This window comes from Ornithorhynchus anatinus, chromosome 10, assembly GCF_004115215.2.
Source record: "Ornithorhynchus anatinus isolate Pmale09 chromosome 10, mOrnAna1.pri.v4, whole genome shotgun sequence".
NCBI lineage: Eukaryota > Metazoa > Chordata > Mammalia > Monotremata > Ornithorhynchidae > Ornithorhynchus > Ornithorhynchus anatinus.
In genome coordinates this window covers 6,839,179-6,963,625 of record NC_041737.1, presented here as the reverse complement: position 1 = coordinate 6,963,625, position 124,447 = coordinate 6,839,179, and the positions used below count along the sequence as shown (strand labels likewise).

The 124,447-nt window shown below is 53.3% G+C and overlaps 4 protein-coding genes across 10 annotated transcripts in view; 1 reads left to right on the top strand and 3 right to left on the bottom strand.

The window, feature by feature from the left end:
• Positions 1-3,434: 3,434 nt before the first annotated feature.
• RUFY3 (RUN and FYVE domain containing 3) lies at positions 3,435-53,418 on the bottom strand. 7 transcript variants are annotated; one of them, XM_029073010.2, is made up of 20 exons: positions 53,260-53,418; positions 52,647-52,834; positions 38,291-38,338; positions 27,896-28,069; positions 27,252-27,369; positions 25,978-26,079; positions 23,965-24,088; positions 22,126-22,187; positions 21,702-21,767; positions 20,615-20,684; positions 17,937-18,029; positions 17,332-17,415; positions 15,524-15,691; positions 13,475-13,572; positions 9,890-10,009; positions 7,629-7,728; positions 6,887-6,969; positions 5,821-5,848; positions 4,856-4,942; positions 3,435-3,658 (listed from the first exon to the last, which is right to left on the bottom strand). In XM_029073010.2, exons 2-20 carry the CDS (start codon positions 52,822-52,824, stop codon positions 3,515-3,517), a joined length of 1,947 nt encoding a protein of 648 aa, XP_028928843.1. In that variant the 5' UTR covers positions 52,825-52,834; positions 53,260-53,418; the 3' UTR covers positions 3,435-3,514. The 7 variants fall into 7 exon arrangements, with proteins under 7 accessions (XP_028928843.1, XP_028928844.1, XP_028928845.1 ...); XM_029073011.2 differs by having other exon boundaries at positions 4,868-4,942; positions 52,647-53,417; XM_029073012.2 differs by lacking the exon at positions 38,291-38,338 and having other exon boundaries at positions 52,647-53,415.
• Positions 53,419-84,148: 30,730 nt separating this feature from the next.
• Positions 84,149-86,252, bottom strand: UTP3 (UTP3 small subunit processome component). Its single transcript, XM_029072683.1, has one exon. The coding sequence runs from the start codon at positions 86,241-86,243 to the stop codon at positions 84,219-84,221; it is 2,025 nt and encodes a 674-aa protein (XP_028928516.1). The 5' UTR covers positions 86,244-86,252; the 3' UTR covers positions 84,149-84,218.
• Positions 86,253-104,223: 17,971 nt separating this feature from the next.
• On the top strand, positions 104,224-115,797 carry JCHAIN (joining chain of multimeric IgA and IgM). The gene is made up of 4 exons (XM_003430906.5): positions 104,224-104,367; positions 110,507-110,639; positions 112,085-112,165; positions 114,554-115,797. Exons 1-4 carry the CDS (start codon positions 104,304-104,306, stop codon positions 114,756-114,758), a joined length of 483 nt encoding a protein of 160 aa, XP_003430954.1. The 5' UTR covers positions 104,224-104,303; the 3' UTR covers positions 114,759-115,797.
• Positions 115,798-121,508: 5,711 nt separating this feature from the next.
• The window catches only part of ENAM (enamelin), a 19,604-nt gene continuing 16,665 nt past the window's right edge, over positions 121,509-124,447 (bottom strand). Inside the window, exon 13 of the mRNA XM_007669232.2 lies at positions 121,509-124,447. This exon is cut by the window's right edge and continues 88 nt beyond it. Within this exon, the coding sequence (XP_007667422.2) occupies positions 121,509-124,447 (2,939 nt within the window).

Here is a 124,447-nt window from a genome sequence, read left to right as displayed (position 1 = left end):
GGACTCCCCCAGAATTAAGTTGGGGTGGATCTAAAATGGCAGGTGCAGGGGATCCTGTGGTGAATAGGGGCGGGACCCTATGTTGAGGGGATTCCGTATCTCTCTTTTCAATCTTGTGAGGAATTTTTCCGTATTCTCAAGACCCAGAGTCACGTGATGTCAGAGCGGGCCACCGTTCAGCCGGCTGGGGGTGGAGGCCTCGTGGAGAGAAAAGCAGCTAGCCGCGGCGAGGAAAGAAAGCCCGAGTGTCTCGGTCATCTTCTGTGGGGGGGGTAGGGGAGGCCAGACTCCACAGACCACCACCTCTGGGGCCGGTCGGGGCACCCGCTCGCCGAAATCAGTCGGGCGCCTGGATTTTTTTTCAAGGCGGGTGGTTTAGGCTTCCCTGCCACCCCGTGGCAGCCCCTTCGGCTTTACCGTTGAGCGGCGTCCGACCGGAAGGTGGGAACGGTCACGGCTGATCTCCGGACCCTAGTCTGGAAGGCGGCACGGTCGAGCGGCTTGCGGGACGAGACGAGTAGGCGCAGTTGGACGTGCGCCCGTCTGAAAGATTGGGACTCGGCCCGTCCCTCTCCTCGGCCGCTGCGGTTGTCCGAAAAATCCCAGGGCAGAGGCGGCCGTTGCGACGGTTCCGATTTGGAGAACGAATCCTCCCCCGGCCCCCACCACGAGACGGCTGAGGAAATCTTCCTTCTCCCACTATACTTTCTTCCCTCCTTCACCTCCAGCACCACATTGGAAACCGTAGCTCAAAAAGTAAATTCTCCCACCTAAACGGGGAGCGTGGAGGTTTAAGTGCATGAGTTTGTGGGGGTGACTACTCCGGAAGAGAAAAGGTGGCTTCTACCTTGTACGTTTCAGGACCCCGGTCCGTGTGCTTCCCCTTCCCTCTCCCCCTTGGGGAGCCAGAAGGACCTGGGTTCTGATCCTGACTCCTCCACTTGTCTGCTGGGTGACCTTGGGTAAGTCAGTTAACTTCTGTGCTGCTGTTGCTTCATCTGTAAAATGGGGATAAAAACTGTGAGCCCCCTGCGGGACTGGGTCCGACCTGATTTGCTCGTATCCTCCCAGTGCTACCTGGCACACAAGTACTTAACAAATACCCCATTATTATTATCACTAATATTAAAGCTGCCGGAGAGCAGCCTTCCCGGCCGTTTACGCGGCGCTTTGCGTTCGGTGGGCTCTCGGAAATCACCGCTGCCCGCCCGCTAAGGGCTAGCTGGATTAGCGATGACTCCCACCTGTCACTCAAGCCCATGGCAGACGTGAGTGACCGGAGGACCCTCTCCCCCTTCTCCCTCTCTGTCCTTAGGCCCAAGGGAGAGAAATGGGGGGCGCGGGGAAGGGGAAGGGGAAGGGACGGTGTCTCCACCAGCCCACTTCTAACACGGGTCACGTTCCCCGTGACACCAGATCCCTAAGTTTGTCCTAAACGTGTGCCAGAGGGGGCTCCTAGAACTCCCCGGGGCAACACTTGACCCGCAGTGCCCCTGTCGCTCGGCTCCCGTTGGCTCCTCCCCCCTGCCCGCCACCGCGGTGCGCTTTCCCCAACGCAGGCTAAACACGGTGGAGGTCGGTTTAGTTTCGGGGAGGCGGGGAGGGGGAGTGAGGGTTGACGTGCACTTCCTGGGGCCCGAAAGAGCGACGGTGGAAAAGGAGCCCGGCGAGGGAGTGTTTCTGCCATCTTTGCCGGGAGTGTGAAAGCAGATATGACACAAAACGGCGGACCCCCGTGCTCAACGTCAGAGTTCCCGTTTATTCGAAGGTCAAGCTAGGACCGAGAAAAGCGGCCTTCGCTCCAGCGAGCCCTTACGGACAGCCGAGGGGCCCGGAGAGTCCCGCGCAAGACGGGAAGAGAGCCGTTGCCCTCTCCGCTACTGCAGACTCCAAGACACGACAGCCAACCCCGTTCGCCTTCGATCCTCCCCGGTACTGACGGCTGTAACCGTTGGTCGCCGGTGCACCGGTCCTCCTTTTGAGGACTGCTCCGCCAAGTACCCGTCCGTGGGCAGACACGGAGCCGGAGCGGCCGCCTTCCGGAAATTTCTTAATCCGGGCTCCCGGGCCCCCCCCATTTTATTTGGGTCCTAGCGCTGACCGCGGGAAGGGCCCGAGAGACGCGGGTTGGATGAGTCACGGCAGTCCTCACCCCGTCACCTGACCCGCCGAGCCCCGAGGCCCAAGTGCTGGCTCCCTCCCTGCCATTTCTAGCTCAGGGGCCCCGGGACAACGCAGAAAGCTCACGGTTCTTGTAAATCCAGTTTTTTTTAGACAGTGCTGGTGACTTGGGGGTTGGGGGACGTAGAGTGGCTTTCTTTGCGACGGGCTCTGCCTTCCCACGGGTCTGGCGCGGACCGAGGACCCGGTGGCTCTCACCAACCCCGTGGCTCCTAGGGAGCTGGGACGAGAGGAATCCGGGGAATCCGCAGGGGGAACGGGCCAAAAGGCCACCGGCCTCCTCCCCGCCTTCTCCCAGCCCCGCCGCGTCCGCCGCCGCCCGGGGGAGCCGAGCGGTCGGCCCCACGACGGGCCGTTCCGGCCGCCGGTCGTCTTGCCCGGCGGGGAGTGAGGGCCGGGGCTGCTTCCCTCAGACCCCATTCGGGGAAAGAGTCTAACGCCTACTACGGTAGAGGACAGAGAAAAATGCATCTTTTCTAACGCTTCTATACATTCCAAGGTCTTCCCCCTCCCCTGCCTCTAGAACGGGGAGGGGATTTCATTTCTATCACCATAAGTAGAGTACGAGCGAGACCCCCAAACCCAAGGCAGGATCCCTCCAGTTTCTCCCTCGGTTAAACCCCCCCCCCCCCCGCCCAAGCCGGGAACTGCCCTTTGGGTGGAACCTCCTGGCTCAGGTTAGCAACGACCGTCCCCCCCCCCCGCCCCCCGCCCCGGAAATGGGGCACCGATTCAAAGCACCGTGAATTTCACCGGCTGGGAGTTGGGGGTCAGCTCGGGTGCACGGACACCAGGATCCCCCCTTTCCGCTAAAGGCCACACACGTGTCCGTGGAGGGGGATCCCGGCCTCCGCCTTGGCCCGGAACCGGGAACGGGGGTCCGCCGCCGAACCTCGACGCGCCGGTCACCGCTGGGCTGGGGGCGGGGAGGCGGGGGGCGGGGGGCGGGGGGCGGGGCGAGCCGAGGTCCACCGTGGGGGAAGGGGAGCCGCCCGCCCTCCGGCGTCTCTCCCGCTCCGTCGGCTCTCGTCTCCCACAGCCGATCCTCGTGTGCCGCCCAGGAAAAGACCCAGCCCAGGCAGGGAGGGTGGGGGGCTGCATCCCATCTCTCATCTCCCCCACTGCCCACTCCAGGACGTCACGTCCCCGGAGTTGAGCCCGGAGGCCCCGGCTTGCAGAGGAGAGGGCGAGAGGATCCGACAGAGGCCCGCCCGATGGGTCCGGGTCGTCTTGAGGCTCGAGCGCCCGGGCGGACTCCGTCCCTCAGCGTGGCGCCGGACCCCCCTCCGGACCCCCGGCCGGGAGTCCCGGCCCCGGCGGCCCGCCCCCGGCCCTAGGAGGGGCTGGCCGAGTACTGCTTCATCAGCTGGCCGTGACACGCGTCGCAGACCCGCTCCGGCCCGATGCCGGAGGGGAGCGGCAGTTTGTGCGACGAGCACGTCTCGCAGAAGGTCCCTCCGCAGTTCTTGCACACGACCTGCCGGGGGGAAGAGAGAACGGAATGGGGAGGGAAGGGACACGTACACCGTAAGCTCAAGGGCTGGGCTACTATCTAGACCCCCACTCTCGGGCCCGCGGGTCTATCAGTCAATCGACCGTATTTACTGGGAGCTTACTGTGCGCAGAGCACCGTACTAAAGGCTTTGGACGGCACCACAGACACGTGCCCCGCCCACGGCGAGCTCACCGTCCACAGGATCCATAACTTATTTTAACGCCTGCCTTCCCGTCTAGACCGTGAGCTCCTTGTGGGCAGGAAACGAGTCGACCGATTCTGTTGTTCTCTCCCAAGCATTTAGTGCGGTCTGTGCCCAGTAATAAGAACGGTAATAATAATAATGAATTGCGGTATCCGTTAAACATCGCTTATCTGCCCCGCTCTTCGTATGTGCCAAGCACAACACTAAGCGCTGGGGTCGCTACGAGATAATCGGGACCCACACTGAGCTTAGAGGCTGAGTAGGAGGGAGAAGAGGATCATCGGCATCCCCATTCTGCAGATGAGCCAACCGACCCCCTCCCTCTGCTCATTCCCCGGGCCCGGAAGCGGCACTTGTGTACTCATCTATAATTTATTTACATTCGTGTCTGCCTCCCCACCTCTAGACCGTAAGCTCGCGGGCAGGGAATGTGTCTGTTTATTGCTGCATTGTATTCTCCCAAACGCTTAGTACCGTGCTCTGCACACGGTAAGCGCTCAATAAATACAAGACTGTAAGCTCATTCATTCAAGTGTGTTTACTGAGTGCTTATAGTATGCACAGCACTGTATTAAGCGCTTGGGAGAGTACAATCTAACAACAGACAAGTTCCCTGCCCACAGTGAACTCACAGTCTAGAGGGGGAGACAGACACCAATGTGAATAAACAGTTAAATCAATTACAGATATATACAGATATATACGGGGTTAGGAGAGGATGAATTACGGAGCAAGTGAAAACGGTGCAAAAGGGAGTGGGGAAAGAGGAGATTTCTCGCTCTTTGTGAGCTGGGCCGAGGCCCGGGAAAAGGTCAGTCATTTATTCAATCCATCGTATTTAATGAGCGCTTAGGGTGTGCAGAGCACTGTACTGAGCGCTTAGAATGTACAATTCGGGCAGCAGCAGCAGCCTCCGCAGAATAGTGGCGGCTGGCGGTCAGGTTGGTGAGAGGGTGGGGCGGAGATCTTCCTACCAGAGCAGTTACCTCTGTCCTTCTCACACTGCTCTCCTCCTGGCACAGCTGGCACGGCGGCGACCTCCCGGGGCGCGCGGGCTGATCCTGCGGCACCGACGGGGACGGACGGTCGGGCTCCCTCCCCTGCCCCCCGGACACCCTCCCCTCAGCGGGCTCCCATCTGGGGGCGGCACAGACTCCCCCGGGGGCGTTGCTCCTCTCCCCATCCTTTCGCTCGGCTCTGTTCCCCGGCCCCGGCCACCAGCCCGGAGCCAAGGGGGCATCGGGGCGCTCGGCCCTAGTCCTGGGTCAGTGAGAGCCTAGGGGTTACCGTCTGGGCACGTGGCGCTGGCCCTGATTCCGATCAAGCCCGACAGGGAGGGAGCGCCCAATTCTGGGGGCCGGGCCAGGCCGGGCCCAGCCAGTTAATAATAATAATAATGATGATGATAATAATGTTGGTATTTGTTAAGCGCTTACTATGTGCACAGCACTGTTCTAAGCGCTGGGGGAGAGACAGGGTCATCACGTCGTCCCACGTGAGGCTCACAGGCTTCATCCCCATTTTACAGATGAGGTCACGGAGGCCCAGAGAAGTGAAGCGACTTGCCCAGAATCACACAGCTGACCAGTGGCGGAGCTGCGATTGGAACCCATGACCTCTGACTCCCAAGCCCGGGCTCTTTCCCCTGAGCCACGCTGCTTCTCTGTGGATTTCTCTCCGCAGAGGGCCTCTGTATCGTGAGCGGGCTCTCGTCCCTCCCACCCAGAGAGAGGGAGCGGAATGGGCAGTGGGCGGGCCTGGACTCGGGGTCTCGGCCTCGCCACCCGTCTCTCCCCCAGGCGCCGGCCTCGGGGCTAGGAAACCAACGAGTCCGATCTCCGGGTCGGTCCCGGTCTCGGCCCCCGGGGCCCCACACGCGGGACCGTCGACGGACGGCTGCCCAACCCGGCCCCGTCCCGTCCCCCGCGGGCCGAGTTACCTGCTCGTCCTCCGGGGGCGGCTGCGGCCTGAGGAGGAAACAGAGAGCGGCGGGTCGGCGCGGCACCCCCGGCCCCACCGCCCGGAGGAGTCCGGGGGGCGGACCCCGAGGGGCCAGGCCCGCTCGCCGACGGAAGGCGACAAGTCTGGAGCCCCGGGGGACCCAAGGTTTGACTGGGGCGATCCATCAGACCCTCCGCGCCCTCCGGGACAGCCGCCGTGGGAACCAGCGTTCCGGGGGGCGCTTTGGGCCGAGGCAAAGAATCTCAGGAAGCGGCGGTCCGGGGCGGGGCTGGACTCTGAACACTCCACCACGGGGGCCTTCTCCCCGAGACGTCGGCTTTAAACCGGCGGCCAGGACCATCCCCGCCCGCCTACCCGGTTCTCTTTTGGCTTTTCTCGATGGTATCTGTTGGGCGCTCACTACGTGGCAGGCGCTATATAAGGCGCTGGGGTACGTACTAGATGATCGGCTCGGCCACGGTCCCCGTCCTACCTTACTGCCCAGGTCTCGGTAAGCGAGAGAACGAAGGCGGGAGAAGGCTACGAGACGGAGGAGAGAGGGTTGCCCGTGACGGGCCGCCAGCAATGCCAGGTTGGGTTCAGCGCGGCAGGGGAAGCGGTGAGGGGACGGATGTAATCCCACCGCACAGAATAACCCTTCCCCATGGGACCGGGAGCTCCCCGAGGGCAGGGAGCCCGCGTTTTGCTCCCACTGGACTTTTCCAAGCGCACGGCCCGGCGGCAAGTCCTCGGTGACGTCAGCGAGGCTGGACGAGGGAAACCACGGGCACCGGAAGGCGAGGGCAGGTCCGTGTCGGGAACGGGAGGGGAGCCTGGAATGGCGGCCCCTGGATCTCGGACCTCCCTCGTCTCTGAGCCAGCTCAGGACGGTGCCCCGCACGCAGTAAGCGCTCGATAAATACGATCGACCGACTGACCCGCCCCGGCTGCCAAACCCGCCCCCGACTGGCCCCGTTCCCCGGTCGATGCCCTCGGGCCTCTCCGTGACCTCGCCCGCGCCTCTCCCCGGTCCTCCCGGCCCCCTTCGTCACTTCGGTCAATACTTGGCGGGCCGGGTCGGGGAGTCGTCCTCCGAGGGCTTCCCGAGTGCAGCATTTTCCTCCTGGGGTCCGAGCCTCCTTCCAACCTGAAGAGAGAAATCAGCCGGATGGCAAGTGAAACCGGGCAGGTACTGGGCCGATGTCCCCACAGCGGCTGCGTCCGGCCCCTCGCTGGGACGGGACGGACGCCCCGGGCTCACCGGGAAGGGCCTCTGGGAGACCACCGGGTGGGCCACCGCAAGCCCCCCTTCACCTGCCCTCCCCCTCCAACGGGGTCAAGGCTCAGTGCCAGGATCCTTGAGAATCCAGTTGTTTTGGGCCCGTCTCATTCCGTCTCATTTTTTTTTTTTTATTAAGTATTTGTCAGGCACTTACTGAGCGCCAGGCACCGTTCGCTTGTATCTACCCCAGCGCTTAGTACAGTGCCCGGCTCATAGAAAGCATCCAACGAATACCACAAGTATTAAGTGCTGGGGTACATACAAGGTGAACGGGTTGGACACGCTCCATGTCCCACAGGGGGCTCGTACGCTGATCCCCATTTTACAGATGAGGTAACCGAGGCACAGAGAAATGAAGTGACCTGCCCAAGGTCACACAGCAGACGAGGGGCAGAGCAGGACCAGAACCCAGGTCCCTCTGACTCCCAGGCCCGGGCTCTACTAGGCCAAGCCGCTCCCGACGGTGCGACAGGCGGGAGGAGGCCGAGTGGCTAATGGGTCAGGGTGGGAATAATCGACCTTACCGTCTTGGGGTCTGGTTTCTGGGCGCCCTTCGCGGGAAGGAGCCGGCTGTCCTGCCCCCGCCGGCTTCTCTCCCGCTTCAGCTCCAGCTCAAGATGGCTCCTGCGGCAGGGGGTGGGGGAGACCGACCGAAGGCCGGCGTCAATCCGTCAGCGGGATATATCGAGCGCTTACCGTGCGCCGAGCTCCCGACTAAAGGTCAACGGTCTCGATTCGTTCTCTTCGCCGGGCCGGGTGAGGAGTACCAATCAGTCAGCGGAATTTACGGAGCGCTCTCTGTAGACAGAGCACTGTGCTAAGGGCTTGGGCAAGTCACCAATCAGACAGCGGTATCTGCTGAACGCTGACTGTGTGCGGACCACGGTACTAAGCGCCTGGGAGACTACGAGTCGGTAGATCCGTCCACTGCCCACAAGGAGCTTACGGTCTAAAGAGCACGATACCGGAGAGCCTGGCGAGCTGGTAGACGGGATCCCCGCCCCCTAGGACCCTACAACCAGTGATTGACAGACCGATACTAACGCAACCCCAACGATCTCCTCCTTCCCCCTCGCCCCCGTCATTCCGAGGGTTTTCGCCACCGCTCCCGACGACAAAGGGATTTTCCCGCAAGGAAAAGCGGCACATCTGAGGCGGGCGGGAGAGCTGAAGTCGCCCAGAACCCCGCACGCTGTGCTCTCCGAGCAGACCCCGTCGGCATCGTCTCTCGCGGGAGCGCGGAAGGACCGTCACACGCGACCGCCCTTCCTCACACTCTTCACTCCCTCTAGACCGTAAGCTCGTTGTGAGCAGGGAATGCGTCCGTCGTGCCCCTTGTCAGCTGTGTGACTGTGGGCAAGTCACTCTTCTTCTCTGTGCCTCAGTTACCTCATCTGGAAAATGGGGATTAACTGGGAGCCTCACGTGGGACGACCTGATTACCCCGTATCTACCCCCGCGCTTAGAGCAGTGCTTGGCACATAGTAAGCGCTTAGCAAATACCAACATTATTACCCTTCCAAGCGCTTAGTACGGTGCTCTGCGCACAGTAAGCGCTCAATAGATTCGACGGACTGACTGAGACGCTAAACGGATATTCTTCCTCTTCCTCACGAGGGGGCTCGGAGAGCGTCCGGCCCCGGCGACCATCAGCGGGGAAGTCCGGGTGGGTAGCTCTCGCGCCCCGGGGCAAGGCCGCTCTCTCTGGGGAGTGTGGGCCAGCACCGCCTCACTGTTATCTAACCTCCCCGGTCCCGTCCCTTTCTCTGCCCGCCGTCCTCGGAGACGACACTCTCCCCTCCTCACAAAGGACGCTTCCGCCTCGGTCCATCCTTGGCGGCCTCCGCGCCGGCCCCCCTCACGGCGGCCGCGCCGGCCCATCTCCTCCACGAGGCCTTCCCTGCCTAAGCCCTCTTTTCCTTTTCTTCGATTCCCATCTGTGTCCCCCTGACTGGCTCCCTCAGTCATCCACGGTCCCAGCCCCACAGCGCTTATGTCCATAGCCATAATTTATCTATATTAATGTCTAGCTCCGCCTCTAGACTGTAAGCTCGTTGCGGGCAGGAAACGTGTCTGTTACCAAGCGCTTAGTACGGTGCTCCGCACCCCATAAATGCTCAATAAATACAATTGAGAGACTAAGAGCTGCCCTCTGGCCCTAGTCTCCCCTTCTCCCCCCGATCTAATCTAATCCCCCGATTCGACCGTGAGCCCGTCAAAGGGCGGGGACCGTCTCTATCTGTTACCCGTTTGTACATTCCAAGCGCTTAGTACGGTGCTCTGCACATAGTAAGCGCTCAATAAATACTACTGAATGAATACTCCCACACCCCCACACCCAGCTGGACCCCAGGGATTCCATCTCTCGGTGCCCCAAAGTCTGTAAAGCGGGGGCTGACCGGAGGGGGACCCCATGAATGATGATGATGATGGCAGTGGTATTTGTTAGGCACTTACTACGTGTCAAGCACTGTTCTAAGCGCCACCCCGGGGTAGATGCACGCTGATCAGGTTGGGCACCCTCCCTGTCCCACATGGGGCTCACAGTCTTGATCCCCATTTTACGGATGAGGTAACCGAGGCCCAGAGAAATCAGGTGACTTGCCCAAGGTCACAAAAGGCAGAGCCAGGATTAGAACCCAGGTCTCTCCCACTCCCAGGCCCGTGCTCCATCCGCTAGGCCACGCGGCTTCTCCAGTAAAGGCACCGGGAGGTCCGGCGAGGCGGGGGGCCCTCCCCCGCCTACCCCCCGCCTCCCTCCCGGCTCCAGCTGCCCCCTCTTCACCGCTGCCTGGCGAGCCTGTCCACCTCCCGCTGTAGGCTGTCCATCTTGTCGCCAAAGTCCCGCTTGAAGAGCCGGTTGTCCTCCTCGGCCGACTGGCGGTCCCGCTCCGCCTGGCGCAATCTGGGTGCGAGCCACATGAACTTGTGATAAAAAACAAAAGCCGTGGTGGGGGGCGGAGACCCAGCTCGCGAGCCGCAAAATAAAAAGCGACCCAACGGTGGAAGGGCGGGGCGGGGGGGGGGGGGGGAGCGGAGAGAAGGGACGAGGAGAAACGGGGGACGGGTCAGTCGAGAGGCGGAAAGATGAGGGAGGGGAAGAAGGGGCGGGTCTGGACAGAAGCGAGATGAAGGTGAGCCAGGCGGGAGCAGCTTGTTTTCCAGGTTTTTTTATTCTAGTACTACAGTTTACAGCCATTAGATGATAAACAATAAAACGTCACTTCTTCGTTGTGGTCGCTGTTAATTCCTTACCACGCGCACGGAATTTAAAGTCGGATCTGTCTGGCTTCTGTTTTCTGATCTGTTGGTTACATTTCAGCTTTAACGTGTCGCCGGGGCTTGTGTAGGGGCGGGGTTGCCCTTCACTGTCAGGTCCGGGGGCGGGGGCCGGCGCTAGCATTCCGCCGCTTCCGCCCGTCGCCCCCCTCAGGGACTGGCCTCTCGGGCCGGGGGGGGGGCTGCCCACCTCCCCCAGAAGGACCCTGCCAGGCAACTGAGCCTCCTCCTCCACCTCCTCCTCCTCCTCTTCCTTCAGCCTTCCAGTGGAAGTGCTGGAGCCTCGGCCCTCTCCGAGGCCCCGGAGAATACGGGAGCCACGCCTCAACTCCGGGACTTGTCTGAGGTCCGGGGGAACCCGAGAGTCACGTCCCGACTCCTGGGCCTCCCGCTCGACGCCTCCTCTCTCCGTGAGGCCAGACGTCACGGGGTCCGGGAAGGCACCCATCGGGGCCCCCGGGTTTGCGGTCTGGGGAGGGGTGGCGAGGGCAGGGCGTGAGATCGTCACTGGGTAATTCGGACTTCTTTAAAGCGCCGGTCAAGAGAAATTCAAAGCCAAGCGAAAGGGCCCTGAGGCCATTTCGGGAGATGGCGACCCCTACGATGGTCTCGGCTCCTCTCTGAACGCTGGATCAGAGCAAGCGACTTATCCTTTGCCCGCTTAGGTCCACTTGTGGGCTCATCAGGGCGGGACGGGACCACGGCGGCCGGGGCCTCGTCAACAGGCCCCGGCCACCAGCCTCTCCGGATGCGGAAAGGGCTACGTGGACCCCCTGCTGGAGCCCTCCCAGTCTTTCTCTCCGCCTTCCGGCTGCGGAAGAGCCTCATCCCGAACCCAGCTGGGAGAGGAAGAGTGAGACGAGACCCCTGCCGATGCCCCCCACACAGAGCGGAAGGCCTAAACCCAGCTCACCTCCGAAATCCATCACTCGGTATTTACTGAGGGCTCGCTTTGGGCAGAGCACCGAAGTGCTGGATTTCTCTCAGATGAAGTCTCACCTCTCTTAGGGCCGTCTACCCCCCGAAGCCCGGGAAGGACGGCCACTCCAGCCACTCATCCCCGGCGGGAAGAGGACGCCCTCTCCCATTTCGGCTGGAAACCCCCTCTCCTTACGTCTCAAAACCTCGTGCGGATCGGGAGATAGACGCTCGCCCTCTCTCTACCCCCGCTGAAAACGCTTTCCTCAGACTGAGTCGGTCTCTCGCCCGTTTGCCAGGTTTGCGAAGCGCCCGGTCTCTAGAGCGACAGAAACCCAGAAGCCAACGGAACCGGCGTCGGGCCGCCGGCCGGTCTCCGGCCCGCCGTTCGCTAGCTACGCTGAGGCAAGGACGGGCCCGTCCCCCAGGCCGCGGTGGAAGGGAGAGCGGGCCGGTCCGGAAAGGGGTCGAGCCGCCTCCTTTCCCAGAGGAGCCCAGGAGGGCCGGACGGTCGCCGTACGAGGCAGAGGCGGGACGTTGGCAGAGGTAGAAGGCGGCATAAGAGGAGGAGGAAGAGGAGGAGGAGGAAGAGGAGGAGGAGGAGGAGGTTTCACTGTGGTAACCATGCTACCGGGTTATTCTAAGACACCTACTCGCTTACTTGGTCTCTATGGGTCGGAGAGGAATGCAAAGGGCCGTTTCGCCTTACTCCAGTCACTAAGGCAAAGGAGCTGCAAGCGGTCTTAGTCAGTGACGACCGAGTTGGGGGCAGAGATTTCCGTGGGGCTTGGGTTCGGGGGCTGAACCGGGCGGAGGCCCGGGCGGGGGAACGTTCCGGGACACAAAGACCACTACTCTTGGGGACACCGGGGCTGGATTTTCTTCATCGCTACTTCACGGGGGGAGAAGGGGGTGAGGACACGGGACAGAAAAGGGAGCGGGGCGCCCCCGGAGCCGGCCCTGACTTCGCAGGGGGGCCTCGTGATTTTTCTGCTGGGATGATTTGGTGGCCAATTCGATCGTGGCTTGACGGAGTGTATTTGGCAAAACGATGGGGGAGTTCACACCCAATTCTCTAGCTCTGGAAAAAACAAGGGAAAGAAAACCCACCCCGCCTACCCCAATGATTTGAAAAACCCTCCAATTCCAGGCCAATTTTAGATGACTCGGGACCGTGGGGGGGGACGATATTTGAACAATTCTCAGGATCCCCCCCCTTATAGTTATAATTGTGGTTTCAGAGTTGGGAGTGACCGCGGGGCAAAATGCCTAGTGGTGTTTGGGGACCAGTTTATTTGCTGCACTGTTTAAGGTCTTTGCCTGCTTCACCAAATCCTTTTCGCTGAATACCAGAGGGGTTGGAGGCAGGGGGGTGAGGGAGGAGGGGGAAAAAAAATGGTGAAAATGGACGAGAGAGAGAAAAAACAAAACGAAAAGAACAGCGAGACAAAAGATCCAGTCAGATTATGGATGGCACAGACGCCGCTCGCATCATTCACCTCCGGGGTTCCTCGGTCCGGGTGGGCCCCGCTGTCGGGACGGGGCCGGGCCAAGGCGGACAGACTCTCTGCCCCCGACACGTTCCCCCCGCCGAGGCCTCCCTCTTTCCCCGGGGAAGCCCCCGCGCCCTAACTCTTGTGAGGACGAGTCCTTTCCCGGCGGATCCGATCTCGGGGGCTGCGGACAACCCCCCCAGCCAGGGCCCTAAGGCCACCCGGAGGCTCATCCCCCGAAGCCCCGAGGTCCCACAGCTCAGCAGGGCCGGGGTATCGATCCAAGGACGCCTCCCTACACCCTGAGGAGGGGCCGGCGCGGCGCGAAAAGGCAAATTCTGTCAAGGCCCCTCAAACACTCCAGTCCGTGCGTCCTCATCGAACCCCTTGCCCCCTGGTGACCGGCCCTGGCCGAGACGAGACCCACTCACGGGTCGGGGCGGTGGCGGGACGGGTCCTGTTGGGTGGACTGGCCGTCTAACATCCCTGCCTCAAAATCTCCACCTCTACGACGTTTTGCAGAAAGCACAGCCCGGTTTGGGACTCCTTTACCTCCGCCCAGCTTCATCCACCGCCTTCCCGCCTGCACAGCCCCGATCCCCGTGCCTCTCCTCTCCTCGGTCCCCCACTATCCAAAGCCTCAGGTCCTTCTTCCCCTCGTTAGACACGTGGTGCTTTACCTCTGTTCCAGTTGTTTAATGGTTGCAGCCATCTGATTGGTCTTCTCCTCCAAGCGGCTGTTTAGTTCGCTCTTCTGTTTTACTCCCAGGTCTGAACTCTGGAGGGGTGAGGGTTACATGAGCTCGGGGGACGGCGAAACCTGGCCCGGGGGGGGGCGGGGGCGGGAATCGGCCCCGCGACAGGAAGGGCTACAGATCTACAGGAGTAGCGCGGCTCAGTGGATAGAGCGCGGGCCTGGGAATCAGAAGGACCTGGGTTCTAATCCTGGCTCCCCAAACATCTGCTGGGGGACCCTGGGCAAGCCATTTCACCTCTCTAGGCCTCAGTTCCCTCATCTGTAAAATGGGGATCACGAGCGGGAGCCCCATATGGGATCGGGACTGTGACCGATCTGATTAACTAGGCTGTGAGCTCGTCGTGGGCAGGGATTGTCTCTCTCTATTGCTATATTGCGCTTTGCCAAGTGCTTAGTACAGTGCTCTGCACACAGTAAGCGCTCAGTAAATACAATTGAATGAATCTACCTCAGTCTTAGAACAGTGCTTGGCACATGACACCTAACAAGTACCGTAATTATTATTATCCCCCCTTCAGGTCCTTTGCGGGTGCCTCTCGTAGGTGCCCGGTACAGCGTGCGACGCTCCGCGTACGCTCAAGGAATCCGGGGGCCTCCCGGAGGGAAGCTGAGAGATCAGTCGCCTCTTACGGCTGCGCAGCAGCACCGTACTCAGAGGTTGAGAAGTAGAGAACAGAGAAGGGACATGTTCCCTGCCCACAGGGAGCTTAGACGCAAACCAGGGGGAGAGAGACACAGAAACGTTTACCGCTAGCGAGGTCAAAATATATAAACCGAGTGGATGTATCTACGTGAACGCCGAAGGTGCTGTGAGTGAGTTCTTAAGTGCTAGAGTTGGCCGAAGGGATGATATGGCTGGACTGTATCGTAAAGTTCTGCACAGTATTGTACTTTCCCAAGCGCTCGGTACAGTGCCCTGCAATCAATCGATGGTATTCATTCATTCGATAGTATTTACTGAGCGCTTACTGCGTGCAGAGCACCGTGCTACGTAAGCACTCCATAAATTCCACTGGTCGATCGACACGGCTCAGGGTGTCGGGAAATCAGTCGGAGAGAGTCTGGGGGAGGTGGGGTTTCGGGAGCTTCGAATGTCGGACGGACCGGGGTCTGCCGGATGTGGAAGGAGGCGGAGACCCCGCTCTCGGACACCCCGGCCTCCAGACCTGAGTCCTGCAGGGCTGGACCGGCCGGGCGGGGGGAGGGGGCGGGGGCGGGGTGCCCTCCTGTTAAGGGGGGTAAGAGCCTGGCTTTCCTCCTGCCCGGCTCGGGGGCTGTTCCTCGGAGTGGCCTAGGCGCCCACTCCCCCCTGCAGCTTGAAGGCCAGCTAGTGCTTCGGGGCGGGGGGGGGGTCATCTCTTACTGCAGGTTTTTTCTTTTTAATGGTATTCGTTAAGCTCTTACTAGGCGCCGGGCACTGTTCTAAGCGCTGGGGTAGATGCAAGCTAATCGGGTTGGACACAGTGTCCCGCGTGGGGCTCACAACTTAATCCCCATTTTACGGACGAGGTAACTACGGCCCAGAGAAGTTAAGTGACTCACCCAAGGTCACACAGCAGATAAGTGGTGGAGCCGGCACCGGAACCCAGATCCTTCTGACTCTCAGGCCCCCGCTCTATCCACTCTGCCATTCTGCTCCCTTCCTAAGCTTGACGGCCGACTTCTGCTTCATAGTAACCGTAACGATAACTGTGGTATCTGTTAAGCGCCTTACTAGGTGCCAGGCACCGTACTGAGCGCTGGGTTGGATTCAAGCAAACGGGGTTGGACGCGGTCCCCGTCCCACCCGTGGCTCGCGTTCTCAATCCCCATTTTACGGAGGAGGTAACTGAGGCCCGGAGAAGCGAAATGACTTGCCCAAGGTCACACGGCGGACAAGCGGCAGAGCGGGGATTAGAACCCGTGACCTTCTGACTCCCAGGCCTACTAGGCCCTGCTGCGTCAGGGCGGGGGGCGGTGGGTCATCCCTTACCTGCAGCTTGAAGGCCAGCTCGTGCTTCAGGGCCCGGAGGTCGTCCAGCTGCTGGCGGAGGGCCACCAGGGCGTCCTGTTTGTCGTTCACGTCTTTCTCGAGCATCTTCATGGCCAGTTCCATCTCTTGCCTCATACCGATCTGGGCCTCCAGCTCCTTCTCCACATCCTGCCCCGCAACGAGCAGACAAACCACGGCTACCGACTCCACCGCTCGTTCCCTCCTGAGCGCTTCACAGAGCACCCGGCCCACGGTGGGCGCTCGACGAGTCCCCCCGACCCATCCGTCGGCCACGGTCGCTACTCTACGGGAAATGGAGACGGGACCGAGCGTGGGGGGTGAGGGAAGACCCTGAGAAGCCTTCGGGTTTTAGAAAGAGAAAGAGAGAGTGCACATCTCATTTTATCTTACAACCAGCCCTGCTGTGCGGAAATCACCCCGCCCCTCAACGAGAAGCGGTGTGGTCTAGAGAAAAGAGCATGGGCCTGGAAGTCGGGCCCTGAGTTCTAATCCCAGTTCTGCCATTTGTCCGCCGTGTGACCTTGACAAGTCACCTAACTTCTCTGTGTCTCCGTTACCTCACCTGGAAAAAGGGGTATAAGACCGTGAGCTCCATGTGCCCAACCTGATTATCTTGTATCTACCCCAGCGCCGAGTACAGTTTCCGGCACATGGTCAGTGCTTAAATACCATTCAGATAACAACAATGTGGATGCTACTCACTGAGCGCTATGTGCCTAGCACTGCACTCAACCCTGGGGCAGTCACAGGCTAATCAGATCAGAAGCAGTCCCTGTCCATATGGGGATCGCAGACTAGGAGGAATGGAGAACAGGCCTTATCTCCATTTTACAGATAGGGAAACTGAGGTACAGAAGACTTAAGGGACCCCCACCCAAGTCACACAGCAGACAAGTGGTGGAGCTGGGATTAGAACCCAGGTCTCCCGACTCCCAGGCCCGTGCTCTATCCATTGGGCCGTGCTGCTTCCCTGGTTCTATCCTTCCACCAACACCCACCCACCCTCCCTCTCCTGTAGCCTCACCAGGCTAGAAGGGCAGGGAAGGGGTAAGCAAGCCCCCGGTGCCTGACCCTCTATGGAATTCATTAATCTCAGTCCCTCCCTGGTGGAACTGACGTGTTAAAGAGAGAAAAGCCGCTTCCCTGAGGGGGCCTGTCACTGTCTGGGACAGTCGTCTGAACATTTTCACCTGTGATCAAAGTCTTAAAGATAAATGAAGAGCTTTCCTTAGGAAACGGACATCACCTACGGTCTCCCACGTCTGCCCCCAAAGCCACAGCACCTTCCCCTTCAGTAGAAATTAACCGTGCCCAATACAAGCTTGGGCCGATTTGTTCGCGGGGGGCGGCGGGGTCCGGATCGGTGATCAAAATGGGGGTCGGCTTGCAATTTTATTTGGCTGAGGTGGTTTTACTTTGGTTTTTGGTTTTATTTCTAATTCTTTGGACAATCAATTTGTCCCTCTTCAGCTAAGGGCTTCTTTTAGGGTCCACTGCCTGAAACTTAATCGGTGTGCAGGTGCGTCTCCTGCTGCAAATTCCAGGATACGAATTATTTTAATTTTTATGATCTCCTCAGGCAGAGGGTCATTTTTCTGCCCCGCCAGACTTCCGGAAGGTGAAACTCACTGAAAAAGTAACCATCAATGGCTAAGGCACGAGCTCAGGATTCCAGAAGCCTGACAAGAGTCCATCTCCCCCGGGCCTGGCCGTTGAGGGAGGTGATTTTTGTTGCTCAACCATTAAAACCGAGATCCCTGAACTCTTGGATCTCGGCGCGAGCTTACCAGCCGTAACTGGGTCTCTTCCTTCAAGTGCTTTCTCGCTTCAATCAGCGCGTGTCCGTCGGCAGTTCTCTCTTGCTTAGTGACCTGGAATGAACCAACGGGAAAAACCCGTCAAAACCGGTCCTTCTCCTCCTCCTCCTGCAACCCAGCAGGCAGTAAAGTGGCCCAGCCTTGCAGACGGTATGCGGCCTTCCTTGGTCTCCCGGGATCTGGACCCCAGACGATGGGACAGACAAAATGAAAATGACGTCCTTCCCAGGTGCCGTCAAAATGAACGCCATCTCCACACCGGTCGCCGGCGCTCTGCGGGTGAAAACACCCGGAAACTCGTCCACGACCCGAGGACTCTGAAATCGCCCTCTTCCTTCAAAGATGAGGGTCGAGCGCTTTGAAACACAGGGCACCAAGAACCGGGACCGAAATGTATTATATGGGAAAATGTTATATGGGAAATGTTAACGGGAAATATTATATGGGAAAATATTATAGGGTTTTCAGGTGCAGAAGATTTTCACCTGTGACCACCCTCCGTCCCCCCCCTCCCCCCGAAAGAGTCCCCCAGCCCTCGATCTCCACGCTGCTGCCTCCAAACATCCTGAACTGACCTTGCGGCTGGACTCCAATATGTAGGAACTTTCCTCTTTGACGCGCTCCATTTCTTCCTGCAGAGTTATGATCCGGTTGTTGGCCACGGCGAGCTGCAACCAAACCGGACAAGTCCTTGGGTACTTCTCCCGGGGCCGTTCCCCTCAGCCCCGAGGGAAGACTAGCAGGGCACTGACAGACTCTGTTCAGTGACGTTTGGTTTGGGGAATTTATAATAATGACTGGAGAATTGGTTAAGCTTTTACTATGTGCCAAGCGCTGTACTGAGCAGTGGGGTAGAATTTTCAAAAGTTCACAGCCTACCTGTCAAGGCTGATGTTCTCCTTGCAAGGATTGATAAAGTGTTAGCAGGAGAGAAGCCGCGTGGCCTAGTGGATAGATCATGGGCCGGGGAGCCAGAGGACCTGGGTTCTAATCCCAGCTCTGCCACTTGTCAGCAGGGTGACCTTGGACAGGTCACTTCATTTCTCTGGGCCTCAGTTACCTCAACTGTACAATGGTGATGAAGACTGTGAGTCCCATGAGGGACGGCGACTGTGTCCAACCTGATTATTTTGCATTTACCCAAGTGCTGAGTGTGGTGCCTGGCACATAGTAAGTGCTTAACAAAAACCATTTAGAAAAACCAAACGCAACCAACAGCTCTAGATTAGACTGCAAAGGTCCCTAAGGGTGGAAGCAGGAGTTTCTCCCAGCAGCCGCAGGCTCCCAAGCCCTAGGACAGGGCTCGTTTGGTGCCCAGTGAGACCTTGCTACATGATGATGATGATGATGATGATATGCTTGTGGTATCTGTTAAGCACTTACTCTGTACCAGGCCCTGTACTAAGCCTGGGGTAGAAACAATCGGATTGGACATAGTCTCTGTCTCACATGGGGCTCACAGTCTTAATCCCCATTTTCCAGATGAGGTAACTGAGGCCCAGAGAAGTGAAACAACTTGCCCAAGGTCACACAGCAGACAAGTGGCAGAGTCGGGATTCTGACTCCCAGACCCGGGCTCTATCCACTAGGTTACGCTGCTTCCCGTAGAGGGACGATGGTGCTCTCCAGGGTGATGCCCAACCAACGTGTCCAGCGCGGGTGACCCGACGGACCCCCGGCTGACAGTGCCCCTCGCGGCACCCCCTCATTCGCCACTAGCTCCTGCCTTTTCCCTCCGGACCCTGATCTTCTCAGAGGCTGCACGGGGGCAGCCGCGGCCCGCCCTCCGCCCGGGGCCGGCAGGGAGCCCCGTCCTCTGCCGGTAGCTCCTCCTGGCCCCCAAGCCGGGGCGGCGAGTGACAGGGTGGGCTGAGGGGAGCCGAGACCCCCGGCCGCGGCAAAACTCAGTAATCACCACCCTCGGCCTCTGACTCCCTCTGAGAACGGGGCTCTTAAAACCAAGTTCGAAACAACGCTCGGATGGGACTCGGCTTTTCCTGCCTTGACCAACGGGTGGGCCGGATATGGCCTTTTAGGCGATCCCAGTAGCTACTCTGGGCAGCTGTTTCGAGTTAAAACTTCAGGTTAAAGAACCTCATTTCACTCTCCCAGGGCTGCGTGGGAAAGAGTAAGGTTGAGATCAAAACCCCAAAAGGAAAGGAGAAGGAGTTAACCCAACGGCGCAACCCAGAAGGAAACCAGTTCACCGTTTTCTCCTCACCCAAACCCTGAGGGTCAATCACTAGTGTTGGATGAGCACCTACTATGGGCAGAGCACTGTACTAAACGTTTGGATGAGTACCATCCAACAGAGGGAATAGACACAACGCCTGCCCCCAAGGGGCTTACAGTTTCCTGCGTGCAGAGCACCGTACCAAGCGTCTGGGAGAGTACAATCCAGTGGAGTTTAGCAGACTTGACAGCTGCCTTTAAGGAGCTTACAGTCTGGTGTCTTCCCTGGGGTTGGCTGCCTCACCCGTGCCCAGCCCTCCTTCCAGCTGAAAATTGTCCAACAACCTAAGGGGTCCCACCAAGTCCGATGGGAGAAAAACCTGGCCCGCCCACGGTGGCCCTTGGGGTCCATCCCTCCCTGTCCGCCAGACCCGCTTGTCCCCCCCCGAATCCCCTTGAAGGAGGACCCCGAGGCTGGATGACTGAGCCGGCTCCGCCGGTGACATCCTCCTCCATCCCACACTGCTGAGAGGAATGTTAATGTTAAGCACTCGTTATGTGCCAGGCACTGTACTAAGCGCTGGGGTAGATAAAAGATAATCAGGTTGGACATAGTTCCTGTCCCACATAGCGTTCACAGTATTAATCCCCATTTTACAGTTGAGGGAAATGAGGCACAGAGATGTGAGGTGACTTGCCCGAAGTTACACGGTGGACAAGTGGAGGAGCCGGGATCAGAACCCAGGTCCTTCTGACTCCCAGGCTCGATGCCACACTGCTTCACTGTGGGCAGGGAACGTGTCCACCAGATCTGCCGTATCGTATTCTCCCAAGAGCTCGGTACAGTGCTCTGCACGCGGTAAGCGCTCGGTAAACACCATCGACTGACTGATTTACGACGGGGGCCGGCACTAGCCGGGGGCACCCGAGGCAGCCGCTCCCGGACACCAGCTGAGTTGGCAAAATCTCCTTCCCGATCCCCACCCGCCGGCAGCCTCCTCTCTGAACGAGGAGGGCAGCTGGATGCCCGCCGGTCACCAGCCACGTGACCCGAGGCGGCCGCCCCCTTGGCCCCACCTACCTCTTCTGTCAGCTTCGTGTTGGACTTCTCCAGGGCGTCCACTTTGGCCTGCAGGTTGTTCACCGTGGCGCTGCCCGTGGAAAGCAAAGCAGGGTGTGAGGGGCCTCCTCCAGGACAGACCGGTGGGCCCGGAGCCGATCGGATCCCCCGTTTCTCCAAGTTTCCCCCGGCTGGCGTGGGGCCCAGGACCCCATCCTGCTAGCAAGCGGCATCAACGGGGGAGCCAGGGGCAGTAGCCAGAGCCAGGGGAAGTAGCCACCACGGGCCTGGCTGGAAAACCCGAGGCGTGGGGAGACGGGCACTCGGCCTGGGCTGTCTTTGCCTCAGCCGGTTCTATTACCCCGGAGTCCAGCTCTGCGGTGGACCTCGGCTCTGCCGGCTCCACTTCCTCCCTCAGGCCATTTCTGCCAGCTGCTGGGCAACCCTGAGGCAAGGGGTGGATGCCCAGAGGAAGGCGAGGCGGTGCCCTCCTTGACGCCCTCCATCCTCTGCCGAGATAACTAGGGAGGCGGGCCGGAAGGACGGAGAGGCGCATCCACCCTTCTAAATAAGATGCCCCCTTCCATCTGGGATAATGACTAGAGTAGGAGTAGTAATAATGACGATAATAAAGGCCAGGGTATTTGTTAAGCGCTGATTACGTGCCAGACACTAAGCGCCGGAGTAGATACGAGCTAATCGGATTGCACACAGTCCCTGTCCCACATGGGGCTCGCAGTCTCCATCCCCATTTTCCAGATGAGGGAACTGAGGCCCAGAGGAAGTGAAGTGACTTGCCCAAGGTCACACAGCAGAGACGTGGCGGAGCTGGGATTAAGAACCCGGATTCTTCTGACTCCCAGGCCTGTGCTCTATCCACTAGGCCGTGCTGCTAGGATAGAAGTTAAAAGCCAAGAGGCTGAGGATAGTAGGGCCACCTCAACTGCCAGCCGCTTATGCTTGGGTACTTAGCGTCGCCTCTAAGTACAAGTGGATTCTTACTGGGGGTGGTGAGCGACCGCGATATCCGCCATCATTACCCGGCGACACCGACACAGACCCCCTCCCCTCCAACCCCTACAGATAATCAAGTGTCTAAATTCTTTACTTCAAGTGTCTGTTGAGTTCTTCCACATAATTCTTCTGGTCCAAGATGGCGGTAATTTGACCATCTCTAGAGAGAGAGAAAAAGAAAACGCAGAACACTTAGACGATCTCTACTGCTTGAAACTTATGATGATTTCTTCTCCCTTTCCAGATCGATACCCTGGAGAATCCCACCCCCCCCCCAACCCTGCTTTTCTTTGCAGTGTAAAACAATGTCTTGATTCCCATGTCTTAATTCCAACGCTTCTCACCTACCATCATGAGAGTGAGAATTGACGTGTGCGCTTAGTACAGTGCTCAAGCACCTAGTAAAGTGCTCTTCACACAGTGAGCACTCAGTAAATACCACCGACGACGAGGATTCCAGGCTTCGACCACAGATTCCGGCAATAAGGAAGCAAAACCTGGCTTCGTCTTGAACTTACCCTTCGCTGCCTTTACTGCTGTTTCCATCCTTGAGATACATAGAGAAATCTATCACTCCGACCTAGAGAGAGATGGAAATTCCTCCATTAAATATAAAACCAGATGACATTTAGTCCTGGCAGAGAGAAAAATCTCTCAAATCCCACACCTCTCAACTTCAATCGCTCGAGCCAATACCAGAGCTAGACCGAATCCTGGTGATTACAAATAATTTATTTATTGATATTAATATCTGTCCCTCCCTACAGACTGTAAGCTCACTGCGGGCAGGGAACACGTCTACCAACCCTGTAGTACTGGACTGTCCCAAGAGCTTAGACAGTATTCTGCACCCACTAAGTGCTCAATAAATACCACTGAGGATGTTTATGGTGAAAATGATACAAGGCAGCGTGGGCTAGTGGAAGGAGCAGAGAACAGGGAGTCCCAGCTCCTACCGGGCCTGCTCTGTGACCCAGGGCAAATCACTTAACCTCTCTGGGCCTCAGTTCTCTCATCGGTAAAATGGGGAGAAGATCCCTGCTCTATCTTTCTCTTAGACTGTGAGTCCCGGGTGAGACAGGGATCGTGTCCCACTGCATGAGTTAAAGCCACTGCAATCCAAAGGACCTGAGATACCCTTCAATTTGCAGAGCTGAAAGGGTTTTAGCTACAGCTTGGCCACCAGACTGTAAGCTCGTTGTGGGCAGGGAGTGTGTCTGTTAACTTTGTACAGTGCTCTGCACACAGTAAGCACTCGATAAATACGATTGACAGACAGTGGCACATGGGGGAAACGACGATATCTTTTCCTCTTCCTTAGTTCCTAAAGGTTTTTGATAATCCTCTCTTCTTCAAACGTCTCCTTTGGCCATTTTGAAAAGCCACGGATCTGCCTGGTCCTTGGAAAACGTAGGCCAGAACACCGTTCTTCCTTAAACCTCTGGCCTTTCCCTCGCTCCCCCTTCCTGATCTTTCTCTCTGGAGCTTTGCTCTTCTTTCCTGTGTCCTTCGCTAGCTAGGGAGCAGAGACGGATGAGTCAGAAGGTCATGGGTTCTAATCCCAGCTCCGCCACTTGTCTGTCTTATGACCCCGGGCAAGTCTATTCACTTCTCTGTGCCTCACTTGCCTCGATCTTAAAATGGGCTAACCCGCTTTACTTGTATCCCACCCCAGGGCTGAGAACAGTGCCTGGCACATAGTAAGCGCTTAACAGATCCCACAGTCATTACTCTTCAGAGCACTGTGGAAACACCCTGCTAGTAGCCTACTTTGCTGCCACTCAAAAGACCCTCAGACAAGGATGGGCTGGTGGGGAGTCGGGGTGGCCTGGGGGGTTCTAATTGCCCAGAGGTTTTGGACAGGACAGTCAAGCCAACCCAGGAGGACAGCGCTCCTCTACCTAGCTTGAGCTACCCACGGTCTTTCTCTCTCCCCAAACCCGCCAGAGGAATCAACTCGGTGACTGACCGGCAGGGCTTTCACTTCACTAATCAACCGCTGCTCTCCCCACCTTCAAAGTCCTAATGAAATCACATCTCCGCCAAAAAGCTTTCCCTGACGAGCCCCTCATTTCCCCACCCTTTTCTCCCTCCCCTCTGGGTCACCTAAGCTGTCGGATACTCACCCCAGCCCCCACCCCATATCCCTCTACTTTCCCATTTCCTCTCTCTGGAATTTATTTTACTCTTCGCCTCCCCTTCTAGACTGTAAGCTTCCTGTGGGGAGGGGGAAGATCTACCAGCTCTACTGTATCGGACTCTCCCAAGCGCTTAGTTCGGCGCTCAATAAATACCATTGATTGATTGACTGATTGGAGATCACAAATGGTGTGCGTGGCAAAGTCACTGTTCTGTACCTGGGAATCCAAGTCTTCCCCTTTCATGCAGAAATTAGCATCGATGACATTCAACCCTACTAACAGACCGGCAATGATGGCTCCTTCCTCCTCCATCATCAGCGCATTGGGTTCATAGAATTCACTGTGGGAACAAACAGGAGAGTCACATGACCAGGATGCCTCGTCTAGGCTCCTGCATCTGTGACCACTGGGCATCTGATATTCGCCCCCCCCTCAGCCCCAAAGCACTTAAGTACACATCTACACTGTGAGCTCATTGTAGGCAGGGAATGTGTCTGTTTATTGTCACACTGTACTCTCCCAAGCGCTCGGCACACGGTGAGCGCTCGATAAATACGATCGAAAAAAATATCCGTAACATTTATTTATATTGTCCGCCTCCCCGTCCAGGCTTGTAGTCTCGCTGTGGGTAGGGTACGTGTCTACCAGCTCTGTTGTATGCTCCCAAATGCTTAGTCCAGTTCTCTGTGCACCATAAGCACTCAATAAATACCACTGATGATCATTCATTCATTTATTCAACAGTATTTATTGAGCGCTTACTATGTGCAGAGCACTGTATTAACCGCTTAGAATGTACAAGGTGATGATGATAACCTCTCCAAGGCAGAGCTGGAAAGGCAGGTTGGAGGCCCATCTCTCCCCTGGAAGGGGAGGTAGCATGATCTAATGAAAAGAGCTCCAGCTGGCTCTGTCATCTTAGACAAGCCACTTTATCTTTCTGGGCCTCAGTTTCCTCACCTGGAAAATGAGGGAAGTGCTATCTCTCTCTTTCTCTCTCTCTCGGGTGTTTGTAAGGACAAACTGAGATATCTACCAGATAAGATACACAACAAATCTGAGGAACTTAAGGCGGGGAAAATTCCACGCCCATTATCCATCGGAACGGAGGAAAGAGCAACAGGGAAGAGGAGAGTTTCAACATGCCCTTCCTCTGGTTAAATCTTTCGCCAGAGCTGCTAGCCACCCCCACTGATTCAATATTCACCTAACCTAAGCCGGCCAGCCACGGGAATGGAGAGGGAGAAGGGGCAAGATTGAGGAAAACGAGACCCTGAGGAAAGGAGAGGATCCAGGCTCCACCCTGGATCCCGACCTCCAGAGGAGGAGGAGGAGGAGGAGAAGAAAGAGAAGGGGCTCCCACGGTGAATCCCCTTTCTGTTCTTCCAAGGACCTCACAGGGAAGAATGAGTGCTCAAGTCAGGTGCCCTGGGCTGTGTATGAGGTGAGCATTTCTACAAACCCAGGCTCCCTCAGAGCTCTCCATCTGGGCTCGACGGCAAGGCCGACATTCTTCTCCTCCTCCTCCTCGAGGCTCTGGTTGCCAAAAACAGGCAGCGTGGTTTGGTGGAAAGACACGGGCCCATGGACGGCGGGGTGGTCAGGACACCTGAGCTCTAATCCCAGATCTGACACGATGTCAGGCTGGTCACAACCTCTTTGGGTCTCATTTCCTCACGTGTAAAATGGGGGTGAGAGTCTTGATCTCCCCATCGCCTTAGATTGTGAGCCCTGTATGGGACGGGGACTATGTCTGATAGGAGCACTTTGTACCTATCCTAGCGTTTAGAAAATATCATTGCAAGAAAAAAAAAGAGAGAAGAGAGGAAAAGGGAAGGGGGGGGGGGGAAGAAAGAGAGCGAGAGAGAGAGGGGAGGATGGGCAGGGGATGGCTTATATAGCTTCCCGGGATCAGACCGTCTGCTTTCTCTGTGTTCTGGATGTGCTGAGAGTAACTAGCTCAGACTCAGACCCCTCACCCTTACCTCAGGGCATGTTCGGTGAGATTAGCGGGCTTCTGTGACTTTGGAGAACCACTTTCCCGCTTGTTGACTGAGCCTTGCCCTTCGCTAAACCAAGAGATTACACAGCTGAAGCAGAGATGGGGCAGGTTGGCCAGGGGGACGGGGACCGGGGCAAGGAGCTGGGAGGCGGGTGGGGCCGAGGCCCACGGGTTCAGGGACAGTGGTGCCAAGCACGGAACGAACGTCCATGGCGGCGCCGCCTCACCTGAGAAGTTCCTTTTTGTTGATCAGGGCTTTCATGTATTCAGAGAGCTTCTTCTGCATCAGGGCCAGGCGAAGCCACGCTCTTCCTCTGCCCACCGGCGTCCTGCCAACAGAAAGAAATCAGACCGACCCAAACGTCGCGGGTCACCTGGACACCCCTTCCTCCTACCAGGGGGGGTTTGCTGGCCTCGTCGTTTAGAGCCTGCCCTCAGAGGTGCTCGTTCCCCTCTCTGGTTTTCCTGTCCGCTGAGATAAGGGTCTTTCCATTCATGGTGGGACTTTAAGACCCTCTAGACTTTAAGCTCTCTGTGGGCAAGGTAAACGTCTATCGACTCTGTTGTACTGTACTCTCTCAAGCGCTTAGTATGGTGTTCTGCACTTAGTACGCACTCAGTAAATACCACTGAATGACTGACTGTGGCGGGGGGAGGGTCTTCACACACTAAACCTCCATCCTGACATTGTCTACCCCCACTTTGCTCACAATACCTCCAAACGAGGAGTGTGGCCTAGTGGAAAGAGCACGGGCCCAGGAGTCAGAAGGACCTGGGTTCTAATCCTAGCACCGCCACTTGTCTGCTGTGTGACCTTGGGGCAAGTCACTTCACTTCCCTGTGCCTCAGTTCCCTCATCTGTAAAACGGGGATCAAGACTGTGAGCTCCATGTGGGACGTGGACTACGTCCAACCCAAGTGGCTTGTATCTACCCCAGCACTTAGTACAGTGCTGGGCACATAAGTGCTTAAACACCACCCCCGCCAAAAAACAAATATATAATGGAAAGAGCAAAGACGTGGATTCTAACCCTGATTTTGCCCCTTGTTTGCTGGGTGACTTTGGGCAACTTTTCTGTGCCACAGATTCCTCACTTGTACAACAGGGATTCAGTACCCGCCTTCCCTCCCCTTGGAATGCAAGTCTAAGACTCTCCCACAAGTGGCTGGCCCACCCGGACCCGACTGGCCTCCCCTCTATTCTCCGGTGTAAAACCCCCCTGGACGTAGTGTCCGCCGCCCACTCGACAGCCCGGCTCCCGAGGCCTGGGGTTGGGAACCGATGATGATCACACGGTGATGCTCTAGCTAAGACTCTCAAGTCCCCAAGTGGAGGCCCTGTCTTCCCGGCGGACAATGTGACCAGCCCCGCCAGAGGCCAGCTGGGGTCTTGCCCGCTGCAGGACCTCTGACTTTGTCGGTGACGACGACTCCGCTTCCTGTTCCCACTCGGCTACCCCGGCTTCCTAGGTGGGAAGAGGGGGTGCAGGTTTTCACTTACTTAAGCCCCGGGAGGTCTTTGACACTGGCTGTTATCTCCCCCGCTTCGGGCACGAGCTTCTCCACCAGTTCCAGCGGCCCCCAGAAGGACTTATTTTGTCCCAGAAAAGTCTTCTTGGCTAGAGCAGGAGGAGGATAAGATATGTATTTTTAACTGGAACCACCGGGACCTTCCCAGGGACCACCTCAGGGAATCAGCTTATGCCCCAAGAGTCAGTCTCGCCTTCCCCTCTCTCTTTCTCTTTCTACCCTCAACCCCATCTCACCCACCCCCTCTCTGTCCTTCTTTCCCCCTCTTCCCCCCTTCCCTCTCCCTCTTCCCCCACTTCGTTCTTCCTCTTCCAAGTCATTTGCTGGCCCCGGCCTCTCTGTTGAGCTGGGGAAAAACATCAACTTGGAATTCCTGCATTCCAGCAAGACCCAAAGCAGGCCCCGAATCTCCCCCCTAAGGGAAAAGAGGGAGAGAGGAGACAATGAGATGGGTTGGGGGATGGAGAGTGAAAGAAATAGGGGGAGAGAGATGGGGAGAAAGGGAGAAGGACAGAAGGAGACAGGGAGAGAGCAAGAGAGAGAGAGGGAGAGACAGAGGATGAAAGAGAGAGACAGAGAGAGGCTTCCTTATGTCACTCCTAAGGAGCGCGGTACCTTTCAAGCCATGTTTCAGGCAGTGCTCCATCACCACGAAGAACTGCTGGAGAGGTGCATAGTCGGAATCCAGTGTTCGACCCAGGTTCAGGGCTGACTCGATCAGCCCCTTGATGCTCAGCTTGGCCATGTTCATCAAGTTCATGCGCTCATTGGCCATGAGATAATTAGGATCTGCAGCCAGAAGAGAGAGGAGAAGAACCCGGTTACCCAAGGGGACGTTTTATTTAAGACTGAGCATGATCATCGCTTCACTGTTTTCGAGCGGGGGAACGGGAGGTTGATAACGGGCAGCAAGGGCAATTTATCGAGGAACGCTGAAGGGCCGGGGGCGGGTGGGGACTCTCAGGGAGAGGACGAGATCGCGGCCCGGGTTGCGGGAGTAATGTGGTAGAGATGGAAAATTGGGTCTGTGACCGGGGTCACATCGACGGTATGAACGCAAGAAGAAGCCTGACGGACTGAGCTTTGGATCTTCCCTTATGCTCACGGATGTGGCCGACTCTTGGTGTTCTGGCTTGCTGAGAGTCAGTCACACGCATAACTGATATGCTAAGTCCCCAGCTGAAAATACTCAATTCCGAACCTCTTCGGCTTAGAGGACTCCCCTCTTCCTCATCCAACCTGATTCTACCCCGGCGCTTATTCCATCAGTCAATTGTATTTATTGAACGCTCACTGTGTGCAGACCACCCTACTAGGCACTCGGGAGAGTAGAATATAACAACGGACACATTCCCTGCCCATAACAAGCTTACAGTCTAGGGGGGAGACAGATATTAATATAAATAAATTACGGATATGGACATAAGTGCTGTGGGGCTGCAGGGGCCGGTGAAAAGAGGGAGCAAGTCAGGGTGAAGCAGAAGGGAGTTGAAGATAAGGAAAAGAGGGCTTAGGGTCTGCCACATAGTAAGCACTTAAATACCATAACAAAAGAGCAAGATTGAGTGATTTGCTTTCCCTCTCCTGTCCCTCCCCCTCTATTGGTGGGGTAAGACAGGGAAAGGGGGAAGAAGAGGAGGAGGAAGAGGAGGAAGAGGGGTAAGGGAGTTAGGATAATGCATAAAGCAGAGCAAAACGCTGCGATTTGTCTGTAGCACAAGCCCAGTCTCTCTGCCTTGGGGGCGGCTGTGGCAGCTGCTGGGGGCGGGCTCTGCTCGGCAGGGGCGGTGGGAGAACGCTTTTCTTTCATTTCCCCATCAACTCGGGAGAAATCCAAACTGTCTGGATTTCAGGGGTCTCTGGTTTGCTTCATCGCTTAGGGCCTGGTCCAATAACTGGTTTCTCTTCTCCACATCTTAGTCCGGCTACTAGCCGTGAAGAGCAGCGGCAAGCGATCCACGTCGCTTTGGTTTGCCCGGCTCGTTTTCCGGAGGGCATCTGGGTGGAGAAGCCTCCTCCAGAGGTCACACGCCGCATTTACCCGAGAAACCGACGCTGAAAAGTGAAAATGGGAATCGCAACGTGCCTCGGCTCTGCGAATGGAATCCCACGTTTCCTCCATCCCCCTGCCTCCTGGGGACACGGTGTGTGTTTTTTCCTGAAAGCTTTCCGGGGTTGGGGCTTCCCCCACCCTCCCCTGGCAACTGAGACCATTAGGAAGTTCTCCTTTTCACCTGAAGTTCACAAGTGTTTGTACACGTCCACACACACACACACTCTAAACACCCAGTTCTTCAAGGGCGGTGCTCTTGGAAACCTTATGTTAAGAACAACCAGTCTATCAGTGGTATTTACTGAGCACCGTTCTAAACACTCGGGGGAATCCGACACGACAGAGTTGGCAGACACGGTCCCTGCCCACAAGGAATCAACTCCCCGTTGCGATGCCGAGCACCTCGGCACGAGTGGTTTCCCTGATCGTGTTGTCAGAAGACCGGTCATTTCCCTAATCGTGCTCTAGCCGACACACGTTTTGGAAGCACGGGCGAAGGCAGAAGTCAGGGCAAACTTCTGACCTTCAGTTCAAAGTCTGTGCCGTGTTTTAATGCTTTATCACTCTAGATGTGACAGTCTCCAATTTCTTCTCCCCACTTAGACGGGGAGCCCCCTGAGGGATGGGACCATGCCTAATTCAGTCAGTCAATCACATTTTCTGAGCACTTGACTGTGTGCCCAACACTGGACTAACTGCTTGGGAGAGCACAATATAATAATAACAATAATCATAATAATTATGGTATTTGTTAAGCACTGGGGTGGATACAGGCAAATCGGGTTGGACACAGTCCCTGTCCCACGTGGGGCTCACAGTCACAATTCCCATTTTCCAGATGAGGGAACTGAGGCCCAGAGAAGTGAAGTGACTTGCTCAAAGTCACACAGCAGACAAGTGGCAGAGCCAGGATCGGAACCCAGGTCCTTCCGACTCCGAGGCTCCATCCACTAGGCGCGCTGCTTCCCTCTGGTCCATTACACTAATATGGGTGAGGGGATGGGCCATCTGGTTCTTCTGCACATGGTATAAAAATGTCTTTAATCCCCTTTCCCCTGTCAATAAAAATATATTTTTTATGGTATTTGTTAAACGCTTACTCTGTGTCAAACACTGTTCTAAACGCTGGGGTAGGTACCAGTTAAAGTGGTCAAACACAGTCCCTGTCCCACATGGGGCTTACAGTTGAAGTAATAGGGAGAACAGGTTTTGAATCCCCATTTTACAGTTGATGAAATAGAGGCACAAAAGTGACTTGCCCAAGGTACATGGAGGGCAAGAGGTGGAGCTGGGATTAGAACCCAGATCCTCTGACTCCCAGCCCTGTGCTCTATCCACTAGCCTTGCTGTTTCTCTAGAACCAGCCCCAGGACCTTAAATCAGAAACTCCACTTGGGAATGTCCCTCCCTAGGGGCTGATAATAATAATAATATGATGGTATTCGTTAAGCGCTTACTATGTGCCAAGCACTGTTCTAAGTGCTGGGGGAAATACAAGGTTATCCCAGGTGGGGCTCACAATCTTAATCCCCATTTTACAGATGAGGTAACTGAGGCACAGAGAAGTGAAGTGACTTGCCCAAGGTCACACAGCAGACAAGTGGCGGAGCCGGGATTAGAACCCCCGACCTCTGACTCCCAAGCCTGGGCTCTTCCCACTAGGCCACGCTGCTTCTCTGATGTCATCAGCCTAGTGGAAAGACAGCAGGCAACTGGGGTCATTTGTTCCACTGCATTTACTGAGCGCTTCCTGTGTGCACGGCACTGTACTAAGCGCTTGAGAGAGTACAATGCCACAATAAAACATTCCCCGCTCACAACGAGCTTCAGAAGATCTGGGTTCTAGCCTCGGTTCTGCCGCTGCCCAGCTGTGTGACCTTGGGGGGGGGCACTTAAACTTTGTGCCTCTGTTTCCCCATCTGTAAAATGGGGACGACCTCATTTTAGCTTTTGTGAGCCCCACGTGGGACAGGGGCTGGATTGGACAGGCCCGTCTTGTGCCGAGCATTTAGTAGAGGCTCACTAGACCCCATCATTATTATGCTGAAGATTCATAACCAACCCAGAAGCCCTAATATAATTAACCACAACCTACAGCCTACTACATATTGCAGCCAGCCACCTGGACAGAAGTCCCTGAATTGCCCTGTCTGGTATTCCCGTGAAAAGAGAGTATTCCCTCACACCAGCTGGAAAAAATGGCCAGCTGTCCCCACCAGAGAAGGAGCCCCGGGGATACTGAAGGGTTTTTGTCCGATTAGTATTATTGAGACTAACATTTGTGTGCAATTTTCAAAGCCGGGCACTAAGCTCTGAGGTGATTACTCAATTAAGGTGCGGCTCCTTAGCCCCTGAAGGATTCAAGCCAGCGGAAAGAGTCCGCGCTTGGGAGTCAGAGGTCACGGGTTCAGATCCCAGCTCCGCCACTTGTCGGCTGTGTGACTGTGGGCCAGTCACTTCACTTCTCTGTGCCTCAGTTCCCTCATCTGGAAAATGGGGATGAAAACTGTGAGCCCCACGTGGGACAACCTGATGACCCTGTATCTACCCCAGCGCTTAGGACAGTGCTCTGCACATAGTAAGCGCTTAACAAATACCAACATTAATGAGGTAAAGGGTGAGGGCAGACAATAGAACAATGAGAATGGAATCAGAGCCCACTCCTCTCTAAGGTCAAGGGGTGACCTTCCTCCTGGCAGCCCGGTCCAATGGCCTCTACTCTGCCCTAGCGCACTCTGACCTCCCAGCTGCTGCTTCCGACCCCGTGCCCCCCTCTCCCCTCCTTAAAAACCTCTCGGGGCTCAGTTACCATTATCGTTGCCTGACTGGGGCCTCCACCTCCGTTGTCCGCGCGTCCTAGGTCGAGTTATTAAAAGTTATAATCGCCCCCTCCCCACAAGTCTCACATGAACAGTAATGCTACTTACAGCCAAGGATATCCCCACCAAGGTGAGATGACTTCAGCACCACTCGGAAGTCACTGTTCTGTGCATAATAATAACTGTGGTATTTGCCAAGTGTCAAACACTAATAATAATAATGTTGGTATTTGTTAAGCGCTTACTATGTGCAGAGCACTGTTCTAAGCGCTGGAGTAGATACAGGGTCATCAGGTTGTCTCACGTGAGGCTCACAATCTCAATCCCCATTTTACAGATGAGGTAAGTGAGGCACAGAGAAGTGAAGTGACTCGCCCACAGTCACACAGCTGCCAAGGGGCGGAGCCGGGATTCGAACCCACGACCTCTGACTCCCAAGCCCTTGCTCTTTCCACTGAGCTACACTGCTTCTCTACACTGCTTCTACACTGTACTAAGCGCTGGGATAGATATGAAGTGATCGGGTCCCACGTGGGGCTCGCTAAGTAGAAGGAAGAACAGGTATTGGAACCCCATTTTGCAGATGAGGGAACTGAGGCACAGAGAAGTTAGGCGACTCGCCCAAGGTCACTCTGCAGGTCAGGGGCAGAGCCAGAATTAGAACCCAGGTCCTCTGACTCCCAAGTCCAAGCTCCTTCCACTGGGCCACGCTGCTTCTACACATGTATGTTTGGCAAGCCTCTTAACTTCTCTGTGCCTCAGTGGCCTCATCTGCAAAATGGGGATGAAGACTGTGAGCCCCACATGGGACAACCTGATTCCCCTGTGTCTACCCCAGCGCTTAGAACAGTGCTCCGCACATAGTAAGCGCTTAACAAATACCAACATTATTATTATAAGTCCAACCATTTTCCCCTCATCTAATACTTCACCCCAGGGGAAAAGCCTTCTCTCCAGACCTTAGTAACTGTAATAACGATAGTAATAATGAAAATAATTATAGTATTAACTAAGCATTTACTACGTACCAAGGACTGGGCTAAACGCCAAGGTAGATACAAGATTAAGCAGTCCTTGCCCCCTGCCCTCCATGGGGTTCACATTCAAAGGTAGAGGGAGAATGGGTGACTCCCCATTTTGTGCCAAAGAAAATGAGGCACAGAGAAGTAAAGAGACTTGCCCAGGGTCACACAGCAGGCGAGGCCATGCTGCTTCTTTAAGAAACAAAGGAATGAAGGGAGAAACAAGACGGAATCCAAAAGATAAGAACAATCGACCGGGCCAGGACATCAGATCGAAGCAAGTTGGATCGACCCAACGTTTCGCCGGCATTTTCCCTTTTGCCCCGATCCTGTACGTCAGCGGACACAGCACATTTGAGTTGCCCCCTCCGGCCCCATTCCCTTTACTTCTGCCCAGACCCCAGGGTGAATCAATGGCGGGTACAACATGGGTTTGGGAGACAGAAGGACCTGGGTCCTCATCCCATCGCCGTCACTGGTGGGCTCTGTGACCTTGGGCAAGTCATTTCACTACTCTGGGCCTCGGTTTCCTCACCTACAAAATGGAGAATTAAGACTGTGAGCCTCATGTGGGAAGTGTACTGTGTCCAACCTGATTAGCTTGTGTACAATGCCTGGCACACAGTAAGCGCTGAACAAAAATAAACAAACAAAAGGGAGTGAGCAGGCACACGGGAGTGATAAATGCCTGGTGTCAACTACTCAGGGGCTCTCTCAGGGTAGCCAAGATGAGGTAGGGGGTGAGAAAGTAGCAGAAAGGGCACAGACCTGGGAGTCAGGGCACCCGGGTTCTAATCCCACCTCTGCAGTGTGACCTTGGAAAACTCAATAGATTCACTGTGGGCAGAGAATGTGTCTGTTATATTGTTCTCTCCCATCTGCTTAGTACAGTGTTCTGCAAACACTAAGCACTCAATAAATGATTGACTGACTGAATGTGCTTCAGTTTCCTCATCTGTCCTCTCCCTGCCCTATCCCCCACTTTAGACTGTGAGTTCCAAGTGGGACAAGCACTGTGTCTCATCTGATTATCTTCCATATACCCCAGTGTTTAGAACAGTGCTGGGCACTTACCCCACTTACCCTTATTATTATTTCCCACCTCTGGTGGCAGCTGGAGCCCTCTAAAAGTCTAGAGATCTGTTGTAAAACCAAATCAAGTCTTATAACGGAATCATATCCCTTTGCACAGATTCCTTACCATTCCTTACCATCAGTTTTAAAGCATTCGATCAGCGTGCCCCTACTTTACCTCAGAGATCTCCTTCCACAACCCAGCCCCAAATCAACCTATTCACTGAACCTTAATCCCATCTGTCTCCTCCCTCTGGGCTGGGCCTCCCTCCCTCCTCCTTATCTACCCGACCACCACTCACCCCACCTTCAAAGCATTAATAGAATCACATCTCCTCTAAAAGGTCACCCCCAATTAAGCCCTCACTTCTCCTACTCCCTCTCCCTTCCGCCTGGGCTAGGCACCCGGATCTGTACCCTTTCAGCAGCTGATATTCACCCTACTCTCAGCACCTATAAATAAAGTGTGGTATTTGTTAAGCGCTTACTATGTGCAAAGCACTGTTCTAAGCAATGGGTGATACAAGGTGATCAGGTTGTCCCACGTGGGGCTCACGGTTTTGATCCCCATTTGACAGATGAGGCAGCTGAGGCACAGAGAAGTTAAGTGACTCACCCAAGGTCACACAGCTGACTAGTGGTGGAGCCGGGATTAGAACCCGTGACCTCTGACTCCCAGGCCCACGCTCTTTCCACTGAGCCACGCTGCTTCTCTATAAACCTATCCGTAATTAATTTTAATGTCCCTCTCATCCTCCAGGCTGAAAGCCCCTCGAGAGCAGGGAACTTGTCTACCGACTCGGCCGAATCACGCTCTCCCAAGCATTTGGTACAGTCCTCTCCGTCCACAGTATGTGCTGAATAAATGCCACTGATTGATCGATTGGTTTACTGAGTTCTCGAGTGCAAAGCATTGTCCTGAGGGCTTGGGAGAACTGGACCAAATCAAGACCCACATCCTCTAGACCGTAAGCTCGGTGCGGACACGGAATGTGTGTTTCGTATGATATTGTTCTCTCCCAAGCGCTCTGCACACAGTAAGCACCAATAAATACGATTGATCGAGTGATGGAATGATGCTGTGAATCTTAGGCCTGGACTTCAGCCTGGCTTTTCCTCAGGTGAGGTGGCTGAAAGGCTGGTTCTGGCTTCGCTCACAGTTTCTACTGCCCCTGGGGGTGGTCTCAGGGGCCTCTTGGACAACCGGCCCGTCGCCCCGTCCTTTACCACCCGGCGGGAAGCCAGGATGCAAGCCCGGGCTTCACACTTTCGGGGTCCATTTGAGTTGGACCCCAGGATCCCCACCTGGACAGGTCGCTCACTGTTAGCGCTCGACTGACGGAGCAGAACAAGAAGGCCGGGGAGCCCGTGGGTGAGATCGGGGCTAGCCAGCCCCCCTCCGGACGCTCGGCTAGCCCCAACCTGTCCTTTGGGGGTTCGTGCGTCTCCGGCCCTATCACCTCCACACCCATCTCTGTTCTCCACCGACAGGGCCTTGCTCGGAAGGCTGCCCCGGAGGCGGATCAAAGGCCGGAGATGAGGAAGGGAAAAAGGATATGATAGTTGGGACTGGCCCCCTCTCTGGCTTGTCTCTTCGCCTCAAACCTCCCGGCCGACGTCGGCACCGAAAGGACCGTGTGGGCCGGTGCCGACGGCAGTGGTAGTCAGCTGGGAGGGGCGCCGGCCGGGCACCGTTCTGGCTTCCTCCGGCGCAGACGCTGACCGCCGTGCCGGCCAAAATGGGGGCCTCAGAGAACGGGTCCCGGGTCCACCGGGGGTGTCGCCTCCTCCCCCCCCATGGAGAGCCCACCTGACCAGCGTACTCCATTCTGGGTCCCTCAATTCTGCGGAAGGCGAGGGAGGGGAGAGAGATGCATCAGGAAGCGAAGATCTCTTTCAGAGAACTCGAGCAGCGTGTCCTAGTGGAAAGAGCACGGGGCTGGGAGTCAGAGGACCTGGGTTCTAATCCCAGCTCTGCCTCTTGTAAACTGTGTGACTTTGGGCAGGATACTTCCCTTCTCCATATCTCAGTTACCTCAGTGTAAAATGGGGATTAAGACTGTGAGTCCTACGTGGGACAGAGACATTCCTACCATATGAGAATCCTACCGTATGAGAAGAGCACGGGCTCGGGAGTCAGGGGTTGTGGGTTCTAAACCCGGATCTGCCACTTGTCGGCTGTGTGACCTTGGGGGAGACACTTCTCTGTGCCTCAGTTACCTCATCTGTTAAATGGAGATGAAGGCTGTGAGTCCCACGTGGGAGAACCTGATTACCTTGTATCTACCTCAGTGCTTACAACGGTGCTTGGCACATAGTAAGCACTTAACAAACAACAACATTATCGTTATTATTATTATAATACCTATTAGCTTGTATCTACCCAGGCCTTTAGTACAGAGCCAGACACCTAGTAAGCGCTTCACGAATGCTATTAAAAAACAAAACACTCTTCCTCGAAGGAATGGCAGTGTCCCCTAAAAGAATAATTTTAAGAAGGAGAAAGAAAAGGAAATGTGCTGAAAGGCGGCTAGGCCGAGAAGGATGAACAGAGGGAGTGTTGGCCGCATTTAGGTTTCGGGCTGGCGGAAAGCTGGACTGTCATACCAAGTCCTGGGCTCTTTCACAAGGTCTTGTAGCGGTTTTCTACCGAAGGAGATGCTGGAAAGGGATTCAATTTTCCACTCCTGGCTTTCCCACTGACTCCCCACTGGCCTTTAGACAAAGGACAGGTTCCTCAGCTCTCACTCAGGGAAGACCTTGTTATTTTTTGAAAGCTTTAATCTCCTGGATGAGAGGTGCCCCATGTGGGACAGGGACTGTGTCCATCCTGATTAGCCTATATCTACCCCAGTGCTTAGCACAGAGTAAGCACTTAAAAATACCCCAATTACTACTATTATCATTATTACTAGCCTAACTGGGGATTCATCGCTGTTAGGAGATTCTCTTCTGCGTCATCATGACTCGCTCCCTTTGATCTTCGTCCTTCTCCCTGCCCCACAGCACTTAAGTATATATGTATATATAATTCTATTTTATTTTTATTGATGTCTGTTTATTTGTATTGCTGTCTTTCTCCCCCTTCTAGGCCGTGAACCCCTTGTAGGCAGGGATTGTCTCTCTTTATTGTCGAATTGTACTTTCCAAGCGCTTAGTACAGTGCTCTGCACCTAGTTAAGTGTTCAGAAAATACGACCGAACAGGCCGTCCGTTTCAAATTGTTACACTTCTCAGATGATACTCAGAATAATAATAATAACTAATAACAATAATGATAATTGTGGCATTGGTTCTGCACTTTCTGTGTGTCAAGGAGCATTTGTTTCGCACTTTCTGTGCGTCAAGGACCGTACTAAGCTCTGGGACAGATACAAGAGAATCAAGTTGGATACAGTCCATGTCTCAAAATGGGTTCATAGTCTTCATCCCCATTTTACAGATGAGGTACCTGAGGCACACAAAAGTTCAGTGACTTGCCCAAGGTCACAGGGCAGACACGTGGGCGGAACCGGGATGAGAACCCAGGTCCTTCTGACTCCCAGGCCCGTGTTCTATCCACTAGGTCATGCTGCTTCTGCCGGGGAATTGGATCCTAATCATTACCAAATAAAATTTTTAAAAATCCACAAAACATCTGACAGATTTTAGTATCAGAGGAACCGCAGGCAACAAGGGAGATTTCCGATCGAAACAAACTGATGCTTGACCGACCGCTTCATGCGTGTTTTCTGGGAAACCCTGGAGAATCATCTTGATCATTTTTAACGTAGGCAGTGATTGACTTGGGAAATCCATGGGACCCAGAAGGGAGAGATGGCTCTTCTAGTGACTTCATTTCTAACCAGAGCCTTGACGGCAGTAGATATGAAACTCTAGAGAGGCGGGTACTGCGTAAAGACAGACATACGTGCTTACTGCTCCAGTTACAGACCTCCTTTGGAAGGGAGCTTAAAAAAGTGGAACTTCCTCTTAGAGAGACAGTCAAAACGCCAATTAGAAAAGGAAAGTACCAGCTGAAATAGGTCGGGGTGGCACGCACCTTCATCACGCATTTGCTCCACCAAATCTGTCAAATCCTCCCAAGAGTCTTTGCCAACAGCAAAAAGAAAGGAAAAGAAAGATAAAATGTCATGCAAGCCGTGATCCAAAGAAAAGAGGTTTTTTTTTTTGTTTTTAAAAGAAATCAAGATCGCAAAAGGGGATAACCGAAAGGGAGATTTCTGCAACTCAAACTCGTCTGCCAGCGGAGGAGTTGCTTGCACAGGGATTGACTCGTACGTTTATTTCGCGAACATTTATTAGAGAACAGGGAAGCGGCATGGTCTAGTGGATAGAGAACAGGCCTGGGCATTAGACGGACCTGGGTTCTAGTCCCGGACCCGCCACTTGTCTGCTGCCTTGGGCAAGTCACTTCACTTCTCTGGGCCTCAGTTACCTCACCTGTAAAATAAGGATTAAAATTGTGAGCCCCAAGTTGGACATGGATTGGGTCCGACTGATTAACTTCTCTCTAGCCCAGTGCTCCCCATCTCTCAGGAGAGTTTCCAGTCCTCTACCAGTCTCGGCTAAGGGAGGGAGACTCGAGCAGAGGCCTGTCCGTTCCATTCCTAGCTTGGCCAGTGGCTAGCGAGTGGAAGGCCATCTGCTACAAGACAAAACTCCCCCGTGCTGGGCAGCAGCGACACTGGGGAGAGTCGAGGGTGGAGATTTGAGTTTATGGCGCGGACGGAGGCGGCGGTAAACCGTTTCTGGATTTTTACCAAGAAAACTCTACGGATCCACTACCGGAATGACTACAGATGGAGAGCGGGGCGTTCCGGGACAGGTGTCTGTGGTGTCGCTATGGGTCGGAAATGACTCGACGGCTTAAGACACGACAAGCCTAGTGCTTAATACAGTGCCTGGCATATGTTAACCGCTTAACAAATACCATAAAAAAAAAGAGAGAGAGAAAAGTTCCTTGGAGCTAAGCATATCTGTGGCCGAGAAGAGCAAGTACCAGACTGGAAACCAGGAGAATGGGGTTTTAGTCCTGGTTCTGCCACTGACCTACAGTGTCCCCTTGGGCAAGTCCCTTAACTTCTCTTTGCTCTGTACTCTTCCAAGCGCTTAATGCAGTGCTCTGCCCACAGTAAGTGCTCAATAAATATGATTGATTTTTTGGTCTCGGCTTCCTCATCTGTAAAATGTTCGGCGCATAATACGCTCTGAATAAATACTATCATCATTACTATTATTATTATTACAGGTAGTCGTGCTGTTTTACCTAAGATCAATACAGCAGAAAGATGATTGTCCAAATTAATTGGCCCCCAAACCACTTCAGGTAATTATGAGTCTATCCAAGCTTTCCGTTAGTTTTGTTCTGAGTTTCAGAAAAAAAAAAAAAGACAAAAAAAAAAAAGCATCAAAAGATTTCCCCTAGCTTCAGTTCTGAGATGGATTGCTCGGACAATCAGTTTTTTATTATTTTTTCACAAAGTTTCAACTACAAGGAAAAACTGTACTTATCTTTACAGTAAAATCAAAGCAGATACAATAGGGATTTGGAGTGAAATAATAGCAGATGAAGTTGTGAACTCTAGACAACTTTAGCCTCATAAAACTGCAGCTTTTGTCTTTGTCTTCACTGGGCTGAAAATTGAGCTGCCTTTTATGCATAAACCAAATACTCTGACCCACCCTACTAAATAATTGTGGTATTTGTTACTCGTTCACTTTGTGCCAAGCACCGTACCAAGCTGTGGTGTAAAGATGAGATAATCAGATCAGACACGGTCCCTGTCCGACATGGGGTTCACAGTCTAAGTAGGAGGGAGACCAGATATTGAATCTCCATTTTACAGAGGAGGGAACTGAGGCCCAGAGAGGTGAGATTAGCCCAAGATGATCACACAGCAGGCAACTGGCAAAGCTGGGATTAGAACCCAGGTCCTCTGACTCCGAGGCTTGGGCACCTTCCTGTTTCCTTAAAGACCTCTTTGCTGGAAAAAAAAAAATGAGACAGAGAAAGACATCTTGCTGATGATGGAGAGAGACTCAGTGACCACAGTGATCTAACGATGTCAGGTTCCGTTGGCCCGACCCAAACGGGGTTGGATTATGACACGGCTGAAAAGAAGGAAACCCTGATCGTCTCCCCTATTTCTCGATTTGGTGCTTTCCGTCCTGCAGTATTTCTCCAAAAGCAGCGCGCAAGAAACAGAGGGGGAATGAAAAGACAGAAAACGTGACAGTTATGTGCACGCCTCAAGGAGTCGTCGGTCCAGCACGTTGACCCCTAAGAACACTTTTAGGCCGTCAGCATCATAAAACATGAGACCTTCCAAATGTAGCATTGTTCAGAAGTGGCCAGTTGGGTTTCCTTGTACCCCGCTAGAGTTCTGGGTACCAAAGAGAGAGCACATGACCCTAGACCGGAGAGGACCAAGGGCTCCCCTCTGGCCCCGCTAACTGGTCACTGGTCTGAAATAACCCTGCCCTCGCTGACCCAAGAAGAGTCGCAACTACAGAACCTCAACCCTGAGTTTGCTGGGGAGTCTCTTGGCTTCCGTTGTCTCGTTTGCCATTGGCCGACTTTGTTTTGTACAATTATTTTCACCGGAAAATAGCACGTTATCTTGAACGTAGCGATGTTAGATTGTGAGCCTCCCGAGGGACGGGGACAATGTCTAATTCCCCACCTGTGTGTTGTCTCCCATTGCTCAATACAGTGCTCTGCACGGGATCGGCGCTTAATGAATGCTATCGCTACTGCCTGCGTTCAAGGGGACGCCACAGTTGTCTGCTGTGGTTGACTGAGCTGTCACTGGCTTGCCCCTGGAGAGGCTATAAGCTCATCCTCTAGACTGTAAGCTCGATGTGGGCAGGTAATGTGTCTGCTGTCTCTCCTAAGTGCTTAATAGAGTGCTCTTCCCTCAGTAAGTGCTCAAAAAATACGACTTAATGACTGCCTGACTATAAGTTCCTTGAAGACAGGGCTCGTGTCGACCGACTCGATTGGATTCTCCCAAGCGCTTAGTACAGTGCCCACCCCCCGACAGTAGATTGTGATCGATCAGTCAATGGCATTTATTGAGCGCTCACCGTGTGCAACGCACCGTACCGAGCGCGTGAGAATGCAATACGACGGAGTTGGTAGACCCACTCCCTGCCCACAAGGACTTCACAGAGTAGAGGGGGAGACAGGCATTGATAGAAAAGCGACTGACTGAAGTCATTCAGCAGAAAATACGACATTTCAACAGCTGTTTTTAAAAACGTTGAAGAATATAGTAGCTTTAATTGGCGGTTTAAGGAAGAAAGAATAAAAACCCGTTAAATGAGGTTTGATGGTTCTATCCAAGGAAACATAAGAGGAGTGGGAGGGAATCATCTCTAGCCGCACGCTGTTGCTCCTTTCCACCCCCTCCCCGGTCCCCACATTGAGAACGGGCTTTTGTAGGAAAGGACAATCCACCGATCAATGGTATTTTCAGAGCGCTGTACTAAGCACTTGGGAAAGTACAATACAACGGAGTTGCTAGGCACCTCCCCTGCCCACGGCGAGCTTACAGTCTAGCGGTAAGCTTGCAGTCGTGAGACAATGTACAGTGCCGCGAGGCTGGAAATTGGACACTACATCCTGACCCCTGGCGAGCCACTTCCGTTTGCCGGGCTTTGGTTTCACCACTTGCAAAAGGGGCAATGGCAAAAATTCCAGGCCACTCAGTAAGAACTTTTGCTTCGGAGGGTTGCCAAAACGTGCGCTTTATTCATTCATTCACTCAATCGTATTTATTGAGCGCTTCCTGTGTGCAGAGCACCGTACTAAGCGCTTGGAATGTACAATTCGGCAACAGATAGAGACAATTCCCTGCCCAACGACCGGCTCACAGTCTAAAAGGGAGGGGGAACAGGTCATGAGTTCCCATTCTGAAGATGAGGAAACCGAGGCCTGAAGAAGTTAAGTGACTTGTCCGAGGTCACACAGCAGACAAGGGGCGGAACCGGGATTGGAAGCTACGTCCTCTGATTCTCAGGCCCGGGCTCCTTCCGCTAGATCATGCTGCTTCCCTAGTCCGGCCCTGCACTCTGATGAGCGGCTTTGAGGGAAGAGGGTGAGCTGGAGATAAGGAAGCAGAAGGACCGTCGATCGGTTAATTCATCGAGTGCTTTCTGCGCACCCTGTTTTAACTGGGCCCCTGGGGAGAACACAACATAAGGAAGTGCATTCTCCAATGCCTTCTTTCCACTCTTCTCCTCCTCTCCATCTTCCTTATCCCTCTCTTGTTCCCTGATTTGGATTTTTTTTTTTTTTTTAGTGTATTTGTCTATTGTCTTTTATGTGGCCTTAGGGTTGTGTTTCATTGCTCCTAATAATAGAGAAACAGTATGGACTAGTGGAAAGAGCCCGGGCTTGGGAATCAGAGGACCTGGGTTCTAATCCCGGCTCCACCGCTTGTCTGCTGCGTGACCTGGGGCAAGCCACTTCACCTCTCCGTGTCTGTTTCCTCAACTGTAAAATGGGGATTCCATACCTGTTCCTCCTTCTATTTAATGGTGGTACTTGTTAAGCACTTACTGTGTGCAAAGCACTGTTCTAAGCCCTAGGGGGATACGAGGTGATCAGGTTGTCCCATGTGGGGCTCACAGGTTTAATCCCCATTTTCCAGATGAGGTAACTGAGGCACAGAGAAGTTAAGTGACTTGCCCAAAGTCACTGTGAGCCCCATATGGGACAGGGAGCATGTCCAACCTAATTAACTTGTATTACCACAGGGCTTCAAACAGTGCTTGACACATAGTAAACGCTTAACATATAACAATAATAATAAAATTGATAATGTTTACTGCCAGTTTCCTCCCCCCCTCCCCCATTTATTATTACTCCTAGACTGGGAAGCTCCCCAAGGGACAGGGACCATGTCTGATTCCCACTTGTACATTCTTTCCCAGGGCTTAGGACAGTGCTCTGCACACAGTAAGCGCTTAATAATTGCTATTATTACTACTACTTTTGCCGCCCCACACCCCCTTTTCTTTCCTTCATCTCCTCAATGCTTCAACGTCTCAGTGCTCCACGCTAAGTTTACCCCAAAGACTAAACAGTAACTTGACCGCGCCGGTGCCGGTCTCCTGGGCCTCCATTTTGTTTTGGGCATTAAACCCGGCACAAAATGGTTGTTCCGTTCGACGGAGAGAATTTTCGTTCATTCAACTTGAAAAATCTTTGCCCTTAAGCTCCTGCTCGCAAGAAACTCGGACCGGACCCAGCCACGGACCCATTTCCCGTCTACTGCAATATAAAGATCGCAAAATGGTGAGAGGGAGAAGAAAAAAAATGCTGTAAAAAGTGGGCAAATGAATGCCCGGGTAAAATACAGAACCCAAATTACCTACTCAGGACATTAACAACTAAAACACGGTAAATGCTAATGGGAAATGGAGAGCCGCAATTGTTAGGTTTGGTGGCATCTCAAAGTTGCCACGCTTTGAAACACTCTTTAAAAATCTGGGAAAATTTCAATCATGAAACCGCCCGTATCCTTGCTTCTTTCTGGAGGGACCGGATGTCGTTCGAGGCTCGCTCAAGAGCATCTGCGGAGTGTGATACACACTGGCAAGGCAGTCAATCCTCTGGGGCTGGGCAAGGAGGCCGGGTCAATCGATCAATGGTATTTACTGAGTGCTTACTTTGTGTGGAGCAATGTACTAAGCGTTCGGGAGAGTACAAGACAACAATAAACACATTCCTTGCCCACAGTGAGCTTACAGTCCAGAGGCGGGGACTGACTAATAGAAATAAATTACAGATACGTACATAAGTGCTGTGGGGCTGAGAGGGAGGACGAATAAAGGGAGCAGGTCAGAGTGATGCAGAAGGGAGTGGGAGAAGAGGAAAGGAGGACTTAGTCAGGGAAGGCCTCTTGGAGGAGATGGGCCTTCAATAAGGCTTTGAAGGGAGGGAGGGTAATTGTCTGTCGGATAATAATAATGTTGGTATCTGTTAAGTGTTTACTATGTGCAGAGCACTGTTCTAAGCGCCGGGGTAGACACAGGGTCATCAGGTTGTCCCACCTGAGCCTCACAGTTAATTCCCGTTTTCCAGATGAGGTAACTGAGGCACAGAGAAGTGGAGTGACTAGCCCACAGTCACCCAGCTGACAAGTGGCCGAGCCGGGATTCGAACCCATGACCCCTGACTCCCAAGCCCGGGCTCTTTCCACTGAGCCACGCTGGGATGTGAGGAGGGAGGGCGTTTCAGGCCAGAGGCAGGACGTGGGCGAGGGGTCAGCAGCAAGACAGAGGAGACCGAGGTACAATCGGAGGGTCGGCATTGGTGGAGCGGACTGTGCGGGCTGGGTGGTATTAGAAGAGTGTGAGGTAAGAGGGGGCAAGATGATAGGGAAGCTAGCATGAGTTCAAGGGCCATAAATGGCCGATGACCCGATTTTGCCACTGGGTGCCTTGACACAAAAACCCCTTCCCAGTACGGCTAAGGGTGAAACCATCACACACCACGAAACCCGAGCAAAGGGGAAGCATAGAGCGGGGCCTGCATCACTTCTCCAAACGGAAGCCCTGCCCCAGCCCTGCAGCTGACAGAAGTAATCTAGAAAAGAGGACGGTCCTAAGAGCATCTACCCCAGGGCTTAGTACGGTGCTCGGCACACGGTGCGTGCTTAAAACACTCCATATCATTATGAGTAGGAATATTAATAATAGTCATGGGGTAGTAAAGGTATTTTCCTCCTAGTCCGTTTCTCCCCCCTCCTTGAACATAATCCCACTGCCTTAACAACAGTCCTCTGTCTAGGAGCTATCACCACCCTATTTACAGCCGCCTGTGCGCTTACACAAAACGATATTAAAAAAATTATTGCTTTCTCCACCTCGAGCCAACTAGGTTTAATGAAAGTCACAACTGGCCTAAACCGACCGTTCCTATACTTACTGAGCACCCACTGAATAAATGAGGTATTTGTTTTTGTTTTGTTTTTTAAATGATAATAATGACGGCATTTGTTAAGCGCTTACTATGTGCCAAACACTGTTCTCAGCACTGGGGTAGATACAAGGTGATTAGATTGTCCCACGGTGGGGCTCCCGGTCTTAATCCCCATTTTGCAGATGAGGTGACTGAGGCACAGAGAAGTGAAGTGGCTTGCCCAAGATCACACAGCAGACAAGTGGCAGATCAGGGATTAGAACCCAGGTCTTTGCGAATCTCAACCCCGGGCTCTATCCACTAGACCATAAACACTTCGGGATTAGCGCCGGGCCGGATATCAAATCATCAGGTTGGACACGGTCCTGGTCCCACATGGGGATCCGGTCTAAACTCCGAATTACCCAGGAGAGCCGGGATTAGATCCCAGATACCCAGATCCCAGCTAGTCCCACGCTTTTTCCACTAAGCCTCATAAATCGAAAGATCCGCAGTATTTGTTTCTGTGAAAACCTCTCTCTATATAACAAAGGCTCCGGACTGAAGCTGGGAGGCTAAGGAGGGGCTAGCAAACAAAGGGAAAGGATTTTGCGGAAGGCAAAGTAGACGAAAATGACGACGACCCTGCCTCTTCAGGGACTGTCTCTATCTGTCACCGATCTGTCCATTCCAAGCGCTTAGTACAGTGCTCTGCACGTAGTAAGCGCTCAATAAATACTATTGAATGAATGAATGAAGCCAAAAAGGGGAATTGGGTCGGGGAGCGGGAAGAGAGGAAGAGCAAGTTCTCCAAAACACAAACACATGACAAGTCAGGGGTGTAATGTGGGGTCCTCGGGCATTTCCCTGGTCAGGGCAGAAAGTCAGTCAGTCCGTCAGTCAATCGTATTTATCGAGCGCTTACTGTGTGCAGAGCACTGTGTTAATTGTTTGGGACGGTACAGTACGATAATACAACAGACATATTCACTGACCACAGCGAGCTTAATATAGAGGGGGAGACGGACAATAATATAAATAAATAGATAACACATGTACATAAGTGTCCCGCAGCACTTTGTTTCATTCAATAAATACGACCGAATGAATGAAAGCGCTGTGGGGCCGGGAGGGGCGAATGAATAAAGGGAGCAAGTCAGGGTGACGCAGAAGGGAGTTGAAGAAAAGGAAAAGGGGGCCTAAGCCTTCAGGGAAGGCTTCTTAGAAGAGACGTGCCTTCAAAAAGGCTTTGAACTTCCTATTATTATCATTAATATACATTAATACATATGTATTATTAAAAATAATGTTAAGGGCTTACTATGTGTCAAGCACTGTACTGAGTGCTGGGGCAGACACAACTTAATCTGTGCAGTTTTGCTTACATGGGGCTCAGAGTCTAGAATAGAGGGAGAAACAGGAATTGAATCCCCACTTTCCTGATGGGGAAACTAAGGCCCAGAGAAGTGAAGTGACTTCCCCATGGTCACACAGCAAGCGCGTGGCCAAGGTGGAATTAAAACCAGGTCCTTAGGCCTCATTCATTCATTCAGTAGTATTTATTGAGCACTTACTATGTGCAGAGCACTGTACTAAGCGCTTGGAATGTACAATTCGGCAACAGATAGAGACAATCCCTGCCCAGTGACGGACTCCCAGCCCAAGTCCGGGCTCTCGATAATAATAATAACGATGGCATTTGTTAAGCACTTAGTAAGTGCCAAGCACTGTTCTGAGCACTAGTGTAAATACAAGGTAATCAGGTCGCCCCACGTGGGGCTCACAGTTTTAATCCCCAATTTACAAATGAGGTCACTGAGGCCCAGAGAAGTGAAGTGACTTGGCCAAAGTCACACAGCTGACAAGTGGCAGAGCTGGGATTAGAATGTTAAGCAGCGTGGCTCGGTGGAAAGAGCCCGGGCTTGGGAGTCAGGGGTCATGGGTTCGAATCCCTGCTCTGCCGCTTGTCAGCTGTGTGACTGTGGGCGAGTCACTTCACTTCTCTGGGCCTCAGTTACCTCATCTGTCAAATGGGGATTAACTGTGAGCCTCACGTGGGACGACCTGATGACCCTGTATCTACTCCAGCGCTTAGAACAGTGCTCTGCACATAGTAAGCGCTTAACAAATACCAACATTGTCTTAGAACCCAGGTCCTCTGACTCCCAAGCCCGGGCTCTTTCCACTAAGCCGGGGTCAGTCAGTCAGTCGCATCTGTTGAGTGTTTTACTGTGCGCAGAGCACTGTACTAAGCGCTCGGCAGATTAGGATCTAACAATGTAGCAGACACATTCCCTCTCCAAGACCAAAGCGGAGGCTGGAGGGAGTTCAGAGAGGGTCCAGGCTGCAGCAGGTCCCACTGTGGTCAGATCAGGTCGGGGAGGGGTGAGTTGAAAAGCAGTCCGCTGGCCCTAGGGAAAGCTTGGCCTCCCAGGACGTGGAGCGAACGGCTCGACGATCAAAGGACACAATGCCCGCTTTATGGACTTTGGCCGGAACGCATGCTCAGAGAGACTTTGCAGCTCAGTCTCTGAGCTCTGCCAGCCAAAATGCCCTGGCAAACTCACCGTAGCAATAAGAGGGGCGGTGACGGTCACCGATGCAGAAAGCACGGAGGCTCGCCTGACAAAATTCCCGGGGGACCCCCTCCGAGGGTTCCAAATGAACTTACGGAGCCCCTTTCTGCAAGAATTCTTTGGAGAACACCTGGTTCAGCTTAGAGTCCCTGGGAATAGAGAAGCAGTGTGGTCTAGTGGACAGGGCAGGGGCCTGCAAGTCAGAAGGACCTGGGTTCTAATTCCGGCTCCGCCGCTTGGCTGCCGTGTGACCTTGGGCAAGTCACTTCACTTCTCTGGACCTCAGTTACCTCGTCTGTAAAATGGGGATTAAGACTGTGAGCCCTATGTGGGACAAGGACTTCTCTGTGCCTCAGTTACCTCATCAGTAAAATGGGGATTACAACTGTGAGCCGTACGTGGGACGGGGATAATCCAATCCGATTACCTTGTATCTACCCCAGTGCTTAATACAGTGCCTGGCACAGAGTAAACGCTTAACGAGTGCCACAATTATTATCATTATTTTTACCGTCTTCCCCGGCCCGGATACCACCAACCGGAGCCCTCCCGGGCCGGCGGCTCGGGTCTGGGCAGAATCAAGAGAGCGAGGGGCTGGGCCGGCCTCGCCGTCTCAGGTTTCCCGCCGACCCGAGGCGTGTTCCGCGTCTGCATTGGAAACGAAGGGCCCTGGATGGGTGGATTCCCTTTGGGGTTGACCTCAGAACCCCAAAGCGCTTAGGCGCTTAAGAAACAAAACGTCCCCTGCTACTGAGACACGCTTAGGGCATCATTTTCAAAGGAACAGCGCACACGCACAATTACCAGTCCACCCTTTCGACTCGACAGCAGATCACATGGCTGGGAGGCCAATCCTCAGGCTTTTGATTAGGCCCCGATCCCAAGGGAAATACAATTTTCATCAGCCTCACGTTGTCGGGGGGAACCAAGGAGAAACCGGTTTTGCTCGATACCCGTCTCCACCACTACCGAAATTACTATCACTACTACCGCCACTTAACCCAATTACAGATGGATTCTCGCTTCTCCCCGCAGCGCTCGGTGATGACTTAGACCCTATTAGAAAGCCGATCCTGACCCCACTCGAAATAGACGCCCAAGCCAATGGAAACTGTGAAGCTTTAAATAACAACCGGGCTGATTTCTGTTAAGCTCCTGCCCGGCACAGCTTGCAACTCGGTTTTCAGAAGAAAAAGGGAGAAAATAGCCAACCCGGAGGTGTCAGAACTATCGCTTCCTTTTTTTAGATCAAACGCGGCATTTGCCTCGGAACAAAAACCACGTCCCTATCTTTGATTCTGCCTAGACGGACCCCAATTTCTCCAATGGGATGTAACTGCCTCTGCCTTCGATCAGTCAATCGATATTTACTGAGCTCTTTTTTTTAATGGTATTTGTTAAGCGCTTACCATGGGCCAGGCAAAGTGCTAAGTGCCGGGGTAGACAGAAGATAATTAGGTCGGACACAGTCCCTTTCCCATATGGGACTCACGGTCTTAATCCCCATTTTACGATGAGGTAACTGAGACACAGAGAGGTGACGGCGTGACTTGCCCAAGGTCACATGGCAGACAAGTGTTGGAGGTGGAATTAGAACTCGGATCCTCTGACTCCCAGGCCCGTGCTTTTTCCACTAGTCCGCACCGCTTACTGTGTGCACAGCAATGGAAGGAGCACTTGGGAAAGAACAATAGCACAGAGCCTTGATAGAATACCTGCTTACAAGGAATTTACGGTCTACGGGGGAGAGACACATTAAAATAGATAGGGAAATATTAGAGGATTACAATAATTTCACAAGTACGGTGGGGCTGGAGTATCAAAGTGCATGAAAGAGTGTGTCACCCACATCCCCGCCCCCAGATTCCCAACCCTTTTCGGCAGTTCACCCCAAATCCCTGATACTGTACGCTTATTATGCCCCCGTGGGACCCTAATTAGCGAAGGAACCCTCCCCCTCCCCCTGCCAATTCGGATTGGAATTCTTCCCAGGAATCGGACTGGACGCCCGCACATGGCTGGTATTTTTTGAGCGCTTACTATGTGCAGAGCACCGACCTAAGAGCTTAAAAACAGGGTTGGCAGACACAGTCCCCGCCCAGAAGGAGCTGACAGTCTAGTTGATATCTACACTGATATCAATTACGGATAGGGAGAGCAACAGAGTCTCAAGATACACTAAATCATCACGTTGACAAATCCAATATGGCAGGCAAGCACAGAAGTGAAAAATGAAGTGAGTTCTTTGGCCCTTGCTTTCCAATCAATGGCATTTACTGAGCGCTCACTGAGTGCGCAGCACTGTACTAAGCGCTTGGGAGAGAGATCAACACAACCGAGTTGGAAGATACAATCCCTTCCCACAAGGAGCTCACAATCTAGAGGGGGAGACAGATATTAATATAAACAAATTAAGGATAGGCATGGAAGTGCTGTGGGGGCTGAGGGTGAAGTGAAGATCAAGTGCCTAAAGAGAAAGGATAATTCTCCCTCAGAGCGGGGAGGAGGGGAGAGGAGGAAGGAGGGGCAGGTGCCTTTTCCCCATGTGATAGACGGGGAACTGGGAAGTGTTCACAGATTTACCCTGAATCACCCAGTGCGTCTGAGGAGAAAGGTAATATCCTCTCACACCCCTGAGCTGTGAGCTCTGGGACACCTGATTCTTTCCCTCCTTTCTGTTCTCCTCCCTCTACACTGTAAACTCCGTGTGGGCAGGGAATGAATCTGTTATCTTGTTTTGTTGTACTCTCCCAAGCGCTTAGTACAGTGCTCTGCACACAGTTAGTGCTCAATAAATACGACTGATTGACTGGCCTTGCTTCTGGGCCTCTCCCAGCACATCCTGGAAGACCCCTCCCCACCCCACATTCTTGGTTCTTAGAGGAGGGTGTCTGCGACTCCTTATGAGCTTACAAACCCAAAGTGAAGTCAACAGTTCCCCTCCTTCGCTTTATCCCAAAACAAATAACTTTTCCTATTGGATATAATTTAGGGCAAAAGGGGAATACCCACCTCCAACCACTGATCAGGTTAGTGATCATGAAATGAGAACTGAATGATTAGTAACAGACCTAATCCTTAGAGGATGAGCCGCCCAAAGACCACGTCTAATTTTCTCCCAGGGCTTAGTAAAGTGTTCTGCATACAGTAAGCGCTTAATAAATACTATTACTTGTTACTCAAACTACATCTTGGAGGTCCCAAACAAAAATTGGCCAATTCTGACACCCTGGGTAACCTCGGTTACTTTCCAACGTGGCTGAATTTTTCTCTTTTTGGCTGAATTTTTCTCTTTTCTTCAAACCCACTCGCCCCTTTTGGATAAAATCTTGAATGGGACTGCAGATGCTACCAATAAATCGAGGAATGTTGCCTATATTATAAAAACCTAGAGTGGGATGTCAATCCCCCTGACACGCTATCTGAAATGTTCAACGGTCCTAGGACTGTAGTTTTGGCTCTATGAACCATCTCAAATTTTTATTTCATAAAAAGCTTTTGTTTTACTATAAAAACTAAGGGTTCCGAATAGACGGCCACAAAAGACGGAGTTTAAGTCCTGTGAGGAGTGTGTCCCAGAGTCATTAAAAAAAAAACGCCCAAAAACCAAATTCCCTCTTACTAACCATAATACACAGCTACCCCGTGTATGCTCCCTGAGGGCAGGAATCTTATCTACTTACTCTACCGTACCCTCCCAAGGGGTAAGTACAGTGCTTTGGCACAGAGCAGATGCTTAAATTCCACGGATCAGTTCCACTGATCAATTCAATAAGTTTTTGGGAGGGTATGACAGGTATTGTTTTTCTCCTTTATAACTGTGAATCTCTTGTTGTTGTGGTTTGGGTGTCTGACATTAAATGTGTAGATACTATACATGTAAAATGTGTTAAAATGACCTGTTTATGTGAGGAAGGTCTCTGTCCTTAGAGAAGCTTTAGAAAAGATTACATCCCTCCCAACCCCCGAATAAATAGAACAAAACCAATACAATAGGAAGAGGGTCTTTTCCTACAACTTGGCACATTTACCAGAGGTTCCTCAGGCTGCAGAATAAATGAGCGCCTGAGTCAAGAAAACAGGCTTTAGGCACCCCCGGGTTTACCCTTAATTACAGTGCTGATCGTCTTCAACACTTTCAGAGTTTTGCATTTATCTTGACTCCATCTTCACTAGACTGGTTCTAGACCTAAAAATTGACTTTGACTACAAAAGAGAGGATGGGGCTACCTCACGATTGCAAGGAATCTGAGATGGAAGAATGAATCGACCTATGCAGATTCTACAGTAGAGGTCGGCGATCCTGGCAATGGTGATAGGGGTGACCCCTGACCGTTGACCAACCCCTCACCCATCACCCCCCCCAAATAAGGTTTCTCTCTTCAAGCTGGTCTGCTAGCAAAACTGGGTTTCACCCCTTGAACGCTGCCCTCTTTCCAAAACCTCTAGGCTTTCCAATAACCCGACGGGGAAGGGAGTTATCGATTCTGATCCGAAAATAGATGAAAGCTGAAGATGAGTTAGCTCCACAAACCGATAGGTTGGTCACCTCAGCTCTGTTCGGTCTCGAATCTCAAAGGTAGATTCCAAGGAGGCACCAGGACAGAGACAACACTCTACTCAGGAAAACAAAAAATGAGGAAGGAGGGGGAGAGCCCGGGGAGAGAGGAGAGGGTGGGAGACAGAAGAAAGAAAGAAACGGGAGGGATGAAAGGAATGGAGATTGGAAGGTTTTTTATGGAGACAAATACTTGGGAAGGTTCCTCTGCCTCTTCTCTCTCTTCTCCCCCGTCAGCCCGTGGTCCTACCCCCCCCCCCCCCCGCCCCACCCCGCCATCCAGCCTCTGGCCAATTCTTGTTCTAACAGTGGGGATGCGGGAGGACGCCCGGGGGCCTAGATGTGACCATACCTTCGTGGGTCGGTTCCGGGTCGGGTGTCAGGGAGATGTCGTCTAGCTCACGCAGGCAAAGCCACTCTCCGTCCATGGACACTCGGAACTTGCAAAGGTAGATGGTCTCCATGGCCGCCTGGGTGATTTTGTCTGTGGTGGGGGTTGGTGTATCGCTTGGAGGAGTCAGGGCAGACATGATGACTCAGCTGGGACCACAACACACCACACACACACACACACAAAAATAAATACCACACCAAAAAAGAAAAGCACCCCCGAGCTCCAGAAAGGCGATCTTTCAGATGAAAACCCAAATAAATAACTGAATTAAAAAAAATCAAAAATCCCTTGCTATTTAAGAACAGCTAGGCTCAAGACCCACAGCGCTACTCTATCTTCGCTCCTAAAATCATCTCACGAGCTCAGAGGATAAAGGATGCTTGTCTTCTCCCAGCTCCCTCTTCCTTTCTCTCCCCTCTCGCTGCCTCTTTTCTTCAGCGGAGCCAGAGGCAACGAATCTCAGCCGGCTGCCACCTAGGGCTTCAGAAATGTGGCCTCCGCATGAGTTAGAGAAAAAAAAGCCCCTTCCTTCGCCGGTGACCGAAACGCCCGAGAGGCAGCGGAACCGCACATCTATTTTCTCCCCGGAGCCGGGAGGGAGACTGCCGGGCCGTTGAGATGAGCCGCTGCCGTCGCCGCTCGGCTCAGCCTCTCTCCGGACCGCTAATGGGATCGCTTGTGCGCAGTAAGCAGGGTGTTGACCAAAATGGCTGACTAATGAACTGAACTGAAAATCCAGACTCATGTGACCAGCTGCTCCGAGCGGAGGGCAACCAATTCCCAGGATGCGATATTGATGCTGCTGATGCAGGGAGAGCAATTAGGCCCTGCTCTCGCTCTCTCTCTCTGTCTCTCTCCTCCTTCCACAGCCCACTACCAGGCAGGGTGGGTCAATCCAGGATGGGTTACACTGATAATAATAATGTTGGTATTAGTTAAGCGCTTACTATGTGCAGAGCACTGTTCTAAGCCCTGGGGTCGACACAGGGTCATCAGGTCGTCCCACGTGAGGCTCACAGTCTTCATCCCCATTTTGCAGATGAGGGAAGTGAGGCCCAAAGAAGTGAAGCCCAGAGAAGTGAAGTGACTTGCCCACAGTCGCACAGCTGACAGAGCTGGGAGTCGAACCCACGACCTCTGACTCCCAAGCCCGGGCTCTTTCCACCGAGCCACGCCGCTTCTCGCAGCGTGCAATGCTCAGAGCCCCCCGAGTGATGCCTGCCTTCTACATCTGGGGAGAAGGGATGGAGCTGAGGAAGGGGCTGTGGGCAGTGATTCTAGGGGAGGCCGACCCTCCCACCGGCCGTTCGCACGGCCCGCTCTCGCCCTCAGCCTGTGGGGGCACAGGAAAAAACGGCAGTGCTCTCTCTGAGGCCCGGGGGCTCTCATCAACGCCAAGCACACACTTCCTTCCCTTTGACAGCCTGTATTTTCATTCATTTGGAAATTCCTCCAACCTCCTCAGATGGCAGGCCGGGTCAGAAACGGAACCTTACACAACTAACGAGCACCTCCCGAATGTCTATTTTCTAAATGCTCCGATCCATGAGGACAGAGGAAGGAAAAAAAAAAAATCACAGGCCAACCTATCCCTGTGAGCTCTCCCTCTGAACTCGCTCAAGAGAAATTTTGCTTAGAAAATTAAACGAAACACAAAAAAATTTAATAGGAGCTCCGGGACTGAACGTGATAAAATCAGCCACACACACACACACACACACACACAAAACCTGCATTCATATGAATACGGTATGTTTGCTCAGATATCAATGCAGAAGCAGCGTGGACTAGTGGCAAGACTATCAGCCTGGGAGTCCGAGGATCTGGGTTCTAATCCCGGCTCCTCCACTTGCCTGCTGTGTGACCTTGGACGAGCCGCTTAACCTCTCAGGGCCTCAGTTTCCTCATCTGCAAAATGGGGATTCAACACCCACTCTCCCGCCTTGACTGTGAGCCCCATGTGTGGCCTGATGATCTTGCATCTACCCCAGCGCTAAGTACAGTGCTTAGCCCATAGGAAATGCTTAATGGAACTACCAAAATTATGTACTGCTCCTCACCTCCCGGCCCCAGACCTTGGTGGGGGAGAAAAGATGGGCTCTTCCTGCCTTCTAAGCCTACAGTTTCTAGATTCTCTAGGCCCGAGGCCTCCACAACTCTGGTCATAAGGATCAACTGCGGTACTCATTAAGCTCTTACTGTGTCCCAAGGCGCTGGGGTAGATACAAGTAAATTGGGTAGGACACGGTCCCCGTCCTACATCAGGCTCCCAGCTTTAATCCGCATTTTACAGATGAGGTAACTGTAAAGGCACAGAAAGTGAAATGACTCGCCCAAGGTCACACAGCAGACAAGCGGAGGAGCCGGGATCAGAAGCCACGACCTTCTGATTCCCAGGCCCGGGCTGCTTCGCACGAGCAATGGAGCGAAGCCCCCGTGCCGGCCTCTGGAATAAAGGCCTTTTTGCTCCTCTCATCAGCGCATCTTGCCCCAGACTGATGAATTACAGACAACGAGGGAGAAAAACGCCACAAGGATCTGGGCCGATTCGCTGAAGCAGCACCAACATCTGACAAGCTGATCATCCTGGGAGATTTCAACACACGGGTAGCGAGGCCGAACTCTGGGAAAAGCCCATCGGACCACCGGGGACGGGCAGGCTGGCCAGAGACGGTCTGGGCCGGCTCAGGCAGCGTGCTAGCCGTCAATTCGGAGTCGCCAAACCTCCCTCCTCACACAGAGAGACAGTCGTCGTAGACTGGAAGCTCGCTGCGGGCAGGGAACGGGTCCGCCAACGCTGTTACATCGCACTCTCCCACGTGCTTATCACAGTGCTCGGCACAGTGGAAGCGCTCCATAAATACCACTGGTTTACTGACCGAACACACCCACGGGCTGACAGTGGCCATCGATGCCTGTCTACTTGTTTTGTTCTGTCGTCTGTCTCCCCCTTCTAGACCGTGAGCCCGTTGTTGGGTAGGGATTGTCTCTATCTGTTGCCCCATTGTGCTTTCCAAGCGCTCAGTACAGTGCTCTGCACACAGTAAGCGCTCAATAAATACGATTGAATGAATGAATGAAAGCCCAACCTGCCGGCAGAATGCCATCTCACATATGTTCTCGGTAAAAGGAAGCAGTGTGGCTTAGAGAAGAGAGCACAGGCCCGGGAGTCAAAAGCTCTGGGTTCTAATCCCGGCTCTGCCACTCGTCTGCCGTGTGACCTCGGACGGGTCACTTCACTTCTTGGGCCTCAGTTTCCCCAGCTGTAAAATGGACATTCGATACCTGTTCTCCCTCCTCCTTAGACTCTGAGCCTCATGTGGGACCTGATGATCTTCTATCTACCCCCGCGCTTAGTATGGGGCTTGGCACGTACAAAATGTTTAAAAAATGCCACAGTTATTATTCGCCTACTGAGGTGTTTTTGAACGAGGTAATGAAATTTGGATAGACTAGACTGTAAACTCCTTGCGGACAGAGAACGCGTCTACCAGCTCACTCTACTGCACTGTACTCTCCCAAGCGCTTAGTACTGGGGAAGCAGCGTAGTTCAGTGGAAAGAACCTGGGCTTCAGAGTCAGGGGTCATGGGTTCGACTCCCGGCTCTGCCACTTGTCAGCCGTGTGACTGTGGGCGAGTCGCTTCACTTCTCTGTGCCTCAGTCACCTCATCTGTAAAATGGGGATTAACTGTGAGCCTCACGTGGGACGACCTGATTACCCTGTATCTACCCCAGTGCTTAGAACAGTGCTCTGCACATACTAAGCGCTTAACAAATACCAACATTATTATTATTATTATTACTGTGCTCTGTACGTGATAAGTGCTCAATAAAGACCATCGCTTGATGGACTGATAGAGAACCTAATGGAAAGATCACAGGACTGGGAGTCAGGAGATGTGGGTTCCAATCCCGGATCTGCTACATGCCTGCTGTGTGACCTTGGGCAAGTTAGTTCACTTCTCTGTGCCTCAGTTTCCTCATCTATAAAATGGGGATTCCAGACTTGTTCTCCCTCTCCATTAGATGGGGAGTCCCACCTCAGCTCTGTTACACCGTTATACTGTACTCTCCCAAGCGCTTAGTGCAGTGTTGTGCCCACAGTAAACTCAATATGGCTGATGGCTATTCACGTTGATTAAAGGCTATTTTTAAAACGTTTTTTGTTAAATGCTTACCGGGCGTCAAGCACTGCTCTAAGCACTGGGGTAGATCCAAGCCAATCAGGTTGGACAGAGTCCCCGTCCCACACGGGGCTCACGGTCTCGACCCCCATTTTCCAGATGAGGGAACTGAGGCCCAAAGAAGTGAAGCGACTTGCCTCAGGTCACGCAGCCGGCAAGTGGAGGAGCCGGGATTAGAACCCAGGTCCTTCTGACTCCCAAGGCCCTGCTCCATCCACTACATCACGCTGCTTCGCAACATCTAGACACAAGGGCTCGACACAAAATCGCCAAATCAGATCCAGTGTCTGACCCACATGGGGCTCACAATCTATGACGGGAACACCCGCGTGCTCGTCTCCATTTTGCAAGTGATGGAGCTGAGGTCCAGAGAGTTGAAGTGAATTACCCGAGGTGTGTGTCTCTGTGTCTCTGTCTCTCTCTCTCTCTCCCACCCACCCCAGGTCGGTGGCAGAACTGGGACTCGAACGATTGGTCTCCTGAGTCCCGGGCGCTTTCCGCTAAGCCACACCGCCTTGGGAGGGAGCCAAGAACTCCAGTCGCCCCACATAGCCTCTATGAGCCATCGCATCTGCTGAAAACCATCCGGTGATTTTGTTTTTGTTGTTTTTTTTTTTTTAAAAGGGATGATACGCTGGGGCCACCGGTTAGTCGGTCGTACTTATTGAGCGCTTACTACGTGCCGAGCGCTGTACTATGAGCTCGGCACAGTACGGTGGAACAATATAAGAGACATATTCCCTGCCCACAAGGAGCCACACCGAGGACTCTTCTTGGTCGCCGCTTCCGACGGGCCGGCGGGTCTGCTCTGGGCCCGGGGAGGCCGCAGAAGCTGGGCACGGGCTCTCCCTGGGGCCGGGGAGGGAGGGGACACCTCCCTCCGGGAACCCCATTTAGCCCCTTTGTTTTATACAGGAAGGTTGGACGGCTGGGGCTTTGCCGGGCGCTGTTACAGCCCTCCGGGAACGGTTTACCTAGTTTGGATTGGGAGTCCCTTATGGGGCAGGGATCTGTTTACCTTGTCACTTCCCCAGCTGCTTCCCACAGAGCGAGAGCCCTTAATAAACGCCATAACTACCAGCGTCTCCTTAATAAACACCATATAACTATTAATAAACGCTATTATAACTACCAGTGAGTCCAGACTAAGCTCCCCATTCTCCTCAGCTCCCTCCCCGTCGCCCTGACTCCCGGCCCCACGGCGCTGGTGCGTATATATGCGTACCTATAATTCTATTTATTTACATTAATGCCCGTTTACTTGTTTTGATGTGTATAGATCTATACTCGTATTTATTTCTATTGATGCTATCGATGCCTGTTTACTTGTCGTGATGTCTGTCTTCCCCCTTTTAGATTCTAAGCCTGTTGTGGGCAGGGATTGCCTCCCTTTATTGCTGAACTGTGCTTTCCGAGGGCTTAGTACGGCGCTCTGCACATAGTAAGCGCTCAATAAATACGATTGAATGAACACCCTTAAAACTACCACTACCCCGGAACTAATAATAATAATAATGGTGGCATTTGTTCATTGCTTATTATGTGCAGAGCACCGTTCTAAGCGCTGGGGGATACAAGGTGATCAGGTTGTCCCACGTGGGGCTCACAGTTTTCATCCCCATTTTACAGATGAGGTCACTGAGGCTCAGAGAAGCGAAGTGACTTGCCCGAAGTCACCCAGCTGGCAAGCGGCGGAGCCGGCATTAGAACCCACGACCTCTGACTCCCAAGCCCGGGCTCTTTCCACTGAGCCACACTGCTTCTCTAGCAGTGAGTCTTTCATAAACAACTCTAGCACACTATCGGTGAGTCCCTAATAAACCCCATTATAACGACCGGTGAGTCCTTAATAAAGACCATTAACAACCACCACTACCAGGCACTTCCAGCGTGGCTCAGTGGAATCGGCCCGGGCTTGGGAGTCAGAGGTCGTGGATTCCAATCGCGGCTCCGCCACTTATCTGCTTTGTGACCTTGGGCAAGTCACTTCACTTCCCGAGGCCTCAGTGACCTCATCTGGAAAATGGGGATGAAGACTGTGAGCCCCACGTGGGACAACCTGCTTATCTTGTATCTTCCCCAGCGCTTAAAACAGTGCTTGGCACACAGTAAGTGCTTAACCAATACCATTATTATTACTACCAGTGAGACCTTAATAAACATCATGACCCCTACCATTACCTCAGCACTAATAATAATAATGATGATGATGATGGTATTTGTTAAGCTCTTACTATGTGCCAAGACCAGTGAGTCCTTAATAAAGACCATTAACACCTACCACTTCGCCGGCACTACCAGGGAGCCCTTAAGAATAATAATAATAATAATGGCAATTGTTAAGCGCTTACTATGTGCAGAGCACTGAACTGATTATGGAGCAACTGTCGGGTGCCACGGGCTTTTCTAAGCACGCAGGAAATACAAAACAACGTCAGGATCCCCATTCTCTGGGAGCAGCGTGGCTCAGCGGAAAGAGCCTGGGCTTGGGAGTCAGAGGTCATGGGTTCGACTCCCAGCTCCGCCACTTGGCAGCGGGGTGACTGTGGGCGAGTCACTTCACTTCTCTGGGCCTCAGTTACCTCATCTGTAAAATGGGGATTAACCGTGAGCCTCACGAGGGACAAGCTGATGACCCTGTATCTCCCCCAGCGCTTAGAGCAGTGCTCTGCACCTAGTAAGCGCTTAACAAATGCCAACATTATTATCATTATTCTCTGCTCATGAGGACACTCTAAAGGGGGAAAATTCCTGCGGTGAAAACTGAAGAGACGCTAAACCACCCAGGCCCGAAGGCATTCCTGAAGATGACTCACAGATCTTTAGAGGCGGGCAGAGACTTCTCTTTGACATGTGGACTTCAAAGAATGACTTCTTTGAATAATGGCCACCAAAATGACCACCTTCAGTGGACCCAAGGGCAAGACCCAGCCAGAGTCTGGCGGAGGACAACACCTCAAACCTCATAATAATAATAATGTTGGTATTTGTTAAGCGCTTACTATGTGCAGAGCACTGTTCTAAGCGCTGGGGTAGGTACAGAGAAGCAGCCTGGCTCAGTGGAAAGAGCACGGGCTTGGGAGTCGGAGGTCATGAGTTCGAATCCCAGCTCTGCCACTTGTCTGCTGTGTGACCTTGGGCGAGTCACTTCACTTCTCTGTGCCTCAGTTATCTCATCTGTAAAATGGGGATGAAGACTGTGAGCCCTACGTGGGACGACCTGATTCCCCCGTGTCTACCCCAGCGCTTAGAACAGTGCTCTGCACATAGTAAGCGCTTAACAAATACCAACGTTATTATTATTATTATTACAGGGTAATCAGGTTGTCCTCCGTGAGGCTCACAGAATTAATCCCCATTTTACAGATGAGGTCACTGAGGCCCAGAGAAGTGAAGTGACTCGCCCACAGTCACCGATTCGAACCCGTGACCTCTGACTCCCAAGCCCGGGCTCTTTCCCCTGAGCCACGCTGTCATGAAAAGCACCAGAAGTTGGGGCCAATTGGCAGACATGAAGTCCAGCGCCCAAGAGAGCACGGAGTTCTCCACCCCTGCCCGTCACCTCTCTTTAAACTTTCCACTCCTTTTCCTCCACCGCCTCTTTCAAAATTAGCTCTCCATTTCTGCGCTGCTCCGGTGGCCCTTGCCCCCTACCTGTGCCCCTCCAATTTAGTGCCACGAAGGAGGGCCTGACCGTGTGGCATTTGAGGCCCCCGGGGCAGCTCCGGCCTCTGGCGACTCCGGAACACATTTGGTTGCCTGGAAAAGTTCACCGGCTTTTTCATCCACTTTGGGCTCGAAGACTGAACCCCGGTGGAGACAAGAGACCTGGGTTCTAATCCCGGCTCTGCCATCTGCCTGTTGTGTCGGGCGAGTCACTTCACTTCCTCGGGCTTCGGTTTCTTCACCCGTAAAATGGGGAGGCAAGGCCCGTTCTCCCTCCGGCTCAAGACTGCGAGCTCGATGGGGGACAAGGCGGAGTGGCTAGAGCCCGGGCCTGGGCGCCTGAAGGTCGTGGGTTCTAATCCCGGCTCCGCCGCCTGTCTGCTGTGTGACCCGGGGCAAGTCTCTTCACTTCTCCGGGGCCTCAGTCGCCTCATCTGGAAAACGGGGGTCCCCTGTGGTCCAGGGACTGTGTCCAACCCGATCTGCTTGCATCCACTCCAGAGCTTAGCAGAGGAGTGACTGGCATATAAGTAAACACTTGCTTAACAAATACCTTGATTACTATGACGTCTGACCTGATTTTCTTGTACCTACCCCAGAGCTTGGCACAAAGTAAGCACTTAATAAACACCATCATGAAAGTTACTATTATTAATCGACTGCCTACTCTGTGTTAAGGACTGGACGGTCGAATCAGACGCAGTCTCCCTCGTGGGGCTCACAACCTCGGAGCGAGAGGGAACTGAAGCACTGGCCAGAAGAGCAGGTCTCTGTGAGCACCAGGTCAGACACCTACCACGATTCTCCTATCGACCCCAGGCTCGGCGCAGCGCTTCGCACAGAGTAAACGCTCAGTAGAGACTTAATCATTTATTATTTTACGACGGGCAGCAGCAGCAGCAAAGGGTGACGTGTGGAATCGGGAGTGTTTCCACTTGGTGTACAGAGTTTTGTTACCGGTGGGAGAAAAGAAAAAAAAGAGTGGACATTTTAAGAACCGGAGGACTCCTCCGGGCCCTCTCCCCCGGACCCCAGATGAGTAACTAAACAACGGCTTCGCTTCCCTCAGCACTTCAAGTTTCAAAGTGAGGGACAAACTGCTCGTTGGACTTAGAACAGAGGGCAGACCGATACGAACGAGGAGAGAAAGCAGAGTCATTACGTTTGCGGGAAAACTGCAAGCTCTTAGAGCTTAGAACAGTGCTTTGCCCACCGTAAGCGCTTAACAAATGCCATTATTACTATTTGGTCGGATGTCCCCTCCATTTCTGAATCCCGAACTTCGGTTGCCAGCACTTGGCTACCCTGGGAATGGCTCCGAGGAAAATAACTTTCATTCACTCCGTTCGATCGTGTTGACTGAGCGCTTTCTGTGCGCAGAGCACTGTACTAAGCGGTTGGGAGAGTACGACAGAACCATAAAGAGACACATTCGGCGCCCGCCACGAGCTTGCAGGCTAGAGGAGGGATGAGTAAATGAATAAATAAAGCCAGGCTGATCCCAAAGGAGGCTGCTTCTGTCTGCCTCAGGTTTTAGCAAGAAGCTGGGGGAGATTTTCGGATGTGTCATTATTTTGGAGAGCGTGCGGGCGCTCACACAGACACCCCCGCCCCCCGTATCCCCACACCTGCACATAGCTGCCTGTTTCCCTTCACGGGACACTGGCGTAAACGGGCAAACTTTTCCTTCCCCCATCCCCGTAACTGCTTCTCAGTGTGGCCCGGGAGCGGCCTGGCCCAGGGAAGACAGTTTGGAACTGGGAGTGGGAGGAGTGGGAGTGGGAACTGGGAGTGGGAGGATCAGCGTGAAGCAGCGTGGCTCAGTGGAAAGAGCATGGGCTTTGGAGTCAGGGCTCATGAGTTCGAATCCCAGCTCTGCCACTTGTCGGCTGTGTGACTGTGGGCAAGTCACTTCACTTCTCTGTGCCTCAGTTCCCTCATCTGTAAAATGGGGATGAAGACTGTGAGCCCCACGTGGGACAACCTGATTCCCCTATGTCTACCCCAGCGCTTAGAACAGTGCTCGGCACATAGTAAGTGCTTAACAAATACCAACATTATTATTATTATTATTATTAGGATCCGGCTTCTTCTCCCGGCTCTCCCACTTGCCTGCTCTGTGATCTCTGCCACTTGTCAGCTGTGTGGCTTTGGGCAAGTCACTTCACTTCTCTGGGCCTCAGTTACCTCATCTGTAAAATGGGGATTAAAACTGTGAGCCCCACGTGGGACTACCTGATCACCCCATATCTCCCCCAGCGCTTAGAACAGTGCTCGGCACATAGTAAGCGCTTAACAAATACCGACATTATTATTATTATTATCTTGGGCAAGCCACTTCACTTTCCTGGGCCTCAGTTTCCCTGGCTGCAAAATGGGGACTCAATGCCTGTTCTCCCTTACCTGCGAGTCTCGCCTGTGCCTGTTAGAGTGCACCGTCCCGAGCGCTTAGGAGTTCTGCACGGAGTAAGCGCTCAACAAATACGACCGACTGACTCACAGAGACAGACCGTGTCTGATCTGATCATCCTGTACCTTCCTCGGTGCTCAGTATGTAATAATAATAATAATGTTGGTATTTGTTAAGCGCTTACTATGTGCCGAGCACTGTTCTAAGCGCTGGGGTAGACATAGGGGAATCAGGTTGTCCCACGTGGGGCTCACAGTCAGAGAAACAGCGTGGCTCAGTGGAAAGAGCCCGGGCTTGGGAGTCAGAGGTCATGGGTTCTAATCTCGGCTCCGCCGCTTGTCAGCTGTTTCACCTTGGGCAAGTCACTTCACTTTTCTGGGCCTCAGTTCCCTCATCCATAAAATGGGGATTAAGACTGGGAGCTCCACATGGGAGTACGTGATTACCTTGTAATAATGTTGGTATTTGTTCAGCGCTTACTCTGTGCAGAGCACTGTTCTAAGCGCTGATTTAGATACAGGGTAATCAGGTTGTCCCACGTGAGGCTCGCAGTTAATCCCCATTTGACAGATGAGGTAACCGAGGCACAGAGAAGTGAAGTGACTCGCCCACAGTCACACAGCTGACAAGTGGCGGAGCCGGGAGTCGAACCCATGACCTCTGACTCCGAAGCCCAGGCTCTTTCCACTGAGCCACGCCGCTTCCCCCCTAGCGCTTAGAACAGTGCTTGGCACATAGTAAACGCTTAACAAATACCACCGCCATTATTATCATTCGCTGTACCTCAGTTCCCTCCTCTGTAAAATGGGGATGAAGACTGTGAGCCCCACATGGGACGACCTGATTACCTTGTATCTCCCCCAGCGATTAGAACAGTGCTTGGCACATAGCAAGCGCTTAACAAATACCAACATTATTATTATTCTTTATAGGCACGACACCACCCACCCTTATTTCTATGATTTACCGTCACCAGTGCAAGTAGCTAATCTTTCCCGGTAAATAAGAGTTTAGATGGACAGGGCAGAATGAAAATGGATCCGCTTCACCAACGGGACTCCATCCACGGTGAGAGCGGGCTAGGAGTCTGGATTTTAATTCCGAAGACACCCTTAGGTTCGATCTTGCACAATTCCCGACCCGAACCCAGGAAGGGACGGAGTGCTCGACGGCCCCTCCCAGCCGGGAGCCCCTCCCCGATGGTGGCAACTAAAGGAAATGAGGGGGAGACTTTTTTCCTACCCTGGAGTTTCAAAACTCTTCCCAGAGACTCGGGACGGGGAGGGTTCGGTGACCTCAAAACCGGCTTCCGCTACAAAAGTAGGGCGGCTCTGGGAGAAGATCAAAATGCAGCCGGTGGTTGCGGACTGGCGGGTTAGGCCCATCCCTGGGGAAAGTAGGGCATCCGCTTACCCTGGGGCAGCGGGCCCCGAATCGGGTCCCGGCGGGCGGATTCACCGAGAAGCGACGTGGCCCGGTGGGTAGAGCGCGGGCGCCGGGAGTCGGAAGGACCTGGGTTCTAATCCCAGTTCCGCCACTTGTCGGCTGGGTGACCCTGGGCGAGGCACTTCTCTGGGCCTCAGTTCCCTCATCTGCAAAACGGGGGTGAAGGCCGCGAGCCCCACGTGAGACAGGGGCTGTGTCCGACCTGATGGTCTTGCGTCTACTCCGGGGCTCAGTACGGCGCCTGGCGCAGACTAAGCGCTTAGCAAATACCATTTAAAAAAAAAAACCAAAACCTGTCCCTAGCAGCTCTTCCCTCGGGACCCGGTGGGCTCAGACGGCCACCGTCGGTGTTGCACTTGGGTAATAATGTTAATAATGTTGGTAATTGTTAAGCGCTTACTATGTGCCGAGCACTGTTCCAAGCGCCGGGGTAGACGCGGGGGAATCGGGTTGTCCCACGTGGGGCTCACGGTCTTCATCCCCATTTTACAGATGAGGTCACTGAGGCACCGAGAAGTGAAGTGACTCGCCCACAGTCACCCAGCCGACGAGTGGCCGAGCCGGCATTCGAACCCATGACCTCTGACTCCAAAGCCCGGGCTCTTTCCACCGAGCCACGCTGCTTCTCAATTTGTCTCTACTCTTGTAAGCCTCCAGGCGCTCAATACAGCGATCTGCACAGAGGAAGCGCTCAATAAATACCACGGACTGGTATTTCAACACTAGATATTCACCCCACCCTCAGCCCCACAGCACTTTTGTCCCATTTCTGTCATGGATGTTGGTATGTCCGTCCCCCCGTCGGGGCCGTGAGCTCCATGGGGGCAGGGACACTGTCTACCAACTCTGTTGTGCTGTTACTCTTCTAAGCATTTGGTACAGTGCTCCGCACACAGTAAGCGCTCAATAAATACCACCAGTTGATTGACGCTAAACAGAAAACTCGCAGGCGCCTTCTTAAGCCACGGAGTCACCGAGCAAACCCGAACCCGTATTGCGAGTTTTACGAGGAACCAAAGTCTTTCCACAGAGGCTGAGTGCTGCGGCAATAGTAATAATAATAATGATAGTTATTATGGTATTCGGTAAGCGCTTAACTATGCGGCGGGCATTGTACTAAGACCTGGGGTGGATACCGGCAGATCGGGTTGGACACGGTCCCCGTCCCACATGGGGCTCACCGTCTCAATCCCCATTTTACAGATGAGGTAACTGAGGCCCAGAGAAGTGAAGCGACTTGCCCGAGGTCATATTTTTGAGGGGTTTTTTTTATGGTATTTCTTAAGCCCCGTCCTAAGCACCGGGGCAGATACAAGCTAATCGAGTCCCCGGTCCCACATGGGTCTCACAGTCTTAATCCCCATGTTACTGATGAGGTAACTGAGGCCCAGAGAAGCGAAGTGACTTGCCCAAGGTCACAGAACAGACAAGTGGGGGAGCCCGGATTAGAACCCAGGTCCTTCGGACTCCCAGGCCCCGGGCCCTATCCACTAGGCCACGCTGCTTCCATCCCACTTTTGATTTCCCGGCATCGAACCACTCAAATGCCAGAATTGAAGCAGAGTGGCTTAGGGGCAAGAGCCGGGGTTTGGGAGTCGGAGGACGTGGGTTCGAATCCCGCCTCCTCGACCTGTCTGCTGGGTGACCCTGGACAAGCCACTTCACTTCTCTGGGCCTCGGTGGCCTCATCTGTAAAATGGGGATGAAGACTGTGAGCCCCACGTGGGACAACCTGATTACCCTGTATCTACCCCGGCGCTTAGACCAGTGCTTAGCACATAGTAAGCGCTTAACAAATGCCATGATAATAATAATAATTATTCTCTTCAATAAAGAGAATCCCAGCACTTACAGAGCCCTGAGGTGGATTTTTGGCAAATACAGGCAAATCTTTTCAAGTAACAATCAGGACTTCCTCTGTTCATTAGGCTTCTGCCCGGTTTCAGGGATTAAATAAAGAATAATCCATCCGAGGTATTTATTGAGCGCTTTCTGTGTGCAGAGCACTGTACTAAGTGCTTGGGGCAGTACAAGAGAAGGCACCACAGAAAATCACGTGTCTCTTTCTGAACAAAAATAAAACAAAATAGAACGAACCAATTTCCCTAATTACGAAAAAGGCCAGGAGGGCCAGGAAAGTCAATAAGTCGCTGATACTTATTGTGGGTCGACTAGGAGCAGAGAGGACTGTACTAAACGTTTTGGGGGAGGGCAACAGTTGCAAAAGAAGGAGGCCGAGAACCAACAGCAAGACCTGGAGATTTGGAATTACGCAGGAGAAGCCGCGTGGCTTAGTAGAAGGGACTCAGGCTGGGGAGTCGGAGCTGGGGCCAAATCGCAGCTCTGCCCGTCGCTCGCTTGTGCGAGACCTTGGGCAAATCACTCGGTGCCTCAGTTTCCTCATCTGTAAAAGGGGGATTAAACCCTACTCCCTCCTATTTAGTCCGTGGACCCCAGGCGGGACAGGGACCGCGTCCGGTCCGATAAGCCTGTAACCACCCCGGCGCTTAGAATGAAATTTGACGTTCGTTCATTCACTCGTATCTGTTGAGCGCTTACTGTGCGCCGAGCACTGTACTGAGCGCTCGAGGGAGTACAACAGTCAACGGACACACTCCCTGCCCACAGTGAGCTTCCAGTCTAGAGGGGGGAGACAGACGTGAATATAAAACAATATATACAATAATAATGATGATGATGATAATGTAAATGAATAAATGACAGATGTGTACAAGAAAACTCTAGCGGGACGATTGCGGACGGAGAGCGGGGCGACCTGGGAGAGATGGTGTCCGTGGAGTCCCTACGGTCAGAGACGACTCGACGACATAAGCCAAGACATAAATGCTGTGGGGGACACCTAGTAAGCACTCGAATACCATAATCATCGTATTGCTTGATGATCAATTGATTATCAATTGATGATTAATTGATCAAATAATCAATTGACGTTATTTATCGAGCGCTTACTGTGTGCAATAATAATAATGTGAGTCCTCCAACGGCGACAGAGCCTGAAATGAAACGAGCGAGCGATGACGTTGGACGCGATCATTCCGATCAGCAGGCAAGCGGCACGGTGTAGTGGCTGGTCAGAAGGTCACGGGTTCTAATCCCGGCTCCGCCACCTGTCGGCTGCCTGACCTTGGGCGAGTCACTTCACTTCTCTGGGCGTCGGGTCCCTCATCTGGAAAATGGGGATTGAGACCGCGAGCCCCACAGGGGACAGGGCCCGGGTCCAACTCAATCTGCTTGTATCTACCCCGGGGCTCAGTTCGCGGTGGCTGGCACGTAGTGAGCGCTTAACAAATACCACCAGTACTGTGATGATGATCATTATTATTATTAATAAGTCGTAGCTCTTCGATATACCAAGCGCTGCATCCAGAGTGGCAGGGCACGTGCCGTCGGGGGATTACAGGAGTGGGCGTGAGCGATGCCGACAGCTGCCGTGGTTGCCCCTCTACCCCCCAGCCCCTCCCCATCTCCTTCGGGGGAACTTAGAGGTCGCCTGCCGCTTCCCCGCTGGCCCTGCCGGTCTCACCGCGGGCGCTCAGAACTCGCCCTCCTATTGCCCACGGAAGAGGACGGAGCCAGGAAGGCCGAGCGCCCGCCGGAAGGGGAGGCGGCGGGCCGAGAGGAGGGCCGAGGCAGGGTCGGGCTCAGCCGGGCACCGTCACGCCTCAGTCGGTCGACGGTACTTACCGAGCGACTACCGTGTGCAGAGCAACGTAGCGGGCGCCGGCGGGCCGGTAGACCCGATCCCTGCCCGCAAGGAGCTCACGGTCCAGGGCGGGAGACAGACGGTGCCGGAAAACTAAACTCAGATGAGTCCGGGGCTTCGGCGCTTAGTACACAGTAAGCGCTCAAGAAATACGACTCGAATGAACCTCCGGGCCGCGGAGAGGGTGAATCCCTGGGCCTCTCACGCTGTCGGTTCAGGCCACGGGCGGCCCGGCCCGGCCTTCCTTTGTTCGGGGGTTTCTCGGGGGCTGGCCGGGCTGGGGCTCTGCGGTGCGGGGGGCGGGTTAAGCGCTCAACTATGTGCAAAGCACCGTTCTAAGCCCCGGGGGGATACAAGGCGATCGGGTTGTCCCACGTGGGGCTCCCAGTCTTCATCCCCATTTGACAGATGAGGGAACCGGGGCCCAGAGAAGTGAAGTGACTTGCCCAGAGTCACGCGGCCGACAGGCGGTGGGGCCGGGAGTCGAACCCGCGACCTCTGACTCCCAAGGCCGGGATCTTTCCACTGAGCCACGCTGCCTCTCCTCCTAGAGAGCGGGGATCGTGGCTACGAACGACGCCGTACTGGACCGACCTCTGCCCCCCAGCGAGCGCTCGATAAATCCGACGGACTCGTTAACCGCCGACGGCCGCGGCAGCAGTACGGGCCGGGGAGTCCGAGGTCGCGGGTTCTAATCCCCGCTCCGCCACCTGTCGGCTGTGTGACTCTGGGCAAGTCACTTCACTTCTCTGGGCCCCGGTTCCCTCATCTGTCAAATGGGGACGAAGACTGGGAGCCCCACGTGGGACAACCCGATCGCCTTGTATCCCCCCCGGCGCTCAGAACAGGGCTCGGCACATAGTAAGCGCTTAACAAATGCCGCCGACATTATTATTATTATCCCTGGCCACAAAAGGGACTGGGGCTATAACTGCGGAGACCCGAGCTGACCGCGCGGAAAGAGGCGACGGTCAACCACTTCCCCATCTGGACGAAGAAAACCCTCCGGATCCACTACGGGAACGACGGCAGCCGGAGGTGGGGTGCTCTGGGAGAGATGGGTCCCCGGTGTCGCTACGGGTCGGACGCGACGCGACAGCCTCAGACAACCACCACCCCAGCGCTCAGCGTAGGGTCGGGCACGCGGTCGGCACTCAAATAAAAATAACGGCAACGACAAAGTGGGAGAGTACGACCGAGCGCGGTCGCTGATAATGACAACGACGGTATTTGTTAGGCACTTACTAGGTGCCAAGGACTGTTTTAAGCGCCGGCAGACCCATTCCCCGCCCACAGTGAGCTTAGAGTCTAGAAGGGGGGAGACAAGCGGACACCCCAGAGACCTCCAGGTAGATACGGCGGTCTAAGCGATGGAAAGTAAAGCCCTCGCTATGGGCCAAGCGCCGCGCTACACGCAAAGACAATCAGATGGCCCGCGATCCCCGTTTCCCCGTTTTCGCAGAGGAAACCGAGGCAGAAAGGAGTGAAGTGACTCGTCCAAGATCGCACAGCAGGCGGGTGGCGGGGCCGGGATTAGAACCCAGGTCCTCTGACTCCCAGGCCCATTCATTCATTCACGCATTCAGTGGTATCTATTGAGCGCTCACTGTGCGCAGATCACTCTACTAAGCGCTTGGATGATTTTCCACTGGCCCTTCTCGATACCACAAGGATTGCGGAGTAATTCCATCTTATTCGAATCATTAAAGAATGACTTCCGATTCCACGGTTATCGTCAGCAGCGGCGGCCACAACGGAACTCGGTCAAAGGAGGTTCCAGTCGCTCAGATCCTCTAGATTTCCACCGGGGTTCCGGACGCAAACCCGCCCGCGTGCAGAGAAGAGCGGCCGAAAGGCAGGATTGTGGCCCACGGTTTCTAAAACACGGAGATCTGGAGGAAAAATCCAACCCGTACGAGTCTGGGCTTGCCTCACCTCCAAATCCGCCAAACCCACGCAGCCCGAGACGCCAACCGCGCCGTGCAGAAAATGACCGTTCCCTGAAACTACGGGTCTTTCAACCGTACAGTCTTTGCAAGAGCATCTACTCAGGGCTCTTTCACGAAGCGCTCGTAAAGCAGTACCAGATTTCCGGCCCAACCCTCGGGGGCTCCCAGCCCCTATATCCCCGCCTCGATCCATAGGGGTGGGGGTCGACACCTCCTCAGAGCTGGGCGGGGGGGTGGGGGGGAGAGGCAGCGTCGCCTAACGGGCAGAGCACGAGCCCGGGAGTCGGAAGGACCCGGTTTCGAATCCCAACTCCCCGCTCGTCTGCCGGGCAAGTCGCCTCCCTTACCTCTTCTGTAAAACGGGGCTTAAGACTGCGCGACATGAACTGTGTCCAATCTAACTCGCATCTACTCCAACGCTGGACACAGAGGGAGGCCGCGACAGGTGGCATTAAAACAAACAAATCGGAACAAATATCATAAATAAAAGGGGGGGAGGGGGTCCGGCAGGCCCTGGCACCTTGCCACAGGGAATCAGAGGCGGGGTCCAAGATGGTCACGCCTGAGACTTGGGCTGCGGGTGCTAATTCTTGGGAAAGGCCAGAATACTAAGCAGTGAGAGGGAAGAGGAGGAGAGGCAGGGGGATCAGAACAACTCCATAACCGGCTGAGGGTAAAATGACTTTCAGACAACCTGCGCCACCCTCTCCTCCTTCGGTCAACAGCGCGGGGGGGAAAAAAAAAATCTGCAAACAATCAGAAGCTACAGCACCAGGGTGAAAGGACCTATTTTGAAGATTTTCACAAATAGATAACGCTTAGGATGGTTCTTAGGCATCAAAAGGAAAACCCACCCCACTCCTCCGTAAAGTTACGGTATTATTACCACCATCAGTCCGGCCCCGATCTCCGGGCCACCGATGCGAAACCACAAAAATTCCAAATCCACCCACTGCTTGGGGACTTTTGATCTTTTCCTGCCGAAGAGATCCGACGCAGTCTCTCCCAGAAAACTCTCTACCTCACAGCCGGCAGAACACCCACCCACCAGCACCCGTCGGGGGGGGGGGGGGTCTTTACTACCCCGGCCTTTCGGCGCCACGGACCGGGCCCCAAGGAGCCGAAGAAGGCCGCGTGCCAAGGCACCTGGAGATCCACCCCGCCGTCCTCAACGGAGGCCGAAGATTCCTAACTTCCAGAGCTCTGGGGGATTTACCACGGAGCCCGCGCCCTCCCCGAGACGAAGGATCGGCCCTTCTAGCGACTGGACTCTCCCGGGCGCTGCGGACTGTCCTCCGCACAGAGCAGGGGCTCATTCACCGCTACCGGTTGACCGACCGATCGATTATCTGTGATGATCTGAGCAGCAGAAGGCCTCCCAGCGCCAAACACCCAGCGGAGGAGTTCAACGAATAATAATGTCGAGGGCCGGTGGCCTCCTGACACCAAGGCGTCGACTCATCCCGCTGTCCTCCCCTCTCCCAGGCGCTCGGCGCGGCGCCCTGCGCCCAATAAGCGCCCGATCGACACCCCCGACCGACCGATCGACGAACCCTCTCCAAGACGGACGATCCGCCCCCGGTCTCGCCGTTCTTCTCGCCTCTCCCACGGCCCACCTTTCAACGGGAGGGAAGAGGGGGGAGCGCTGTCCACGGGGCGCCAGGTAGAGGGAGGGGGCGGCGACCGCCACCGGCCCGGGGGATTTACCCGGTGCCTCCCGCGTGCCGGGCGCCGTACCGAGCGCCGAGGAGAGTAGAAATGCGGAAAGTAGGCAGTGGTGAGACCCGCTCTTCTGGCCACCGGGGTTTAGAGAGAGAGGGAAAAACCAGAAATCCCTCTCCTCAAACCAAGGAGCTGTTGGTCGGCGGAGGGGAGAGGTCGGGGGGTCTCGGGGGCCGGGGGGGGCAGAGGTCACCTGGGGCCACCTCCTGTCTACCTGGGCCTTGGTGTCACACACTCACACACGCACACGGGGATACATACGCACACACGTGTTTTCCCCGTCCTGGGGTGGGAGGCGTCCACACAGGCCACCCCCAGCACGTGCTGGGGGGGGAAAGGGCGAAAGATGGGGGGCCAAGAGGGGGCAAGGAGGGAAGAGAAGGAGGAAGGACGCGGGAGGAGGGGGAAAGGGAGGGGGAAAAGAGTGGAGAAGGGGGGAGAGGCAGGGGAGAAAAGGGAGAGGGAAGAGGCAAGTGGAGGAGGAAAAGGGAGAAAGCGGGAAGGGAGGGGGGAAAGGGGAAAGAAAAGGGAACAGGAGGGAAAAAACAGGGGCGGGAAGGGGAAAGAAAGGGGACAGAGAGGGAAAAGACGGGGGGAAAGGAGGGGAGAAGGGGGAGAGGGAAGAGGCAAGTGGAGGAGGAATAGGGAGAGAGAGGGAAGGGAGGGGGGGAAAGAAAAGGGAACAGGAGGGAAAAAACAGGGGCGGGAAGGGGAAAGAAAGGGGACAAGGAGGGGAAAGGCGGGGGGGAAAGGAGGGGAGCAGGGGGAAAGAGTGGGGGCCAAGGACGGGAAAAACGGGGGGAAGGAGGGGAGAAGGGGGAAAGAGAAGGGGAAGGAAAGGGGACGAGGAGGGACGAGACGGGGGGAAAGGAGGGGAGAAGGGGGAAAGCGAAGGGGGGAAAGAGGGGAAGCAACGCGGGGGGTGGGCGGGGGCCGGGCAGGGGCCGCCTGAGGACCGCCGTGTCGTCCCGTCCCGTCCCGTCCCGTCCCGTCCTCTTTGGAGCGCTTAGGACAGCGCCGTGTGCACGCCCTAAGCGGCCGGCGAGGAGCACGGCGGGCGGGACGGCTCGGCCCCCGACCCCCCGACCCCCGACCCCCGACCCCTACTCACGGGCTCTGCCGCCGCCTCCTCCTCCTCCTCCTCCGGGCGGTCCTCCGGGCGGCGGCGGGCCGGGGAGCAGCAGGAAGGGCAGCGGGGAGGCCGGGCCCGGCGGGGACGAGGCGGAGGAGGCCGGGGGAGCCTTGCGGGCCCGGCCCGCGGCCCCGGACGCCGGGTACAGCAGGAAGAAGGGGGCGGACGCCGGGGAGGCCCCGGGACCCTCCGAGCCCGGGCCGGCCGGGGGCATCATCTGCGGGGGGGGCGGGGGCTCGGGGGGCATCTGCGGGGGCTCGGGGGGCATCTGCGGGGGCTCGGCCATCCCCGCCGCCGCCCCCTCCTCCTCCTCCTCCTCCTCCTCCTCCTCCTCCTCCTCGTCCGGGCCCCCCGACCTCACCGCCTCCAGCCCGACGCCGAGCCCGGTGCTTGGCCCACGGTCGCCGCCCCGCAAACCCCAGCGCTCCGCACACAGTAGGCGCTCACTCCACAGGCCGGACCCACGGCCTGCTCCTCCCCCGAGGGGACGCCGCCCTCCTCCTCCCCCTCCTCCTCCTCCTCCCCCTCCTCCCGCCAACGGTCACCGCGCAGGCCCCGGCCCCACCCCGGGACTCAGTTTCCCCCGCGGGACCTGTCGGGGAGGCCCCCATCCGGGGGGAGGGGGGGTGGGGGGCGACTGGGGACGCCCCGGAGGGTCCGGCCCGCCCAGTCATTCCATCGTATTGAGCGCCGACTATGGACTAGGCGCTTGGCATGGACAGTTCGGCCACGGAGACAGACCCGCCCCGACCGTGGACGGGCTGCTCGGGGGAGACGGACGGACGGACGAGAGCGAGAGCGAGCGAAAGAACGAAGGGGATGGACGCCTCGTTAACAAAATAAATAGGGCGATCAAGAGAGAGAGGAGCAGAGTGCGGAGGGGAGAGGGGGAGCAGCGGAGGGAAGGGGGGGAAAGGGGGCTTGGCCGAGGGGAGGTGAAGGAGCGGTTCCCCCCCATGACCCCTCATGACCCCCCGAGGCCGCCCTGAAAAACTCCAGACCCTCAGGCCCGGGAGCTCCCTCCTCTTCCTCCTCCTGTCCTATTCCTGCCTTCACCCCCGGTGCCTTCATAATAAAGTGGGTCTCCGGCCCTGGGGGGGGGGGCTGGAATTTGGGGTGACATCACCCCCCCCACGACCCCCCCCCAAGACCATCCTGAAAAACTCCAGGGCTTCGGGCCTAGGAGCCCTCTTCCTCCTCCTCCTCCTCCTCCTGCTGCCCCATTGCTGCCATCACCCCTGGTGTCTCTAGAAAGTCCACATCCGGTCCTGGGGGGGGCTGGAATTTGGGGTGACATCACCCCCCAGACCCCCCCCCAAGACCATCCTGAAAATCCAGAGCTGCGGGCCTAAGAGCCCTCCTCTTCCTCCTCCTCCTGCTGCCCCATTGCTGCCATCACCCCTGGTGTCTCTAGAAAGTCCACATCCGGTCCTGGGGGGGGGCTGGAATTTGGGGTGACATCACCCCCCAGACCCCCCCCCAAGACCATCCTGAAAATCCAGAGCTGCGGGCCTAAGAGCCCTCCTCTTCCTCCTCCTCCTCCTGCCCATTTCTGCCATCACCCCTGGTGCCTTTATAACATGCGCATCAGGCCCTGGGGAGGGGGCTGTCATTTGGGGTGACGTCACCCCCCCACGACCCCCCCCACCGTCCTCCACGACCCCCCACTGTCCCCAAGCTCGGCCTCTCCCCCCGCCCCCCGACCTCGCAGGCCGTCGGGCTCCGGCCACAGGTCCCCCGGATGCCGGGCCAACCTTCCCGCCCCGCGATCAAACGGCGCCGGGTCACGGACCGACGTCCAAACCGCCCCTCCGGCCGACCTCTCCCTCCGTCCCGTCCTCCCCGCCTCGACGGACGGCGGATGCGGCCTCCGTCTGCCGACCGTCTCCGGCATTGGAACCGGATGACGCCCCGTCTCCGCCCGCTAAATGGCAAGCGGGCCACCTCGGATTTCCGGAAAGACCACTCAGTGCCGCCGATTCGGAATCCGGCCGCCTAAAAGGATGTGACGGGGGGACGCGGGACCGTCGGCGTCCTTCCCGAAATCCTCGGTGGCCTCCGGTGACCCCCGCCCCGGGCTCCCGCTGACCGCCTGGGCCAGGACGGGCGACGGGCCTTGCGCCGGAGAGATTCTTTTTCTTAGACGTGTCAGGGGCCTCTGACCGGATTTCTCTTTCGCTTCCCTTGCGGGATCGTTCACCTCTATTCTTTCCCCAGTGCGTAGGCCGCTTAAGCGCTCGGTACGGTCCCCCGCACGCAGTGAGCGCTCGATAAATACGATCGAAGGGATGAACGACCGAATGAACTAGTTCTTGTTTGGGTTTTGTTGTTATTGAGACTGGAAACCGCGCAAACCTCCCCCTTGAATCGCTCAGAGAGGCGGAGGAGTGGGTAGGGTCGTCTCCCCCAGCCGCTGCCTATGGTATTTATTGAGCACTGACAGTAATGATAATGGTGGGATTTGTTAAGCGCTTACTATGTGCCAAGCATAGTAAGTAGATACAGGGTCATCAGGTTGTCCCACGTGGGCCTCGCTGTCTTCATCCCCATTTTCCAGATGAGGTCCCTGAGGCCCAGAGAAGTGAAGGGACTTGCCCAAAGTCAGCTGACGAGTGGCGGAGGTGGGATTAGAACCCACAACCTCTGACTCCCAAGCCCGCGCTCTCTCCACTAAGCCACGCTGCCTCTTGGTCTTTATCGACCACTAATCAGTCGTATTTATTGAAGACTTACTCTAATGCAGAGCACTATTAATCACGATGGTGTTTGTTAAGCGCTTACCACGGGGCCGTACTAAGCGCCGGGGTAGATTCATCCAGCCATATTTATTGAGCGCTTACTGCGTGCAGAGCGCTGTACTAAGCGCTTGGAAAGTACAATTGGGCAACAGGTAGAGACAATCCCAGCGCAATCAGGATCCCTTCAGGATCTCCAGAGTCTGAAGTTCCTCGTGTGTAGCCTGGAAGCACAAGGGCAGGGAAAACAGGCCTACCCCCTCTGTTGGACCGTACTCTCGCAGGCACGGAGTAATCGCGCTCCGCACACAGTCGGGCGCTCAGTAAATACCACTGATGGACCGGAGAGGAGACGGACGGCAAAATAAGGTGGCGCCGGGGACGGGGCAGTGAGGGAAATCCTCCCCCTCACGAGATGTATAAAGACAGGGAAACGTTTCCCTTTCTGTTCTCCCAATCACTTGGTCCGGCGCTTCGTCAACGTCGCTGATGTTCTTCAACCAGACGACGCAGGGAAAGATATCTCAAAGATGGTGTTTTCCGGCCATCTTAGGGATTTTGACTTCCTTACTGCCTCGGGCGTTCTAGAAGAAAGCTGGGGAGGGGGCAGTTTGCCAATGATAATCAAACAAAATCCCTCCCACCCTCCAAGCGAGGACAGAACTTCTCGTTTCGCCTCCTCGTTTAGTGCCGCTAAACGACACTTAAATCTAGGGAGGGAGGTTCTCGGTCGGTGACGTATTTTTACATTTTCGAGAGAGCGGATTCCAGAGGCGAGGAAATAGAGTTGAAATCCAAACGAAATCTAGAGGTCGAAATGATTTCATCGGCGAGTCAGCCCTCGATCTTCCGGAGCCAAGAGGCAGAGGTTACGATGAAAATTTAGAAGAGGATTTCCAGGGTACGGCACCGGCATCATCCCGGCGATGAGACAGGACCTTGAACTTGTAAAACCCTCACGTCAGTGATCTCATTTATCCCCATTAAATCCGCGAGGAAGAGCCTGGCAAGGATCAGCGACGTCGGCTTTACGAGTGGACCTCGGGCCCCTCGGGGAGGCGTGTCGCCCGCTGAAAGCGCTCAATCGGCGGTGTCGAGCGAGAGCTCACTCTGTGCGGAGCACTGCGCTCAGCGTCAGGAGGCCCGGCTTCCGATCCTGACTCTGCCCCTTCAACCAGCGGCATCGATCGACAGCTTACTCTGTGCAGAGCACGGCACTAAGCGTCCGGAGACCTGGGTTCCGATCCCGACCCTTCCACTTCAACCAGGGGCATCGATCCACAGCTCACTCTGTGCAGGGCACGGCACTAAGCGTTCGGAGACCTGGGTTCCGATCCTGACTCTTCCATTCATTCATTCAATAGTATTTATTGAGCGCTTACTTCCACTTCAACCCGGGGCATCGATCGAGAGCTTACCGTGTGCAGAGCACTGTCCTAAGCGTCAGGAGACCTGGGTTCCGATCCCGACTCTTCCACTTCAACCAGGGGCATCGATCGACAGCTTACTCCGTGCAGAGCACTGTCCTAAGCGTCAGGAGACCCGAGTTCTGATCCCGACTCTGCCCCTTCAACCAGTGGAATGGATTGAGAGCTTACTCTGTGCAGAACATTGTACTAAGCGTTCAGAGACCTGGGTTCCGATCCTGACTCTTCCATTCATTCATTCATTCATTCAATAGTATTTATTGAGCGCTTACTTCCACTTCAGCCAGGGGCACCGATCGAGAGCTTACCGTGTGCAGAGCACTGTCCTAAGCGTCAGGAGACCTGGGTTCCGATCCTGACTCTTCCCCTTCAACCGGCGGTATTGATGGAGAACCCACTCTGTGCAGAGCACTGTCCTAAGCGCCGGAAGACCTGAGTTCTGATCCCGACTCTGCCACTCCGACCGGTGGTATCGCCGGAGCGCTCACAGCGTGCAGGGCATCGTACCGAGCCCTCGCCTGCTGCGTGACCGTGGGCGGGTCGCTTCACTTCTCTGGGCCTCGGTCTCCTCACGTGTCAGACGGGGATTGGGTTCCAGTTCTCTCGGCCCCTTAGATCGTGAACCGATGGGGGAACGGAGGCTCTGGTGGGACTGTATTCACCCCCACGGCGCTCGGGCACAGGGGAAGGGCTAAACGTTCCAAGCGCTTAGTTCAGTGCTCTGCACATAGCAAGCGCTCAGTAAATACTACCGAATGAATGAACAAACACCCTTTCCAGCCAATCAGTGCTATTTACTGAGCATTCACTGTGTGCAGAGCACTGGACTGGAGAGTACAAGAGAGTCGGTCGGCACAATCCCTGCCCCCGAGGAGCTTATCGTTATTAAAAAATACCTTCTCGTGTTATCATCACCATTATTAGAGAAGCGGCGTGGCTTAGTGGAAAGAGCCCGGGCTTGGGAGTCAGAGGTCATGAGTTCGAATCCCAGCTCCGCCACTTATCAGCTGTGTGACTGGGGGCGAGTCACTTCACTTCTCCGGGCCTCAGTTACCTCATCTGTAAAATGGGGATTAAGACTGGGAGCCTCACGTGGGACAAGCCGACGACCCTGTATCTCCCCCAGCGCTTAGAACGGTGCTCGGCACATAGTAAGCGCTTAACGAATAGCAACATTATTATTATCATCAGTAGTACGATCAGTAGTATTAACATCACTAAAGCGGGGCAGCGACAGGAGCGTAGAATCCGGACGCCAAACCCCCGGATCCTTTTCGGCCGACCGGATCGCCTCACCAGTTTGGCAACGTGTCATTAGTAACTTGCTCGTCGGGCTCTTATCGGTTTTATTAGCCCGATACAGTTTTGAGTCGGGCTTTAGGTCGAGATCACACGGGCCGCGCAGTCATTTCCAAGCCCCTTCCTGGCACCGGCCCATCCCCACCGGAGCACGTTTATGAAGACCCCGGTAAGCAGAGGAACGGAGAGCGGGTCGCAGAGCGGATCGGTGACGGAGCTGAAATCGGAGCGTGCGCTCCCCTCCGGGGTAGAGCCCGTCGTGCCGTTTCACCATTGCCAGCTCGGGAGAGTTTTCCAGAATCTCCGATCGCCGAGCTAAATCAGGTGGTTCTCTTCCGCTGAGGGTCCAGGTTCTCGGTGGTGGTTCATTCAACGGTATTTACCGAGCGCTCGCTATGTGCAGAGCACCGTACTAAGCGCTCGCAATGTACAAATCGGCAACAGATACAGCCCCTGCCCGCTGACGGGCTTACGGGCCCGGCTCCGCCCCTCGCCCGCTGCGTGACCTCGGCCAGGTCGTTTAACTTCTCCGCGCCTCAGTCACCTCACCTGTAGAACGGGGGTGAAGGCCAGGAGTCCCGTGCGGGAAACGAGCCGGGTCCGCCCCGCTGCCCCGGGCCTAGCCCGGCACCCGGGACGGCGGCGGCCGCGGGGGGACCGTTTTACAAAAGGGGCCGTCATCTCTCCGCCCAAGTACCTCCGGGTCGCGGGTTCGGATCCCGCCTCCGCCGCTCGTCCCCCGTGTGACTCCGGGCCGGTCGCTTCGCCTCTCGGCGACCTCCTCCGGAGAAGGGGGACGGAGACCGGGAGCCCCACGTGGGACAACCCGATGACCCCGCACCTACCCCAGCGCCGAGAACGGCGCTCGGCACAGAGTAGGCGCTTAACGGAAACCGTCGTCGTCGTCGTCGTCATCGGCGGTTGTCCGTCCGCCTCCACGTTAAACAGAGAGTGGTGGCGTTTGTTCAGCGCTGACGCTGTGCCCAGCGCTGGGGCAGAGAGAAGGTGATCTCAGCTCTGGGGCTTCCCGAGGCCGATCCGGCCGCCTCGCCGTTTCGGAGGAGGAGGCGGCGGCTCCCCACCGGTCTCGGCACGTCCGCGCATCCTCCTCGGCGTCTGTCCTTTCATTCATTCATTCGATACTATTTATTGAGCGCTCGCTATGTGCAGAACACTGGACTGAGCGCTTGGAATGGCCAAATCGGCAGCAGGTAGAGACGGTCCCTGCCCTCTGACGGGCTTACGGTCTCATCGGGGGAGACGGACAAGAACGATGGCAGTAAATAGAATCGAGGGGAAGAGCATCTCATCGAAACGATAGCAAATAAACAGAATCAGGGTGATGGACGGCTCATTAACAAAATAAATAGGGCGATGAAGTCATATACAGTCGAGCGGACGAGCACGGTGCTGAGGGGGTGGGACGGGAGAGGGGGAGGAGCAGAGGGAAAGGGGGGGAGAAGAGGGAGCCGGTCGGTCCTCCCACACGCCGGCATTACGGGGACGGCATCCGACGCAAAACTGGAATGAAGAACCCAGCAAACTAATAATGATGATGCTGGTATCTGTTAAGCGCTTACTACGTGCAGAGCACCGTTCCAAGCGCTGGGGGAGAGACAGGGTCATCGGGTCGTCCCACGGGAGGCTCGCAGTTAATCCCCATTTTACAGATGAGGTCACCGAGGCACGGAGAAGTGAAGTGACCCGCCCACAGTCACACTGTCACCCCACCCGAGTTCCTTGGGAAATCCGAGCACGGGAGCGTCCCCCTCACTTGACCCCGGCGTACAGAGGCGGCGCTTGGCTTTCCTGAGATTCCCGTTTCACCGTGAAGATTTCTTCCGGGCTTGGAGTGAAGTGGGTGAAGCATGGGGGGAGGGGGGAGGGGGAGAAAAATAAAAATAAAAGCGCCTTTTAAAAAAGCTATTCGCCTTCAGCGAAGACTGATGATGGCGTTCCTATTTCTAACGCACCACCAGGTATTTGCGTTAGAACTCGGATGTATATACTTCCTCAAGGTGGGAAAGGGGGCCGCCTCTCCCCGTGATTATCCCCCAATTCCTGGAATTCCTACCGCTGGCTCGGATTACCGTCGCCTGGTCCCTTTGCGTCGAATCGATCGTACCGAGGGCTTAGCGCGTGCAGACGCCGTACTGAGCGGCGCTCGGGAGACTACGGGCCGGCAGAGGCGATAGACTCGTTCTCTCCCCCCAACAAGCCGAAGTCTAGAAGGAGCCAATTCTAGATGCTCGAATGAATCAACGACCCGGTCGCTCGTTCGGTAGCGGGTATCGCGCTCCTCCTGCGCACAGAGAAGCGGCGTGGCTCGGCGGAAGGAGGCCGGGCTTGGGACTCACAGGTCGTGGGTTCTAATCCCGGCGCCGCCGCCGATCAGCTGGGTGACTTCGGGCAAGGCACTTCCCTTCTCTGTGCTTCAGTCACCTCACCCGGAAGGACGGTGAGCCCCACGTGGGACAACCTGATGACCCCCCCCCGCCCCCCGGCGCTTAGAATAGTGCTCGGCACATAGTAAGCGCTTAAATACCGTAATGCAAAAAAGACCTGTCACTTAAAACCCACCCCTTCCTCTCCATCCAAAGGGCCGACCCAGTACTTATCCTCTCCCGCGTGGGTTAGTGTATCGGCCTCGCGGCTGACCTCCCTGCTTCCCGTCTCTTCCCCACATCAGTCCACACTCGACCCTGCTGCCCGGGGTCATTTTTTTCTAAAACGAGTGCGGCCCCCATCTCTCCACCCGAGAACCCCCGGGTCGTGGGTTCGGATCCCGCCTCCGCCGCTCGTGCCCCGTGTGACTCCGGGCCGGTCGCTTCGCCTCTCGGCGACCTCGTCCGGAGAAGGGGGACGGAGCCCGGGAGCCCCACGTGGGACAACCCGATGACCCCGCGTCTACCCCAGCGCCGAGAACGGCGCTCGGCACAGAGTAGGCGCTTAACGGAAACCGTCGTGGTCGTCATCATCGGTGGTTGTCCAGACCCTCCTGGCCCTCAGCTTTAAAGCACTCGCCTCCTCTCTTCTTCCCCTTCCTACCTGCCCCACCACCACTCTCTCCCCCTCAGCGTGGCTCAGTGGAAAGAGCCCGGGCTTGGGAGTCAGAGGTCATGGGTTCAAATCCCGGCTCAGCCGCGTCTGCTGCGTGACTTGGGGCAAGCCATTTCGCTTCTCCGGGCCTCGGAGAAGCCACTTTGCTTCTCTGGGCCTTCTCTGGGCATCTGTAAAATGGGGATGAAAACTGTGAGCGCCACGTGGGACAACCTGATCACCTCGTATCCTCCCCCCGTGTTTAGAACAGTGCTTGGCACATAGTAAGCGCTTAACCAATGCCATCGTGGCCTTCGTGGCCTTTTTAAGGGCACATCCCCCAGGCCCCCGACCCGATGAGGCCCTCTTTTCTCCGTCTCCCTCTCCTTTCTGCATCGTCTCTGCACCTGAATCTGCGATAACGATGGCATTTGTTAAGCGGCTTACGACGTGCCAAGCACTGTACTAAGCACCCCACGCGCAGAGCGCTGTGTGAAGCGCTTGGGAGAGTACAAAACATACAGCCACACTACAATAATACCTACAACTTTTGGAAGGCAGAGACTACTGAGGTCCGGCTCGACTGAGAACGACACCTCGCCAGAATGTTCTACCCTTGCCCTGTTGAGGCCCGTCCTGGCTTATGTTATATTGGAACCCCCCCCCCCCAAGTGCTCAGTACAGTGCTCTGCACACGGTGAGGGCTCAATAAACACGACTGATTGAGGCCGTGGCTTTCAACCACTTCAATCTTTCCATTACGGAGGCCCTGGGGAAGAGCATGGTAAGTAGCAGCCTGGCTCGGTAGAAAGAGCCCGGGCTTGGGAGTCGGAGGTCATGGGTTCGAATCCCGGCTCTGCCCCTTGTCAGCTGTGGGACTGTGGGCAAGTCACTTCACTTCTCTGGGCCTCAGTTCCCTCCTCGGTAAACTGGGGATGAAGACCGTGAGCAACAACCCGATTCCCTTGAATCTCCCCCAGCGCTTAGAACAGTGCTTGGCACGTAGTAAGCGCTTAACAAATGCCAACATTATTATTAAGTAGTAGATGCGAGCCTTACCCCCAGGTAGCGGATAATCTTGTGGGAGGAAGTGAGAGTAGAGAGTGGGGAACGATCCTGGACATCTTCTCCCCGAGCGCTCGGTACACGGCTCCGCATCCCCGGCCGTGGGGACGCCCCGTCACCGATGGAGGACGGCACCTGAAAACGGGGCCGGGAGTTTCGCGCTCCGTCCGCTCTGCCTTTCGGCCCGCAGATCTCCAGGAGGTAGGCGGGAAGAGGGCACGGCGACCGAGAGAGAAAGAGAAGGGTACGGGGAGAAGAAAGACGCATCGCCAGGGCCATTCAAGCAACAGCATTACCGGGACGGACGAAAGAGACACGACCAGAGGGAGGTGGCTTGAAAAGAACAAGTAAACAGAGGAAGGTTCTAGGGTTCTCTCAGTCCTAGAAGAATGGGTAATTTTTGGAGGGGGGAAGAAATCAGCGATATGCATGGGGAAAAAGGCCAATTTTAATATCTGGCTAAGATGAATCAATAGGATTCGAGCGTCTACCGTGTTGGGGACCCACCCTGCTAGGCTTCTGGGAGAAAATGAAGTGGAAGACACGATCCCCGCTCGTGAATCATTCAGAGTCTCGACGGGAGAAGTAAGGAGAGGATTGATTAAGCGCTTACCGTGGGCAGGGTGCCGTAGTAAGCACTGGGAAAGAGTAGAGAGGTGGGAATTTGAAGTTTTCCTTCTGACCAGGTTGTTGGCAGAGAGAACCCACAGCTCTGACGGCGAAGGTTTTAAGGGATGCTCATGGGGTCCGATCAAACGCACGGGGCTGGCTGAGGATGGAAATCCATTATCCCCTTTTTCGCCGGAAGGAGCCAAGTGGGGTTCACTTGCTTGGGATCAAGGTGAGGATGAGAGGGGGCCCCGTGATCACTGTCTCACCCCACGGCTGCTTCAGAGCTCCCCTTCTGCCGCTAGCTCGCGACAGCCAACTTCCCCGCCTCTCTCTCTCTCTTTAGGGCGGACGTAGCCCCAAACCCAAAAGGCATCTGCCGGCACCGCCCACCCCTCTTCCCGCCAGCGACGTTGAGGTCGGCGGACTAGACGGACGGCGTGGACCGGGCTCCCTAGCAAAGACGGTCAAGCCGGCGACAACGGCGATCGGGCGTCCGGGAGGCCGCCCGCCCGCTCCACTGCTTCCTCGGGAGTCGGAGGTCGTGGGTTCTGATCCCGGCTCCGCCACCGGTCGGCTGTGTGACTCTGGGCAAGTCACTTCGCTTCTCTGGGCCTCAGTGACCTCGTCTGGAAAATGGGGATCGAGACGGCCGGCCCCACGCGGGGCAACCCGACGAGCTTCTATCTACCCCGGGCTTCGAACGGCGGCTGGCGAAGAGTAAGCGCTTAAATACCAAGATTATTATTATTACATTATTATCCGCGCCGTTCCACGTCCAGCCGCTACAACCGGCCGATCGGCTTACGACCGAAAACGCAGCGGGGGGGGGACGGACGGACGGACGACACGGTGAGCGGAGCAGCCCGGCGGGAAGAGCCCGGGCCAGGGAGGCAGAAGACCTCGGTTCCGGTCCCGGCTCGGCCTCGCAACCCTGCTCCCTCTTCGACGACGGGCCCCGCGTGGGCCGGGACCGCGCCCGACCCGACGGCCCCGATTCCGCCCCGGCGCTCGGCGGACACCGGAATTAATCAGGGAAGGGAAAGCCGCCCTGCGGTTTAAAGTAGAAAAATTTATTGCCTAAAGGTGCGTGACCCGGAGCCGGCGGCGAGCCCCGGGCGCTTATTTCAGCTTGACGCTCTTCTTCACGCCAGCGCGGATGCCGGACAACTCCCCGCCGTAGCGCCGCTCTTCTCGGCGGACCTCCCGGACCTGCCCCTTCCTGCGGATCTTGGCCCTGCGGTACTTCTCCCGGTGCTTGACCCTCGGGTTCCGGTCGATCTTCTTCCTCCTGGGGGTCAGGCCTCGGTTTTTGGCGATCTGGTAGGTGATGGCCCTCTTGGCGTCCGGACCGTCGCCCGCCCCGTCGGCCGGGGCCCCCCCGGTCCTCGGGTCGTCCTTCTTCCTCTTGGGCCCGGGCCTCTCCTCCGTCGCCGCGGACAGCCGGAGGGCGGCTCCGTGGTCGGGGCGGGGCGGGCCGGGGGCCCCCGAGGCCCCGGCGGGCCGGCCCCCGGGAGCGGCCCGCGGCCCCCGCCCGCCCGGGACCGGGCCGAGGAGGCGCCGGACCTCGTCCTCCAGCCTCCCGTCGACGGCCGCCAGCCTGTCGATGAGGCCGCGGTAGGCGACGAGCCTCTCGACCACGGGGTGGCCGCGGACGGGGGCCCGCCGGGCCTTGAGGACCAGGTAGAAGCTGAGGTTGGAGCAGTAGTTGAGGTAGAGGCCGTACTTGGCCCGCAGGTAGCGGCTCCCGGGGCCCCGGGGGATGACGTGGCTCTCGGCCAGGCACAGCAGGGGCTCCACCTCCTCCTTCAGCCGGGTCAGCTTGGCCTTCAGGTCCGCCGCCAGCTCCATCAGCTCGGGCGACTCCTTCCGCAGCATGTCCAGCCGCTCCTTGCGGGACAGCCGGGCCAGGTCCCGCGCCACCGCGGTCTCGGGCCCGGCGGCCGGCGGGCGGGGCCGGGCGAAGGCCTCCAGCCAGCCGACGCCGAAGTCGTCCTCGTGCAGGGCCCGGGCCAGGCGCAGCTGGATGGCCCGCGCCTCCGCCTCCTCCTCCTCCCGCTCGGCCTCCTCGGCCTCCGGCCGGCCCGGGGCCTCCGACCCGTAGTCCGTGTCGTAGTAGATCTTCTTCCGTCGGCCCCAGGACAGCGTGGGGTCCGCGGGGGCTTCGGCGTCGCTCTGCACCGAGCTCCCGCCGTCGTCCCCGTCCTCCTCCTCTCCATCCTCCTCCTCCTCCTCCCCGTCCCCTTCTCGTGGCTCCTCGTCGCCAGGCGGCTGCGGCTCTTCCTCCTCCTCCTCCTCCTCCTCCGGCTCGAGGCCCAGCACCCTCTCCTCCTTCTCGGGACGCCTTTTCTTCTTCTCGTCGTGCGGCTGGAAAGCCGGCACCCTCTCCTCCTTCTCGGGATGCCTCTTCCTCTTCTTCTGGTCGTGCAGCTGGAGGCCCGGCACCCTCTCCTCCTTCTCCGGATGCCTTTTCTTCTCCTTCTGGTCGTGCAGCTTGAGGCCCAGCCCCTCCTCCTCTTCTTCCTCCTCTTCCTCGTCGTGCAGCTCGAGGCCCAGCACCCTCTCCTCCTGGTCGGGATGCCTCTTCCTCTTCTTCTGGTCGTGCAGCTGGAGGCCCGGCACCCTCTCCTTTTCAGGATGCCTTTTCTTCTCCTTCTGGTCGTGCAGCTTGAGGCCCAGCCCCTCCTCCTCTTCTTCCTCCTCTTCCTCGTCGTGCAGCTCGAGGCCCAGCACCTCCTCCTCCTCCGGATGCCTTTTCTTCTCCTTCTTGTCGTGCAGCTTGAGGCCCAGCACCACCTCCTCCTCCTCCTCTTCTTCCTCCTCCTCCTCCTCCTCCTCTTCTTCTTCCTCCTCCTCCTCGTCGTCGTCGTCGTCTTGGAGCTCGAGGGCCAGCACCTCGTCCTCCTCCTCCTCTTCCTCCTCGTCCTCTTCCCGGTGTTCCCCGCCGGCCCCCAGCGCCGCCCGACTCCGCTCCTCGTGGAACTGGTCTACATCGTCCTGGAAGTAGCGGGGGTCCCCGGGGGAGGGCGGCGGCTCCTCCAACGCCCCGAACCGCCGCTCCTCCTCCTCCTCCTCTTCCTCCTCCTCGCCGCCCACCCGCCGCAGCCTCCGGTAGACCACCCCCCTCCGCCGCGGCCGCCCCGCCATGACGCTCCGGCCCTCACTTCCGGTCCCCGCCGGAAGCGCCCCCTTCACTTCCGGGCCCCGCTCCCGCCATGCCCCGCGCCAAAGGCCGAGGCCGCCCTTCCCGCCCCCCCCTCGGTCCGCCGGCTTTTCCAGTCCCCACTTCCGGTGGCAGGGGGCGGAACTATAAGAGGCGGAGGTGAGGTTGCACCCCGGAGCGCGCGCCGGCGGACTCGTCCGCCCGGACTGGGAGGAGGGGCCGCTCCTCGACGCCCGCCGCCAGGGCGCATGCGCGGACGCGGCGCCCCCTAGTGGCCCGGGCTTTAATCGCCGCCCTCCGGGGCGTCGAGTTGTCTTCGTCCACCGTCCGGCCTACTTAGTGAGCGCCTGCGGGGCGCTCTATTCATTCATTAGTATCTATTGAGCGCTTACTACGTGCAGGGCACTGGACTAAGCGCTCGGAATGGACAAAACGGCAACAGATAGAAACATTCCCCGCCCCTTGACGGGCTCACAGTCTAGTCGGGGGAGACGGACAAGAACGATAGCAATAAATAGAAGCAGGGGGATGGACATCTCGTGAAAACCATAGCAAATAAATAGAATCGAGGGGGTGAACATCTCATGAAAACGATGGCAGTAAATAGAATCGAGGGGATGAACATCTCATGAAAACAATGGCACATAAAGAGAATCGAGGGGGTGAATAGCTCATTAAAACAATAGCAAATAAATGGGATCAAGGGGATGAACATCTCATGAAAACAATGGCAAATAAAGAGAATCAAGAGGATGAACATCTCATGAAAACAATGGCAATAAAGAGAAATCGAGGGGATGACTATCTCACGAAAACCATAGCAAATAAATAGAATCGAGGGGATGAACATCTCATGAAAACCATAGCAAATAAATAGAATCGAGGGGATGAATATCTCATGAAAACCATAGCAATAAATAAAATCGAGGGGATGAATATCTCATGAAAACAATAGCAAATAAATAGAATCGAGGGGATGAATATCTCATGAAAACAATAGCAAATAAATAGAATCAAGGGGATGAATATCTCATCAACACAATGGCAAATAAATGGAATCAAGGGGATGAACGTCCCATTAAAACAACAGCAAATACCAAGCGCTTCAGGCAGAGGGATTCTGGGGAGGAGCGGGCATCGCCTCTCCGGAGCCACCCGTGCTGCGGGAGTGGGGCTGCTATTCGTTTTGGAATGAGCCTGGGCTGAGGAGTCCGATGTCATGGGTTCGAATGCCGGCTCTGCCCCTTGTCAGCTGGGTGACTGTGGGCCAGTCACTTCTCTGAGCCTCAGTGACCTCATCTGCTAAATAGGGATTAACTGTGAGCCTCACGGGGGACAACCTGATGACCCTGTATCTACCCCAGCGCTTAGAACAGTGCTTAGCACATACTAAGCGCTTAACAAATACCAACGTTATTATTATTATTACAGGTTTGATGTGCTAAAAGAAGTGGCAGGCATTCATTCATTCCATCGTATTTACTGAGTGCTTACTATGTGCAGAGCACTGTACTAAGCACTTGGAATGTACAATTCGGCAACAGATAGAGACCATCCCTGCCCAGTGACGGGCTCCCAGTCTAATCGGTCAGGCAGGCTGCCCCTGCCAACGACCCCCTGCCAGATCCTCCCCCTCTCCGGCCCCGCTGCCCGACTCCTTCCCCGCCTGCTCAGGCCGAGGCAGATCAGAACGGAGGAGGCAAATTCAATATTCAAGTTTTGAAGACCCGTAATGCGCTCAAATAATAATAATGATGGTATTTGTTAAGCGCTGACTCGTGCCGAACACTGTTCTGAGCGCTGGGGTAGAGACGAGATCATCAGGTTGTCCCACGTGGGGCTCACAGGCTTCACCCCCAGTTTACAGTTGTGGCACAGAGAAGTTAAATGGCTTGCCCGAGGTCACACAGCAGATAAGTGGTGGAGCCGGGATTAGAACCCATGACCTCTGACTCCCAAGCCCGGGGTCTCTCCGCTAAGCCACGCTGCTTCTCGATGAAATCAATCTGGGGGGCTTTGCTGGACACGATCAGCACCATCCCTACAGCTGATCGGTCAGTCACCTTCTAGACTGGAAGCTCCTCGTGGGCAGGGGATGGATCTGTTTATTGTTCCATTATTAATAAGAATATTAATGATGGCATTTGTTAAGTTTTTACTATGTGCTAAGCACTCCTCTAAACACTGGGGTAGATACAAGGTAACCAGGTCGTCCCACGTGGGGCTCACAATCTTGATCCCCATTTTACAATTGAGGTCACTGAGGTGCAGAGAAGTGAAGTGACTTGCCCCAGGTCACACAGCTGACAAGAGGCAGAGCCGGGACTAGAACCCACGACCTCTGACTCCCAACACCGGCCTCTTTCCGCTGAGCCACGCCGCTTCTCTATTACACTCTCCCAAGCGCTCTGCGCCCAGTAAGCACTCGATAAATATGGTCGAATGAAGGAATTGATTGAGCGATGCGTGCAGAGCTCCGTACTGAGAGCTTGGGAGAGCAATAATAATAATAATAATAATAATAATTGGGCTATTTGGGAAGTACTTACCATCCGTCAGGCACTGTACTAACCGTTGGGGTGGACACAAGGAAATTGGGTTGGACACAATCCCTGTCCCACGTGGGCCTCAGTCTTAATCCCCATTTTACAGATGACGAGGGAACTGAGGCACGGAGAAGTGAAGCGACTTGCCCACGGTCACCCGGCAGGCTAGTGGCCGAGTCGGGATTAGAACCCAGGTCCTCCTGACTCTCAGGCCCGGGTTCTAGCCACTAAGCAATGCTGCTTCCCTTAGCTTCTTAAGAAGTCACTTAAATCTTCATCCGCGGGAACCGATTCTGGTCCTGATCTTAGAGAAGCAGCGTCGTCCAACGGGTAGACCCCGGGCCTGGGAGTCAGGAGGACCTGGGTTCTAATCCTGGCCCCGCCCCGTCTGCCGTGTGACCTCGGACAAGTCGCTTCACTTCTCGGTGCCTCAGTTACCTCATCTGTAAAATGGGGGAATGAGATTTTGAGCCCTGTCCGCCCTGATTAGCATGCAACTATCCCAGCGCTCAGTACAGTGCTTGGCGCCTAATAATAATGTTGGTATTTGTTAAGCGCTTACTATGCGCGAAGCACCGTTCTAAGCGCGGGGGGGATACAAGGTGATCAGGTTGTCCTCCCTCGTGGGGCTCACGGTCTTCACGGCCCAGTCAGCGCTCAACAAATACCATTAAAAAAACCCCAGCAAACCAGTACCAGCGGCTTGCCCGGTGTCACTTGTTTTCTCCCGTCTCTGGCGTCTTGGCTCCCTGGGGCACAGTGGGCAGCCAGTCAGGCGATAGTGTTTATTGAACGTGTACTGTGTGCGGAACACTGCGCTAAGTGCTAACAAGTGATCACGCGGGAAGGGAAGCAACCCGACCCGAAGGGCTTTTGCTATCTCTGCCCACTTTAGCGGCTCCAGAGGGAATAAATAATTATTTATAATTTATTGTAATTATATTTTATCATATATTTTCATTATACAATATATAATAATTTATAATAACTCTCCCCCCCCCCCCCCTAGACGGTAAGCTCGTTGCGGGCAGGGAACCCACCTAACCGGCTCTGTGGCGCCGTACCCTTCCAAGTGCTCGGTTCAGTGCTCTGCACACAGCAAGCGCGCGATAGATACCGTTGCCGGTGAGGAGGATTCATTCGATAGTATTTATTGAGCGCTCACTATGTACAGAGCACTGTACTAAGCGCTTGGAATGGACAATTCGGCAACAGATAGAGACCATCCCTGCCCGGTGATGGGCTTATAGTCTAATCGAGGATGAACCCGGATCTCCAGATTCCCCCGAAGGCCAACTCATCACCACAAGCGGGGGCATTTGGGGGGGCAAGAAGGCCACTTTTAAACGACAAGTGATTTTAGAAGGGGTTTCTGAGGCGGCCGACACTCGGGGGTGTCGTTATCGCGACTAGACATCGCCCGGTTGGAAGAAGATAAGGAAATCGAACAAGTGCAACGTGTATTTTCAAGTGTCATCTAAGAGTTGCGAAGGGGAAATTTTGCTCTTGAGGTTAATTATAGCAATTATTCAGGTGACAAGGTGGCTTCAGAAACCCACAGAAATTATTTTTAGATACAAGAGAAAAAGAGGAAGAGATGAAGGGCCTTTGCCATCTGTTTCATTTTAACCCCGAACCCTCCTTCCCTTCCATACCATCCTTGACTCATTATTATTATTATTATTGTTGTTATTATTAAGTGCTTACTATATGCCTAGCACTATACCATGCACAGGTGTAGACAGAAGACAATCATGTCCCATGTGGGGCTTGCAGTCTGACTAGGAGGGAGACCAGGCACTGAGTCTCCATTTTGCAGATGAGGGAACTGAGGCATAGAGAAGTCAAGTGACTTACCCAAGGTCACACAGCGGACACGAGGAAGAGCTGAAATTAGAACCCAGGTCCACGGACTCGCAGACCGTTCTCTTTCCGCTAGGCCACAGGTCTTAGTGGAAAGAGTCCGGGCTTGGGAGTCAGAGGTTGTGGGTTCTAATCCCGGCTCCTCCACTGGTCTGCTGTGTGCCCTTGGGCAAGTCACTTCACTTCTCTGTGCCTCAGTTACCTCATCCGTAAAAATAGGGATTAAAAAATGTGAGACCCACGTGGGACAACCTGATTCCCCTGTGTCTACCCCAGTGCTTAGAACAGTGCTCTGCACATAGTAAGCACTTTACAAATATCATAATTCTTATTATTATCCTCTTCAAAGACACAGAAAGAGCAGATCCTAGAAAGTGGTCCAGGATGGAAGTAGTCGCAGCGTTTCTATTTAGATACTGGAGAAGCCGATCTAACTTTTCCCAGATATCGATTTATAATTTAGCTCCTCTCTTGCCGGCCGTGTGACCTTGGGCAAGTCACTTCACTTCTCTGTGCGTACATTTCCTCACCCGCAACTGGGAATTCAATACCCCTCCTACTTCGATCGTGAACTCTATTGTGGGACGGAGACTGAATCCGGCCTAACTCACTTTGATCTACCCCAGGGCGTAGAACGGTGCTGGAAATATAGTAAGTGCTTAAATACAAACTAAGAAAACCTTTAAATTGAGTGAGTTCTGTGTCTCCTCCTGTTTAAAAATTAAAATGATCATTTTCAGAACTGTCACCGGACAATGTCCCCTCCCCCCCCCAGACCATCATCATCATCGTTAATATTTACTCGATTCCTAAAATGTTCACGTGTCACACCTGGCACACCGTGGAACACGAGGGCGTCGCAGATGCGATTTTGGGGAAGTCTGCCGATTTTACGTGATTCTTAGGGTTTTTCTCCAGGGGCCGGGGGGAGCTGGAAAACCTCGCTTACCCCGGAGGCTCGGTGTTTTCCTCCCACGTCTGCACGAGCCCGAGCCGGGGCCCTCGGCGGACGGAGTCGTGCTCGAGGCAGCCGTGGCATCGGCTCTACCTGGAGGGCAGGGAGAGTGTCTGTTAAATTGTTCTACGGTACTCTCGCACGTGCTGAGCACAATGCTCCGCACTCAGTAAGTACCGCCGACTGACCGAGGATAATAATTAATAATAATGACGATGGTATTTGTTAAGGGCTTACTCTGTGCCTGGCACCGTTCTGAGCACTGGGATTGATAGAAGCAAATGGGTTTGGATACAGTTGGGCAGGGATTGTCTCTATCTGTTGCCAAATTGTATATTCCAAGCGCTTAGTACAGTGCTCTGCACTTAGTAAGCACTCAATAAATACGATTGAATGAATCCAGTCCCGGTCCCATGCGAGCCTCACAGTCTCAATCCCCATTTTCCAGATGAAAAGGGACCCGAGGCCCAGAGGAAGTGAAATGACTTGCCCAAGGTCACACAGCAGACTAGCGGCAGAGCTGGGATTAGAACCCAGGACCTTCAGACTCCCGGGCCCGAGCTCTATCCACTACTTCATGCTTCTTCCCTAGTAATAATGATGATGCTATTTGTTAAGCTTAACAAATACCATTATTATTATCATTATTAAGCGCTTACTATGTGCCAAGCACTGGCGTAGATACAAGGTCCTCAGATTGTCCCACTTGGGGCTCACAGTCTTACTCCTCATTTTACAGATGAGGTGACTGAGGCCCAGAGAAGTGAAGCGACTTGCCCAAAGTCACCCAGCTGATAAGCGGCGGAGCCGGGATTAGAACCCACGACCTCTGACTCCCCAGCCCGGGCTCTTTCCACCGAGCCACCCTGCTTCTCTCTCTCGAATGCCAAATCGTGTGCGATTCATAGCGACTCCACGAACACGTCACCGGCTCCCCTGCCGTCGTTGTCATGGTCTCCGTCCATCTAGCTGCTGATCTGCCCCTTCTACGTTGTTCCGTAGTGTTTTCTTGGGGAAAAACACGGAAGTGGTTCAATCCTTTCCTTCTTCCGCAATTAGGAGTTGTAACAGAATTTATTAAGTGCTTACTGGGTGCAGAGCACCGTACTGAGTGTGGGGAGAGGATCATCTGTAAAATGGGGATGAAGACTGTGAGCCCCACGTGGGACAACCTGATTCCCCTGTGTCTGCCCCAGCACTTAGAACAGTGCTCTGCACGTAGTAAGCGCTTAACAAATACCAACATTATTATTATCATTATTATCGTTGTCTCAGGCTGAGTCGTGTCCGACCCATAGCGACGCCAAGGACACGTCTCCCCCAGAACGGCCCACTTCCATCCGCCATCGTAGCGTACGCATAGAGTTTTCTTGGTAAAAATACAGAAGTGGTTTACCGCTGCCTCCGTGAAAATACTCTCCTCCTCTATCTGTTCTCCCCTTCTAGACCGTAAGCTCCTTGAGGGCAGAAAATGTGGCTACCAACTCTGTTCACGCTCCCCAAGTGCTCAGTACAGTGCTCTGCACACAGAAAGCACTTAATACAGTCGATCGACTGCGGGGATTCGACAGGATCCCTGCCCCTCGGGGGGCTCACGCCTAAGAGCGTAACTGGGGAGAAGGACTGGAGTCAGACACGTCAGGAGAGGTGAAATAGTGAAACCCAACCCAGACAATTACTCAAATTGAAAACAAAGTCGGCCGGGAGCAGGATTTCAGGGTCCTGGTGGCTCAGAGATCAGGGAACCCCTGAAGACACAGCGGTCGCTCCAGCAGCCAGGCTTCGGGGGTTTTGGGGAGGCCTCAGGCCGGGCTACCTGGGGCTGGAATCATAAAATCAGACATGAAATGGTTGTCGTTCTTGTCACGGTATTACTATGTAATATTAATAATGTTGGTATTTGTTTAGCGCTTACTACGTGCAGAGCACTGTTCTAAGTGCTGGGGGAGATGCAGGTAGTCAGGTCGTCCCACGTGAGGCTCACAGTTAATCCCCATTTTACAGATGAGGTAACTGAGGCCCCGAGAAGTGAAGTGACTCGCCCACAGTCACACAGCTGACAAAAGTGGCAGAGCTGGGAGTCGAACCCATGACCTCTGACTCCAAAGCCCGGGCTCTTTCCACTGAGCCACGCTGCGTCGGGCACTCCACTAAGCGCTGGGGTAGATACGAGTGAATGAGGTTGGGCACGATCCCCGTCTCACACGGGGCTCACAGTCCTAATCCCCGTTTTACAGTTGGGGTAAGTGAGGCCCAGAGAAGTGAAGTGACATGCCCGAGGTCACCTAGCAGACAAGCGGCAGAGCCGGCATTAGAACCCAGATCCTTCTGACTCCCACCCTCCTGCTCTAGTAATAAAATAATGTTGGTATTGGTTAAGCGCTCTCTGTGTGCCGAGCGCCGTTCTAAGCGCTGGGGTAGATACAAGGTAATCGCGATGTCCCAAGCGAGGCTCACAGTCTTCATCCCCATTTTACAGACGAGGTAACCGAGGCACCGAGAAGTAGAGAAGCGGCGTGGCTCACTGGAAAGAGCCCGGGCTTGGGAGTCAGAGGTCATGGGTTCGAATCCTGGCTCTGCCACTTGTCAGCTGTGTGTCTGTGGGCAAGTCACTTCACTTCTCTGGGCCCGAGTGACATCTGTAAAATGGGGATGAAGACTGTGAGCCTCACGTGGGACAACCCGCTTACCCTGTATCTACCCCAGACCTTAGAACAGTGCTCTGTACGTAGTAAGCACTTAACAAATACCAACATTATTATGATTATTATTAAGCGACTTGCCCGAAGTCACACAGCTGACAGGTGGCGGAGCCGGGGTTAGAACCCATGACCTCTGACTTCTTAAGCCCGTGCTCTTCCCACCGAGCCACGCTGCCTAGAGGAAAGAATCCAGTTCCATAATGGTCCCCGACTGGAGACAGCCGAAACCTGTCCTTTCCCCCCTTTCCCCTCCAACCGAACTGTTACCACGTTAATACGGCCACTCGTCCCATCCCTCCTCGATCACTGCATCGGCCTCCTCGCTGACGTCCCCGCCTCCTGTCTCTCCCCGCTCCAGTCCATACTTGGCTCTGCTGCCCGGATCGTTTGTCTACAGAAACGTTCAGTGCGGGTTTCCTCACTCCTCAAGAGCCTCCGGGGTTGCCCGTCCACCTCCCCATCAGTCGGAAACAATCTCCTTACCATCAACTTTGGAGCATCGAATCAACTCGCCCCCTCCTACCTCACCTGGCTGCTCTCCTGCTACAAGCCAGCCTGAGCACTTTGCTCCTCTAATGCCAACCTACTCGGTGCACCTCCGTCTCGTCTATCCGGCCGCCCGCCTCTCGCCCACGTTTCGCCTCTGGCCTGGAAGGCCTTCGCTCTTCTCATCCAACAGACCGCCACTCTCCCTACCTTCAAAACCTGATTAAAAGCACATCTTCTCCAACAGGGCTTCCCCAACTAAGCGCTCCTTTCCTCTACCCCCAGCTCCCTTCTGTGTTGTCTTTGCACTGGTTTTGGACCTTTTATTTACCCCCACGGCACTTATGTACATCTCTGTGCTATCTCAAAACCTGATTGAAAGCACATCTTCTCCAAGAGGGCTTCCCCAACAACACCTTCCTTTCCTCTACCCACCCCCCCATCCCTTCTGTGTTGTCTTTGCACTGGTTTTGTACCCTTTATTTACCCCCACGGCACTTATGTACATCCCTGTGCTATCTCAAAACCTGATTAGAAGCACGTCTTCTCCAAGAGGGCTTCCCCAACTAAGCCCTCCTTTCCTCTACCCCCCGTTCCCTTCTGTATTGTCTTTGCACTGGTTTTGTACCCTTTATTTACCCCACAGCACTTATGTACATCTCTGTGCTGTCTTTTAGACTGTAAAGCCGTGTGGGTGGGGAACATCTCTTTGGCTGAATTGTAATAATAATAATGTTGGTATTTGTTAAGCACTTACTATATGCAGAGCACTGTTCTCAGCACTGGGGTAGATACGGGGTCATCAGGTTGTCCCATGTGAGGCTCACAGTCTTCATCCCCATTTGACAGATGAGGTCACTGAGGCCCAGAGAAGTGAAGTGACTTGCCCACAGTCACCCAGCTGACAAGTGGCGGAGCCGGGATTCGAACCCATGACTTCTGACTCCCAAGCCCGGGCTCCTTCCACTGAGCCACGCTAATTGTACTTTCCAAGCACTTAGGACAGTGCTCTGCACACAGTAAGCGCTCAATAAATACGACTGACGGATCGATCGATCGATCGATTTGCAAAATCTGCTCTTCCCCCCCGAACCCCGTACTTGTCTTATGAATCAGAATAGTGGATGGTTTTTCACTTCAGACACGGTGTAGGCATTTTTCACTCCCCAGGGAAATGTCAAATCAACGAGTAGCGGGAAATTGTGATTAACACGAAGTCATGCATTAACAGGTAGGGATGCCAAGTGAATGAGTGAATCAAGAAGAGGAAAAAGCAATTTTCAGCGACGAGTCGAATATGACTCAATCGGCGGTGAAAATCAATGAGCTGAAAAAAAGACCAACCACTGAACTGTATTTCTTCTCTTTTCCCTGCCCGGTCCAGACTGCTTACTCATAATTCAAGCCTATTTCCTCTTGGCCTGAATTACCCGGCTAGGGTCAAACCTACCCCGAGTTCCTCTAATGTTGTCTTAGAGCCTCAGTTTTTATTTCTTCTCAGTCAGGAGCCTCCACAGTCGGCTTCAGCTCCTCGTGTCCTTATGTGCCCTTCCTCTGCCTGGCAATCTTCACGTGGGTCTCTATATCTGTTTTCCTCTCCGTTTCTGTCAGAGACCCAGGGGGACGGAGACACAGAGAGGCAGCAGAGACGAGACAGGCGAGAGAAAGATGGAGAAGGAGCCAGCCAGACGACATTTCGGCAAATGCGGTCGTATTTTCTGAGCCCTTACTGTGTGCAAAGCGCTGTCCTTAGGGCTTGGCAGAGTGCAATATAACAATAAACAGACACATTCGCTATCCACAACGAGACTGAAAGGAGGGCTAAGACACACGCTCTCCATTTTGTAGAAGTCCAAGCCCTTAGTACAGTGCTCTGCACTCAGTAAGTGCTCAGTAACTAGGATTGACTGACTGATTGATTGAAATAGAGTTTTAGTTCCAAAATATCTATTTAGAAATACACCCAGTAAGTGCTCACTAACTAGGATTGATCGACTGATCGATTGAAATAGAGTTTTAGTTCCAAAATATCTATTCAGAAATACACTGAATTGAAAAGCGTAAGTTCATAATAATGTTGGTATTTGTGAAGCGCTTACTATGTCCAGAGCACTGTTCTAAGCGCTGGGGGAGATACAGGGTGATCAGGTTGTCCCCCGTGAGGCTCACAGTTAATCCCCATTTTACACATGAAGTAACTGAGGCACAGAGAAGTGAAGTGACTTGCCCAGAGTCACACAGCTGCCAAGTGGCAGAGCCGGGATTCGAATCCATGACCTCTGACTCCCAAACCCGGGCTTTTTCCACTGAGCCAAGTTCATCGTGGGCAGGGAACGTGGCTGCCAACTCTGTGGTATCGTGCTCTCCCAAGAGCTTAGTACAGTGGTCTGCGCATAGTAAGTGCTCAATAAATGCCACCGATTGACTGATTGATAAGAAGGCAGTGGCATTCATTCGGAGAAACGAAACCTTGGCTGGTCATGAGACCAGCCTGACTACTTGTTTTGTTGCCCGACTACTTGTTTTGCTGTCTGTCTCCCCCTTTTAGACTGTGGTCCCGTTGTTGGGCAAGGAATCGTCTCTATCTGTTGCCCAACTGTACATTCCAAGTGCTTAGTACACTGCTCTGTACACACTAAGCGCTCCATAAATACAACTGAATGAATGAGTGACTCTTTGGTTGAGGAGTTGGATAACACGATGTTTACTTGAACCTGCCTTCTTGTGAGTTTGCTGAAGAGATCGTGTTCTAGTACCTTCGGAAATTGCTATTAAAAGTAATATTTCTCACCCTGTTGATTATTTAGTGGGGTTGGGTAGGTGTGAAGTAAACATGTGACCCTGCTAAAAAATCACTTCCAGGGGAGGTGTGGTTGATGATTTTGTGGGCTGGAAGATTATTTTTTATAAGGCAATGAGAGATAATAGTTATACTAGTAACTGTAATATTTACTGAGTGCTCTCTTGGTGTCGTGTACTGGACTAGCACTTGGGAAGCACAGAATGACACAGCCCCTTCCCACGAGGAGCTTACATTTTAACGGGGCAGATGAATAATTACAACTACAGTGGTCAAAATAAATTAATTCGTTCATTCGTCGTACTTATTGAACCCTTACTCTGTGCAGAGCACTGTACGAATCACTTGGAAAGTATAATTCAGCAATAAAGAGAGACAATCCCTGACCACAACGGGCTTATATCTTGAGGGGGAGAGATGAGGACTCAGGGAGATATGAGGACTCAGGGTGACGGGAAATGAAACAGGAAAACCTTTGGAGAAGACGGGATTTGAATGTGGGGTGAGCCGTGGGCTCTGTCGTAGGGGGCGTCACCCAAATCAGACATTTCATCATCTCCCCAAACTCTGGGGTGGATGGAACAACGCTAAATATTGCCTGGCAGAGTTCCGCATAACCTATTGGGTGCTCATAATCCATCCGAGTGAAAAGCAGAAGCACCAAGATAGTCCGCCTCCCCCGTGTTTTAATATCAAATGAAATTCAATACATCCGATACTTCAATAAAAGGAAAAAAAAATCACCTGACTCCCCTGGAGCAGGATGATGAAGATCTCTTTGATCTATCCCAACTTTTTGCAATTTCCAGGCTTTCGGTGATAGATTTTGGTCAATTGTAAGACCACGGACAGGTGAAAAAGATGAAAAAGCAGTGACGGTCCTGGAGAGAAAATAGATTTAAGCTTTTTCAGTGATTGGTTAACCTAAAGAAAAAATATTTCTGTCTCCTTGAAAGGCAAATGTAATTGTTGCAAGTAGGGTAAAATAACACTGATAATGCTCCTTCTAAAAATAGTACTATTTGTTAAGCACTTGGGTGGCCACCAGATATTTTAAACTCAATATGGAAAAAACTGAACTCATCCTTTTTCCTCCTCAACCCTCTCATAAATTTCCAATATCAGTCAAGCCTCTGTGTCTGAGAAGCTTTCCAACTTCAGTGTCCTCTTTGCCTCTTCTCTTTCACCCCTCAAATACACCTTCCCTGCCCCCTTTTTTTTCGAAATGGCATTTAAGTGCTTACTTTGTGCCAAGCACTGTATTTAAGGCTGAGGGAGAGACAGGATAATCATTTGATGGCCCCTGGTCCTTAGTCTAAGGAAGCGGGGCAACAGGATATGAAAAGGTGGAATGAAGAGCCTGTTCGGTTTGAACTCATCCTAAGGCTTGGATGGTAGTAGAGATTGTTGTTTAAGTTTAGGGTGCAGCAGATAACAGCTCTATGCAAAACTACTGCAGGTGCAAGTTTATTTAAAAACAAACCACAATACAGGTGCAATTCTCCATGTAAATAGTTAACCACAAGATGAAACTTCAAAGGGCTATTTGGAAAGTTGATGGAAGGACAATTTAGATTTAAGGATGATTTGCCGATCTTTACCCCCCTTTTCTCTCTTTAGGGCATTTCTTAAGCCCTTACTTTGTATCAGGCACTGTACTAAGCACTGGGGTAGATACAGTTAATCAGGTTGGACGCAGTCCCTGTCCCACATGGGGCTCACAGCCTTAATCCCCATTTTACAGATGAGGTAACGGGGGCACAGAGAAGTGAAGTGTCTTGCCCAAGGTCACCCAGCAGATTAGCGAAGGAGGGGGATTAGAACCCAGGTCCTTTTGGCATAATTCAAAAGGAAAGAGGTGAATTTCTTCCTTTCCGTCTTTGAGTTCTACTGTTTTTCCTGGAAAATCTGGAAAAACAGATTCCGACTGAATTTGACCCACATTCTTCCTTGAAAAATCTAACTTTTAAGGGTTGAAAAATTAGGGGTAAAGCAAATATAATTTAGAAAGCACTTAGAGCTGAGCTGGGAAAATTCTAAGTGTTAACAAATACCATAAAAAAGAGGAAATAACCTGTGAAAAGTCAAATGAGACATGCCCTAAGACCCAAATGATGTTAATCAACATCAGGGGTGGTTTATTAGGAATTCTTTCTTTATCTTAAGGATATAATTTGGCTAACTATCCCAGAGGAGAGCAAGCTCTTCTCTTCCCAGTCAATGAGGGTTTACTGTGTACATTGTCACCAACCAGAGGTATTTATTGAGCGCTTACTGTGTGCAGTGGACTGAACTAAGCGCTTGGAAGAATACAATACGAGTTGGTAGGCACATTCCCTGCCCACTACGAATTTATATTCAATCAATTGGTCATTTATTGAGCACTTACTGTGTGTAGAACACTGTACTAAGCTCTTGGGAGAGTACAATATAATAGAGTTGATAGACATGTTCCCTGCCTGCAACGAGCTTAACGTCTAGAGGATCTCAAGTAAGGCCCAGCTCCAGTAAGCGATACGATAATAAAAAATATTCTTCATCATCAAAGATGCTTGAAAGTCTTTGAAGTAGTGTTGCTTACTGGATAGAGCACGAGTCTGGGAGGCAGAAGAACCTGGGTTCTAATCCTGACTCCGCCGCTTGTCTGCTGTGTGACTTTGGGCAAGTCACTTCACTTCTCTGTGCCTCAGTTACCTCATCTGTAAAATGGGGATGAAGACCGGGAGCCCCATGTTAGACTGTGAGTCCGTTGCTGGGCAGGGATTGTCTCTGATGCCGAATTGTCCATTCCAAGCGCTTAGTCCAGTGCTCTGCACATAGTAAGTGCTCAATAAATACGATTGAATGAATGAATGTGGGGCATGGACTGTGTCCACCCTGCTTAGCTTGTGTTTACCCCAGCTCTTAGAACAGCGCCTGACACATGGCATGAGCACTTAACAGATACCATCAAGGAAAAAAAAGAATGCATTACAATACTGCCATTTCTCAGTCATTCTAACTTTCCTGCTTTTATGAGGGTTGGATGTTGCCCTTTCCCAAGACTGCGTAGTAAGCGCTCAACAAATACCATATCATAACAGAGTTGGAAGACGAGGAGGAGTTGCCGGTCACTTCCCGCTCCCTTCTGCATCGCCTTGACTTGCTCCATTTGCTCTTCCCCCCGACCCCAGCCCCACAGCACTTAGGTATATATATATCTGTCATTTTATTCTATGTACTGATGTCTGTCTCCTCCCGTTCTAGAATGTGAGCTCGTTGTGGACAGGGAATTTCCCTGCTTATTGTTCTATCGTACCTTCCCATAAGCTTAGTACAGTGTTTGGCACCCAGAAAGCCCTTAATAAAGACGACTGAATGAATGAACGAAACCGCTGGTTTCTGAATGTTATTTCTGCCTAGTACTTGTGCATATTTCTGTCCCTCCCCCTTGAGGGTGGAAGCTCCTTTATACAGCTTTATACAGTCATTCAAAGGTATTTATTGAACACTTACTGCATGCTGAGCCCTGGATTAATTCCACACAGTAGGCAGTCGATAAATATCATTATTGCAGCTACTGTTTCTCTATGATCCCGCCCATTAGATAGCAAACTCCATGGGTGTGGGTGGGTCTTGCTGCTGTTACACTCTCCTAAGCACTATGCATTTAGCATAGTGCTTTGCACTCAATAAATACCAGTGAATAATTGCTCTTTGCCAATTTAAACATCTCTTTAATGCAGGAGGGTTGGAACAAAATGCCATTTATCAAGGTCTCAGCTTCTCAGGAGAGCCCTGAATTACTTTTTCTTAAAGCAGCTTTTTCCGCCAACAAGTTCCAGGAACAAAGCAAAAATAGAGAACAAAACAAAAAGGCCTAACCAAGAGATGTCTATACACTGGAGTCAAATTCTGCAGCTGACAGAAGATCTCGTTTTGCAACAGAGAGACCCAATTTTTGAAAAAGAAATGAGTGGTTTATTGCCTCTAAAATCAGTGAGATGAAAGCTTCCCTTCAACTTCTTTCTCCCCTCTTTATCCCATTCTCTCCTCACTTCATTTTTCCAGATGTGGCATTCATTTTTTTTTTTTCCTTTTGGTTCTTTTGCTGACAGTTAACCTCCTCTCTTCTTGCTGAAATCACCGGAAACATCAGTTGGTTTAAGAAGGATTTGGACAATTCGTGGATGAGTGGTCCAGAAAGGTTCTTAAAAGATAAAAATCGGAGCATGAAAGAAAAAGGGCTGGAGAAGGATTAGTTCTTGAAATAGAAAAATAAGAATATGGAACACACACACTCAGTAGACAAGTGATGGAGCTGAGATTCGAACCCAGGGCCTCTGGCTCCTAGGCCTTGCTTTATCTGCTAGACCACACTGCTCCTCTGGACCTTTTCTAGCTGTGGTACGAACTTCATAAAATGAGGTTTTCAGAAGAACCTACACCTCACCTGGAGCAAAAGTTAACGTGTTCTTGGGAGGCAGAATTGCCTTTTTGTTTTGTTCTCCATTTTTGCTTTGTTCCTGGAACTTGATGGCGGAAAGAGCTGTTTTAAGAAAAAAATAATTCAGGGCTCTCCTGGGAGCCTGAGATCTCGATAAATCGTATTCCGTTCCAACCCGTCCGCATTAAAAGTGGGGGGGGGGGGGGTGAAGCAGTAGAATAGTTGTGAAAGTAAAGGAAACAAATTTATCTTTCTCTGGAATTGCTAGTAGCATAAAGAGATTATTCACAGGATTCAAATCACCATAGCTCAATAGGGATCGCCTCTGTTCACCTAACTAAAATTTTACAGACTGCTTCATTCTCTTCTGGGAGTGAAGCCCCACGGTGTTCAAGTTTTCATTTGACATTGAAGGGCAAATTAAGTAAGTTGCGTCTACAGCATAGAAAATACAGAATTTCATCAGCTGGCAGGAAAATGAAGAGATTTAACCCGGGTTCGGTTCCAAGCCAAAAAGACTTTTAAGACAAGAAATGTAAACTGACTCTGTGAGTGGAGTGTTTGAGTGGCAAAGTGCCAGCTTGTTGTTAGGAAGTCCTTTATCAGAAGAATTCCAGGTTGGTAAAGATGGCGATTTTGCTGGATATGAGTCAGAGCAGCAGCCTCAAAATATCCAGAAACTTAGACCGGGAGAATTCATTTTAAGAGATTTGATATCAGGCTGGTAAAGGGAATGGAATCCACCCAAAGAGAAAGCAGCTTCTACTTTTGGAAATAGTTTTCTCATCCGCAAAAGGGGGATTCAACGCCTGCTCTTCATCCTCCTTAGGCAAGCAAGCCCCATGTCCAACCTGATTATTTTGCATCTACCCCAGCGTTTAGTACAGTGCTCGGTACACAGTAAGCTCTTACCATTATTATTATTGGATATTTGCTTGCTTTTCTCATTTAAACCGACTCCTTTCCCAATCCCCCCGCTGTACTCAACTTAAAACTTAGTATTTTCATTGAAGTTCAAGAGCCTGGAGGAAGTTGGCCTCGTTCATACTGTGACTTCTTACCCAAAGCAGCTTATTTTTAACCTTCGGCTCGAGGTGGAGCTCTGAGAAAAGTGACCGATTAAGCACAAGAAAACACAACGATCACAGACGGCAAATATAAATACTGTACTTTCGAAGGGTCGTGATGTATTGGAAAAAAGATAGAGAGCTGTTTGTTCCCAGCAAATGAAATCTTCAGCCGGTCTCTTGGCTTTTTCCGCTTATTTTTCTTAGAGAAATTTTTACCAAAGTTCAACATGAAATTAAGTATAGGTGCAACGGCAGATTAGTTTACAGATCTTTCTGGCCCTTTCTCGTTGTTTTTTCTTTTGCCAACTCCTTGAGGAGAGGGATCGCGTCTACCAAGTTTATTGTACTTTCACAAACACTTAGAACAGTGGCCTGCACACAGTGCTCAGAAAATTCCGAATGATTCTTACTTTTCTTCACGTGGATTAGAATTTCTTTGCTGCCTTACCCTACTCTGCTCACCTCTTCGTGTTTGTCCGTGGGCTTGTCTTCCCTATTAGATTGTAAGCTCCTTGAGGATGAAGACGTTGTCTTCTACTCGTTCTGAACGTCTCCCAGGTCCCCAAGACAGTTGGGTGCACAGTAGAGGATTGTACCCGATAGACGGTATACGTGGAGTATTCTACTAAAACATTTACTAATGAGTGGTTAGAGTACTTCTCAAATCATCTAGATTCTGACTTGCTGCATCATTGAAAAATATCAAGTAAATGAACTGGTGTCTAAGTTTTCATTTGACACTGAAGGGAAAATTAAATAAGTTGCACCTGCTCTCTAATTTGCCCTAAATCTTCTCCTCTTGAGAAATATCTTCTACAGAATGAGGGCCTTAGGGGAAAAGGATTCCTCACTGTAGAAAGAAGTTTTCTTAGTGTCCGGGTTTTAACACGCTCAATGCTAACTGCCCCTGAAGCCTCCGTCAACTCTGCTTCTGGTTGAGATGAATGTAGAGTAAGGCACGGTAGTCATTTTAGCCCTTTGAGACCACTCTTGAAGAAATTACTTGGGTGAGAACATCTTTCCACATCAGCATCTAGTTTCAGGGCTCCAACCGCACTCAGAATTGGCTTGAGATTAGTCGCAGCCCAGGTTGTTATTTTAGGAAACCAGAGGCTCGAGAATTTGCACTCTCCTTATAGGCGCCGACTCCCAAACCCTCCTTTAAGCACGGGTTCTTCAAAAGGAAGGACGACACCATGAAGGTCCACATGCTACTATGGGGTACCCTGGCCGTCTTTTGGGGAGCTACTCTGGTGGCAGGTAGGTGCCTTTAGGAAAGATAATAGCATCGAAGAGAAGCCAGTCTCTCTACAGAAGATGATATTTGTAATAATAAGAATGATTCTGGTATTTGCTCCACTCGTACTCCGTGCTAAGCCCTGGAGTAGAGATAGAGGATCATCGTATCAGACACAGTCCTTGATCTACACAGGCTCACAGTCTAAAGGGGGGAGAGAACAGATATTTAATCCTCCTTTTACAGATGAGGAAACTGATACACCAGAAAGTGAAGTGATTCGTCCCAGGTCCTGCAGATGGAAAGTGGCGGAACTGTGTTACTTTTTCGGATAGAATGCTAACTGATATTTTCAAATGTGCTTAGGGTCGAACCTTATTAATGCTTTTTTTTTTCCAGTGAACTTCATAGTAAGGCAAAACTGCATTCTGTTATTCCTTTTCATATTTAAATGGATCCAACTGTTTATATGACTATTGCAGCTGAAGAATACTCGATCAACTTCTCCCTCCAGAAAAGCTTATAGAATTCCCTCGGCCCCACGGCACATTCTGACCCTATATGTAATTTCTTTATTTATATTCATGCCCGTCTCCCCTTCTAAACTGTAAGCTCCCGGTGGGCAAGGAACAAGTCTACCAACTCTGCTTTATTACACTTTCCCAAGCACTTAGCGTGGCTTAGTGGAAAGAGCATGGGCCTGGGAGTCAGAGGACCCGGGTTCTAACCCTAGCCCCACTATGTCACCTTGGGCAAGTCACTTCATTCTCAGTGCCTTGTTTCGTCTGTAAAATGAGGATTGAATACCTGTTCTCCTCACTTCGACTGTGAGCCCCATGTGGGATAGAGACTGTGTTCCACCCGATTGACTCGGATCTAGCCCGAAGGCTAGGAGAGGGTGCTTGATACATAGGAAGGGCTTAACAAATACCGCGCTGAAGTGCCTAGGTCGGTGTTAAATCGCACATCATCACTGGTATCGACTGAGTGCTTACTGTGTGCAGGTCGTAGCACTGAGCACTTAGGAGAGTAAGACGCAACAGAATCGGTAAACCCATTCCCTGCCCACAGGGATCTTATGGTCTAGAACGGGCTGCAGGCCAGTCTGAATTGCAATCAGTGCTATCTATTGAGTGCTTACTCTATGCAGTGCACTGTGCTAAGCACTTAGGAGAGTCCAATGCAGCAGAGGTGGTAAACATGTTCCCTGCTCAAAAGGACCTTACAGTCTAACAACTGCAGAATGGAAGGGATTAGTATACTACAGTGCTCTGCACATAGTAATAAGTTACCACTGATTTACTACAGTCCTCTGCATATAATAATAATAATCCTGGTATTTGTTGAGCACTTACTATGTGCCAAGCACTGTTCTAAGCGCTGGTGTAGATACAAGGTGATCAGGGTGTCCCCTTGTGGGGTTCACATTTTTAATCCCCATTTTACAGATGCGGTAACTGAGGCCCAGAGAAGTTAAGTGGCTTGCCTACGGTCACACAGCGGACAAGTGGCGGAGCTGGGATTAGAGCCCATGACCTCTGACTCCCAAGCCCGAGCTCTTTTCACTAAGCCACGCTGCTTCTACCGCTCAATAAATACCATTAAGATGAATATTGTAAAAGGATCGGTTTTCTATACTATAATAATGGGAGAAGAGAAAGCGTGTTTGAAGCAAACAGAGGAGGAGGAAAGGGGGTACAGACTGTGAAAGAATTTCACAGGACATTCTTGTCTTTACTGGGAAACCTATTATCTTTTTGATTTCATGAAGTGCCCTTCTTCGTCTCTTACCATCTTTTACGGGAACAGAGACAGCATTACGGTGATGACAGGCACTGTGAGTGGTTTTCAGCAATTAGGAAAAAGTATTAGATGAGTGCAAGTGATAATTGCTTATAAAAGGCAATTAAAACCCATTAGTAATCATGATAGTGGTGATTCTTCTCAATTTGCAGCATTTCTGATATTTCTCAAGGATCTTTTAGTACCGGATGCTGGGCTTGTGCTGCAACGTTGCATTAAATTGCCCTCTAGTGGTTTGAAAAACTTAAGATTTCTCCCAAGTTGTTTTACTGAATGACCAGGCAGTAACATCATAAAACTAATTTGTGGTATCTGTTAAGCCCTTGCAATGTGCCAACCCTGGGCTAAATGTTAAAGTTGATTCAAAGTAATCCAATCAGAAACAGTCCCCGAGTCTCTACTGAAAGCTGACCTCCTCAGGAGGCCTTCCCGGACTCATAATAATAATAATGTTGGTATTTGTTAAGCGCTTACTATGTGCAGAGCACTGTTCTAAGCGCTGGGGTAGATACAGGGTAATCAGGTTGTCCCACGTGAGGCTCACGGTTAATCCCCATTTTACAGATGAGGTAACTGAGGCACAGAGAAGTGAAGTGACTTGCCCACAGTCACACAGCTGACAAGTGGCAGGGTCGGGATTCAAACCCATGACCTCTGACTCCCAAGCCTGGGCTCTTTCCACTGAGCCACACTGCTTCTCTGCCTTTTCCTCTGCTCCCCCGTCCTCTCCCCATTGCCCCGACTCCCCACGGCACTTGTGTATATATGTACATATTTATATTTATTTTTAGTAATGATGAGTACATATTTATAATTCTATTTGTTTTTAATTCATTCAGTAGTATTTATTGAGCGCTTACTATGTGCAGAGCACTGTACTAAGCTCTTGGAATGTATAAATCGGCAACAGATAGAGACAGTCCCTGCCCTTAATGATGCTACTGATGCCTGCTTTGATGTCTGTCTCCCCCCTTCTAGACTGTGAGCCTGTTGTGGGAGGGGATTGTTGTAGTGGAAAGAGGCCGGGTTTGGGAGTCAGAGGTCGTGGGTTCTAATTCTGGCTCCGCCACTTGTCCGCTGTTTGACCATAGGCAAGTCATCTCCCTTCTCGGGGCCTCAGTGACATCGTCTGGAAAATGGGGATGAAGACCGTGAGCCCCACATAGGACGATCTGATTACCTTGTATCTACCCCAGTGCTTAGAACAGTTCTTGGCACATAGTAAATGCTTAACAAATACCATAATAATTATTATTATTGTCTCTATAAATTGCTGAATTATATTTCCCAAGCGCTTAGTACAGTGCTGTGCACACAGTGAGCACTCAATATATAAGATTGAATTAACAAATGAGTGAATGAGAAGAAGGGAGAACTGGTATTTATTCCCCACTTTATAGAAGAGGTAACTGAGGCACAAAGAAGTGGCTTGTCTAGGCTACACCACAGGCAAGTGGCGGAGCCAGAATTAGAACCCAGGTCCCTTGAGTCCCAGCCCCACGCATCACCCATTAAGCCATGGAGAGCTGCGATCTGACAGATTTTCAGTCGGGAGGAAAGGTGTGAGTAGGGGGTCTGAGGTGGGAGAAATGACAGATGAGTTTATTCAGAAGACTTACTGAATGGAAGATGTACGGACTGAAAAATAGGTCTCTGGATTCCCAGTCCTGGGTTCTTTCCATTAGACCCGATTTTATAATTAAGTGATTTAAAAAGAAGCTTTAAGCTCAGTCATTACCTGTCAACACTGGCAGCTATCCCCGGAATAGGATTGGGTTTGCGGGGGCAGAGTGACTTAATATCACTTACAGATGAGAATAACATCTGAAGTAATGTTCATTCCTACGGTTTCGATCAAATGTCAGTATTTACTGAGTGCTTACTGTGTGCAAAGCACTGTATGAAGCCCTTGGGAGAGTACAGTACAACGGAATGAGCCCACACGTTCCCTGCCCATAACGAGCATACGGTCTAGAAGCTTTCGGAGTGAATTTATGATTTGGTGGAATGAGATGTGATAATTTATAGATGGATTATGGAATAATCAACCAGGTTTCAGACTTATTTTATTTATTGTGGTGCTTAAGTGCTTATTATGTCTCAAGCACTGTTCTAAACACTGGGGTAGATACAAGTTAATCGGGTCAGACGCAATCCCCGTCCTACACGAAGAAGCAGCGTGGCCTAGTGGAATGAGCATCGGCCTGGGAGTCGGAGGACCTGGCTTCTTATCCCAGCTCTGCCACGAACCCGCTGAATGACCTTGGGCAAATCACTTCACCTCTCTGGGCTGCCACTCCCTCATCTGCAAAATGAGGATCCAATTCCTTTTCTTCCTCCCACTTAGATTGTGAGTCCCGAGTGGGACCCGATTATCTTATATCTACCCCAGCGCTTGGTACAGTGTTTGACACATAGTGAGAAATGAACAAATACCACAATTATGGGGCTCACAGATTATGTAGGAGGGAGAACAGTTATTGAATCCCCATTTTACATTTGCGGAAACCGGGGCCCAGAGAAGTTCACTGACTTCCCCCAGGTCACACAGCAGACAGAAGGAGATTTTCCCAATTCATAAATTATTCCTGGATATTTTATGGAGATACATTAACCCTCTCTGGCTATTACGGACCTTCCCTTTTCCGGTGTGGGAAATAGAAACCTGGGGTCCTGAGAGCGTTTACCGTCAAGGGCTAGTTTATGTAGAGAAACAGGGTGGGAGAGAGGATGAGGTCTGCACAGGTGGGTGGAGGAAGAGCTGAATCTGATAGCTGGTCCAGCCTCACACATCTGGCAACACATTAGAAGCAGTGGTCACTTGTGGGGCTCCAGAGATGCTGTGGTAAACAATCTCTGATAAAGCAAGTCCCTCGCCCCTTTAAAGGTCACCTGCCACGGGGCATTTTCTCATTCATCCCGCACAAGGGTTGTGTTTAGGTTCGGGGAAAATCAGATGAAGCGTCGTCTTTTTATGATATTTGTTAAGGGCTCACTATGTGCCAAGCACTGTTCCAAGTGCTGGGGAAGACACACAGACACAATCCATGTCCCACGTGAGGCGCGTAGTCTTAATCCCCGTTTTACAGATGAGGGCACTGAGGCACAGAGAAGTGAAGTAACTTTACCAGGTCACACAGCAGACGTGGCAGAACCGGGATTCGAAAGGGGGTCCTTCTGACTCCCAGGCCCAGGGTCCAGCCACTAGGCCACGCTACCTATGTACCCTTCTGGAAAACGCGTCATTCCCGACATTCCGGCCATCGTCGGGAGCCACCGGAAGAACCAGGAAGACGGTCAAGGGGCCTGGAGTGTGGGTCGGGAGGAAGGCCCGACCACTCTGCCGGCAGGGCCCCGACCTCCGCCCCTCAGGGCGAGGAGCCAAACCAGGAACCCCGGCAACTGGCCCAGAACTTTCCCCGCTCCCTGGCCGGCCTAGACTTTTCTGGTCACATGTTGCCTGTGAAGAGCCTCGTTGTTCTGAGAAAATCGTGATATAGGAACCACTGGTTCAGTGCGAATGAATGGGTTCGAGGAGACAGATGGTTCGAAGATCCCACCACAGCTGCCATTTCTCGCTTCAGATGCCTACCTTTTATTAGACCTCCACTACGCCCCCTTGCCGCCTATCGTTCAATAAAAACGACTGAATGAACGGATGAATCACTGATTTTCCTATAAAGCTGTAAAAATACAAATTTCTGCATGGTCCAGCGTGGCCATGGTTGGGAAGTATAGAAGCATCAGTTCGGTATAGATAAGGAACTTTTCTGCTAACTTTGTTGTACCTGTACATTCCCCAGTGCTTAGCATAGTGCTCTGCACATTGTGAGCCCTCGATAAATACCGCTGACATACTGGTCACACGTGTAGTGCCCAGCACTTTCTTCCTGCAACAAATCTGGGCCGGACTCATGTGATGGGAGGAACTCACCTTAATTCTTCCTACGTATTATATCGACCAATCAGTGGTATTTACTGAGCGCTAACTATGGGCGGAGCACTGTACTAAGTCTACTTGTGGATCGTGCTATACCAGGCCAGACACGTCGTGGGAGAAGCTCACCTTAAATCCTTCCCTATTATATCAATCAGTGGTATTTAAAGAGCATTCTCTCATTCTTTCAATCGTATTTATTGAGCGCTTACTATGTGCAGAGCACTGTACTAAGTGCTTGGAATGTGCAATTAAATGCAGAGCACTGTTCTAAGCATTCGGGAGAGCACAATCCAACACTATTAGCGGACACATTCCCTGCCCATACCGAGCTTACGGTCAACGAGTGCGTGGAGATGCTTGTGTTGCGGCAGAAATGACCTATTTCTTTCTCTCCTTTCCACGTCACCTTACCTTTTCAGCTCTGGATGATGATGGAGATGATGGAGATGTCCTTGTTGATAACAAGTGCAAATGTACGAGGGTAACGTCCAAATTCGTCCCTTCCAAGGAGGACCCCAGCGTGAAAGTTCTGGAACGAAACATACGAGTCATGTAAGCGATAATCTACATTTCCCTTCTGCACTTCGGGAGGCAGTGAATGGGTTTAAACGAGGGCCTGACAATCCCAGACAGGACGAAAAGAAAATGAGCAAATCCTGTACGTCTCAGGACGCAGGTTTTAGCAGCCGGGTTTTCAGAGAAAGTAGTAGCTACAGTATATTGATTTCTGCTGCATTTTAGCACGGGAGGGGATTGTGGTTATGAGAGAGTTTCCTCATAGGTGTCTCCTGATTGGTCTGAGAGTGGGCATGATTGACAGCTAGTGGCCAGAAGTGAACTTCACCCTCCCCGGCTTCTGGCACTGTCCTGCAGAGTCCCACAGGCCTGAAATGGGATCGGGAAGGTGGGAGGATTGGAGATGTTCTACCCCAGTTAGGTAGACGATGTCAGGGTTCTTGGTGTGCTCTGAGAGGTGAGTCGAGCTCTCCCTAGTGTGTGTTTCTTGCACCCTGCTCCTCACCTACTGCCCCAGCGGGAACACAACTGGACGAGGGAGCGCAAGATGACGCCGGGCAAACAAGCAGCATCCCAATCAACGCCTCCGACCGATCTCTCGGACCCGAAATCTCTCTAGCTAGATGGAGATGTGTCCGTCACTTATGACGGAGACAACTTTACCGCCAACGGTATCTCCAGCTCAGGCCCCGTACCACCAGCCTCCCAGCAGAGTTTTAATAGAGGCTGAACTTCCTTCTCTATTAGTTGTCAGCGACGGGCCACCTTTGAATTAGTGGTCAGAAAGGGGGTCTGTCGGGGCTTTTCCATTAATTTGGTGGCCTGGTTGATTACAGTTCCGTTCCAGGGGTTACCTTCCTCCGCACACCTTCCACTCGCATTGACATTATACATTCCAAGTAGAATATCCAGTCACAAGTTATCAAGGTCACACGGGAAGTAGTCGATCCACCCTTGCCTGTGATCGCCTGCCACGTGTCAGAAAAATCATCCTGCAAGAAGCCCAAATCCTGTTCCATTACTAGGATGTGACATTTTCTGACTCTAACTGGACTTTCTCCACCCTAGTTGCAGATGCCACCTAGAGATCAATAGAGGATGATGGGGTGCTCACAGTCAATATACACCCAGGGGTAACAGATCAAGGAGTTATCAGATTACCTAAAATGTAATGAAATGAAAATAATGAAATGATTGAATGAATGCAGTAATGAAAATAAACACTGAAGGCTGAGTGTGGGTTGCTTTAGAGCTCTTCAGTGTGGGACAAGGAAGACTGTGGTTTACCGAAGCCCTGAAAAGAAGTCTCAAGTCTCCCCCCCCAAAAAAATAATAAAAAGGACCAAAAGAGACTTAGGTTACTCAGAGTTGATTAGTGTAATGGACCATCTTATGGTGGTGACTCATTAAGCTAGAGGGTGATGTGTCTTCCAGACTTCAGGATAGAGTTTCTGCTTTAATTGCTTCCTTTTCTTTGTTAGAATCCCTCTGAAGGCTCGTCAGAATATCTCCGACCCGACTTCACCTCCAAGAACCCGTTTCGTCTACGAATTGTCTAAGCTGTAAGATTTTTCTTTACCTTATGCATGTAGATGAGGAAGTTATTGCAGTGGGCTATTTACTCCGTCTTTTTGCAGCTCACAGCTTGATGCTCATTTAGGCAAGATGTGTTGACGCAGAGATGGCACAAACACTCAGATGTTCATCACAGTGTTAATTCTGTGGATATCCTCAGATGGAAAAGTCAGCCGTCCCACTGTTATTATTATTATTATTATCATTATTATTATTATTATCATCATGGTATTTGTTAAGCGCTTACTATAGGTCAAGCACTGTTCTAATCTCTGGAGTATACACAGCCTCTGTCACGGTCCTATTAGGAGGGAGAACAGGTATTTCATCCCTATTTTACATTTGAGGAAACTGAGGCACAGAGATGTTTCGTAACTTGCTCAAGGGCACACGGCAGGCACGGGCAGAGCCGGGATTAGAACCCAGTCCTTCTGATTTCCAGGCCCGTACTTTGTCCACTAGACAACATGCTGATTCTGAGAACCGCAAGTGCAAAGTTAGCTTTTAATTTAGATGAACAGTGCACCCATTTGAGGATATATATTTTTGGTTTCTACAGAATCTAGATAAGCAAATCACCCATCTCTTGGTTCCTCTGGGGCAACAGCCCCAAAGATCAAAAGGAAATAAGTTCCAACGGATGTGAATTTATGATTTTATGCCATCCTAGGTCTGTAGATGGGTCATAGGTCTCAGCTCCAAGAGCCCTTGCTAGAGATCCTAATAGAGTCTAGTTTGGGTTTTCTTTCGGAATCGGCGGATGGGAACAAACAGGTCTAATTTTTTCCTCTGGGGCATGGAAAGGGAGGGAGACAATATAACAATAAAACAAGCACATTCCCTGCACACAGCGAGCTTACAGTCTAGAGGGAGGCCAGCCTCTCCTTCATTACCTCACCTCATCAATAATATTCATACAGAATATTATTATATCTGTGTGCTACTGGACAAGATCTTAATTCATTCAATCGTATTTATTGGGTGCTTACAGTGTGCGGAGCACTGTCCTAAGCGCTTGGGAGAGTTCAATGCAACAATAAACAGTCACATTCCCTGCCCACAAATAAGGGCATTCGTTCAGAGCTTACTACCTGCTAAGCACTGTGGTACAAGCCAGATGATCAGTCAGACACAAGCCTTTGCCCAACATGGGGCTTCCAGTTGACTCTAGCTCCTAGAGGGCAGGGATCATGTTGTAGTGTACTCTCCCAAGCCCTTGGTTCAGTTCTCTGCACACAGTAAGTGCTCAATAAAATCATCACTAGTGGTATTTATTGAGTGCTTATTATGTGCAGAGCACGGTACTAAGCGCTTGGGAGAATGCAGACAGGTTCCCCCGTGGTGAGCTCACCGTCTAGAGGAGGAGACTGGCCTTGTGATAAATAACTTAACAGATAACTTAAAAATACGTACTTAAGTGCTGTGAAGTCGGGGGGATGCCCAGTGGTCGTAGATCCAGGTGCCTCTGTAACACTGACAGATGGACTTAATGGCCACATCCCCCACAAAGCTCTGACTTCCAGCAGTCCACCCCATCTTCTGGTCCACCCTTCAGAAGGCGGGAAACGGGCATTCTGCACCGACTCCTCTCAACCATTCCGCAGGCCTCGTTACCGAGGCTTCACCACCGTGGGACTCTCACCAAACCTAGGTGGCGACGGCTAAGCAGTGGTACTGAGTGTCTGTGGCAGGCAGAGCGCCGTACAGTAGAACTGGTAAACACGTTCTGTAGGAGCTGACAACCTAACGGCTACACTCAACCACCTAATGTGCGTGGCTTAGTGGATAAGGCACGGGCGTGGAAAGTCAGAAGGACCTGGGTTCTAATCCCTATCACCGCCTCCTGTCTGCTGTGTTGACCTCGGGTTAGCCGATTAACTTCTCTGGGCCTCGGTTACCTCATCTGTACAATGGGGACTAAGAGTGAGAGTCCCAGGTGGGACGGGGTCTGTAACCGACCTGATGAACTTGCATGTACCCCAGCGTTCGGCACAGTGCTTGACACATAGTAAGCCCAAAACGAATACCGTCCTCTTTATTATACCGTCCTGGAGAAGGAGCGTGGCTCAGTGGAAAGAGCCCGGGCTTTGGAGTCAGAGGTCATGAGTTCGAATCCCAGCTCTGCCACTTGTCAGCTGGGTGACTGTGGGCATGTCACTTCACTTCTCTGTGCCTCAGTTCCCTCGTCTGTAAAATGGGGATGAAGACTGTGAGCCCCACGTGGGACAACCTGATTCCCCTCTGTCTACCCCAGCGCTCTGCACATAGTAAGCGCTTAACAAATACCAACATTATTATTATTATTATTATTAATAACCTAAAGGGTACACTCGACTGGGTACACTCGACCACCTCACGGGTGTACTTTCTTTCAGGTGCCAAAAATGCGATCAAACAGAAGTGGAGCTGGACCATGAGGTTGTTACCGCCACAAGGGGTAACAGCTGTGACCGGCCCGGCGATGACTGCTACACGTATGACCGAAACAAGTGTTACATGTCCACCATTCCCTTCACCTATGGCGGGGAGACCAAAGTGGTGAACACGGTCCTGACTCCGGAGTCCTGCTATCCTGACTAATTCCCCCCGCACCGACTGAGCTGCTTTCCCTCCTGTGGTCCTCCCGAGCTGACCAACAAACTTTCACCCTATTCATACCTTGAGAGCAAAGCCACACACATCCGCTTGTAGAACTGCAGTGCCTAGTTTGTCCCCGTTGATCGGAAAGCTAAAATCCTCAAATTGCAGGCTCAGCCTTAAAAGATTTACCTTGAATCTCGAGCATTTTCACCGGGCTGTTTGGCATCTGTTCGAAGCTATTCTTTTCTCCCTTTTCCCAAGTGACAGGAAGAGTTAATACGCCCCTTCTCACAGGGCAGCAAGGGAGAGGAAGTTCAGAGTCCGGACTGATATCCTGGAAACGTTCTGGAAAAAGGATCTTGTTTTTGGCTCCTTATTGGCTCGCTCAGGGGAGTAACAGTTCTTATACGACGTCCTGTTCCGTGAACATTAGCTGCAGGCCTGTGCCTAAGCCCCGTTAGAAGAGCAGCTTCCAGAAGCACTTGATTAGCAATGCACTTATTGGTAAATCGCAAATCAGTTTAATGAATATTTGCAGGAAAAAAGTAGGCTGAAAGAAAAGAGACAACTCTATATCCTCTCTAAAGGTGGGCTTCGCTGAAAGTTGTCTATTTAAAGCATAATAAAACCAGTGGTTATTTTAGGTAAGAAACTTCATTTATAATCTAAGGTGACTTGAGTCAAGCTCCCTACTTCATTTGCTTACAAATCATTTCATTTACAATCCAAGGATATTTGAATTTAACTCCCTACTCCATTTACTCTTAAATATTCTCTCCACGAAAGCTCACAAATCATAGAAATTTGAATCCACGGTTCCTCCTCACAGCATCAGGAAGAAGAGGTGTTGGTCTTGTGTAACTCAGTGTCTAAACTGGCTGACGCAGAGCTTGCCTAAATTTTGTTAAAAAAAAATTGCTTCATGGATTCACAGAGTAGTCCTGAGAAATTCTGGTATGGCTTCATTTATGCTGCAAAAATGCATGTATGTCTACATATGAATTCCTTAACCTGAAAAATTAAATATCTGCATAAGAAACTGTCTGTGTGAAATGTAAGTCTTTAGAGAAAACACTCTCATTCTTCACATCCATCATCAGCGGCAAAGTTTAAGACAAGCCATTTTCAGCAAGCACTGGATTACAGTTAAGGAAGCAATAGGCATCACTCTGGCCCTAATTTAATTAAAACATCCCATGCTCAAGGGACCCATTTCTGAAATCATACAGGTGGGATCAGTGAGAGCCACCTACCTACATACCTGCCCTCAATCAGCACAGCACAACCATCCTGTACCTATAGAAAGGAGATTTAGGCTGGAATTTTGCAATCAAGGCAGTATTATCCTTTGCAAGAAGGGCAACATTTAAAAAAAAAACAACAACAAAAAAGAGCCCATATCTGTCTAATATTTTTAGAGTAATTTCTACGGGCCACCAACAAGGGGGATTGCCAGCAGCTCTTTGTGGGTAAATTTTTAGATCGGCTACAAACTATGAGGGCTGACTTTATTTGGACACAGAGGCCATTATTGCCAGAGGGCAATGCTATCGAAATACAGGCCAGCATTGTGGATTAAGGAGACTAAAATTTGGAAAGCCCTAAGGCACGATGACAACAAAAGAGAGAGGTAGAGATTGCAAGGAGCTAGGTTTTCATTCTGATGCATTACATAGGCCCCTATTGGGCTATCAGCTCTTTGGACTTTCAGTTCTGAGCCTTAGCACCATAGTAACTAATCTAAGGACATTTAAGGAGAATTGTAAGGGTGATCAGGAAAGGAGTCTGAAATAAGTCCAAGGTAATAATAATATTTATTAAGCCCTCACTGCACCCAGCTCTGGGGTAGATGTAATCAGATTGGGCATTGTCCATGGCCCCCAAGGGGTGCAGTGTAGGTGGAAGGGAGATCAGGTGAAGAAACTGAGGCACAGAAAAGTGACTTCCCCATGGTCACATGGCAGGGAAGGGGTATAGCTGGGATTAGAGCCTTAGTTTCCTGGTTCCCATTTCCATATTCTTTCCATTAGAAACTTTGGACATTTGCCAATATTCCAAAACAGAGACACCGAACTTTAAGGCTCAAGAAGAAACAGACAGCTGAGGAGGCTAAACCAGATACAAACCTAGAGTTACAACCTTCTGCAGCTACAAAAACTCATCTCTTTGTAAACAACTCTCTTTAAGGTAGACAGACATTCCGAGGACAAACCCCCCAGAGCACACAATTTTTCCTCAGATTCCCCACCAACAATCAGTTGGGAATCATCAGGAAGGCAGGCAGAGAGAAAAAAAAGACAGAGGTGGTTTTGCTCCCTCTCCTCCCTTTAAAGGGCTCTGCCCAAACTGATTGGCTCTAATTTCCACATGGCTCTGGGAATGTGGCTTCCAGGTGAATTTTATACTTCCCTGCCATGCTTGGGTCTCAGCTCTGCCTCCAACAGAAGTGTGCCAGTTGACGCAACCAAGTTCTCCCCACACACCTGCCCTCTCCACCACAGCAAATGCCACTTGTAGTCTAATCAACTTGTTTTCCAGTTGTCATTCACTGGGGATCAGTCCCCAGATGGGAATGTTCAGACCTCCTGAACTGAGGGTGGGGCAGGAATCACCTCTGGCTTTCCAGTTGACAATGGGAAGTAGGTCTGTGGAACTTTGAGCTCAGAAGCAGCATGGCCTAGTGAATAGGGCACGGGCCCGGAAGTCAGAAGGACTTGGATTCTAATCCCAGCTCCACCCCATGTCTGCCGTGTGACTTTGGGCAGGTCGCTTCACATCTCTGGGCCTCATTTGCCGTATCTGTAAAATGGGGATTAAGACTGCGAACCCCATGTGAACCCCACTTTTCCCTCTCTAGACTGTGAGCTCACTGTGGGCAGGGAATGAGCCTTCCAAGAGGCCTTCCCAGACTAAGCCCCACTTTTCCTCATCTCCCACTCCCTTCTGCATTGCCCTGCCTTGCTTCCTTTGCTCTTCTCCCCTCCCAGCCCTATAGCACTTATGCACCTATCTGTAATTCTATTTATATGTATTGGTGTCTGTCTCCCCACCTCTAGACTGTAAACTCATTGTGGGCAGGTAATGTGACCATTTATTGTTGTATGGTACTTTTCCAAGATGGCTCAGTGGAAAGAGCATGGGCTTTGGAGTCAGAGGTCATGAGTTCGAATCCCAGCTCTGCCACTTGTCAGCTGTGTGACTGTGGGCAAGTCACTTAACTTCTCTGTGCCTCAGTTCCCTCATCTGTAAAATGGGGATGAAGACTGTGAGCCCCACGTGGGACAACCTGATTCCTCTGTGTCTACCCCAGCGCTTAGAACAGTACTCTGCACATAGTAAGCGCTTAACAAATACCCACATTATTATTAGCTCTGCACACAGTAAGTGCTTAATAAATATGATTGAATGAATGACTATCTCAGGAGCCTTCAACCAGGAGGGCGAAAACACGGCAGAGATTTTAATGGGGATGAAGGGTGGAAACAGGCTTCAGAAACCCACCATATCTGATGAGAAATGGTCAGGAGTTGATAGAGGCCACAGTGGAGTTTGTCTGGACGTTCAGTTCAGAGCCCTCCCTCCAATCCCCATTGCCCTCTTGGGGTGGGTATCCATGGTGAATAGGCAACTTTCTAGAAAAGTAGTTTTCAAATAATATTTTGGTTTGGAGGATCAGTGAAATCTCATCCTCCTCAGGCCATGACAGGGTGCTAAACCCACAGTCCGTGAAATGCCATCTTTGCAAGAAAAGAATGGACAACGGGATGGAAAACATCACTTGGAAAGAACCGGTGAAACGTAACACAGTCATTTTATTTGGATGGGGAAACTCCTGGAGAGACCAAGGCACAAAGTCAAAGCTCTTCTAGAGAATGCATCCTTTCCTTTCGGGGCATACAAATTATGATCCCCTCCAAATATACAAAGTTCTAAACAAGACCCTTGAGCAGACACGATGCCGACGACCGAGACGGCGATTGGTGGCAGGCACTGATCCTCCGGCTGCCGGGGGGGCAGAAGATTGTGGGTCTGATCGACGACGCAGTCCCAGGAAAAAAAAAAAGTCTTCCACCTCAGTTTACACAATGGCAGCGTGACGCACAGCGGAAAATGGAAGATTGGGTCGTTCTGTTGTTTGCCCCGGCTCTCGATTTCACTTTACAATTCCTCTTCAATATTCTGCTCTTCCAGTCTGCAGAGATCTGAGGGAATTTAGAGTCTACTGTGTGCAGAGCGCTGTTTTAATGGCTTGGGAGAGCATGAGAGAGTTAGACGTCATTATCACTATTAAAGAGCTGACGTTTCATTTTGGGGGAGACAGACCCCAAATAATCGAGCCCACATTTCTAATTCAGGCAACTCTGAAGATGGGCTTAACCCACACTCATTGGTATTTTCTCTCCCCGTCCCAGAAGTCTAATGGAGAGACAGCTATGATACAACATTTTACACTAGTTATCCAGAAGCCCAAGACATGGAACACAGGATTAACAGAAGCCACACAGAGACCGCCTGTTATGCTATTAGAGGCCAAAAACCAGACAGTGTGATTACTCTGTAGAATCCCAACGATTTCTTGCCTGGGATAATGTTTCTGAGCTGGTCTCTGGAGCCTTGAGGAAGGAGGGGATGCCTGTGGTGGAGTTCCAGAGACGGTTTTGGATTTTCCCAGGCTGAATACGTCATTCTCTATGTGTGAGGGTCTCCCGCCTCTCCCCATCTTTCAGGTCTCACTCAGTGTCTCACGTCCACCTCTTCCTTGCTTCCTTGCTTCTCTCCTTTCTCACAAATGAGTGATCGTCACGAACCCTGGCTCTGTCCCTCCCTTCCCTCACCCCGGCCCCGCACCTCACTGCCATGCCAGGATGGCCACTGGAAATACTCGAGACTACAATAATAAGCATGATAATAGTAATCATATTCATTAAGTGCTTAGTGTCCTGAACACTGTACTAAACGCTGGTGGTTATGCAAGGTAGGTTCAAGAATATCGGCTGTGACTTCAGATGTGTCAGCCGGGCATACAGTGGAATGGAGTGATGACTTACGCAATGTTTGGCTTGTTGATTTTATGGTTTTTGTTAAGTGCTTACTATGTGTCAAACACCGTTCTAAGCCCTGGGGTGGATTCGAGTCCGTTAGGTTGGACACAGTCCCCGTCCCACAAGGGACTCACAACCTAAGCAAAGGGAGAACAGGAGAACTACGGCCCAGAGAAGTGAAATGATGTGCCCGAGGTCACACAGTAGCCAAGTGGCAGAGCCAGGATTAGAACCCAGGCCTGTGCTCTTTCCACTAGGCTACGCTGCTTCTCTGCTTCAGCTGCTTTCCTGAAGAACAGAGTCTGACTGAACCTATAGTGTCCTAGGGTTCGAGAGACGGATTCCCTTCCTCCACCCCCCCCGCGTCCCTCGACCTGGTCCAGAGTTGTTGGGTTTCCTCCCCAGGTTCCTGTGAACGCAGACACGGGGCCTGAATAGTGAGGCTGGGGGGGGAGGTAGCTGGGTGTCAAAAATCCGAATGCCGGGCCTAAGAAAATGCGGTGCCTTAACCCTATCGGACGGGGGGGACCAGCTGACGAAAGGACAGTCCAACGTAAAACTGGATGAATGGCCACCCTTTGCCACCTCCACCTATGCGTTCCCGTTAAGCCCCGGGTCCTGCTCCCAAGGAGGCGGCGGGGAAACGACCTTCAATCCAAACCCAAGATCGGAGCGGTGTCTTCCCTTCCCTCAAGGAACCGAGCCTGGAAAGCTAAGGGAGGAATCCTGAGAGGAAGACATGAGGGGAGAGTAGAAGAGAGACAAAAGAGAGGGGAGGGCAAAGCAAACAAAAGGCTAGAGGAATATAGGGAGAGACTAGAAGGAGGGGCGGTGTGTGGGAGAGAAACACGAAGTGAAGAAGGCCGGGTGAGCAAGAAGAAAGCTCAACGGGCGGGAGAGACGGAGAGGGAGGGCAGAAGAGACCAACCAGGAAAGAAGTGACCTCGAGACAGACGTAGGCGGGAACGTGAATAAAGTCATAGGGAGCGGGAGAAGGATGGAGCGAGAGACTTGGCCATGAGAGAGAAGAGATGAGGACTCCCAGTCTTGCCAATAGAAGAGGAGGAGAGAGAGGAAGAGGAGGAGAGGGAGGCGCATGAAGAAATCCAAAGGATGGGTTAAGGGGTGGAGCGAGGTGGAGCAGGGGGGAGGACCTGAGCATTCAGGGAAGGAGAAAAACCCTGGATGAAGTCCCAGACGGGACAAAATGAAACACACACGAGACAGGGCCAGACCGACTTGGGGAATTTCAGCTCTGAAACGGAAGAGGTTCTCCGGGCTTTCAGGGTTACAGAGGTCACGGTTGGGCATTTATGGAATTTTTACAGAAAAGGGCAGGGCCTCTGGGCAGCACAAGGGGAGGGGAGAGGTACCTTTGCCAGCCTCCAGCCAGCCAGTTCTGGCACAGACCTTGGATCCAGAAATCCTCAGACAGGCGCCCCACCCCCCCGCCCCCGCTTCCTCTAAATAGTCATCTGTCTGTCGTTCTTTCTGTCATCTGTCTGGCTCCGGTGAGCAGCGTGACCCTTCAGGGGCTGCCCGGGCTTCATCACGGCTGCAGCCCCCGCTATTCGGAGGGGGAACAAACGGGGTCTCAAAACTGGGTCGGTAGCCCAGAAAGAGCCCGGGAAGAAAAGAGTTGGGGAATGCCGGGCCTAGGGTGGGATTTGTCCACCCGACACGCGGGGAGGGGGTGGTCTGCGGACTCCTAGTTCTGGAGCAACGAGCAGTCGGCTCCCTGTTGTTCCGGACCGTCTGCCACTTCCCACTGGAGGGTCTTGAAGGGCGGTGAAAGTTCTGATGAACGGGGAAGGCTGGGGCCCTCGGAAGGCACCCCGGTCGGAAGCCCAGAGACCGCGTCCAGGGTCTCTGCGGGTGCGGTGGACACCGGCTCGGATGGGTCCGGCTTCTCGTTGCCAGGGGGAGCGCCCGTCCATGCCAAGTAATGATTTTGAGTCTCGCTGCCGAAGCAGGGCACCCACTGGAAGCCCGGGGCGCCGGCCTCCGGCCCCGGTTCCGGGTCCCCTCTGATGCCCACTGGCCCCGGATCCCGCTCCGGGACCACCACGGCCAGGTCTCCGGGAGCCGGGCCGTCGTTCCCCGCGACCGGCGGGTCCGGGTCCAGGATCTGCTCCGGGACACTGTCCACGTCGCCCCTCAGCCTGCTTTTGAAACAAGGGGCGGGCTTGGCTGGGGGCAATCCGGCCTCGGGAAAGGCCAGTCCTGCCCTCGGGCTCGCCCGGGGCCTTAGGGAGCAAGGAGGGCTCCTTCCCGGTGCTAGTCCGTCTCTGGAAGGAGCCGGCTCCTCCCGCCCCGTGGGGGGTGCTTCTTCCGTGCCGTTTCTCCGGATGGCCGGGTAGCCCACCGGGGAGGCCGCCTGCTGCACGTGCCTGGAGCGGCTACCTCTGGGGCTCTGGGGGCCTCCGACTTGAAGCTCCCACAGGGAGAGACCTAATGGCGAGGAGTAGTCTTGGGGGGCCAGCGGAGGGTAGTGTGGAGGGTAGTCCGGTGTGTCCAGTGGAGAATAGTTCGGTGTGTCCGGTGGAGGGTAGTCCCGTGGGGCCGGTGGAAGGTAGTCTGGTCTGACTAGCGGAGGGTAATCCAGGGGGTCTAGTGGAAGGTAGCCTGGGAGGGCCAGTGGAGGATAGTCCGGCGGGGCCAGTGGGACGTCCCTGGGGCCTGGGGAGCCACCGGCACAGCAGGAACTTCTGGCGACGGCCACGGGGTAGGACGAGGCTTCTCTGGGGTCGGCCGGATCGCTCCGGGCCACTGGCTCCATTAGAGCCGGCCGCTCCGCCTCTGGGACACCCAAGTCGGAGACCTGCCCTCCTCTGTAGCTCCAATCCACGGATTCTTCATGTGGCTTTCCTCGGATGCCGGCGGGAACGCTGTGGGACGGGGACAGGGTTTCCGTGGCACCCGCTGTCGATTTGGGTGAATTTATCGCGTGGTCCCAAGAATCTCTCTCATCGTATGGTGCTCTTCTTTCTTGAGCAGCCGACCGTAATCCCCAGTCCCACGAATCCCGGGAAGGAAACTGCAGAGGGCCTCCCTGTCCCACGGCGTCATGGGTATAATACCCCCTGCCCTCCCCCGGGAGCTGATCGGCCCCATTGTACGGTTGGAGATTGTCTTCTGGGCCCCGGGGGTAAAAGTCACCGTAGGGGAAATCTCGGTGTTTCTCCAGGCCACCTTCGGGATACGGGGGGTAATCTTGGGGTTCGGTTGCCCGGCTTTGGGGGTACTGCGGGCTTTTGTGGTATCTACTGGGATCTTCTTTGCCGTTGGCCGTCTCTTCCCAGGGACCTGGCCCAAGGTTAGGTTCATCTACCGTGGGGTCAACAGGGTCCTCTTCGTTGTAGGGCACTTCACCTCTCTGGCCCATCCGAGGGCTACAGGGAGACGGTTGTCTCCCTGGTTGCTCCGCTGGGCCCGAGGAAGGAGTTGGCTCGTTGCCTTCGTCCCAGGTCCCTTTGGGGTCGTAGGGATGATGATCAGGATAGGGAATTCCGCTCCTAGGGCTGATGGGTGGGTACGTCAGGCTCTTGTCCTGCCGCCCAGGGCCTTCTTCTAGGGGCGGGGGTGGTTCCGGGCTGGTCCGCTGGGGCTTCGTGGGACTGGGCTCTCTCGGGGTCCGCTCCGAAGTGACGGGATGGAAAGGCTTCTGCTTCGATGGCGGCTGGTCGTCTTCTGGCTTCAAAACAATACCCTCGGGGAAATGGCGGCCAGGGGCCGAGCCTCCCGAAGACAGAAATCTTCTATCGGTGGCATCTCCTCTTGGGTAGTAGGGGTTTTCGCGTGGGTCGAAGGGACTCGGTCCCGGGTCCGCAGGTCTGCCCTCAGAGAGAGGGGGCCGGTAAACTGGCTTCCCCGGGCCGTAATTCTGAGGTTTCCTCCACGGGACGGCCGGACCCCGGGTCGGGAAGGACGGTTTCTCCCTTGGGCTCGGTGGGTTTTCCTGAGGGGATGCGACTGGCTCCCTGGGGGCCATGAGCCCGCCGCGCTGGGAATACACCGGCCCGCTGTTGGCCTCTCCGGGGTGCTTGGCTGGGGCCTGGGGGTTCTTCCGGAGATTGAGGGGATTCCCCGCCCGGTTGGGGAAACCCCTCCCGGGGGCGGCGACGGGGAAAGGCCTGCGGTACATGGGATATCCGGGACGGGCGACCCGTTTGCCTTCAGAGGTGACTGCGTTCCATCGGAGGGGGCCCCTGGCCTTGGGCGTATTCCCGTAGGTGGGACCGTGATCCCTTCGGCCGACGGGGCGGCCGACGGGCCGGTCGAAGGGGCGGCCGAAGGGATGGACGAAGGGGCGGCGCTGTCGGCCCGCGGGGAACCCTGGAGCCGCATTGGGGTTGGCGGGGCGGCCCCGGAAAGGCGGCTGGCCGGGGCCCGGGCCCGTGGGCTTCGGACCTCTCGCTCCCCCGTGGTCGGAGGCATTGAGGAGCGGACCCGGGGGCTCACCGTTATCGGGAACCGTGCCGTGCCCGGGAGTCTGGGCGGGAGATCCGTTCCCCGCCGACTGACCAGGGTCGGTGGCGTTTCCCCCCTGACTCCCGGCCTGGCTCGGGCCACTGGGCTGGGTGGAGTTGGTCTCGGCAACGGTGGAGTTGGCCGTAGGCTCAGGGGAGGGACTGTCCTCCTTGGGGC

Excerpts from the sequence above, each read along its gene's own strand:
- RUFY3 (XM_029073010.2), bottom strand. The coding sequence starts at position 52,824 with ATGTCTGCCCTGACTCCTCCAAGCGATACACCAACCCCCACCACAGAC. Across the intron at positions 26,080-27,251 it reads AAAGACCTCCCGGGGCTTAA|GACGCCGGTGGGCAGAGGAA; the intron begins GTAAGTGAAAAC and ends TTCTGTTGGCAG. Across the intron at positions 7,729-9,889 it reads GACAGGCTCGCCAGGCAGCG|GAGCCATCTTGAGCTGGAGC; the intron begins GTGAAGAGGGGG and ends CCCCTGCCGCAG.
- UTP3 (XM_029072683.1), bottom strand. The coding sequence starts at position 86,243 with ATGGCGGGGCGGCCGCGGCGGAGGGGGGTGGTCTACCGGAGGCTGCGG.
- JCHAIN (XM_003430906.5), top strand. The coding sequence starts at position 104,304 with ATGAAGGTCCACATGCTACTATGGGGTACCCTGGCCGTCTTTTGGGGA. Across the intron at positions 104,368-110,506 it reads GGGAGCTACTCTGGTGGCAG|CTCTGGATGATGATGGAGAT; the intron begins GTAGGTGCCTTT and ends TTACCTTTTCAG. Across the intron at positions 110,640-112,084 it reads GAACGAAACATACGAGTCAT|AATCCCTCTGAAGGCTCGTC; the intron begins GTAAGCGATAAT and ends TTTCTTTGTTAG.